The sequence below is a fragment of the Myotis nattereri genome (genome assembly GCF_964212035.1).
Source record: "Myotis nattereri genome assembly, chromosome: 6".
Taxonomy (NCBI): Eukaryota; Metazoa; Chordata; class Mammalia; order Chiroptera; family Vespertilionidae; genus Myotis; species Myotis nattereri.
Window position 1 is genome coordinate 18,945,577 of NC_138081.1, and position 144,179 is coordinate 19,089,755.

Consider the following 144,179-nt stretch of genomic DNA (forward strand, 5'->3'; position numbering starts at 1 on the left):
CATTTGTCCGATAGCTGGTCCAGGAAAGGACACACTGTGGGGCAATGTGCATAGCATATCTAAGGATAGAGCCTCTGGGGAGCTGAATTTTGGATCTTCTGAGCCCTCCCAGGCCCAATCTTCTACTAGCCAAACTTTCTTAATTTTTCTTCCCAGCATCCCTGGGAGACTTGGGAGGTCAAGGTACAGTGACCCGAAGTCCCTACGAGCTGGATTTTCTAAGTGTCAGCTGAGACATAACTGAGGACCTGCCAAGACACAGGGACACATTTCCTCCCACCCCCTCTTTAACCATTCATCTATCTGATTAACCCCTTTCTTTTCTGGGGCTTAGCCTCCAGCCTCATCACTTCCTACTCTCTCCTCCATGGTAACCACCACCTCCCTTAGTCAGATGAAATAGTGGGTAAACAGGGGAAACTATTAGGATATCAAAGCATGGCAAGGACATCTGTTCCACTCAAACTGATGGGAAGGTGATGGCCTTAGAAATCCAAACTGGAAGAGGGACTAGAGCCCTGGGCTACTCCTACTGCTCAAAGTCAAAAGAAGTCAGACTAAAAGATTCTAAGTTAGGAAGCCTTCATTCACACTCTCCTTCCAATTCATTGCATGCATGAGTCACTTCTTGTGAACTTTCATCTCCTTGTCTGGATTGATGCAAGGGGCCCTTTGCTCCATAAGGTCCTCTAACTTGGTGTGAGAGTGCCGGATCTAGCATCAGACTGCCTGAGTTCATAACCATGGTTCCATCAGTGGGTACATAGGTGAAGCTGGGCAAAATACTTAACTTCTCTGTCTCTCATTTTTCTTAGAAATAAAATAGGGATTCTAATAATGTCACCAACCTTACACTTAACGTAAGGATTAAATGACCTAATATGAATAAGGCACTTAGTACAGTGCCTGAAACATACTAAACTCTTAATAAATGTTAATTATTGTTGCTATTGATCAGTGATTTTCAAAGTGTGCTCCCTGGATCAGCAACATCAGCCACGCCTAAGAAATTGATAGAAGTACACATGCTTAGGCCCATTCCAGGTCTTATGAACTGGAAACTCTGTGAGGTTGGGAAGTAGGATTCTGATGCTGCAGGTTAAAGTTTGAGAAGCACTGTATAGACGATTCTAAGATCCTTTCCAGTTCTTGAATTCTACTTCCTGCAAATGTATCCAAGGCTCCAGGAAATCATTATTATTTGCCCATGTTCTTCCACAAGCATTTATTATATCTCTGTTCATGCTGAAATCTGGGGGGTATTGGGGGTGGGGGAGACAAGACAAGACAGAGCTAAGGCTCAACTAGTTTACAGTTCATCTCACTAACTCTAACTTAGAATTTTAAAAATATGCTGTTTGTAAGTTTTTCTGCATTTGTTCATGAATACATGAGTTTCACTACATGAAAACAATATTTTTGAAAGTGCTTTCCTGTGGTTACAGTTTGAGTAAAATATTAGCTAAGTGACCTTGAATCTCAGTTTCTTCATCCTAGAACAGGATTTGTGATACCTATCTCACTAATTTGTTATGAAGATTAATATGATTAAATATGATGACATGTATGAAATGTCCTAGTTTGTTATAGATATCCAGTAATGGTCAGTTAGATCTCAGTCTGGATCTACTTCATAATTAAATACTGTTGATTAGTATTGATTTGGCCTTATGGTGTATATTATTAATATACAAAATAAAATGAACATAGATCAGCTCATTATATGTTGAAATACAGCTCCTGAATATTATAGAGAGCATGCACCACTTTCTCTTTTCTAGACTTCAGGCAATGAAGACCCTTTGTACTTCAGAGATAAGTCACAGACGTAACTTGTGTTTATCCTAAAGGCAAGTGCAGGCCAGGAGTCAAAGGAAAGTTCACACTCAGCTACAGGCTTCTCACTGTTTATAGTCAAAACTTTGAAATCCCCTCTGAAAACTCCCTTTTGATTATTATCTCATTAACCAGGCAGTCCATAGATTCCAGAAGACTTTCAACCCTTGTTATTTAAAGTCCAAGACCTGCCCTGAGCTTGAACTGGAAATGGGACTCCTTCTAATTCACCAACTTCCATTCAACAAACATCAAAGACCACGATGCACTGCTTTTGAAGTTCATGACTTCTTCAACCACAAGGGCTCACTCAGAACTTGAAGACTTTCTAGATGAGAACAGAAACTTTCCCCACACAGGGAGAAGGACAACCACCACCCAACCCACTGATATGAAGCATTGTATCTGTTTTTCCTTTATCTGCCAGGCTCCTGAGAGAGTACTTTTCTTGAAACACTTTGGGCTGAGATTTGAAATGTGAACCAAGATCTTGCTGCTCTGATAAGTCCCAGCCAGAGAAGAAAGACTGCTGAAAAAGGCACCTCATCACTCCTTAGGGCACTAGGAGTATTCCTCACCCTTCCCTGCTGCTTCTCACTCTTCCCCAATCTCCAGTTGCTGAAATCCAAGTGGTTTCTTTCTTGTTAATGAATCCAGGTGAGCTTTGAATTTTTAACCAGGCAATGATAGTCCCAGGTCCTATGAAGTGAGTTAGCACATCCAAATAAGAATGTTGTGAGGGTTCCTATGTTAAAAGTATAGCTCTTGATAATTGCTGTAAGGGACACAGACTAAGATGCCTTTGTCTATTTGGGGAGATGTTTTATCTACAAGATGTTCTTCAGGGAGCTGGGATTTAGCATGTTGAAACCCCAAATATCATCATCACTCTATTTCACTGAGTGTTTGTTATATATGTGTCAGGCACTGTGTGAGACCCATTTCTTACTTGACCTCATTTCAACCCTCATGACTCTGCAAGGCTGATTTTATCAACCCTATTTTCTAATGGGAGACATCAAACCTCAGCCTGGTCAAATAATGTAGCTAAGTGTCCATGGTTAATTCAATAACAGTGAGATTGAACCCCAAAACCCATAATCCAAATCTGTTCTGATCTTTCTCCTTTCCCTATGCTCCAACCATTGGTAACCACTTACAGTTTTCTGAATGCACTGTGCCCTCCAACCTTAGTGCCTTCCAATCCATAGTTGGCTCCCTCTGCCTACATCCTATGCAATTGATTCTCTCTCATTCTCTGAGACTGAATTCAAGCATAACAACTCTAGTAGAACTTCCCTATGATCACAGCTATCCTCTGAGGTTTATACTAAAGGCACTGTCTATACCATAGTGATCAATTTGCCAGACTGTCAGTTCCTTGTGAAGTGGGCTACAGGCTTCTTGAAAGGGACTGGCACATAGTAAGTGCTCAGTAATTTTTCTGGAGTGAAAAATAGTGAAGGTAGTATATGACAAGGGACAAATAAGTTCTACAGAAAATAAAATAGAAAAAAAAAAGCTACAAAAAAAGTTTGAGAGAAGGAGATCATAGTCACTAGAAAGTCCAGCAACATCTTCAGTGTACATAAGAGAAAAACTGAGGCACAGAGAGTGTTAATGAGTTTCCCACAATCACACAGCTAGTAAGTCAAATCTCAAGTTGTCAGGTATCAGATTCCATACTCTTCCTATATGAATTTTTTGTATTTTAACAGTATGCATTTAATTCACAGTGTATAAAATATACATATGAACTAGTGATTTCATGAATATTATCATTTAGAATGAAGATAAGATAATGATTAGCTCATTGAAAAAATAATAGGAGTTTTCAAAAGAACAAAAATCAGGAATGTTAATAACTGATTAAGGGTCATCTTTATGAAACACATAATTAACTATGATAAAAGTTAACAGGCACATAATTTACATTACTGTGGCAGATAGTGGATGAGATGCACTGTAATGCTAGGCTTACGTGACTCAATGAGACTTGATTGACTGGTTAAACCTTATTACTGTACCCTCAGGAACTCTCATTCCATTGTCAATAAATTCTTTTACACTTTGGACCTTTGGCCTGAATACTTGCACTTTTTCCTCCCCCTTCCATTTCCTTCCATTACTGAAAAGCTAACTTTCCCTCTAACCAGCTGTTCACCCTCTTGGTAGAGTTTCCATCCTTCCTCATTTCTCCTATATCTCAAAGTCAAGAAAGGGACATATCTCACTACCCTCTACTCCAATTGCACCCAGATCGATTTGCATTATTTTTTTTCCTCCTAAACTCAACAACCTCTCCTGTTTGTGCTTTTTAAATATATATATATATATATTTTTATTGATTTCAGAGAGAGGAAGGGAGAAAGATAGAAACATTGATGAAAGAGAAACACCAATTGGCTGCCTCCTTCACACACCCCACTGGGGATCAAGCCTGCAATCCGGGCACATGCCTGACTGAGAATTGAACTAGTGATCTCCTGGTGCATGGATCGATGCTCAACCACTGAGCCACACCAGCTGGGCCCTCTCCTGTTTTGAAATCCATGTCAGATTATCATCTTTATCTTTGCCCTGCTATCTAGTAGTCTTCCACATGCTGAAGACTCTGGCCACAACATTTGCCTGTGACTGCCTTTTCCTTCTTGAAAAATCTCTTCATTTGTCCTTTGCTGGCTTTGTGTTTCTCTACTAAAAAGGTGGGATTTCAAGGTCCCCCTACATGCAGCACTTAGCTCTTTTTCCTTTCTCTTCTCTCCCTGGTGACTGCCACATCTTCAACCATTATCTCTTTTCAAAGGTCTCTCAAGCCCACATATCTTGCTCAAAACTACTCTGAGCTACAGGCTGTAATTTCCAAAGGTCTCTTTGCAATATCTCCAAAATATCTTGTCTCTATAAGAAAAAAAATCAACACTGTCTTCTTTCTAAACCTGGCTCTCCTTCTGTCTCTTTTCTCCCAGAGAATGGTAACGATATAGAAGAGAATGCTGAGAGTGACTTCCAATGACTTCCTCCCTTTGGTCATTCCCAACATGCCTTTGGTCACCATGCCTCTCCAATCAATCATCATCTTTCTGTTCTTATAGTTGCTCAACCAGGCTATCCCACATGCCTCACCTTCTATGGACACACTGCATCAGTTAACAGAATGGGCTACTAGACTAACGGTAGAACACATCATTCTCTGACTCAGATCTCTCCCAAGTGTCAACTTTGTGTATAAAATGGAGTTAAAACTTTTTAGCTTGAAAGCCAAGATTCTCTCCCCAATATTTTTCATCCTCACTTATATACTAGTATATCCTATGCTATCCAACCCAGATTTCTTGATGTCACCTGAACAATCAATTCATTCATTCACTCAAGAAATTAAAAAAATAAAATAAGTAGCCCTAGCCGGTTTGGCTCCATGGATAGAGCATCAGCCTGCGGACTGAAGGGTCTCTGGTTCAATTCCAGTCAAGGGCACATGCCTGGGTTGCCCTTGTAGGGGGCGTGCAGAAGGCAGCCGATCAATGATTCTCTCTCATCATTGATGTTTTTCTCTCTCTCTACCTCTCCCTTCCTCTCTGAAATCAATAAAAATATTTTTTTAAGTAAAATGATAATAAGATACCTTAGGGCTTGCTAGATTCATCTTTAACCTCTCAAAATATTTCCACTATTATTCACATACTTTACATATTCTAAATTTTAAAAAATCATTACCAGTTTGATTCTGGATATAAATGAATACTCTACAAACCAAATTTCTGATTCAAGTGAAACAATCCACTCAACTTTTTTTGTTGGTTTGTTTTGTTTTTACTTTCTGACTTTATTATAGAATTTTTCAAGCATACATAAAAATAAAGAGTATAATGAATCACTAAGTATGCATCACTCAGCTTCAATAATTAATAGCATGTTGCCATTTGTTTTATCTACTACTACTCTCATCATACCTTTGAAATATTTTTATGTATGTAGAGCAAATCTCAAACATCATGTCATTGCACCTGCAAATACTTAATATGTATCTCTAATAAATAGACTTTAAAACATATCACAAAAAAGAGGAACAAATGTAATAATCTGAACAATAAAGATTTAATTAAAAAATAAAAAACATATCACCAAAATGCCATTATGATATCTAAAAAAAAGTTACAGTAATTCCATAACATCTACTATCCAGTCAATTTTGAAATCTTTCTGATTGCCTTAAGTTTTTCTTTTGGTAGTTAATTTGTTTAAATCAGAATTCAAACAAGTTTCTACTTGTGCATTTAGGAATTATGGCACTACATTTTTCTTTTTTTCCCCCACTCAACTTTTTAAGCTCAAAACATTCAAGTAGCAACTCATTAATGAGGTTGAGTTAACTATTCACACATATCTCCCTTTTCCAAAGAACAACCTAGGAAATTGTTAAAGCAAGCCAAAACAGAAAAGTGACATTGGACTTTTGGTTTTCTAAGGATTGAAACCAAAAGGATAAGTCATATTCTTACATTCTAAATTGTCTAATGGTCATTTGGAGATGGCTGGTTTGAAGAGGGCAAGGACAATAGCTAGACTGATGGATGAATTTATTACGTTGTAGATAGAAGGACTTTGAAAAATGTTCAAACATTTTAGTAGCTGAGGACATTAAGATCAACTTAAACTCTAATTTGTACAATTGATAAACTTCAGTTTTAAAATATTTTAGAATGTCTATTAAGCATTTTTCAAAATTATTCTGCAACAGAATCTGGAGCTTTTGTCACCTCCCCCCTCCCAAAGCCCAACCTTTAAAATTTTTTATTTATCACATGATTTTTTTTTTTAGGGGGAGAGAGAGAGCGAGAGAGAAAGGGAGAAAGACAAACACAGAGAGAAAGAGAGACATGACTTTGTTGTTCCACTTATTTATGCATTCATTGGTTGCTTCTTGTATGTGCCCTGACAGGGAATTGAACCCGCAACCTTGGCATATCTGGACAATGCCCTAACCAACTGAACTACCTGGCCAAGGCCCCCAAAACCCCACCTTTTAAACACAAAACATGAAGGTCGCCAGCTAATCCCTAGGACACAGGATAGAACTGGTATTCAAGTGCAATGCTACATTTCTTTAAAAAAACAAAACCCCGAAGCAACTACTGCTAAATGTTAATATCTGACAAACTGGATTCTTTTCTATTGGTGTGAAATATTTCATGTCTTTACATGAGAGGAAAAATGCCCATGTATTCCAAAATCACTGGAGAACTCAATAACTGAAAGAATTTTCTGTACTGTTTCTTAATTATCCAAGTTCCCTACTTGCCCCATGAGCACCTAGGCCAGAGCTATTTCTTCGGTTTCCAAAGGAAGAAATAAAAGGAGTTAGGAGAAACCAAGTGATTCTGGAGTAAGGGCAGGTCCAAGTTCAAGTTAGAGTTAGAATCCCAAACACTGAATGCCATAATAGACATTCAATTAATACTTATTTGATTAATTGGTTGCTTGTTTAACAGGAGTTAAAGCTCAGCTCCTTAAGAAAGCTGGGATATGTCACCTTCTATTCACCACTGACATGGCAGTGCTGGCTCAAACTCGGGAGACCTTTGTGTGAGTTTAGTAGTGACAACAGTTTATTAGTAATATGGGACCAATCCTACTCTCAAGAGTCCCTGCTTGGGGCTGGTGGACCCAGGGGTATGGGTACTTTATATAGCCTCAGTGTGAAGCAATGTTAATAAATCCAAGACTAGAAAGAACAACTGAATCGAAGGACAAGAAAGAGCAGAGCTATCCCCAAAGACATTGATTTCCAAGCTGCTCCCTCATTTTGCCAGCATTTCAGTGGCTGCAGAGGTGACTAGAGGGTGTTGATTTGGTTGGTGGAGAGTCCACCAACAAGCAAGGGAATGCGTGGTAGTCCCAGTACAGCTCTCGATTTCTGCTCTCTCCTTCAGTTCCATGCAGCAGCATTTATTAAGCACTAACCTTTACTGAGCACCAACAGTGAGACACCACTCTGTCTTCTCCCCTCCCCCCTCAGTGTGTTCTCTCTCTCTCTCTCTCTCTCTCTCTCTCTCTCTCTCTCTCTCTCACACACACACACACACACACACACACACACACACACACACGCCCTGCTCCTCTCCCCCTTTCCAGGAGCCAGCTGCTCAGCTCATTCCCAGTGTCCTTGACTCATGCCTCCTTCTCTCTCTCCAACACCACTGCCCATGAAACTTTGCCTCAAACAGGCCAGTCCAGGCTTGTGGCCCTCCTCTTTCTCATATGCATGTTGGCCCACGTTCTCCTGAGAAGTCTCCGAGTGTCCACCCACTCACCCAAATCCTCCCAATCCTTTCCCCCTGGAAACCTTCCCTGGACCCATCAGCTCCTCAGCTTCCTGAAGAGTCTGCGGCACTGGAAACCTCTCCTGTCAGGGGGAGTTTCCACCTAAACCTCTCTGTAGGGTGGGTTACCTCATTCCCTTCACCAGACCAAGATCCTTCCTGCTGAAACCCTAGCCTGCGCTGCTCTGGGACAGCACCAAGGGCCTGGGGCACCCGCGTATCCATCTCCGGGTGACTCTGCTGTTGTGAGGCATGAATAGCTGAGAAGGGGGTCTGGAAATTCAAGGAAATGGGCCAGAGCAGAGGAACCAGGACATGTGTGACTTGGGAATACAAGCACATTAAACATGTAGAATTTCCCTTGGCTTTGTCTCAATCCAGGGCCTTAATACATGCAGGAGGATTTTAGGGACAAGGACACAGGTAATATATTCACTGAAGCTTCTGGGGGGTGGGGGAGGATGTAATTCAAATTCATCCTCTCTGGAGAGAGAGATCAGAGTCACAGGAAGCAAAATTGTGTGTGAGATGTGTGTGTGTGTGAGGTGTGTGTGTGTGTGTGTCTGTGTGTGTGTGTGTCTGTGTGTGAGCATGTGTGTGACTATTGTTTGCAGGAGTGGTTCCTACTTGGCCATGGCTCTCCTGTGCCCTCACTGGGCAGCCACAGTCTGGTTAGAACCAGAACTCACACTGAGAATGGGAAGGTCCTCGAGGACCCTGAAGGCAGAGCTGGAAAGGAGTAAGAGAGCAAGAAGCCCACGCCCCATGGTACCAGTAGAGAAGTGAGGTCTGGAGATGGCGCAGAGCTTGGACCAGGCTATGGCTGAGCAAGAGCCGCAACTCAGCCCTGCTCCTGACCTGTGGTGAGGCGGGGCACCAGTGCCCGGGGAGCCTACTTTGTTACCTATAAATCACCGCCTGTGAGGGAGCAGCCGCAACCAGGCTCGCCCTCTCGTTAAGTTACCATCCGAGACTTGGCTGCACATAGTGTCTTTCCAAGCCTTGACGCTGGGACTGGCAGCAGACTGTCTCCTCACAGCCAGAGAGGGTGGGGAGGGTTTAAGTAAGTGCGATGTATGAACAGGTGGGAGAGAGGGCACCCAGAGGAGGGGCCGATGAGGTGTGCCAAAGAGAAGCCAAGGTGAGCCAAGGAGTCAGCTATGGACGTGTGACTGCCAAGGCCCCTGGCCAAGTTTAACAAAGCGTTTCTCCTCGCAGCAGGGGAGAAAAGCCAGACCAGGCAGGTTCTGGGAGGCACCTCAGAAAATCCAGCCTCCTGAGCCCTTAGGTTTATATTCCCGTAGCATAGAACAAAGCTGGTGTTAGGATGAGCCCCAGATGCAGACAGGTTCCCTAGGTAATTCCAGTCTTACTGAAGGAGGCTGCCATAACTGCACCTTGGAACCAAAGCTGGGCCCAACCTCAGGACATGGTAGTTCCTTTGAGTTGCTGATCAACCATTGGTCTGAACCTGTCTAAGACCAAGATATCTTGTGCCTCAGCCAGCCTAATCCTGAAAAATGCTTTCATCTTACCCCTCCCTGGATTAGATCGCTCTCCTGGGTCCACATCGCCTCCTGCTTCATGTCTAAACTGTTCTTCCCCATACGAGGAACCCCAATCCATCCCTGCCTCACTCCTATCCTTAGACCCCTCTCCTCATGCACACTCCTGAATTCATCAGAGCTGCCTCCTCACTCTTCCCTGCACTCTCTGCACTCAGTCCTAACTCTGGTGCCTTTTTTCCTTTCTTCTTCCCCAAGAAATCCTGTCTTCTCCCTCTGCCTGAAAATAATCTCCTACCCACCAAGGTGTGGCTCGGGCTCACTTTCTTCCATGAATTCTTTGTTACCAATCCACACTGATCTCTCAAAATGTCATTGTAACAGCCCAGTGCACATCAGGGATTGAACAGTGTGTGCTCTGTAGAAAGCCCAGGCTTATGCTCAGGCAGCAAAATCAAGATTCAATGCGCCGACTCTGGAATCGGCTGGCCCTGGGTTCACACTGGGCCACGGCTAGCCCATAGGCACACTTTCGTCCTTTAGAAAGAGGTGTTCCCAGCCTGCACAGCTGTCCACAGCAGCCCTGGTGCAAATCTCTCCTCTGAGGCCCACCAGCTGCATGATCTGAGGCAAGTCCTTCTCTTCTATTATTGCAGTTCCTCTTCTGCAGAATGGAGATAATAGTGCCTCCCCCACTGGGTTCTTCTAAAAGTTAAGAAGCGTAATGTAAAGTGCTCAGCATTAGAACCTATTGGGTGCTCACTAACTATTAGCTATTATTGTCATTTGTCTTCTCTACTTTGATGAGCTATCTCCAGAAGACGAAGGGGCATCAGTAATTTCTTGAGAGAGCAGCAGACTCGCCTACTTCCTTCTCTTCCTTTTCCTTTGCCATTATATCACCACATCTTTTAATTGACAATTTCAAAGACTTCAGAACCAAAAATAATACAGTTTTGTGAAAAGTATTTCTGGGGACTAAGAGTAATCATAGCTAGCCTAAGGCAATTCAGCATCAGGTATCAACTAAAGAGAGAGAGAAAATTAACCTCTAAATGGGAGGAGAGTGAAAAAGTTTTCCCTAAAAAAAGTTTTCCCAGCATTTGAGAGTGGGATAGTATCAGAACAAATGAAATGGATGAAGAAACCAAAGCATTATAGGGTTGACTTGGGTGTTTCTTAGTGATTAACTGAATTGGCTTTGGAGTCAGATGCCCTAAGGTTTGATCTTCAATCTATCCCTAACTTGCTGTGTGAACTAGACAAGTTATTTAGCTTCTCTGTGTCTTTTTTTTAAAATTTATTTCTTAAAGTATTACAAAGAGTATTACAAATGTCTCCTTTTCTCTCCCCCTTGACATTCCCCCGGCTTCCCCCACCCCCTAGTGTCTTGTGTCCATTAGTTATTCTCATATGCATGCATATAAGTCTTTCGGTTGATCTCTTACTCCCCCCAACCCTCCCCAGAGTTCCCACTGTAGTTTGACATTCTGCTCAATGCTGCTCTGCCTCTGTATCCATTTTTGTTCATCAGTCTATAATGTCTCTTATTATCCATAAATGAGTGAGTTCATGTGGTATTTTTCTCAGTTTTCCAGGGGCCATCTCAGTCTCACAGGGGCCATTTCAGCCTCACAGGGGCTGTCTCTGCCTCACAGGGGCTGTCCCAGCCTCATGGGGGCCGTTTCAGCCTCACAGGGGATGTCCCAGCCTCACGGGGGCCGTTTTAACCTCACTGGGGCCGTTTCGACCCCACCAGGACCATCTTGACCTCACCGGGGCCGTCTCAACCTCTACGGAGCCGTCTCAGCCTCACATGGGCCGTTTCAGCCTCACTGGGGCCGTTTCAACCTCACCGGGGCCGATTCAACCTCACTGGTGCCATCTCGACCTCACTGGGGCCATCTCGACCTCACTGGGGCTGTCTCGACCTCACTGGGGCCATCTCGACCTCACTGGGGTCGTTTCAACTTCACAGGGGTTGTTTCAACCTCACTGGGGCCGTTTCAACCTCACCAGGGCAATTGCATCCTCACCGGGGTCACTGCAACCTCACCGGGGCTGATTCAACCTCACAGGGGCCATTTCAACCTCACCAGGGCCGTTTCAACCTCACCGGGGCACTTGCAACCTCACTGGGGCTGCTGTGACCTCACCGGGGCCGATTCAACCTCACTGGGGCCGATTCAACCTCACCAGGGCTATTTCAACCTCTCTGGGGCATCTCAACCCCACCGGGGCCATCCCACCCCTGCCAGGGCTGTCCCAGCCTTGCTGGGGCAACCTCAGCCTCACCAGGGCCATCCCAGCCTCTCGGGGGCCACCTCGGCCTCACAGGGGCTGTCTCAGCGACGCCAAGTTTGGCATTCTGTCCTTTGTTGGGTGGCTCCTTGCTAGACAAAATCTCCAGGCGTTCCTGGTGGCTGAATATCTGGTATGCTTGCTTTGATTTCATTTTCTACCAAGTGCACAGACTGCCTGTCTGCCGTCACCCAGCATCCCATGTGATACTGGATCTGGTGGGCCTGCCTGTGCGTTTGCTGGTACAGCGGTTCCACATTGCCAGCCCAGCCGTGTCTGTCTCCGGCTTCCTCCAAACCTGATTCTGCTTCTTTATTGTGTCCCTTATGTATGCGAGGAGTTGAAATCTGCATTCTGCTGGGCTGGGCTGCAAAAGCCGCAGTGGTTCTCTTTGTGTCACTAACACAGCTTGGTTGAGGATGTAATTTGAGTAGGGCGGGGTCCCCGGGAATCACCAGGGCGGGGCCAAGGGCAATGGCGTCTCTGCTTCTACTGGCCTCTCTGTAACTCAGCGACTCGCGTCCCGGGAGTGCCGGCGAGCAGTTCCGCGAGACAGCCATTGTCACTCTCCGGGTCATTGCAAGGCCGTCCCACTTCTCCCCATAGGGGTCTGGGACCTTAGGATCCCACCCGAAACAGGGTCAGTGGATTTGATAGTCCACCTCCCCTTCTGGTTGAAAAAAAACCATGCAACCAGTTGCAGCCAGCCTGGCGTGCGATTCCATACCTCCGTTCTTAGAGCCTCTGCACAACCTACTCAGTCTCAATGCTCTTCTTTCTTTCCTTCCAGTTGTAGAGCTTCCACGGGGCCAGCTTTTCCATGGTTCTGAATGACAGCTGTTTCTTTTATAGTTAGTAGTCTCGATGTTGTTGTGGGAGACAGGACGCACAGGTCTGTACCTTACGCTGCCATCTTGGTTCTCCCTCTCTGCATCTTAATTTCCTATCTAAAGATAGTAGATGAGTGAAATCATATAAGGGATATGGCATGGTAAGTGTCCTCATATTTGGTGGCATGCAATGAGAAAAACTATGCCCAGTAAATGTTGATGGGATTAATATAAGGAAGTTAGGAAGTTAAGAGATTGGTTAGGGCCCTAGCCCGTTTGGCATAGTGGATAGAGCATCAGCCTGTGGACTGAAGGGTCCCAGGTTCGATTCCGGTCAAGGGCACATGCCCGAGTTGTGGGCTTGATCCCTGGTTGGGGGCGTGTAGAAGGTAGCCAATCAATGAATGATTCTCTCATCATTGATGTTTCTATCACTCTCTCAATCTCCTTTCTTGTCTGAAATAAATAAAAATATATTTTAAAAAAAGAGAGATTGGTTAGGCAAGAAGGCAGGACACTAAGAAGAAAGGGAAGCAGAAAGGTAAGAGAGATGTCCCATGGAACACTACAATATACAACATAAATTCAGAAAGATGGCTCTTGCTAGCCAGGTGTGGGGCCATAGATGACCATCTCCCCGCAAAGGAATCAGGGTCAGGGTCCAGGACAACTGGGTTCAGGTTGAGGAATAAGCAGGAAATATAGGGATAGTTTCATTTATCACAGTAAATATCTTATGCCTTGTCAATATGACACATTTCACATGTGCATTAATTTTTGATGAAGGCATATACAAGCATTCAGTTAGTATTTAATTTAGCCTGGTAAATTACTTAACCAGAACAGAACTCATGATTTCTGCAGTATTTATTTTGAATTTTATATTAAAAATAATTTACACAAAAGTAGAAAAGCTTAATAAGCCCTAGGATAGCCATCGCCCAGATTCAACAATAATCAAGTCATAGCCAAGCTTATTTCATGTATATCCCACCCACTCCCTGCTGACACCCAAACTATTTTGAAGCAAATCCAAAAAAACTATATCATTTCATGCTGAGGATACTTCAAACAGAAAAAAAAAAGGGGGGGAGAAGAGACACATGCATTTTACATAAATTTTATCTACCCTAAAACAAGGGATGGGGCATGGCAGAAAGGAAAGCAAGACACCCAGTTCCTAGGATGGACAGAAAGCGACTAATTCTACTCCATTTTCATTGCTTTTCCACTTTACCTTTACACAGTCTATTCTTTATCATTGCTGTTGAATCTGTTGCCCTGTAATTTCAGCTTTAATGTTCTCACTTGGGTTTGCCTTATCAACTCCTATGAAATCGGAAACACCTGACAAGCAAGAGACATCTTATTACATTTAATGCTGTGTATTGTAGTGCTCCGTGGGACATCTGGCTTACCTTCCTATCTCCCTTCCTTCTTCATGCCCTGCCTTCCTCCCTAGCCAATTTCTTGACTTCCTAATAACTTCCTTTTATCAATCCCATCAACATTTACTGGCCCAGCTCCTAGCATTTAAGTAGACAAACTAAAAATGAAACAGATACTTTGCAGGCCTGAAGGGAGTGGCACGAAATATTTAAAATGATGAAGAGCAAGGACCTACAACCAAGATTACTCTACCAAGCAAAGCTATCATTAGAATCAAAAGACATGTAAAGAGCTTCACAGATAGGAAAAAGCTAAAGGAGTTCATCACCACCAAATCAGTATTACATGAAATGTTAAAGGGTTCTATTTAAGAAAAACAAGGAAAGAAAAAGATCAAAAACATGAACAATAAAATGGCAATAAAACATATCTACCAACAATTGAATCTAAAAAATAAAAACATAAAATAAACAAGCAAGCAGACCAGAAACAGACTCAAAGTTACAGAGAACATTTTGACGGTTGCCAGATGGGAGGGAGTTTGGTTGTATGGGTGAAAAGGTAAAGGGATTAAGAAGTACAAGTTATCCTGGCTGGTTTGGCTCAGTGGACAGAGCATCGGCCTGCGGACTGAAGGGTCCCAGGTTCGATTCCAGTTAAGGGCATATGCCTGGATTGCAGGCTCGATCCCCAGTAGGGGGCGTGCAGGAGGCAGCCAATCAATGATTCTCTCTCATCATTGATGAAATCAATAAAAATATAATTTTTTAAAAAGTACAAATTGGTTATTACAGAATAGTCATGGGGATGTAAAGTACAGCATAGGGAATATAGTCAATAATATTCATTTTTAAATATATATTTTATTGATTTCAGAGAGGAAAGGAGAGTGAGAGAAACATCAGTAATGAGAGGGAGTCATTGATTGGCTGCCTCCTGCACGCCCCCTACTGGGGACCAAGCCCACAACCTGGGCATGTGTCCTGACCAGGAATCGAACCATGACTTCCTGGTTCATAGGTGACACTCAACCACTGAGTCACACCAGCTGGACAGTAATATGCTAATAACTATGTATGGTGTCAGATGGGTAGGAAATTTATCAGGATGACCACTTAGTAAGTTATGTAATGTCTAGTCACTGGGGTATGCACTAATATAATATTGTATATCAACTGTAGTTGAAAAATAAAAAATGATTTTTAAAAATGAGGTGAAAACATTTAGCAGACACTGGAGGCTAAGAGCTGGCAGGAACATGGTGAGTGCAGCTGATCCTTGAAGAGTAAAAATGAACTCGCCACTGAAGGAGGAGGTGGGAAGGAGTTGAGGGTGCAACAAATGCATTCTAGGCCGAGGAAGCAGCCTGGCAAGCGTCTGGGATGGAAATTTGGGGCCTAGTTGAGGAACTGAAAAATGTACCATGTGGCTGAATCAAGAAATGTGATGGGTAAAGGAGAAGTGGGGGGGGGGGGGGGGGTGAGGGAGGGGGGGGCGATAAAGATTGAAAATACAGAATTAAGCACAGTCCAGATCTTGGAAGACAGTACTGATTGAACTGAGGGGGTGAGGGGGCCCAGTTGGAGTAGAGCTGGTGGGAGGAGGAGTCCTGTAGACAGATGATGCCTCTCCAAGCACCGGCATTCATGGCAGCACTTCCAATTTCTATAGCGTCTCCTATGAGAACATATCCTCCAAAATCTACCGTTTTCTTCTATGGTTTACTAAGGACTGGTGCCTCCACCAAAGATTGTTCCTTGATATAGGAATATGTCAGATTAGCAATATTATCCAAGGCACGCACATTTATTTAGTTTGCAAACATTTGTTTTCCCAGAAAATGTTCTCAAACAGAAACTAGGCCAGACCTTATTATTTTTATATATTTGTTTCACTTGGTGCGACAAAACAAATGCTAATGGGAATGGAAGGATGGGAATGCAGATAAATCATTTTTATTCAGGTTATTGTGTTCACCAGGTTGACTGTAGCAGCAATGCACCTGTGCCTGGGGAAATACATTTGGAAATGTTCACTTCATGGCACAAGAGCTGCTTAATCATGTAGCTGAGACTTTGAGCTAGATTTGCATATCTCAAAATGAAACCCAGAGTTGCCAGTTGGCGGCTGAGTTGGAGTGGTGCAGATAAACATGGCCATGGCATTATCTCCTCTGGCTATCACTGCTGCCCCAATTTGTTTGGCAGTTGAAAATTTTACACTTTGCACTTGACTGGTTTCAGAGCCCCAGGGCTGGAGGGAGGATGTTTTTTTAAGTTCCAGGGGTCATGAATTTGAATTGCAATAAAGTATGCAACAGGGCTTTGGAGTGAGAAGTGTGATTAAATGACCTCTAATGTTCCTCACATTTGCATAATACTCTGGTCCTTGGGCCACAGCTATCTGGAGCTCCGAAATGTCTAACTTTTTTTCTAAAATAAAAGTTATCCAGACTTCAGGGAGATGACTTGGTGACCAGTTTAGATGATGTTGGGAAGAGTTTGACAAGATCAAGATCTAGTTTCATACTGACGAGATTTAGATTTGGATTTCATCAAGAATCTTATTCCAGGACATATCAGCTCCCACATTAAGACATGACCTTGTTTTCACCCATAAGCTGTCTCCATTTGAGTCAGGGGCTCACTCACCTGTTTTTCGCATTTGTAGTCCATGGTTTTCCATAAATAATGTATTTATTTATTTTTTTAAGAAACCCACTTTATTTTTTAATTGTTTTTGTTAATTTTCACCTGAGGATGTTTTTCCATTGTTGTTTTTTTTTTGGGGGGGGGGGTGGTTTAGAGAGAGTGGAAGGGAGGGGGAGAGATAGAGAGAGAAACATCAATGTGAGAGAGACATATCAATTGGTTGCCTCCTGCACGTGCCCAACCAAGTCTGCAACCAATATATGTGCCCTTGACCAGAATCGAACCCAGGACCCTTCAGTCCGTGGGGCTGATGCTCCATCCACTGAGCCAAACTGGCTATATATATATATAATTTATTGATTTCAGAAAGAAGAAGAGAGAGAGATAGAAGCATCAATGATGAATTATCATTGGCTGCCTCCTGCACACCTTCTACTGGGGATCAAGCCTGAAACCCATGCATGTGCCTTGACCAGGAATCCTAACCTCCTGGTTCATGGGTCGATGCTCAACCACTGAGCCACACCAGTCAAGCTGTAGTCCATGGTTTTCTATGACCTGATTGTACTGCCTTGCTCGGCTGCCATCCATTCACCTCTCACCTTCATCTATTAGCTCAATTATGCCTCCAACTCCAGGGATAGATCTGATCTTAGAGAAGACAGGCTGTTTCTTGGATACTTAACAGCTGATAATCCTTGTCTTTAATCCCCCCACTCACAGACCATCACTAGTGGGTCTATTTCCAATCATTCAGAGGCTGCTAGCTTTCTTCATAACATCATCCTACTCTGTGAACGTTGGCATATCTCCCACACTACCCCTGCTTGGAGCTACCGCTGAATTTTAAACCATAAGGCCTTGAAAATTGTCCTTGTGACCTACAACTTCTAGATTCCTGGGACCCATACCCTCTGGAACCCCACCATCATACATCTCCCAGCTGGGCTCTCATATGGACCTTCAGTCTCTATCTTGACTTGACAGCTCACCTGGACTCGTACTCCCACAGTTCCAGAGTCTGTCTCAGCCCCTGCCAGACCTGAAGCCTCACCTATGACTCTGGACTTCGTTCCCGGCCAAGGAGAAAGTGAAAGTGAAATGTCTGGCTATGCCAAAGCCTTGCCTCAGTTATCAGCACCGCATTATCACTAACTGATTTTCTTCCTTATATGTCCGGACACTGGTCTCTGACCCAAAGTTTGACCTGACCTTGGTAACAGTGTCTGTCTTACACTTCTTGCTTCCCTGGAATTCTCAGGGCCTCTTAAGCCACTGGGATATTACCTTACTCTGATGGTTGGCTCGGATGTACTCAGACCTTTCTAGCCATAACCAACAGTAGGTGGGGGCCCAGGACTTCTGACCCCAACCCAGTGTCCTTTCTAGGATGCCACAATGTTATGATCTACCTCAGAGTCCTCTAGACTCACCTCTGTAGAAAAGTACTATTCTATGAGACAATAGAAATTTGTAAAGAGGGGGGGAAAAAAGAAGACAAATGTACTACTCTTTGTAATATTTTAAGCAATAAAAAAAAATTTTTTTAAATGAAAATTTTTTTTAAAAGTACATATATATACATATATATGTTTATTTCATGATCATGTGAATTTGGGAAGCTTCATTATAGGACTTTCGGAGTCCTTTAATATGCTACTGATGAGCATTATAATATTAAAGGGATGGTGGGAAAGGGCAGAGTATATAGTTTTTTAAAAATGTGTTGGCCTACAGAAGTTTTTCTGTGAAATAGTCTACATGTCACTAGAAGTTCCCTGGAACACCACGTGGGAAATACTGAGTGATTTAAGCTCTTTTCTTTGATGCTGACCTGGAGCCAGCTGAACACATTTCCCTCTAATTAGAACCTACATAGAGCAGGAGCATCAAGACTTGTCTTGATTCTATATCACAATGAAATAGAATCCTTATCTTACACTATACACAGCAATCAACTCTAAATGGATCAAAGGTTTAACCATAAAACCAGAAACTATAAAACTCCTGGACGAAAACATAGAGGGAAAGCTTCTTGACTTTGGTCTTGGCAATCATCTTATGGATATGACACCAAAAGCACAGACAACAAAGCAAAAATAGATAAGTGGTATCCACCAAACTGAAAAGCTTCTACACCACAAAGAAAGTAATCAACAGAGTGAATGGAATGGGAGAAAATACTTGAAAATTATATATCTCATAAGGCATTAATTTCCAAGATATATAAGGAACCCCTATAACTCAGTAGCAAAAACAAAACAAAAAAATGAATAGCCCAACTTAAAAATGGGCTAAAAGGTTGCATAGACATTTCAGAAGACATACAAATGGCCAACAGATATATAAAAAGATGTTAAACATCACTAATCTTCAAAGAAATGCAAATCAAAACCACAGTGAGATATTACCTCACACCTGTTAGGATCAAAAAGTTACAAAGTTAAAAGTTAACAAGTGTTGTTGACAATGTAGAGAAAAGGGGACCCTTGTACACTGTTGGTGGAAATGTAAATTGATGCAGCCACTGTGGAAAACAAAATGGAGGTTCCTCAAAAAATTAAAAATAGAATTATCATATAACCCAGCAATTCCACTTCTGGGTATGCATTCAAAAGAATTGAAATCAGGATCTCAAAGAGATATTAGCATTCCCATGTACATTGCAGCATTATTCATAACAGCCAACATATGGAAACAGCCTAAATATCAACTGACAGATAAATGGATAAGGAAGATCTGGTATATACACATAATGGAATATTGTTCACACTTATAAAAAAAAATTCTGACAACATGGATGAATCTTCAGGACATTATGGTAAGTGAAACAAGTCAGTCCTTCAAAGATAAATATTGCACAGTTCCATTCACATAAGCTATTTAAAATAATCAAATTTATAGAATAAAAAAGTAGAATAATGGTTGTCAGAGGCTAGAGAGAGAGAGAAAATGGAGAATTATTCATCAATGGGCATAAATTTCAGTTATGCAAGGTGAATTACTTCTAAACATATGCTGCATATCTTTGTATCTATAGTCAATTATACTGTACTGTATGCTTTAAAATTGTTAAGAGGTAGATCACATTTAAGTATTTTTGCTACAATAAAATAAAATTTTTAAAAAAGAAAAAGAATATAATTGTAGTAATTAAAAGCATTAGAAAAATAGGACTTTCAATTTTAAATTCTTGCATTTGTTCAAAACTTTATAAATTCAAGTTTACATATTAGAATGACTATAATAAAAACATTTTAATAACATTATAAGTAATATATTTTTAATAAAAATAAAATACAACAATATTAAGGACTAGCAAGGATGCTCTTGAACGTACAATGGTACTACCACTGTGAAAACAGTTTGATAGTTTCCTATGAAGTCAAGCATACATTAACATATATTCACTATACTACCGAGCAATCATACACCTGGATATTTGCCCTAAAGTAATGGAAAACATATGTGCACACAAAAACCTGTATGCAAGTGATCATCATAGCAGCTTTACTTGTGGCAGTCCAAATGTCCGTCAATGTGTGAATGGTTAAACTGTGATGCATCCTTATCATGGATACTCCTCAGCAGTTAAAAAACAACAACAAACTGTTGATATATTCTACAATTTGGTTAGGTCTCAAGGTAATTATGCTGAGTAAGAAAAAACCAATCTCAGCAGGTTACATACTGTATGATTCCATTTATATAATACTCTCCAAGTGACAGATAAATAACTCTCTCCATCACTGCAGGGATGGAGAACAGTTGCCAGGGTGTAGGGTGGCGGGAAAGCATATAAAGGTTAACAGGAAGAAGTGTCTTTGTGGTGATGAAACAGTTCTGTATCCTGATTATGATGGTGGTTACATGAATCTACAAATGATAAAATGTCATAGTGCTATACACCAAAAAGAAATAATTATAAAAGTGCATGTAAAAATTGGTGTGAACTGAGTAAGGTCTGTAGCTTAGTTAATAACATGGTCAGTTTCCAGATTTGGGTAATGTTTATGGCTACACAAGAAGTTATCCTTAGGGAAGCCAGGTGAAGGGTAGATAGAAATTCTCTGCACTGCTTTTGAAATTTCTTGTATGTCTTAAATTATTTCAAGAAAAGTTATTTTACTTTTCTTGCTTAATAAGGAGAAAGCCAAAACTAAAGCTAAAACAATTCAACTTTGGTGGAGTCCAGATGAAAGGCTCTAGGTCGGAAGACAGGAATTGAGTCCACCTTATTTGCCATTCAGAGCCATGCCTGGCTGACTCCATTCTATAGCTGGCCTTCCTGATTCCACTACATACTAGTTATGTGACTTTGGGAAAGTCACAATCTATCTGTCTCAGTTTCTTCTTCAGTAGAATGGAAATAATAATGGTTCCTACATCATAAGATTGGCTGGTGTGGCTCAGTTAGTTGAGTGTTGTCCCATACACCAAAAAGTCACTGGTTTGATTCCCTGTCAGGGCACATGCCTACGTAGTGAGTTTGATCCCCAATAGGGGATGTGCAGGGGGCAGCTTGCCGGAAGCCGGTCCACCCTTGCTGCTTGACACAGTCGCTGCAGGGAAGAAACATCTGCACAGCTTATGTTTCAAGGGACCTGGTGTATATGGCATATGTTTGCTCCCCCTCTTAGTGCTTTGTGTTTTAAACAGGACCACCTCTCTGAGAAAGGTTGTTTCCCCAGGTGAGGATTTTTCCCTGGAGTTAGGGATTAACAGGACTAAGGAAGAGAATAAATCAGTAAAACCCCCTAGTGTTACAGAAATGCCATGTACTACTTATGAAGAACTTGGACTAAGACTGTTAGCAATAAATTTGGGACTTGTTGGGCCCACATCCCCAGGGGTCTGCCCACCAGGGAAAGCACCAAAGCCTGTACCCCTGGAGACCCACTGACACAGGGCAGTCCCAGGGAAGGCAAGCAGCGGGGCTGGGAGGACATAACCTTTACTGGGTAGGATAATCTCCTTCAGTCACTTCCTTGTAGCTTATCAGTAGAACAGTGACCTTGGAATAGCCCTTATTACGGAACACAGATATTAACCTAGACAAGATTAAAATCAACAGAACTAGATAGAGACAGGATTTTTGGCAAAGGTCAGATAAGAAGCTATGGAAATAAAACAAGGAACTGTAGAAGGTTACCCAAAACATACCATGATGTGATTATAGAGGCATACTTATAGGATCAAATGGTATAAATACAGATGTAACAGGACAATAAAGAGAGAACCTGGCTAGGCTGATGATCTGAACGCTGTCTCCATGTCATTCCTTCATTCTTCGCCGACTCTGTCCACACCTTTGGGAACCCCTGGACCGCTGGGGCTGGACCTCAACAACAGCTGATCAGTGTTTCTCTCTTCCTCTCTCCCTTTCCCTTCCTCTCTCCTAAAATAAAAAATAAAAATAAAAAACATTTTTAAAAAGATTCAGGTTAAGGTTAAAGATGAATAGTGTCAAGGGCTTTGAATACTTTATAGGAGGAGGAGTTCCATGAAGGGATATATACACTCTATTCTATAAATATGTGATATATACAAACAGTCACATGATTGGCCTTATGTCTGGTCAAGATGGTTTACTGTACACCTGAGAAATGGTGAAGGAGCCAATGTATAAATGATATGAACTTCTTGCTTTTATAGTAATTCTTCACTATACCTATATTTTCCTTATGGTTTTCCCCCTTTTTAACCTACCTCACTTCCCAAAGCTTTGAAATGCATGGAACAACAATTGTTAATGCGTTGCTTTTGACACAATTTTTCTTGAAATGAATACGAAGGAGGGCTGACACTATGGAACTTTGCAATATTTTCCTTGACTCATTTTTTGTTTGACTCTCTTAAGGTCCGTTTTAGTGTTTCCATCATTTTATGTAGACACATTTGATTATAATGTCCATACACCTGGTCCCCTTACGGAGCTGTGAACCCGAGTTTGGAACCTGCATGCCTTCATTTATTCAACATATAGTGACTGAGCACCTACCGTGTTCCAGGCACTATTCCAGGTGCTGAAGATACAGCAGTGTACAGACAAATGGCCTGTTCCTGTTGGTGGTTACAACGTTGTATGGAATACTTTGTATTTCCATAGTTCCTGGCCCATGGTAGGTGGTTAACTGTTTCATGGATGGATGGGTGGAGTAATAAAATGAATATTTCTGATGTCAGATACACTTATTTAAGCAAAATAAACCCAAACCTGATGGGAAATTGGCTTCCTGAGAGAATGAGAAACAACTGTCATGACTATTGCAAATGAGCTATTGCTTTGCCTCTTCCTCCATCCCGACGAGATTTTCTACTTAGCATTTTGCTCAGTACAAAGCAGTAAGTGAACAAAACAAGACGATGTCAGCAATGTCCTTTGGAGAGATGAAGAACTACTAAAAGACTCTTAAGAAATCTTTGACCTTTTTTCTCATGAAGATTTTAATTATAAGCAATTTCTGTGCTGAGAAATATAAAAAGATTGGCCAGAAAATAGCTGCTATGCTCCTCTCTGAAATTCTAAGCTTGAATTGTCTCCATTTGAATTTTGCCTCACTCTAATGCTTGTTTCGGCCAAGTCCAAGAGAGGATCTAAAATCATAAAGAGATTGGGGGGTGGAGTGCCACAGCAGGACAAGAGGCTGATTCTCTGAAGATTGTACTAAAATGCTCCTCACAAAGCTATTACTAATATTTTAAGTCTGGTCCATGTAACGCTTACCTTGGTTTTGAGGTGTGTAGATTCACTGGACGCCATAGAAATATTCTAAAACTAATATTAATATATAAATTTTTTAAAATTAAACACTACACACAACAAGGTACAAAACTTACAAGGCTCCAAAGAACAAATTGCCCAGCTGGTGTAGCTCAGTGTTGAATGTCGACCTATGAACCAGGAGGTCACTGCTTGATTCCGTCAGGGCACATGCCAAGCTGTGAGTTCCAGTCCCGGTATGGGGTGTGCAGGAGGCAGCCGATCAATGATTCTCTCTCATGGTTGATGTTTTTCTCTCTCTCCCTCTCCTTTCCTCTCTAAAATAAATAAAAACTTAAAAAAATAAAAGGATCCAAAGACAAATAATGATAAAAACGTGTCCTTCCTCTCCTCTTCCTGTCTCCTGGCCACCCTGTTCCTCTCCCTAGAGAGGAACATTAATGTGTTTCTTATATCCTATATATTGTATGAATATCTATGTTTTGGAAATAACAAGACTCCAGCATCCAAACATGTTTCACATATGCAGCTACTTGGAAGTCAAATAGACTACGTAAAAACTTTTTCAGATTTCTAATTCTAACAATTCCTGCGCACATGATTAATTTTATTTTCTACTTATTTTCAAGAAAAGAAGCAACAAGGAATTATCTTGGAATTACGAAGGAGTGCTGGTGGGGACTAAAGCAACGTGGCTCTGTCATTAACAGGCAGATACAGCCTGACTTCCCACTTAAAAACTACAGGCTTTCTAGATGACATCCAAGCTCCTTCCAAAGGTAAGACCCTCAATTCTGCTAAACAAGAGATCACACTTGCTCTTTTCCAAAGCTCAAGATGTACCCACAGGACTGTACAATGTTGTACCTGTTGTACCCACAGGACTGCACAACGAGATGGATGCTCCAATGACTCAGGTGCTACAGATCTGAGATTCTCTGATACAGTCAGTGCAGTTTTATGACTCATTACAGGTTACTTCATTGCTTTGACTATTGAGAAAATTTCAATCAAATATATATAGAAATATCAATAAGAATAACATCACTTCCCAAATGTTCTTGACTAATCATATCTTATACATTATACTCAAAACCACAAATTGATTAGTTACAGATTTTATCAATGCAGTGTAAGCTTTAGGATGTTGCCCCATCCATGCTTGGTATTGTATCAACTCTTAACAGTTCCATAAGCTTTTACAGTAAGGCTATGGGCCCTACAGCAAGTCTACAGAGCTGAGCAGGACCACTCTATAGGAAAATCACAATGGCAGATTTATCCCTCTAAGATTTATCCATGAGATCTGGGGGTGAGGCTTGAGAATCGCTCCCTTCGCAAGCTCTTCTATCAGTGGTTCTCAAACCAACTCTACTTTGGGACCTCCTGAGGAGCTTTTTTTGTTTTGTTAATCTGAAAGGGCGAGGGATACGCCCTCCATCTTACTCCGGATCCTCCATATTTAGGCAGTAGCCATCAGCCATGTGCTCGGCAAGGAGCTTCTTTCCGGAAGCCCAAGCCTCTGCTCTTTAAACTAACCAATGACAATCAAGGGACGTGCGCGCCATAGATATGACCACATCCTGTGTAACAAGACCCGACTTGCACCTGGCCAATTGGCAGGGCCCACAGTCATCTCTCCTCCCCTCACTCCAACCCCCCTATTAAACCCCTTTTCCCACGGGGCTAGCACTCTCGTCTCGCCGCTGCATTGGTAAAGAGGCTGGGAGCCAAACCCCGGGTTTGAATAAAGACTCTCTGCTTTTGCATCGGACTCGGCTGGCTCCCTGGTGGTCTATTGGGGATCTTGAAATCTGGGCATAACAAATCCTCATCCAAAGGTATTTTTCCATTGATTTTTAGAGTGGAATGGACGGGGAAAGACAGAGAGAAACACTGAAGTGAAAGAGACACATCGGTTGGTTGCCTCCTGCACATGCCCTGACTAGGGCCAGGGATCAAGCCTGTAACCCAGGTACCTGCCCTTGACCAGAATCCAACCTGGGACCCTTCAGTCTGTGAACGGACACTCTACCCACTGAGCCAAACCTGCTAGGGCCTGAGGAGTTTAAAAATGCAGATGCCTGGGTCCCATCCCCTGAGATTCTGATGTAATTCGTCTAGGAACCCAACCTACACATTGGGTTCCCAAAGCTCCCCTGCTCATCCCAATGTGCAGTCAGGACTGAGAGCTTCTGCTGTAGATTTCGACCTGGGTTACCTGCCTGGAAATCTCTTTGGATCAACAGAAATTGTTTACTTCCCTCCCGTGGAATTAGTGTAATCTCCATGATTAGCGCTACTCTGCGTGAAAGCGAGGCATAATCTCAGGCCACTCAGTGTGATCTGGAGACCAGCACATCCACATCACCAGGCACCCGACCCCCAACAACTGACACAGAATCTGCATTTTAACAAGATCCCCAGGTGTTTCACTTGCTCATTTAAGTTTAAGGAGCTCAGCAGAGTGGCCTTAACCACTATGCTGTACACCTGAAACTAAAACAAATATTGAATGTAAATTATACTTAAAAATTTTAAAAAATAAATAAGAGCGTTTGAAACAGTGGGGGCGGGGAGGGGGGCGGGGAGGGGGGATACTCGGCCTGCCTTCACAGACTGCTGGTTCCCAGGTGATTCTTATCTACAGGAAGGTGGAGAACCACTGAAGCACGCCCAACTTGTTCCCAGTCTTTCTCTCCTTTGCAAAGCAGCCCAATCTAATTGCTTAAAAGCTCCTCTGCATTTAACCCAGTGGTTCTCAACCTGTGGGTCGAGACCCCTTTGGAGGTCGAACGGCCCTTTCACAGGAGTCACCTAAGACCATCCTGTATATCAGATATTTACATTATGATTCATAACAGTAGCAACATTACAGTTATGAAGTAGCAACGAAAATAATTTTATGGTAGGGTCACAACATGAGGAACTGTATTTAAAGGGCCAGAAGGTTGAGAACCACTGATTTAACCTAAATCATCCCCGAGGAAACAGTAGTCTCTCTAAAGCAGTGGTTCTCAACCTTAGCTGCACATTAGAATCATCTGGGAATCTTTTTAAAATCCTGATTTCTGGGCCTCATCCTCCAGAAATCTGTTTATTTGTTACTAATGTTGGGGCCCCACCCCATAACAAAGAAACAGAATTTCCAGAGGGTGAGGCCCAGAAATCAGGATTTTAAAAAGATTCCCAGGTGATGCTAATGTGCATCCAAGGTTGAGAACCACTGCTCTAAAGAAAAACTGTCTCTTCCTTAGCCCTTCATAATACGGACGAGTCTTTCCCTTGCCCGTGTGGTCTTCATCAGGCTTCAAGTCCCCAACGTTTGCTCCTGATTCTGTTTCTTGCTCTTCTGGTTACTCCCACCCCCCACCCCACACTGGAAACCTTCCAGTTCAGCACACCCCTCAAATTACACGGCTCAAACCAGAGGAAACCTCCATCATGAGCAACATAGTATAGAAAGGAGACTATCAACTCGGATCAGAATATTGTATTTTTAATCATGCAGCAGGAGGTCGCTTTATGTTTTGTTTTTAGAAAAGCTCTGTATCATGTTAACTTAATATTAACCTTGTTTAACCACAACTGCTATATCCCTTTCCCCTGGGTCTTCAAGAGACACCACCAGTACTTTCACAATTATGCATTGAACGTAAGTACAGGGCTTTACTTATAACCCATGTACATGTCATCACTTGATCTTTGCCCACTGTTTCAGCCCAACAGTTCTGGTTACTAGTCCTGGATAAACAGTCTTGGATTCAGATTCAAGTCTGACCTCTACAACCCTGCTGTAGGGCCTTACGCAAGCTCCTTAGCCTTTGTAAGCCTACTTTTCACTGTATAGGTACAATAACAGTTCCTATCATAGGCCTGTTGTAAGGATTCAATAAGGTAATGTAAAAAGCCTTTGTAAAGTACAAAGCTGTGCAAATGGTTAAGACTCAGTGGTTCTCAACCTGTGGGTCGCGAACAATGAAAATACATCCTGCATATCAGATATTTACATTACGATTCATAACAGTAGCAACATTACAGTTATGAAGTAGCAATGAAAATAATTTTATGGCTGGGGCTCATCACAACATGAGGAACTGTATTAAAGGGTCGCAGCATTAGGAAGGTTGAGAACCACTGGTTTAGAGCATCCCCAAGCTTTGAATAATTCACACTTAATAACCGTAATATTTTTGCATCCATTCATTGTTTCCCACCCTCACAATAAGTGGCCGTCCTGAAATCTTTTGTAATAAAAAATCTTTCTCCTCCACTACCATCTATGACCCATTCTAGTTTGCCTTTTTTAAAAGCCTTTTTCTTTTTTTTCTTTTTTTAAGAGAGAGGAAGAGGGAGCGAGAGCAAAAAAACATCGACACGAGAAACAGACCTGTTGCCTCCCTCAAGCACCCCAACTGAGGATCAAACCCACAACCTGGGTATGTGCCCTGACCTGGAATTGAACCCACAACTTTTTGGTATTCAGAATGATGGTCCAACCAGCTGAGCCACACTGGCCAGGGCTAGTTTGCTTTGTGTGTGTGTGAATTCTTGTCTTCTGTCCCAAAGGAGGAAGGGAATCATAGCCTGAGAACCAGTTAAACCAAATACCAGGATAGTTCCCTAAAACACCCATGTGGAAGTGGATGACACAAAAATACCCTGTCGTGTCCCTGACATGGGTCAAAGTGTTCAGACAGAGTATCTACTTCCAGTTTCTCATGGAAAGAAGAACTCAAAATTGCTGATTCTAGCATCGGAATTGTTGAGCCAGGGTTCCCAAGATAAGCTGTGATAAAATATAAAATATAATAAATGTAATGTTATATAATATATCGTACCATAAGATTTCTCCCAGCCTTACTGCCAAGAAAGAAGTTACTCGGGGCAATGTGGTTTCATACAGAAGCCAATGAACTTGTATAGACCCCATGAGTGATAAGTTTCCTAGATGGAAATGAGTAAGACGAATATACTCCAAGGCCTCACCATTTGTACCTCTTCACCCCTAAATCCTCATTTCTTAATATAGGGACAATCTCAAAAACAGGAGCCTCAGGTTTACACAGCGAGAGACAAGGAAATGCTCGGCCACTTAGTGCTCGGTAATCCTTCTCTGCGAATCTCCAGGGACTTTTGCAGACACAAACTTTTGCTAATTTGCATGATTTACAGAATAGAAAGGCTGGGGTTTTTATAACCTAAATACTTTCCCAAGAGATGAATCAAAGAGTTATAAGGTGAGCACATGTACAAGGCAAGGATTCAATATACTCAGACGACTCAGGTAACAAACACCTAGTATTTATTAATAAATTAGTACACTTGAAGGCATTTTTCTGATATCAGTCCCTCACCACTATCCACAAACCCCTCCCACACAAAGGGAGTCCACATCACCTTTGATTTAGAATCTGACAACTGAGCATTAGAGAGTATGTTTATAAATGGAAGCAGAGGTGCAAATATATCAGACAAGAGCTCTTACAGCTGCAGCCACTTTTGACGTGATTGAATGATGCAGGAATCCCACCGAGACCAAGGCCTTGATCCAGGGCAAACTGGACCCGTCAACTACGTGTCTATTAAAAAAAAACACCTTGAAAGCAAAGCGGGGCAAATTCCCTGTGGAAAAGGTGCCCTGACACTCAGTTGTGACCTTCCAAAGTGCAGCAATATGTTCCCGAACAGCTTGACCCCTAAAAAGATGAAGTTCAAGTTCTTTGGTGGTCCAATTGTTAAGCCACTTAAATAGCAGGTCCTGGTGGCTTGAGGATTTCACGTCTCCAGCCCAGAGCGCATTAGAGGAGGACAAGTAATCAAGCATTCTACATGGTGTCCAGGTGAAAACCAGACAATTGGCAACGGTGTGGTCAAGTTTCGGCCATGAGTATGAACAACACAACAAGGCATTTGAGAAAGACAACGCAACATCTCATTGAATTACAGTAACTCGACAGGGTCTTACATGTCCTTCACCCTTAAGAAAATTCGCAAGTGACAATCATAAAAAAATGGTAAGAATAAAAAACATAGATGTGGATGTTGAGACACGCAGACCGCTGACAGAATTCACAGGGCGCCATCACACTGCTGAAGAGGCTCACAGTCCGGTGCGCTGGAGCAGTCACAATGCATTTGTGCTACATGAAGTGAACATAAAGTGCGCAGAACAACTTGGAAAATACATAAGAAGGCAAAACAGAGAAAATATGGAACCTAAAAAACTTTAGTGGTGGGTATTTTGCAACAGTTATATCTTGAAAAGGTTTATAAACTAACTTCCCAGAAGGGCGGGGGGGGGGGGGGGCAAAAAAAAGGAAAGGACTCAAAAGACTGGCCATATACTTACTCTGTTACGCACACACACACACACACACACACACACACACACACAAACATACACATACCAAAAGCAACAACAAGAAAACCAACCACCCTGACACTAAGATGAGTAACTTCCAGAGTGCAGTCTTCCCTGCGTCCTACAACAGGTCGGGAAGATGGCTATAAACAGAGTCTAGGAGGGTCTGGCTGGCTTCCTGGCTCTTGACGCCAATAATCTCAAATAGCCGGTCCAGCTTGTCCTCAGCCTGAGGAATCTCTTCAATCACACGCAGCTCCTCAGGATTCAGAATGTGGAGCATGTCATCAAAAATAGGCTGCAAGTCACAGGGGTCCAGGCGTACCTGCCGCAAAACCGTGTCCTTCTTTTCTGCACAGGGAAGAGAAGAGGACAGCGGTAAAGGGACTGTGCTGGGGGCCAGGGAGGACCGCTAAGAGTGACAGCTCTTAGCTCCCCCCAGGCTATCCCCAACCTACCACCCCAAGGTGAGTGAGGGAACCTCTGGCACATTTTGAACAACACAGGAGTTCTTACTTGCATTGCATATAAGAAAACAAAATAATATTTGCCTAATAAAGATCAGACAAAGATCTGCTTCAAGTGGGTTGCTGATGTGTGTGTCTTTTAACAGGACCTTTGCCTAACCCTAAATGACTTCTAAATTCTTCTAAAACTCAGAAGGAAAATACTGTAATACCTCTTTAAAAATCTGAAAAACTACCCCTCCCCCCAGATATTTTACTATTTTCCCCATCAGTAGTTTGCTCACTAAACAAAAGACCTCAACCCACCTTTCTCCCCCGCTCTGTTTATTTCAAGTCAATGTGATCTAATTATATGACTGTCTACTTATGATGCCATATTTTAAAACTGAACTGCTAAGAGCAAAAATACATACATGAGAAAATAATGTTTCTTGGGTCATGCCTTACAATGGTGTGAGAAACTATAACATATATATATGTTAAACATATATATATGTATAAAAGCCTAAGCGACCATTCGACCGGTAGCTATGATGTGCAATGACCATCAGGGGGCAGACATTCGACTAGTAGGTTAGGTTGCTGCTGGGGCCCTGTCAACCCCGAATCTGGTTCACCCGCACCCCGGACCCAGAGAGGAGGGAGGAGGGAGCCCAATTCCTCACGGAATCGCCCGTGGGTTAGCTTGCTGCTGGGGCCCTATCAGGCCTGAATCTGGTTCACCCGCACCAGATTCCTTTTCAATGTGCACAAATCTGTACACCAGGCCACTAGTTATTACCAAAATCTTTCTCACCTGGCCGGCATGGCTCAGTAGTTGAATGTCGACCTATGAACCAGGAGGTCATGGCACATGCCTACATTGTTGGCTCGATCCCCAGTCAGTGGCATGTAGAAGGCAGCCAATCAATGATTCTTTCTAATCATTTATATTTCTCTCTCTCTCTCTTTCTCTCTCTCTCTCTCTCTCTCTCTCTCTCTCTCTCTCTCCTCTCCCGCTCCCTTCCTCTCAAATATCAATAAAAATATTTTTAAAAAAGCTTTCTCTAAAATATAACACAAAATATAAATATTTTACATAAGTATAAAATAGATAAATATAAATATGTAAAGTATTTAAAATATAAGTATGTAAAATAGAACATATTTTATGAATTATAAAATAGAACATAAAATATAATCCTTCACTAAAATATAACTGGAATTAAACAAACTAGGAAATTCCTAACAAAATATCTGTCATCGATATAGTGTGCATGTTAATTCCTAACCCTGCTGTTAAAAACTGAAAGTGGCAAATTATGTACCAAAAGTACCAACCCACAATGCTTAAAATATTGTTATTTACAACTAAGCTTAACAGTGAACTTTAATTCGAGTCACTAAAACCTATACTTCAGCCACTCAAGAGAGGCTAATGCTTTAAATCCGTGGGTTCTGCAAGCCTGGTAAATAATTTTCAGAAAACCTGCCAGACTACATTTTATCAGACCTTTTCTGAAACACACATTTGATAGCATGAGGATCAAGGGTGACGGACACTCCAGGAGCACTGGCTCTCAGACAGACAGCCGGGGCTGTCACGAGTTTCCACATGGATCCCCACTGGCTAATGACATGATTTCTCCCGGGCCGGCCTTATCACGTTGCTGGGACAGGTTCTCTAGGACTGTGGAAGTGGCAGGGAGGCGTCCTGAGGGCTCTTATGGGGAAGGCTTCATGGCTGTACCTTTGGTAATAAAGGAGCCCGTCCTGCTCAGCGCAGAGGAGCCACTGGATGTGGAGTCGCAGCGAAGAAGGGGCTCGGACTCGTCCACAAAGAAGCCCTTGCTCTTCTCCAGCGGGGAGGGCTCCACGGTCAGGAGGGTGGAATTCTCAAGTTTCGGGTTGGGGCTGGGGATGGGGCTCGGGCTAAGTGGGCTGGGACTCATCGGGAGAGCCAGTTTGTCGGCATCCAGCTGTGGGAGGGAACAACAAAAAGAATGTGTTTAATGATATACTTAAAAGTCATAGAGAAAGAAAATGAAATTAAAATGTTCTCAGATGCTTTTCTGTCTCATTTAATATTTTATAGATAAAGTCTCCCATTGACAGCCCTTACTAACTTATATTATTGTTAAACACACACAAACTCACCATACACAACACTTGAAAGAAAAATTTTATTGATTTTTTAGAGAGAGAGGAAGGGAGAGAGCGAGCAACATCGATGTGAGAGAGGAACATCAATCGGTTGCCATCTGCACACTCCCACTAGATAGAGCTCAAAACCCAAGCATGTGCCCTGACCAGGAATCGAACCAGCAACCTTTCAGTGCCTGGGATGATGCTCAACCAACTAAGCTACACAGGCCAGGACCACATAGATTTTTAAACCCTTCAAAAATATACATAAGAATATGTATGAGCATTAAAAATCGGGAGCATATATATATCGAGCTTTCACCTCATAGGAGTAGAACTGAACAGGGAACAAAGGGGAAGATCTCCAACTTACAGTGTAATTTTGTAGAGCCAGAAAAGGTCTTAGATAATAACTGGTATACTCCTCTCTGATATGGTTTGAATTATACCCCTCCATCTCCAATTCATATGTTGAAGCTGTAACTCCCCGTATCTCAGAATATGGCTGCATTCAGAGATAGAGCCTTTGAAGAAGTAAGTGAGCCCTGGCCAGGTGGCTCTGGTTAGAGCATTGCCCTATGCCAAGGTTGTGAGTTCAATCCCCAGTCAGGGCACATACGAGAATCAACCAGCGAATAAATAAATAAGTAGAACAATAAATCAATCTCTCTCTTTTTCTCTCAAAACAATAAAATTTTAAGAAAATCTTAAGGAGATAATTGAGGTACAATTGGGTGCTGATCCAGCATGACTGTTGTCCTTATAAGAAGGCACAGACACACACAGAGGGAAGATCATGTGAAGACCCAGGGGGGAGACGACATCTTCTCCGAGAGAAGCCTCAGAAGGCACCAACCCTGGTGACACCTTGGTCTCAAAGGTCTAGCCTTCAAAATTGTGAGGAAATAAATTTCTGTTGTTTAAGCTTCCCAGTCTGTGCTTTCTTATGGAAGCCCTAGCAAACTAACTACACCTCTTTACAAGTAAGGAAACCGAAGCCTCCAGAAGTGACTTAATTAAGGACTCCCAGCCAGTAAGCGCCAGCACTAAGTCTAGATCCTAGGTTTCCTGATTTCCATTTCAAGCTAGCTCAGAAATTAAAATTGTTTGAAAGAACGAGAACAGAGCACCCGAAGCATGAGCATGAAGCTTGCCTTCTGTAGTGGGCACCAGAGAGACATAACAAAAAGCAAACACGAGATGGTTTCTGATGGAGAGAGTGGGCTTCATGGCCACCCGGGCTGGTGTGCTGACAAGAATCGAAGTAGGATGACAGCATGCTGCAACTTTGGCCAGGTGAGGTAGAATCAAGGCTGTACCCGGTGTATAGTGGAGATGGGGGAAGTGATAGTGTTATCACCCCATTTTACAGGTGAAATAAGGTCACACAGCTACTGGGAGAAAATCAGTGTTCACCTCAGGTCTGCCTGCCATCTCTACACAGCCCTGTCGTTTGACACTATACTTCAGGACTCTGGCAGGTACTTGTGGTATTTCCTAGTCCATCGACTTTATCTTTTCATTGGCTCTTCTGGCATGGATGAAAATCTGGGAGCAGGTCACACAGGGCAGGGTTCAGGGATGAGCACTCTTCCCAGAGCTGTTAATCACTACTCATTAGAACCCTCAGACTTCACTCACAGAAGTCAACTTCAAGTTCCTCAGCCAAGAAGACATTGACCCTCCTTTCAAAGCATCACGTTGAATAGCTGTAAAACGCACAAAGCAAACACAATTGCCTATTTTACAACCTTTAAGGCCTAAGAAATTCTTACAGTGGACTGCAGATTCTGAAGACCACTGATTACCTCACGTCTAATGTTGTTCCAAGAGCATTTTTCCTCTGTACAACCACCCACACCTCACTTTTGCTTCCAGTGCAAGTTTAAGACTTGGAAAACACGCATTCCCAGCAGCCCCCGTCTGATCCACAGATAAGTTTTATGTATATGCTTTTAACATTTTCTTTCAATAGGCCCTGGCATGTTCCCCTGCTCCCTGCAAATGCACATGGCCATTCATGCCAATACACGGTTTTCATTCACTCAGACAAAGAGCACTTGTCTACACTCTGGTTCTCAGGGACATTACATTGGACAATATGGTCAGTCAATATAGTGCACTATTCTTGCTTAAAAAGCAATTCCCACACACAAATCACATGATAACAGGCTAAGAAATAAGATGTCCACCCACCTATTTCCTGAACTCAGTTCAAAACTTTAAATATTTAACCCCCTCCCCCTACTTTTGCCAAAGGACTAATCATGTGATTTCCAACATAACTTGGGAAGACAGAATGCTGATGTGATGCTCTCCTATAATTAGGAATGAGTCAAGTGAATATAAAAATGCTCCTAGGAATTGTTTTAGCATCACCACACTGGAGCTAAGCTAACATCTACCACTAAAGCCAGAGACCATGACAATCATCTTTCTAGAAAATCTATTCTACTAAGGATACACAGTAGCTGGTGGCATTCGAGATTTCTCTAAAGTTATATGCATTTTTTCACTCTAAGAAAAAAAATTGATCCTAGAAACTTACTTTTTTCCTCTTTACTTTAATATTTACAATATCCCCCAAAATTGGTTTGCAACACAGCATGTAACTCAAGCACTGTGTTACCTGTGGTAGCTCTCATCAGAAAATCAGTCATCAGGATATTTGGAATAAATGAATTCTTTCTTTTATTAATTCAGAAAGTCCTTGGTTCAGTATGGAGTTTATAGCAACTGAGGAACACTTATAATAAGATTTAGAAACTGAAAGAGAAGACAGATATTCTAAACAAGAAAGCCAGATTTCCACAGAAGAGGGTCTTTTCTTACAAAAGCTTTGAGCGTAAACTTTTCAAAACATGCACAAAATGAGTAACTTAATTTATTCCTTATGCTTCTTTGAGCTTTCCAAATTCTCTGCAGGGACATATTAACTTTATAATTAAGAAAACAATAAATGTTATTTTTGAAAGCAGTCACCACTGATAAGTATATTTTCCTTCTGCTAACTTGAAAATGTTGTGGCCGCAGCCTCTTTTATTTATATCGGTAGCCAAGAAACAGGATAGTTGGAAGAGCATCTACTTGGCTGAGCTCCTCTCTATACTTTTGTTAAATGTTCATGGGCACAAAAGGGCAACACCCCCCCCCCCACACACACACACACACACACACACACAAATAAAAAATAAAAAACACCTCTTGCAGTCAGGCAGATATTAAGATGTAAAAGAAAGGCCCCTGGGAAAAATTGGCCAATGAAGGAAATGTATCCACCAGATATCTGAAGCCCCTTTGGAGAAATGTGAAAAGTTCGGTTCTTAGCCATGTTTTATAGCCATGAGGTAATCATGCTAACTTGGAAGGCTCAACTGAGAAATGAGGTAGAGACAGTAAGACAGACCAAAAGGGGAGGGGGCAGGGATAATAAAGAAAGAACCAGCCCAAAACAGATGGTTCTATTGTGGAAACTTCAAGAGCATGTACTATATTTTGGCCAAATGAGCCCCAAATGTCCTTCTGATTAGTTTCTTTCCATGGAAGTACACTTAGTCCTTCCAGAGACTGCAGTTATTAGTCCAACCTGAAATGGGAAGAGATAAATGGTTCCCCTGACTCAACAGCTGAGTCACACCGTAGAGGAGCTCCACCGCTGACCTGACCATCTTCCTTTGATTTCCAGAGCCACCCAAATCGGTTAGTACACGGGGTATTGACTGAAATGTGTGAGCTTGAACACCTCTGGGCTACGGAGGTTTGTAGCCGTGTTTATGAGAACGAGGATTTTACTTGTACTCGCGTTGTACTGGAATGAGCCATTTCCAGCTGTGTCCTTACAACCCTCTCTCCTACCTCAACCAGAGCCCCCAAACTGAGTGCTCCACCAAATCACAACCAGAAACTGAAGCTGGAGCTAAAGTCTCCTCTTTTCATATCAAACCAAAAGACCACTTGGTTGCCTGGCCTTCCCTAAGATGCTAGGAAATGGAAGGTCAAGGGTTTCACTAGCCCCTTGGGAGAGTGGAGCCGGGAATGGTAAAGGAAAGTCCTTCCGAGCTTTATCCAAGAAAAGGGCGGTATATACATGAAACAAGATTCTGAGAGCACTTTTCTTCTCTCCTAAGAGCTAGCAGCATTCCTGAATATATTCTACCAACAGGAATGTGCCCAGAACTCTGGCCTCAGAGCTACCTTTTCAGCATGCATTTCATTTTCCCCACAGTCAACTTTTAAAAATCAAAGTCATGAAAATCCTGGAATATCATTGCAAGGGAAGGTGTGATCTTAGAAAAACCATTACCTTCTACAGACCTGTTTCCCTGTTTCTAAACAAAAAAGGCTAGACAAGGTCATCTCTGTTCAAATTATGGCATTTATTGTTTGTCTTCCTATTGCTATTTCATTCTCTACTCCCATCCTAACCCCCACCCCAAATCCCTTTCTCCTTCCAAGTTACCGCCAACTGGTTCACTCAACTAAGGTTTACCTCCAAGTTAATTTCAATTACTACCCAATTACAATCTTCCTGTGGATGCACAATCTGTTTTCATAAAACTAATTAACAGCTTCGATGCCTCAGTAACCCCCTGAAATGAAGCAGTCATTACCCAGCCTGGGTGCTCCTTACCAATCTGCTAAAATGATTCAACTTAACCCCCTGGCTCCCGGCACTGCCCATTTGGATTCCAGGAGACACTCCTTGTCCTCTCTGCAGCCACATATGCCTGACAGACTCAAGAGGAAAGCTTCTTAGAGTCAAAAGTCACCCTTTCAACTAAACTTTTCCTCCAGACCTCATCTAACACTTAGAAAAATTTCCATCACTTTAAAAACGGTTTTTTAAAAGCCTATTTGCTAAATTCAATGAAATCAAATTGCTATTCCATCTAAGTTGACCATCTTGTCACACAGATCCAGGATGCAAAAAGGACCATTAAGAAATGGACCACTATTAATCCTGTGCAAAATGACCCAGCATGAAATATATGTAATCCATTTGCTGTTAAGGTCGCTTTTTATTAGCTCCATTTTACAGATGAGAAAACTGAGGCTCTAAGAGGTTTAAGTAACCCAGTCAAGGTCACAAAGCTCCAGGATTCAAGATCGGGTCTGTCTAGTTTCAACTAATCCTCTTTCCGGAGCCTTGTCACTTCCCTGTCTGGACCCACTGCATTTAGGGAAATTGACAAACACTATAAACTCAATATAAAGAGTCTAAGGAGCTGCCCTGGCCCCTTAGCTAGAGTGAAGGGGTCAGAGACAGGGTCTGCAAGGATCTGTCACTCAACGGCAGAGCTGACACCCCAACTGGTTGACTGCCTGGAGACAAAGATGAGAGATTCTGTCAATACCAATCACTTCAACTGTAGCCAATAACTTTGTTGTCTATTGGAGAATATTTCAGATCCAGTGACTGTTTAAAAAAAACAAATTCCATTTCTATTAAAGGTTTATTTCAAAGGAATTAATACACAAGTAAATACATAACTACAACTACTTAAGGATTATAATAGCTAAAGCTTGTTTCTCCTGCTTTCCCAGCTGCTCATGTAAATGAGATTTCATGACCTCCTACATAGGTAAGTGCAATGAGCTCCACTAAAAACAAGCATTATTCTCCTTGCCCTATAAGCATCTCTTGATATCTGAATCTATTCAGCCCATTTTTATAAGAATTTAGATAATAAGAAATGCTTTGTTATCCAAATCCAAGATTCCAGCTATAAATGAGGGCTCAGATAATCAGGGTTACCAGCCCTGATACCAAGGAAATACCTATAAACAATGATTTCTCCCTTAAAACAAACAAACAAACAAACAAACAAACAAACAAAAAACCAAATACACCGCCCCAAGAAAAAAAGAAAAATCGAGGCAGGTTTCTTTAAAATCCTAAATGACAGTTTTACAGGCGGTGTTGGTGAAATTGGACCTCGGTTCTTGAGTTTGTTTGGCAAAGAAAGATTTCAGAGCCAAGAACTCCAATTATAAGAGCAAGTTTATTCAGAAAGTTAGAGGTAATAGAAGGGCCCTTGAAGCTTAGGAGAGAGAAAGGCAGAGGTTAACATTCCTGGGGGTTTTAAAGGCTGATTGCTTAGGGGAGGACCTCAACACAATACTCATCAGCTTTATGCTGATGCGCCAAAATCAGATTTATTCCCCCGACTTCATCCGTCCTCAGGTGTGTTTGACACAAATGGCACTGATTGGATTTGTTATCTCCTGAGGAGGGTGATGTAAGTTACTCACCCTCTGGCTGGGGAGTGTAAACTACTTACTCTTAAGTGTCCTTGGTTAGGGAAGATAGGATTTTTCGGTTTATTAAATGGCTGTAAACTGCTTGGCGGTTTAACTATCTCAGTTTCCCTATCCCACTTGTCCTGGCTTACCAACCTGTCTCAATAGGTGACTATGATTTTTAGATTCTTCTGAGTGTGAATTCTTGTTATACCTATCCCAGAGTAGGGATCTGGGCAAGGATAATCCACATTTACTTGGCATAATTTTTGCAAAACAAAAAGAAAAAAGTTGAGGAAAATAGACAGATGCTGATTTTTAAACTTTTTTTTTTAAAGAGTTAGGTTATCAGTTATCAGAAATTTGGAGGAAGTCTTAGAAATGAAAATATGTACTACAAATATACACTCACATATATATAAAGCAAAATGATAAAATGCAAAGAATTATTGAATCGAGCTGATGCATTTATAGGTGGTTGTTGTACTGTGCTTTCCACTTTGTTTGGTAAGTCTTATTTTTAAAACTCAGGAAAACAAATTTAAAACATGGGCTAAGAGCCAAATAAGCTTATGACAAAAATTCCCCAAACTTTTCCTCGTCTTTTCATTGTTTAGGCTTTTGTTGTCTTTCCTGCTTTTTTCTTCTGCCCGGCCCAGATCACAGGAAAGGGAGCAAGGAGTGCTTCCATTGTATAGGTAGGGAACAGGCTGACACTTAAATCTAAAATGATCCACTGGCAAGCAGACATTGTTGACCTTACGCTGTCTAGAGCTCCCTGAGGTCATTGTGACACAGTCCAGTAAGCCACGATAAGTGGAATAGGGAAACTGAGACAGATAAGCTGAACAAACCGACAGAACAATTTACAGCAGATACAGAAGGTCGCCTTCCTAGAGATAGCATCCAGGCCTCAGTTGTATTTCAGCTCCAGATCCAGAAAAGCAGCAAAACCAGGTGGGTGACACCAGGACCAGCTGCGATGACTAATGACAGTCACAGACACTGACCAGCCCTGGAGGAGCACACCTGGAAAACTGACTAACATTCTGCTGAAGCCCTCCCCTGGGAGAAAGAGATAAAGCCTCATGACAGAGTACCCATTTCACGTTCTCTCTTTGGGGAGCAGCCCCGCTATTCCCCTTCTTCCCCCAAGGCATGCATTTTCTAAACCCTAAAGAACCCCACAAGGCTTGAACCAGGGGAGCAATGGGCAGCAGCAGCTGGCAGCTCATACCAGGCTCCGCTGGACCTGATCCCAGGTTGCTTTTCTCCATTTTCACAGCGAGGGCAGCCTAGCATGGGCTCTCCTGTTGCTTCTACTCCAGTGGTTCCCAACCTTTTTCTGGCCATGCCCCACCTAAGCATCTCTGAAGTCCTGATGCCTCCCCTGTGACATATGATTCTTATTATTCAAAAAGTGAACTCCTGTTCACGTGGAGGAAGCCTAAAAGGCCATTAACGTGGTCTAAGCAAGCTTCCAAAGAACATGGCATCCAGGAAAGAGAAAAATAAAAGAACGAAAGGACAGTTGAAGTACTGAGGAAGAAATCACTAAGAAATTGTTAAAAAAAAATAATAATATGAAGTGATATGAAAAGATAGCAAATAAAGTTTCAAAACATATAATAGTGAACTGAAATGTATACTAGTAAATGTCACAAAATATATTTATAAACTGTATATGAGGCCCTTAGAACCACAAGAAATGCAAAAAAAAAAATCACTATTAATAACTCATTCTCGAATTGCCCCCGTTAAAAATTAAGTTGCCCCCCTGTAAGGCATGTGCCCCACGTTGGGAACCACTGGTCTATGCTAAGCCCTTCCTTGTTTTACCTCCCCGGCTTTAATAAATGTTCCCTCACAGTCACCTGGACTCACGTTATGAAATTTTTCCTGCACGAAGTCAAGAACCCACACACTACTTACTGGCTGGCCCTAGGCAGACCCACCAAGGGTCAGGTCGTCCTTCTGGTAACAATTGGAGATCATAGTTTAGACGCTGGAATAAGAGTGGATGCCAAGATGCACCAGACCACAGGGGTTGCAGAACCCAATGAACACTATGCACTGCCCAGGTGAGTGGGGAGCAGAGCCTGCAGAGTGAATTCACCCACCCTTAAGAGGCTCACAGGATAAACTTGACTGAAAACTGCCAAAACCGCTGGGGAGTTAGTTATTTAAAAAAAAAAAAACAAAAAACAAAAAACACCCCTCACCCACCCTAGATCTGTCCAAGCATTGGATAATGAAAGGATTTTGTTTCAACTGCAACCTTACGTAAGATTATATTTAAACTTTAGTCCAGCCTAGCTGGCCATGGTGCGTTTTTCCCTTAAGTGCCCCAAACGCAGGTGAAGGTAGCTGCTCTAGTCTTGTGTATACAGTATAGGTCATCTGCGAATTCTGATCACTTCTAAGAGTTAATTTCAAAAGGCTACAAATCCTGAAGGCTACAACATCCACCGACATTTAAGTCAAGGTGTGAGTGGCCAATCCTTTGCCCTAAGCAAGGGAATTGTTCCTCTTCTGGAAGCCTGGGGGGAAACCACAGGAAGTCACACAAGTAGGAGTGCTGTGCAGAGCTGCCAAAGCTGGTAAGAACCAGCCGGCTCTGGAGGGAGGAGGGCAGGGCGTGCCCCGCCCAGCTGCTGGTGCCTGTGTCTGCAAGCTGTCCGGCCCGCTGACATCAACAGTAAGGCTGCGGCCCTGAGCTGACTCACCGGCTCTCAACAAAGCAGGCTGGCTCCCTTGGTTCAGAGTCAGAGTCCACTCACATTCGAACGTACTGCCGCGCCTCTAAGAGCTCAGCCCCATGGAGACGTGAAGAGATCATGCTGTTGGAAATGATCTCCTCTTCAGTATGTTCTAAACTTGACTGAATGAGACCTATTAGAAAGCCTTTCCACAAAAAAGCCTTTGGACAATTCTAACCACGAAAAAGAAAGTTGCACAAAGCATGCCATAAGACATTTCGGAGGATAGAAAGTTCACAGGAAATGAGTGACTTTGATGTAAGAAGGCTTGAGCTCATCTGTGACTCAAATGTTTTGAACTTGCCACATTTGATTAGATTAGCATTATTTCATAAAATGGTCCATTGGATTCATGTCATCATAATTACACTATATGCGGTACACTATTCCAAAGGTTCACAAGAAATAGACTTCTCCCTCGCTAACCACTGACTTCAACCTCTGGCTTCGAGGTCTCAGCTAGTCAGTTCCACTCCCGGGTGGTAACCACCATTACCAATTCCCTGTGTACTTCCAGAAATACTCTACACTCACACCAATAAAGAGGTACATATATTCCCCACCCCACCCCAGCTCTTCCTTTTCATTTGTTACAATTTTTTTACATTCTTTTTTACAATATGTGACACAATGTACGCATTGTTCCACACTTTGCCTTTTCCCATTTAAATGCAGTTCTTGGGGTTAGCACATACAGATCTGAGTCACTCTTTTTGACAAGTTCATATTGTCTCACTGCATGGATGTTCCATGACTTACATAACCAGCTCTCTATTGGAGGGCATTTGTGTTATTCGCCTCCTGTTATTACAAATGATGCTCTAAGGAACACTTGCAGGACCTGTTGCTAGAAATGGAATGTCAGTGGTCAACTGACAGTTACTCTGGTAGCTAACGCCAGATGGCCCGCCACGGGGACTGGGCCACTGCACACACCCATTATCAGTGGACGCTGTTCTTTCTCTGTTCCCTCACAACACAAGAATTTTCAAGGCCATACTTTTCCCTCTTCGCCAGTCTGAGTGGTTAAAATTATATCTCTGTAGGTGTTGATTCGAACTTTTCTTATTAGGAACGAGGCTTAAAATCTGTATACCTTTAAAAGCCTTTAGTATTTTCTTTTGTGTGAACTACCTTGTTCACAGACTGCCCATTTTCCTTTTGAGTTGTTGGTGTTTTAGTTAATTTATAAAAGCTCTTCATTTTTTCAAGGAAATTAATCTCACATTGCAAATAACTACTCCCAGTTATTTAGTCTTTAGATTTGCATGTTTTCCAGCTCACACAGTTATTAAGTAGTTAAATCTTTCTTGTATAGTTTCTGCGTTTCATATTACTCTCAGTAGAGCTTTACCTCCTATTGAAATTATAAAAAATTCTCATTTTTTTCCCTAGTAGTTTTTGGGTGATAAGCCACTCTAAATGAATGAGTGGTTATTCCAGCTTATCCTCTGAAAGCCCAACTGTGGAGAAATCAAAATTCCCCCTGTGACAATTTTTTCATGGGAAAATCATGAGTGATAGCTGTTTCAAGGAAATTGTGAGGGAAAAGCAATTTAAATGTTGAAATTAATTGGCATATAATAAAACTTGCTACAATTCCTCATCAGCAAGTGTACCCACTATTAGCACTTGAGCTATAACTCACAACCATGGGTGGAGAAGCTAGGCCAACAGTGGAAGCTACTAAGCTTTATCCAGATTATGTTTTGGCTTTTAAAAAATGAAAATATGATCTTCAGCTCTGGTAATTGATGAAGAAAATACGCTTCTTTTCACAATATTGATTCTGATTTCTTCCCAATGAACCTTCTGAGAAAGCCAGGAAGTGTGTAGAACAGGCTGAAAATGTCATCAACTGAGAGACCCAGCCTTTCCTGGATGTTGAGCACATGTCTCCAGAAGAAAATAAAAGCCCACCTCAAATCATCTACATAACAATGTCACAGAATATATCCTCAAGGTTGGCTCACCAACCTATCCCTCCTCTAAAAATGTCAGCATCTGGAGGGATGATTGTGTTTTTATGTTTTGGTGTGTGTGTGTTTCATTTAATATCTTCAATGCTTGGTGCAGGGCTCAAAATACAATGGGTGTTCTAAGAATATTTACTAAATAAATTGCTTGTGTTAAACCATTTCAACCTTAAAGGCTACTGGGGGAAAAAAGAGGCATGTGTATATGTGTGTGTTGGGAAGGGAGAGTACATCGATGGCAAGACCTCAAAAATCTGTTTCCCCAACTTTTCTTTTTGTAACCTGAATACCTCAAGCTCAACTACTACATTTCATTAATTCTATGATGCATACTTTTCACATTTTAACATCTCTGAAATGGGGATGTATCTTACAACTATAATTGGCAGTATTTTTATTTCTTTCTTAGCCTATTTGGTACATTTTACAACTGACATGGCCTTCAACAAAATACAGAATACATTTTAATTCCATTACCTACCTATACCTCGCATGACCATGAAACTTGCTAGATAAGGACAGATGTAAAGCACTCAGATGGTGTTTGGGACACAATAGATACTCAGCAAATAATGCTTCCCTTTCTCCTTAATGTGCATTATTGAAAGTAGAGTGGTATTATGTGCTCTTGAGTCCAAAAAAAAGAATGTGGAATTCAGGTTCTAACATAGGATGCACTGTGCCCTACTATATGTCAAGTGCAGGACGACGCATTTATGTTCACTGTATCTAGTGTATACACTCGCTATCTTCGTATACACTACTACACTCACTATCTCTAGTCCTCACCAGATACTTACTAGTAACAAGGCAACTACGAAAAAAACTGAGGCTTGGAGACACAATGGGATTTGCTCACGGTCACACAGTAGGTGCCTAAAGCACGAGCAAACCGAATCCAGAAGAACAAAAGCAAACTGTTCAATTTGTCAGTCCCTTCCATTAGTCCTTGGAGATGCAAAATTCAAACCCAGCACTCGACATGAAGTGGCACCTTGTTCCTATACTTTTAATATCACACATCAGTGAATGGTTTCTGAAAAGCTTGCGACTGAGCAAACAAAACAAGATTCTGAGTAAATCAGACGTTCTTTGCAGAATCAAAGGCTTGAGAAGCCCCTCGTGTGAAAAAGCAGGGAGGGGGGCTCCCTAGGCAGAAACCGCATGGGAACGTCTTGCGGAAAAGACCAAAATATAGTCTTGAAAACACAGTCTGTTTGTTTTAATGACTTTCAAATCAACTAATGCATACCTGCTCTTGTTTCTTATGTGTGTGTGTGTGGGGGGGGGGGGTATTCCTGCTTTCTGATACTATCTTATATGTCCTTGTGCAACCACTATTTAACATTTGCTTATCCCACTGAATTGTAATCATTTGCACACGTGTCTCCATCTCGGCTCTCAAGCTGTGAAAGGCAGGGCCCACTTTTCTTCTTTACATGGTACCAGGGCCCCAGCTGGTGCTTGACCAAAGGTCGTGGACTAACTGAATGAAACCTTAAAAGATGATAAGAAGTAGTACAGCCTGAAATGTCATTCACACTCTAAAGGCTTATTCACCAGTTCTCTATGCACAATGACCACCTTACACACAAGCGTCGTTCAGTGTCCCTGGGCCTGTTATGTGTCAGCAATCCTTTTATAAGGTCTCCTCATCACCCCAGAGGTTCCCCACAAATTAAGTAACCTGACCTCACATGGCCCCACAACAGAAGGCAGGGGCTACTAGATCCATGCAAGCTGAGCCAACATCTTAAGGCCTTAGGACAACAATCCCTATTTTATGAGACGACCAACTGGCAAAGTGACGACAAAGACAAACTGGAAGAGCCAAGAAGCCAACAGTTAAGTGTACAGCTGGTATTTGCCTCAACTCGCCCTCACTGCAGTACATTTCTGAGGGTGGCTGGTCTCGGGCAGGTCTTGGGTAAGGACAGCTGCATCCTGCAGGTGTAAGCAAAGCCCAGTAACTGTAGCTCCCTCTGCGGCAGAAGCCAAGACCGTGCCCAGTGCTCTTCTCACTGTAAATCTCGCAGCTGATTTTACAGAGCGAAGCCACCCAGCCTCCAACAAAGAGTCTACTGTAGCCGAGAGAAAGACAAAGGTGGGGGGGCTGGGGCGGGGGGGGGGTGTTCTGTCTCTGGGATGTATTCCATGTGGTTTCTAGAAAGGATAAGATACCCTTAGAAATAATCAAATCATTCTACCACGTATAAGTCAATAACAACAACACTGGCTTCAGTTCCATTAGTTGTTAAGTTACAGGGTGGCTTTTACCTACGTAACCTTATGGAAGGACGGAAGGAGGGATAAGATCAATTCTTTACACTTGTGAACCTCTGGTCAAAGCAGACAACTAAAGTAACACTCTGTATTATTTTAAATTATTGTGGTTGTTTTTAACATTATCATTTTTAAATGTACACAAAATTCCTTCTTCTTCCCCTTTTCAAAAGGCAACAACAAAGGAAGGCTGGAATTCAAATCCCACTAAGCATCACTTTAATACCTCACTTTTCCACATCCCACAATTTAGCAGGCTATTACCTCATTTAATTCTGATAACACTTGAAGTCCCATTTTAAACAGAAAAATCTAAATCAATAAAAATGCAAACAAATTCACCCCCTTCGAGGTGCGTGTGTCTTTTGGGGGGCTTAGGGGGAGGGCCGGGTTGCACTCATTAAGCCTATCTACATATGCAACGTTTCAAAAAGAAAAAAGCATAAAAGGGAACCCAGACATTCAGTTGCTCAATTTTGTTTCCCTTTTCTGACAGCTATTGAAAGCACAGACTGTTATCTTCACACATACCATCACCTTTGTTTCTCCACTAGCGAAAACATCCCTGCCGGCCGAGGAACATTCGCCCAGGGAGAAAGAAATAGTTACCATGCGCTGGAATGTCCAGTCCTTGGGTACTGAACCCAGATGGCCGCCCTTGTGCTCCACCATGCACTCTAAGCAGCCTTGGAGTTGGGAGTACCTCCCTATCCGACACTAAGGGACCCTCGTGGCAGGATTTAAAGGATCTATTACATGTATGCGTTGGAGCTGTCAGGAAACATTCCTCCATCTCTCTTACCTCCAGGGCCTGGGAATGACTGCAACTATTAATAGTATAGTCAGTAAGTGCTGACTGTGGGTCATACCTAAATCTCACAACAAGCTCACAGGACAGGCCCTAATCGTGTCCCCATTTTCTCAGGAAAAAACTGAGGCAGAGAGGCCAAAGAATTTACCATAAAGTGAGAAGCTGCCAGACAGAAATTTAACCTGGCACACACCTCCACGCTGATGTTGCGATCTGGAGCCTTACTGGCTGATTAGTTGTACATCCAGTACTCCCTCCGCCCACTCTTGGTGGATTTACTCCCTTAAATTATATTGGTCTGTCTAAATTTCTCCCATCAACTACAAACTACCCTTGACGGCACTGACTGTCTTACTTATTCGTCTTTGCATTGCCCAAAGTGCCGGGTATAATATTGCACACATCATTTCTTATGTAATATAGATTTTAAAATAAAATCACATCATCTCCTTTGCTGTTCAGCAGGGGAAACATAAACCCAGGCATGCAAGTACTGAAGGAAAATTAACTGTCAAGCTTCAATTCTATTTTGCAACTAACTATCCTTCAAAGACAACGGGCAAATCATGCAACTTATTGCTGGGAACCTGCAGGAAGTATCCTGTAGGCCAAATGATGGCAGGTAGAAGCTGAAGCTGCAGGGAGAGATGAAGAACCGCAGAAAATATTTATCTGGAGGTAAATCAACACGAAACCATAATAAATATGTGTTTTGGGGTTAAGAAATGTACAGTGTTAAAATTCATGACAAAAAAATCACACACATAATGCAAGAAAGACTAAACGGGACTAAAGTCTTCTGAGGCTGTTATACTGTTTGGAAACAGTAAGAAGTGCACATTTATAAAATGTCTCTCATAACTGAAGTCTTCATGTTGTAATCTCCATGGTATCCGCACAGAGTAAAGTAAAAAATGTGTAACTGACAAGCTACCAGAAGAGAAAAAGTGGAGTAACAAAAAAATACTTGATTTACCCAAAAGAAGACAAGAAAGAAGGGACGGGGGCAGATAGGACAAATACAAAACAAATAATATGAGAGCAGATGTAAACCCAAATATGAGTAATTACATTAAAAATATAACCACACTGAAATCCCCTAAATGACAGACACTGTCAGACTAGACTTTTAAAAACCTTACAAATATGCTACTTACAAAAGACTTTCTTTAAATAAAGATACAGAAAAAAATCAAAGTCAACGGATAGGGAAAAAAGATAATATACAATTTGGAACGTTCTGCTAGGTTTTTGTTTCATTTTGTTTATTAAAGAGCTCTGGTCAACAATCTATGATTCTCTCTCATCGTTGATGTTTCTATCTCTCTTTCCCTCTCCCTTCCTCTCTGAATCAATAATATATATATATATTTAAAAACATAAAAAATGTTTTAAAAAAAATAAATAGCTTTGCCCAAGTCCCAGTAACTTCCCATGATTGTCCCACTGCTTTGCTATTGCTTCTAAATGCTTATGTCCTAGAAAGGGAAGAGTCGATATAATTCTGAAAGGCTGGGTTCACTTTAGATGTTTAAAGAAGAGGGTACATAAAAATGCATCTCATACCCAAGAAAAAAAGTGAAGTGGGTGAATGGTTAAGTGTGGTACATCCAGACAGTGAAATATTATTCAGTGCTAAAAACAAATGAGCTACCAAGTCATGAAAAGACATGGAGGAAACTTAGATGCATATTACTAAGTGCAAGAAGCCAATCTGAAAAGGCTACAGACTGTATGATTCCAACTATAGGACATTCTGAAAAAGGCAAAACTATGGAGACAGTAAAAAGATTAGGGGTTAATGGGAGTGGGGTGGGAGAAGATATAAATAGGCAGAGCATAGAGGATTTGGGGGGCAGTAAAAATATTCTGTATATTATAACGATGAATATGTGTCATTATACACTTGTCCGAACCCACAGAATGCACAATACCAAGAACAAACCCTAAGGTAAACTATGGGTTTGGATAATTATAATGTGTCAATGTAGGTTCATCTTTGGTGAAAAAAAAATAAAAGTCATTCTGGTGAGTAATATTGATAATGGAGGAGTCTATGAATGTGTGGGAAATCTCTGTACCTCCTTCTCAATTTTTATTAAAACCTAAAACTGCTTCAAAAGAAAAAAAACAGGTATAAAAATAAAGAGAGAGAACTCAAAGAACAGTACACCAAAAAGTGAATTTTACTATATAATTTTTGAGTATAAAAACATTTTTTTAATGAAAAAGTTAGGCTCTGAATGTGTTTAATTTAAAAATGGCTAATAGGCTACCATGGTTAACAATGAGCCAGCTGTTCTGGACAGAAATCACTGAAAAGCACACTGGGGCTGATCCTTTGAGTGGAACATAACACAGGTACCTCATGAATAGGAACAAACATTAACCATTTTAAGCACACATACACAGGCAGTAGTTTTTACACATTAAGAGGCCATTAGCTCCTGGGGCAAAGTCTCAAATCCCCAGCAGCACCACAATACGCAAAGAATACAAATCCATCATAAGATGGGAAGAATCAGTCTCAATTATGCCCCCAGGGTTCTGATTCCTTGTTTGACTCTGACAGATCTCAGAGGTAAACTATGAGCCTACAGTTACATAGTGTGCAGTTAGTAAGATCTGGCAGCCAGAAACCCATGCTCGTTAGCTACTAAATTAGAGTCCAGAATGCTGCAGGACAATGATGGACATTATTAAAATATGGAACAAGAAGCATAATATTGCCTTCTTAGCCTCCATCATAACATGTAGGCTATCCTAGCACCAAAAAGAAAGCTGTAAGATGCTTTGATGCCAATGTTTCATAGAAAAATAAATAACAAAAAATAGATATGAGATTTTTTTTTTTTTTGTACTATAGAGGAAATAGAGGGGAAAAAAGAACTAAAAGGTGCAAGAGTTTGGTACTTGGGACTGTTCTGCTTATTCATTGATGCAGTGGCTTTTCTTATGAACCACCCTCCTTGATATGCATTCTCTTGCATGGAGACTTTGGGCCCACTGTTCCTAGCAGCTATGTCTTTGGACCCCAAAGACTAGGTCCAAATTCTAAGTGATTGTTGAGTGTACAACACAGAGAAATGAAATGGATTTGCAGAAACCAAAAATGAAGCAAGTTTTAATAAGCTTTTGGCAAATCTGACCCAACATCACAAACCTCAGGCAGTCCTAATAAGGAAGAATTGACTGTCACCTAAATCACTGCTCTCCCCTAAATTAAAATGAGGATGATCCCTCTCTCAATTTAGCACAGTAAAGCAAGCCCTACCTATCCTTTCTCTTGTGCCCTTTCAGCTGTCATTCTAAAAAATATTTAAAATCACAAAAGCAATCTTCCTCATTATAGCAAATGATTTAAAAAGAAGAAAATCACTTCTAAGTCTACCATCTAGGTTCAATAACAACATTAACATTTTTATGCATTTTCATTTTCCTTTTTTAATATATCCCCATGCTCACATTTGCTTTTTCTAATGAGAAATACGAAATGCAGTTCAGTAACCTCCTTTTCCCCTAACAATATATCACGATCATCTTTCTAAACCTTATTCAACATTGCACTTAGCCTGTCCTAACATGGCATCCATTGCATTTTATCTTTCTTGTAGGCATCATCAACGAGGCAATGTGACTTATTCTGAAGTATCTAAAGCAGTGGTTCTCAACCTTCCTAATGCCGCGACCCTTTAATACCGTTCCTCATGTTGTGGTGACCCCCAATGTCATTGTTACAAATTGAACATAATTAAAGCACAGTGATTAATCACAAAAACAACATGTAATTATATATGTGTTTTCCAATGGTCTTAGGCGACCCCTGTGAAAGGGTCGTTCGAACCCCAAAGGGGTCGCGACCCACAGGTTGAGAACCGCTGATCTAAAGCCTTCTTCAAGGAACTTAGAACCTACCCTGTGCCCTGCCAGTGCTTCCTTAAAGCCAACACTCCAAGGAAACATAATAATATCCGCCTCTGGATTCCCTCCATTCCATTCACCAAAGCTGTTTTCTTTAATTGGATATTTAACGCCTCCCTTTGCTTTCCCCAAATCCAGCTGCTTAAAGCCCAGTTTTAGTTGTGAGCTACGCATACTGAGATCACTCCTCAGAAAGTCACGAGACACTGCTGTGTGCCTTTGAATGTTTAACACTACATCTATTAGGAATTAGTTTTTTCCAAAATTCCACATTTCAAAGAAGTTAAAAATATGCCAGGAGTTTTAAAGACCACCTTCAGAGTCAATTAGCAGCTACAAATTTCTATCTAGTCACTTAGATAAAAGATCCACCTGATGACTATTGGTATGAAAAGATAAAAAGCATTTGGAGTTCTTAAATATATAAAAGGGAGCCCCTTGATATATAAAATTTAGTGCAGAAAAATAGTGAATTAGAGTTAATTCACTAGCTCTTTCAGGTAATAAGTTTGGACCACTAGAAAATACCGCAGGCAGAATGGCCTTTTACATTTTAAGTGGGATTTAGCAAGTCTCCATGGAAGCATTTTTTCTTACTTTGGGAATATGCTCCAAAACTTTAATCGAAGTCTGTGAGGACTATAAATCAATACCCACATTTGTACTTGATTCATGGCCTTTCAGGGAAGCACATTATGAATAGGAAAGGCTAAGCAAAATGATTTACATCATGGTTGTAACTACCACTTGTAGAACACCTTCAATGCGTCAGGCATTTTATGTACTTAATTTCTAGTCTTAATCAACCCTACAAAGTTGGCTTACAAATGAGATACCAGAAGCAGAGAAAGCTTAAGTCCTTAACCCTTGGTCACCCAGCTACTACCTACCACAGCCAGGATTCAAATGCAAGGCATTGGGCCCCCAAGGGCTCAGAGACTATAAGTAAGTCACACTCCTGGGTCCCCTCCATTTCCATCTGATGTGGGGACTTGAACAAGCTCAAGGAGGAGGATGAATCGTGTTACTGACTGCTGCCAGTACCCCCGGCATGCTCAGGGGGTAAGCTGAGCCACATCACAGAAGTTTTCAAGAAGTAGACCCGGCTGCACAGTCTGACGTTAGAACCTACCCCAAAGACAATGATTCTTAACTGCACATTAAAATCACTTGGAGAGTGCCCTAACTGGTTTGGCTCAGTGGATAAAGCATCAGCCTGTGGACTCAAGGGACCCGGGTTTGATTCTGGTCAAGGGCATGTACCTTGGTTGTGGGCACATCCCCAGTAGGGGGTGTGCAGGAGGCAGCTGATCGATGTTTCTAACTCTCTATCCCTCTCCCTTCCTCTCTGTAAAAAAATCAATAAAATATATTTTTAAAAAATAAAAATAAAAAATTGTTTAAAAAAAGATGCTTTAAAAAAAAATCACTTGGAGACTTTGAAAAATACCGATTCCTAGCTCCCCGTAGAGATTCTGGCTTGACTGGTCTACAATGGGACCAAAGTACCAGAATTTTTAAAAAGATGTCCAGATGAGTCTCATGAACACCCTCTGAGAACAAATCCCTAGCCAGGCCAGCGTGGCTCAGTGGGTGAGCATCGTCCTATGAACTAGAAGGTCATGGTTCGAGTCCCCGTTAAGCACATGCCCAGGTCTGGGGCTCCATCCCCTGTGTGGGGCCTGGAGGAGGCAGCCGATCAATGATTCTCTCTCATCATTGCTATTTCTATCTCTCCCTTCCTCTCTGAAATCAATAAAAATATTTTTTTTAAAAAAGAGAGAACCAGTGCCCTAGAGGGTGTGTAGGGGTGTGTGTGTGTGTGTGTATACATATACCTAAACACCTAATATCAGGTATTTTTCCTTATTACATATTCCTAGCAAAATGTGAAGCACTGGAACCAAAAGGTTAGTGGGGACGACAGAAGACCTGGATACATTACCTGGGTGGTATCTTCCATGAGTCCACGGATCTTCTCTACCACGTCGTTGCGCCGGTACTGGCGCAGGGCGCTGATGAGCTGCGCGAGGCTGGCCTCGGAGCCGCGGATGGTCCAGTGCTGCAGGGCCGCGTAGGCGCGCTCGTGGTCGGCCGCGTACCCGTTGGAGAAAGCGGCCACCTCCCTCTCGCTGGCATTGCACAGGAACTGATAGATGTCCTTCCACTGGCTTCCCACCTGGGCTGCCACCAGCTTCAGGATGTCAATACCTATTCCAGAGATAAAATAAAAAATAATAATTGTGCCGAAACCGGTTTGGCTCAGTGGATAGAGCGTCAGCCTGCGGACTGAAAGGTCCCAGGTTCGATTCCGGTCAAGGGCATGTACCTGGGTTGCGGGCACATCCCCAGTGGGAGATGTGCAGGAGGCAGCTGATCGATGTTTCTCTCTCATCGATGTTTCTAACTTTCTATCTCTCTCCCTTCCTCTCTGTGAAAAATCAATAAAATATATTTAGAAAAAAAAAATAATAATAATTGTAATAAAAGCATGTGAGGGAAGGGTTTTATATAAGGCTTCTCTGTTTTAATGAACTAAAAGAAGCATGCTTGCCCAGCCAGTGTGACTCAGGGGCTGAGGGTGGACCTATGAACCAGCAGGTCACAGTTTGATTCCCAGTCTGAGCCCAAGCCCGGGTTGCTGGCTCCATCCCAATCCGGGCCATGCAGGAGGCACTTAATCGATGTTAATGTTTCTCTCTCATCATTTATGTTTCTGTTTCTCTCTCCCTTCACCTCTGAAATCAATAAAAATATATATACTTTAAAAAATAATAATAAAAGAAGCATGCTTATTGCTATATGCCAAAGGAGTGCATTGCCTACTATAAGCACTTGACACCCGCAGCCCATCCTGGGGACTAGGTAGGTACTCTCCTGCAAATTTCAATTCCTAAATGTGGAACCAGAAGAAGGAGCAATCTTGAAAGTACAATAAATCGCCCCTAGAAGATGTTTTGAAAGCCAAACCCAAACAAAGTCATCAGAGTGGTTCCTTTGTTACTGCTAAAAACAACCAGAACCAAATAGATTAGCGGCTCCCAGACTAAAAAAGTGGTGACTTTTTCAAGAAATCTAGAAAAGGATAAGCCATAGATGAAAACTGCAGTGGAGCTCCTCCAGCACTGTGTGGGTAAAGGGTGCTCAGCTTCTGGCAAGGGCGTCCATTATGTCAGCTGACTATGCACCCGGCTGTTCCAGCCCAATGGGGACACTCCTTAAGAACGTCTCACTTCTTGTGCTCTAATTGATGCTAGAGAAGCAATGTTCTGATCTATTATTCAGTCTCTGATAACACTTGCAGCGATAATGAAGACAACAGCCAAAATGACACTATAATAACAATAGCAATTATCTTCCAGGCAGTATAGTAAGACATTAGCCATTAGCTCACTGAACATCTTTATAAAGCATTAACATTCCAATTCTACAGGTAAGAAGAAGAAAAAATACTTAGAAAAATTATGCAATTTGCCCAATATTACAATATTAGGTTGGGTACTGAGCCCGATTTACTGGATAATGTTATAAATTGTCATTCTGATTTATCAGCCACTTAGAAACTCAGGCAGTGTGGGTCTGCAGTGCCCACATTTGACGAAATACAGGATGAAAAGCCAAAATCAAATCTCAGAATCTACAAACTCAGGACAGGCTGTTGGCACCGACCCTCTGTGAGATGCAGCTTTCCCTGAGTAGCATGCTCTGGTGTCTTCCTCTTTATGGAACCTTCCCCCTGCAATTGCATAACAGCTTTGCCCAAATTTATACACAGGGTGTGTATGCAACCTCACAGTAAGGGCTCTGGTAGTTTACCCAACAGGTGGGTGAGTTCTCTGAGTTAATACTATGTATTCCAATGAGGCTATATTCACACACCCTGATACGAGAGCTATTTTGGTTAGCAATGCCTTAGAAACATGTACTACTCAGCTTTGGGACAGCATGGACAGACCTGGAAAATATTACGCTAAATGAAATAAGCCAACCTGAGAAAGACAAATATCACATGATCTCACTTATTTGTGGAATCTAATGAACAAAATGAGATGACCAACAAAATAAGACCTGAAGCATGGAGGCATGGAACAGACTGACACACCTCGGGGGGTGGGGGGACAAGAAGAAGTAAACCAAAGAGCTTATTTACTTATAGGCATAGCCCGTGGACATGGGCAATAGGGTAGTGAAGACCTGGGGCGGGGGGAGAGGGGAGGGAACCGGGATGGGGGCGGACAGGGCCTAAGAGGAGGAGGGAAAGGAGGGAGGGAAATGGGAGATATCTGTAATACTATCAACAATAAAAAATATATTAAAAAAACATTTGCTACTCAATAAACATAATGGGGTCCCGTTCCCAAGTGAAGTCTAGTGAAGAAAGGCAAAGAGAAGAATCAAGGAGCTTCCTGTTAGGGTTAATTGGCTTTTTCAATTAATTAGAGGTTAACCAAGAAAAAACCGAAATGTTTTTGCTCCAATCAGTTGTTGGGAGGAAATGTTTATAAACTGAGCTATCAATTTTTGTTTAAGAAAAAAGCAATACTAATTCCAGAAGCTTCTTTGAAAATAAAGGACTTTGTGGTTCCCCCCTATCAATTCTCCCTCTGCCATGCAATCCTACTGAGGCACACGGTTTAGAAGACTGAATACACACCCTCAATCAACCTCCTGAAAATGATTTTCAAAAAAAAAGTTCATGGCAGAGGCCACTTTCTTGTCAACTGTAAAAGTAGAATGCCACAAATTGAGACATTACTGTACTTCTCACCCTGTTTTCTTTGGCAGTGTAAACTATACTTGAACCGGTTGCTTTTCAGTTTTCACAGCAACGTTGAGCCAGATACAGAGCTCTCGATTTCAAGCAAACAGAATCCTCAAAAAAATCCCACAGGTACCTGTGAGGAGTAAGGCAGCTCTCTGCGGTTGATGTGGCAGATTGTGCCAAACACCAAAAAGCTTATTAGTCCCTGAATCTTAATTTAGGTCCGTTTGACTAAGGTCCACCATGTCTTACATGAAAACATGACTGTTTTCTTGTATGTGGGTCTATTGCTTAAATCTTCATAATGCCCATGACAGTGTGGCTTTGGGCAAACCACTAACTGTCATGTCCACTTCCTCATTTGTACAACGGAGATAGTCACTGTGGTCCCTGGGGATGAGCTGATTAGCATTTTCTATAGAGTTTATTTATTTTTGGAATACCCCATCATTATAAATGCTCCATATACTACTAGGCACTATAACTTAAGACTAAATGCATTTCTGATGCAAATACACTGCCTTTATAGAGTAATTACAGAGTTGAAAAGGCTTAAGTTTAATAATAGTTCCTTCTTCCAAAACCCAGTATTTGTACTTTTTTTTTCAGCCACAAAATAAAGGAAAAAAAGAAAAACACAAAGGATAGATAACAGTGGGATTTTCCTTCAACTGAATTGCCTGGAAGCTAAATGTAAGGCCTACAAATCAGGTTTCATCTTATTCTTTTACTATGAAAACATGGAGCCAACGCACAAGTGAACTGGCCTGGGTCAGCAAGTCTACACCACTGCCCCCTCCCACTGTGGGAGTTGATAAATCTAACGATGGCAGAGACAGTGGCTCCCTCTGGAGATACCAGCCTTTCATCATAACACGCAATCACTCAACCTCAGCAGGTGAAGGGAGACCAGCCTGAACTAGCCCATAAGTCCGATGCACCTCACTACCAAGGAGAAAAGAAAAGTCTGCCAAGTATCTCAGGAGTATTTATTGAGCAGCCACTGTGTTTGCTGGACCGAGAGCCCTTTAGGAACTTTTAAGACAGAGTTTATCACCATGAAAATGTAGTAACACCAATGAAACACAAAATGTGATGGGCTTTGAAAGTGTTCTTTCTTTAGAAAAAGTTTTAGGCAAAACTAAATACAGCTATGGAGAAAAGCAGTGGGATGATAAAACAAAATTGAGACAGTTACCTCTGGAGGGAGGGAGGGGAATGTTACCAGGTAGGTACACAGAAGGAACTTAAAAGCTATTCATAAGGTTCTATTTTCTAAGCTGGGTGGGGAGAAAATGGGTCTTTTTATTGTTACTTTATTTGATGTTTATTTATTATTCCCTTTAAAACTGTATATATAACACACTTATATGACGTGTATTTATATATACTTGATACATACACATACTATTGATGAGGAACCTCATGTAGAAAGGTTAGTATTTAGTTCAAGGTCACTCAACTAGTTAGTGGTACCTCTACTGTGGTGAATAGGGAATGTAGTGTTGTAGAGGAGCATTACTATTCACTCAGATTATGTTCTAGGGCAGTGATGGCAAACCTTTTGAGCTCGGCGTGTCAGCATTTTGAAAAACCCTAACTTAGCTCTGGTGCCGTGTCACATATAGAAATTTTTTGATATTTGCAACCATAGTAAAACAAAGACTTATGTTTTTGATATTTATTTTATATATTTAAATGCCATTTAACAAAGAAAAATCAACCAAAAAAATGAGTTCGCGTGTCACCTCTGACACACATGTCATAGGTTCGCCATCACTGTTCTAGGGCATGGCCATCTAGTCAACCTATGAATGCACTCAGGGCTGGCCATGGTGCATGTGCTTCTTCCTGGCCTGTTATTACTGATGAAGCAGATGCTGGGAACATTTTCTCTGGGGCTAGCAAGTGTATTTCTTGCCTATAAAACTATAGTAATCTAAAAGAAGTCAGTAAACTTTTTCTGTAAAGGGCAACAGTAAATATTTTAGACTTTGAGAACTATATGATCTCTGTCCCAATTCAACTCAGTTGCTAACGTGAGAACAGCCCTAGACAATACAAATGAGTGTGGCTGTGTTCCAATTAAAACTTTATTTACAAAAACTAGTAGTGGGATGGATATGGCAGGTGCTATAGTTTACCAACCCCTGAAACTATAGCAAAGTTAAAGAGACCTAGACCACCAAATGGCATAACAACTTCGATAATATTTTGTTAGAAGAAATCATGCGTGCACACACACACACACACACACACAATGGAAGTTTCCACCCCAAGTACTAACCTCAATGTGAAATGATAGTAAATGAAATAGAGACCAACTTTCTGTTTGATCATCTGTCCCATCAGAGTTCTAAGAGTTTTCATCTAGACATGAGACAGTCAATGTGTTGAATTGACCTGATTTGTTTAGCTAAATGTGATTCCAAAGTCTCTTTTTTCTTAGGTTGAAAAGCAGTAAAACCGTCAACCCACTGAAGTAAGTGCTATGAGACAGAGAATGAAGCTTAACTTTGCTTTTTCTGTGATGTCGGGTCCTGGAACACTGGGAATCGCTGAAGTTTCTAAACAAGTTACTGAAGGAGTCCAGGTCTATATATCAGTCTGTACTTCGCCAGGAGTGATAGGCTTGCTCGGGTGGCCCTGGCCATGGGTAAATGCCTTGTGAATTTTAAGACGCAAGTAGAGAAAAGATCATGAACTTTGCCATCACAAGATATGGTTTCAAACTCCATGACCTTGGGCAAATGACAACCTCTAAGATTTCAGTGTCCACAACAGTAAAATGAAAATAACACCTCTTATCTCATAGGGTGGGTAGGATATTTATGGAATCCAGTATAAAAACCATCAAGCACAGCACCTCACTGCACACTGGTCCTCCTTCCCCCGGCCCCTCCATTTCTGCATGGGCAAGTCTCACTGGGCAACGTACCTAAGAGGTGGGAGGAGTTCTACATAGACAAAGGCTTTAATACCAGATCAGAAGAGCTGAGCAATGAAGCCACGCACCAGAATTCTGGCTTCCTGGGCTTTTCGAAACCTCACTAGCCTGCGTGAAAAGGGGCACTACTGCAAAGGAGGGGCATCATCCACAGAAAGGCAAACGTGAAAGCAAAAATGCTGCTGCTGCCCCTGCCACACGCAGGCCATCGCAACAGTACACGCTGCTGACACTGCCCAGGCCCCCCCACGAGAAAGGCATGAGGTGATCAACTGGGTAATTACGGAAGAGATGGCATTTTCCAGTGCCTTATAAAACCCTGAATCAGATACTATCTGGGTGACAACCCTAATTTGAAGCTCTTTCCTTTTTAAGCTCAACGTGAGCTACATTATGCAAAAAAGGGTTCCTCCTCTTTTTATACAAACCTGAATTGACCTTTATAATCAGAGAAGGTATTAAAGCTCTTTCCTAGAGACAAATATCTGCAATGAGTGCCATTATTCAGAGCCCATATTAAAGCCTTCCCTGGACGAGGTATGAAGGACAGTGCTGACAGAGCCAGAGCGAACAAAGGCCATCTAACCCACAATGCAGCACTCTGGTCTTCAGGCTGTGCGACCCGGCTCTGCACAGAAAGGGTGCATGAAGGAAATGAATATGTTTATAAGCCTTTTCATGGTACCAAATGCTCATCATTTAACCTTAAGAGATGAAAGCATTCCCACTACATCTCCCAACTTATTAAATATAATGTCAGTTCTCATTATTCTTCTGGAAAGAGGTAGAGGGAAAAATAATGAGAAAATTCCCATGGAGGTAATTAATGAACGAACTCCTCCAAGTGTAAACGACACCACAGTTCTCCCTGTGCTGGTTTATCTGCATGCGCGCGTGCACGTGCACACATATACACACACACACACACACACACACACACACCTGTGTATCAGGAGATATGAGCTCAAGACTACTACCCTTTTACTTACCACCCTGACCCCCACCCCCCACAGACATGCTGTTCATTGGCATGCGCTGTGACCTCAGACTTACCAATTACAGAGCCAAGGGCAAAGATGGACACAACATATGTACAAAACAACATAGGTCATGTTTGGAAATTTGAATAAAAGCCTGTGGACACTGAAATTTTAGAGGTTGTCATTTGCCCAAGGTCATGGAGTTTGAACCATATCTTGTGATGGCAAAGTTCATGATCTTTTCTCTACTTGTGTCTTAAAATTCACAAGGCAAAAATACCCATGGCCAGGGCCACTTGAGCAAGCCTATCACTCCCGGCAAAGTACAGACTGATGCATAGGCCTGGGCTCCTTCCATAACTTGTTTAGAAGCCTGGCTTTAGCATTCTTAGAATCCATGTTCTTTCTGTACAATGGTAATTTTCTGACTACTTTTTGACCCACATCTCCTTTGATTAGCTATCCCAGGACCTCCTTTGATTAGTTGTCCCCAGAGCCTACCACATGATAGAAGTACAATGAACATCTTTGAATGAAAGAATGAATGAATGAGATCCTTTTTTGTCATCCCTCCCCTCTTCCCTGAAAGCCCCCACTGTTTACCATCTCATTAGATGGTAGAAAGCCATTAAGTACCTGAGCAGCCACATACCATCACACCTTTGCTGTGTGGCTCTGCCAGGTCTCTAGTCTCTAGAATAATGTCAAGAAAGGCCCACAGAGTGGTCACCAATTGGTGGAACCTGAGCTTCCTGGCACAGGAATCCAGTTCTTGTGCAACAACCTCTCCCTCTGCTGGTGCCCTCTTCCCACTGAGGGTGGGCCACTGCGTCCATGCCAGGGACAGAGCTCAGCAGGAGCAGAGCTCTCCTGGGTTCTCCCACTGCACCGGAGATGAGCCGCCCAGGCCATTGTCTGTCTGGCCTCATAGCAACGTAAGTGCTCCCACAAGCAACAATCTCACATGTAGATGCGTTGTTGTAGTAACCAGCATATCATAGGGTGATTCAAACATGGTAGAGTAACAGGTATCACTCCCAACGCAGCACACTAGGAACTGGTTTGCCCTGAGTTAAAAAAACACTGCTTTCCTAGCGGAGGTACAAAAGTTGAAGAGAATGTTTAGATTTCATTTTAAACCCAACAGGTGCTTTCTGAAGCAAAATTAATCTCTATCTTGTTGAAGATTTAATGGACAATAAGTGTAAGCTCTGATGAATCTCAGGAGATACTAAAAACCACTGTGCAGAGGTCTCAGGAGGTTAATGGACAGAATGTTTACCAATGGCAAACTATCAAAACAGCAGACAATTTTCCAGATGGAAGAAATAGATATCGCCGAGGCTGTGAAAAAAAAAAAGAATTATACTTTATTTCATTCCACCGGGCAAAATAAAATACACAAAACTCATCTTCGTCAGTGTTTGAAGCTGTTCAGTCAACAAAAGTGTAGTGAGCTCTTGCTTTGCACCAGACACTAATCGAGGCACTTTGTTGTGACAAAGCACAACAAAGCCCTTTCCTTATGAAGCCTGCATTCTACTGGGGGAAGCAGGAAGAATCAAGAAAATAGGTACTAAGATATTTAGTGTGTTAGATAGTGAGGAGTGCTAGGAAGAAAAATTGAGAGGGGGGGGAAAGGGTGGAGGGGGCGGGGCTCAATTTTAGATACAGGGTCTTCTACCCCATATCTAAGAGAAGGCCTCACTGATGTTGAACATTCCAATCAAGAGTTAAAGGAGGAAAGGGAGGAAGCCATGCTGATATCTGGAAGAAGGGATATCCAGAAAGAGGGAGCAGCAGGTGCGAAGGATGGAAGGATGTTGGCATGAACAGGAGAAGTAGGCTGGAGCCAGTGAGCCAGGAGGAAAAGAGTGGGAGTCAGGCTGAGAGATAAATGGTGGAGGAGTATAGATTGCATTGGGCCATCAAGGCTGCAACTATGGATGCAATAAAACTCACTGGAGATTTTGAATAGAGAATGGCATTTGAACAGGATCATTCTGGCTATTGTGTCAAAAATAAACTAAAGGGGCACAGGCAGAAGTGGGGCAACCGTTCAGAGGCCATCACAATGATTCAGAAGGGAGATGATAGTGGCTTGGGCCAGAGTGGTGGGAATGGAAACGACAGGAGATGGTCAACATCTGTATGTATTTTGAAAGTAGAGCTGACTGGACTTGCTAATGGATCCAATAAGGGGTGAGAAAGAGGAAAGGAGTAAGGATAATTCTACGGTTTTGGCCTGAGCAACCAGAAGGTTGGAGAAGCCACTTTGTGCATTGGGAAACTGATGTGGAAATATGGTGTGGGATTCAGTTTTAGACATCTTAAGAGTGAGGTACCTGTCATCATAATTAAAATGCAAAAGGTTAAAGACAAGCAGAGAACCTTAAAAAGAGCAAAAAAAAAAAAAAAGCTGTTAGCTAGACCTACAAGGGAGCTCCGATAAGACTGTCAGCTGATTTCTCAAAAGAAACTTTTCAGGCCAGAAGGGAGTAGTAAGAAATATTCAAAGTGGTGAAAAGCAAGGACCTACAACCAAGATTACTTTATCCTGCAAAGCTACCATTTAGAATTGATGGACAGATAAAGAGCTTCCAAGACAAGCTTTCACCACCACCAAACCATTATTATATGAAACTAGAGGCCCAGCGTGAGACCCCAGGCCCACGGCGCCACGAGACCCACGGCGCCACGACCCTCCTGGTGACCGGTAGTTTGGTCGTTATGACATTACAGCATCACGGCCACTGGCCTTTTATAATATAGATTTAAATATAGATGTTAAAGGGTCTTCTTTAAGAAGATAAAAAATATGAACAATAAAATGGCAATAAATACATATCTATCAACAATTGAGTCTACAAACAAAATGAAGTAGCAGAACAGAAACAGACTTATAAACACAGAGAACTTTTTGTTGGCTGCCAGAGGTTGGGGGGGGATGGATGAAAAAGGTGAAGGGATTAAGAAGTACAAATTAGTTGTTATAGAATAGTCATGGGAGATATAAAATGCAGCATAGAAAATATGATAATATTCTAATAACTAAGAGTGGCATTGGATGGGTGCAAGACTTATTGGAGTGACCATTTATTAAGTTATGTAATGTCGGGTTACTGGGGTGTACACCTGAAACTAATATAATGATGTACGTCAACTTTAATTGAAAATAAAAAATGATTTAAAAAAATAAAAAGAGTGAGGTGCCTGTTAGACATCTGGGTCTGTCAGGCAGGCAAGAAGGAGGATGTTTACATGTCCTGAGCACTGGGGCTCTCCACTACTTATCAGCGGTTCTCAACCTATGGGTCGCAACCCCTTTGGGGGTAGAACGACCCTTTCACAGGGGTCGCCCAAGACCATCCTGCATATCAGATATTTACATTATGATTCATAACAGTAGCAACATTACATTTATGAAATAGCAATGAAAATAATTTTATGGTAGGGTCACAACATGAGGAACTGTATTTAAAGGGCCAGAAGGTTGAGAACCACTGGCTTAGATGCTGGATTAAAGAAGAGCCAGCCAAGAAGATGAAGAAGGAATACAACAGCCAGAGAGTTGAGAGAACCAGGAGGATGCAGTGTCCTGCTTGCCAAAGGAAGAAAGGGTTTAGGAAGCAGGGGATGAAGGTGCCAAATGCTGTCAATGGGCCTGGTAGAGGAAACCTGAGAACTGAACAACACAGTTAAAATCTTATTGTCAGACTCTATGGAAAAAAAGGCAAGATTGTTGCTAAAATTTCACTGATTCTAAGACATCTCAAGGCATATATATATTTTTTTCCAAGGCATATTTTAAGGAACGCCTTTCCACAGCTTGGTGGCAGTGGGGTTTTTTCCTTGGTGCTATGTAAATAATGGCATGTCTTGCAATCAATGGCATCTTAGATTTGCTGAAACAAAGTGAGTCATTTTTTTAATTTATAAATTTGAAGCCACCTATTTTTTTTTAAACTCAACATTATCATCAACATGCCTAATATGTGCAATTCTGCACACATATTGCAATGCTTACAACCAATCGGTCGTAAAGAATAATCAACAGATGTCTACCAATTCCTCATCCTCTGCAAAATCTGCTTACACAATGCTTGACCTGGTCGATTCAAGGACACTCATTTTTTTTAAACTGTTTTATTGCTTAAAGTATTACAAAGAGTATTACATATATCTCCTTTTTGTTTTCTCCCCTTGACCCTCCCCTAGCCTCCCATGCCCCCCAGTGTCTTGTGTCCATTGGTTATGCTCATATGCATGCATACAAGTCCTTTGGTTGATCTCTTACCCCACTCCCACCCCCCAACCCTCCCCAACCTTCCCTCTGTAGTTTGACAGTCTGTTCAATGATGCTCTGCCTCTGTATCTATTTTTGTTCATAAGTTTATAATGGTCTTTATTATCCATAAATGAGTGAAATCATGTGGTATTTTTCTTTCATTGACTGGCTTATTTCACTTAGCATAATGCTCTCCAGTTCCATCCATGCTGTCGCAAATGCTGTGAATTCCTTCTTTTTTACAGCAGCATAGTATTCCATCATGTAGATGTACCACAGTTTTCTAATCCATTCATCTGCTGATGGGCACTTAGGCTGTTTCCAGATCTTAGCTATGGTGAATAGGTGCTGCTATAAACATAGGCATATATCCTTTCTGATTGGTGTTTCCGATTTCTTGGGATATATTCCTAGAAGTGGGATCACGGGGTCAAATGGGAGTTCCATTTTTAACTTTTTGAGGAAACTCCATACTGTCTTCCATAGTGGCTGCACAGTCTGCATTCCCACCAGCAGTGCACGAGTGTTCCTTTTTCTCCACATCCTCTCCAGCACTTGTTGTTTGTTGATTTGTTGATGATAGCCATTCGGACAGGTGTGAGATGGTACCTCATTGTTGTTTTGATTTGCATCTCTCAGATGATTAGTGACTTTGAGCATGTTTTCATATGTCTCTTGGCTTTCTGAATGTCTTCTTTTGAAAAGTGTCTATTTAGGTCCTTTGCCCATTTTTTGATTGGATTGTTTATCTTCCTTTTGTTAAGTTGTATGAGTTCCCTATAAATGTTAGAGATTAAACCCTTATCGGTGATAACATTGGCAAATATGTTCTCCCATGCAGTGGGCTTTCTTATTGTTTTGCTGATGGTTTCTTTTGCTGTGCAGAGCTTTTTATTTTGATGTAGTCCCATTTGTTTATTTTGTCTTTAGTTTCCAAAGCCCTAGGAGCTGTATTGGTGAAGAAATTGCTTCAGCATATGTCTGAGATTTTGTTGCCTTTGGATTCCTCTAGTATTTTTATGGTTTCCCATCATACATTTAAGTCTTTTATCCATTTTGAGTTTATTTTTGTGTATGGTGTAAGTTGGTGGTCTAGTTTCATTTTCTTGCATGTATCTGTCCAATTTTCCCGACACCATTTACTGAAGAGACTGTCTTAACTCCATTGTTTGTTCTTGCCTCCTTTGTCAAATATTAATTGAGCACATTGGTTCGGGTCGATTTCTGGGCTCTCTATTCTATTCCATTGATCTATATGTCTGTTCTTGTGCCAGTACCAGGCAGTTTTGAGAACAGTGGCTTTGTAATACAGCTTGATACCTGGTATTGAGATCCCACCTACTTTGTTCTTTCTCAGGATCGCTGCAGCTATTCGGGGTCTTTTCTTATTCCAGATGAATTTTTGGAGAGTTCGTTCTAGATCTGTGAAATATGCCATTGGTATTTTAATGGGGAGTGCACTGAATTTATAGATTGCTTTGTGTAGTATGGACATTTTAATGATGTTGATTCTACCAATCCAAGAACATGGTATGTTCTTCCATCTGTTTATGTCTTCCTCTATCTCTTTTTTCAACGTCCTGTAGTTTTCTGAGTAGAGGTCTTTTACCTCTTTAGTTAAGTTTATTCCTAGGTAGCTTAATTTTTTGGTACAATGGTAAATGGGATTGCTTTTTTAGTCTCTCTTTCTGTAAGCTCACTATTGGTAGATAGAAATGCCATAGCTTTCTTGGCATTAATTTTGTATCCTGCTATATTGCCAAATTCATTTATTAAGTCTAATAGTTTTTTGATGGAGTCTTTAGGTTTTTTACGTATAATATCATGTCATCTGTGAATAAGGACAGTTTTACTTCTTCTTTTCCAATTCGGATGAAGGACACTCATGATTAAGGATTTATTTTTTCTATTTGTATTTTAGACTTGCATGGGGGAAATGCTGATTTATTTTTCAGTAAACAGAATAACTTAAATTCAAAGGCTACTCCATAAATTATAAAACATACATTTGAAAAATAAATAACTTCCTTCTAAAGCCTAAAGGAAGAAGTCATCAGTGAGTGGCCTGGAGAGGACAGCAGCCTCAACTCCCCAGGGCAAAGGCCACATCAGCTACTCTGTCTTTAGATGATGCCTTTAAAGCTACAGCAAGAAGCTTTTCCCCTGCAATGGTTCTGTGTGCTTTAGAATCCTCAAACATCCGGAGAGATTTAAACAGAAAGGTGCTGTCTGCTGGAAGCGGCATGACTGGATGCAAAGGTGGCAAAGGCGGGGGGTGAGGGGTGTGGGTAAAAACTGCCCGCCTATTCCTTCCGCTGTAAAGCAACTGTGGCTGGGACAGCCCTGGGGGTGCAGCGCTGGGACACAGCAGCCTCTTAAAGGGAATAATCTACTCCCTTCAGCCTGGCTTCCTGGTGTTTACACTTCAAGTCTACTTCCCATAGGAAACTTGGGCTCAGACAGGCTGACTGTCTGGAATTTTTAGTCAAGGAGGCTCCTGGTGAAGGGAGGACGGCTTCTTTGGCTGCAGCTGCTGCTCTGCCTGGCGCTGAGAAAACCCAAGTTCAACAGATGTGAGTTCAGATGAGCAGGGCTCCATTACTCTGACTTACTTGAAATAGCCCTTATTTTTTTAAAAATAACCATCAGGGCCTTTAGCCATTGGATATCTAGATTTAGAATTCTTCCTTCTCAAGTAATCCCAGGAAAAAGGTAGGAAATCAGAGCGACCTCTACAGAGGAAAACTTCTTATTGATGACTATTTTGTAGTTGCTTCATTTCAGAACAAACTGGGGTTTGTTACGAAGAAAAATAAATTTTTCTTGATTGAGCATGGTTAACAACAACAAAAAATCAACCACAGAAACCTGGAAATTTCTAACCTGGAAAAATGAAAATTCAGATTTTTATAAGTCAAAATTCTAAGAATCAAAGCTAAACTAGAGCCCAAGTACTGTACTGCCACTTTCTAGCTGTGTGACCTTGGGCAAGTTACTCTTTGTGCCTCAGTTTCCCCATCTATAAAATGGCAATGATAGTGGTCTACCTCATAGGTTAAGAAAATTACATTAATCGTTATAAAATGCTGAGAACAAGATATTGCACTTGCTAAGCACGGTATAGGGCTTTGTTCAAGAAAAGTAAACAATGAAAATTTCATGGTAACAGAAATCTTTCTTATGTTAGAAAAATATATTAGTAATCACAGTGTATGTCATCTTTGCATCCCCAAACCACTTTGTGATCTGTGTCAGTAGTAGCAAACACCCCACAACTTTACTTCAGAATTACTTATTGTCGAATTCCTACCACACTTCATTCATTCTTCATTTCTGAATACTGACTATGGGAGTTTTAATCATTCAGAAGAAATGTTTTCTTAAGTCATTCCTGAAACCTGATTGAAGAGCATGTTGATATTGTTCAAATATATCTAGGGCACAGCTTCCAGAAACCCAACGTATGTCACCTAACCTACCACAGCAACCTCGGGGTTTTGGGGGTTTTCACACAAAATTTTTTGTATATTTACACAAAAAACAATCACACTCCACTCCTACAATTGGACTGCATCTTACTACTTAGTCTGGAAAGAGGACAAAGTCTGCAGAGTTGTGAACCTGGAAGATGCATTTCCGTCACAACCCTCAATAAAGACCAGTTCTCCCCACGCTTGACCAATCTTTGAAGAGGAACCACAATTCAGGAGGAAAGGAAGCATTTTTCCTGAGCCTGTTGTTGGGATTCACAAGGACGGAACAGAGCATGAGACTGTTACTGAGCAAAACCTAAAGACAACAGATGAGAAGGGATGTGTCACTGTTTGTTTGCTAGGTAAGGTGAGGGGATGTCCTATTTTGCTTTGAGCAGTGAGTTGTGGATAGGGGACCGGATGGAAGAAATAAAATATATAATACCAGGAACTCAAGGTCTATAACAGAACTTGGTTCAAGGACAGTGTCTGAAGCTTTGAGATAACTGCTCTAAGCAAATAATAGCCTGGTTCTTCATCATTGTTTCCCCTAAGAGCAGTCTTTACATATAGATTAGGGTATCAAAATTATGCAAATCAGAGGTTCAACCACCAAGCCAGCTGGTCTGTACAAAAACTTTGCCTTTGGGTTTTAAGCTTGAAATAAAACGGAAAGCGTTGGGTTGTGGGTTGTTTTCAACTTCACATTTCCATTTTTGCATCACTTTAAGAAAGGCTTTTAGAATAGAGGGAGATGTTAGACATACTTGAATCCAAGACTTTCATCGAACAGCTGAGCAAACCAGGCCCACAAGGTTCTTCCCTTTGCACAGCTTCCCTCTCCCAGCCAACACTGCCCCACTCCACTCACCCCATTCCACCAACAGCTACTCCTCACCCTACAGGAGCAGGCCAGGTGAGCCTAGTTCCTTCCTTTCACCCTCTAGAATGCTGAGAATCAGCCTACATGTGCCACACTGTCATTTTCCAGTTCCTTTTGTACTGGCCAATTGGCCTCTAAGGCATGTTATGGCCAAATTCTAGTTGCAGATGTTTTCTCTGTAGCCATTTCTCATTAAATATGATCCTTAATGGATTTCTACTTGGTTGAAAATTAGATATAGTTGTCCCTCTGCCCTGACCTCAGCTCATCATGAAATCTTCAGCACAGCTAAACTCCCTGACCTTCTTGTCGGGGGGAGAGAGAAAGAAAAGGAAGCTGAGATGGCAGCTTTATCAATGTTACCTATGATCTCAGTCAATGTTCACAAACAACCCCATGAGAGAGACAAGAGTTATGTCCACACTGCAGATGACAAAACTGAGGAGGGGTTCAGTAGCCTGGCACAGTTACAGAGCGAGGGCTGATATTCAAAACCCAGGCCAACCTGACTCATCAGCCCTCATCTTTCACTGCAGTGTGCTGCCTCCCAGGACTTAGTAAAGTATTATTAAGCCTGTCTTTCTGAGTCTTGGTTGCTTTTTTTGAATGTGTCTCCCACCAACCCCTATTCCCCAATTAAGTCAGTGGCTTGAAAACAATCCAACCTTGAATAGGATAAGTGGATAAGTCACAGGTGCTCTAGACCAGCGCTGTCCAACAAGACTTTCGATGATGGAAATAGCCTGTACCTGTCCTGTCCAATATGGTAACTATTAGCAACACGTGGCTATTGAGCACTGAAGCTGTGGCTGATTCAACCAAGAAACTTGGACTTTCAAGTTTAGTTCAATTTAGTTTTGCATTTAACAGCTCATGTGATAGCCATATAAGCTAGCACAGTTTGAGACCGCCCCTCCTTGAGCCCTGTGCTATTGGCCCAGCCTAGGGGACACACAGTAAGACCCATTGCCTTCTAAGAGCTCCTACGCAATGCGCGGAAACAAACCACATGCACACAGTTAAACGGTATAAGACAGAACAAACTGAAGGAATTAAGAAATAGAATCTCAGAATATAGTTCTACAGAGTGAGACCTTTGCCCTTTTGCTGCTGCAGGTACAGAGCATCTGCTGGAGAAAGTGCACCAGCCGCTTTCACAACCCCTCTTGCAGTTCATTTAGAGGAGATGCTATCTTTCTATCTCGTGTACTTCGAGTAACTACACCGGGAGGGATTACTGTCCCAGTCAAATGCTGACTGTCTCCCTAAGGTTCAGGACTGAGAATGTGCTAATTAGGAACTAAGCCAGTTAAAACTAAATAAATCCAATTCCTTTGTCTCACCCCATTTTTCTTCATAACCTCAAGTCTGAAAGAAAAAGGAAATACTATCGAGCAGAGATACAGTCCATTTTTCGCTCCCTCTATCACCTTGCAGAACTTCCTCCACAAGTAATTTCAGGGCAATTTCCATTCCTCATCTGCTTTTCAAACTTCTCCTCAGACTCCCTAGGGCAACAGATTGCTTGGAACCCAAGGTAACAGTTTTTCCAAATAGTCAGTCATAAGGGTGAACAAAGGAGAGAGGGGGGAAGAGAGAGGAGTGGGGAAGGGAGAGAGGAGAAGAGGAAGAAAGGAGGGGAAGGTCACTAGGAAGAACCCGTATTAGAAACAGCAGTAAGAGAACAGCAGTTGGTTCTGTTCTCGGCCATCCCCGTTCCCAGCTGGGGCTGGGCCACAGCTCTGTGTCTTGCATAATTATAAGGAAGTAACTGTTTTGAGACCATTTGAGACTTTGTCAGTGCAATGTACAGCCAGCTGTGTGTGGACTAAGTTTCACTATCTTTACTTTTGTGCTTTATGTGAGAAACAGATCAGACAAAATATACTGTTTTCCATGTAACCTTCCAATTAATGTGAACCCGCATTAATCTTAATTTTAAATAAAATTGAACATGTTGGATCCCACTTACCCCATAATGTTGGGATTATACTACAAAAGGAAATAAAAGTATTACTTAAACAACAAAAGCATAACAAATTGAGCATTAGCATAGATTTACATCCTAATGACACCTGAATCTAGTAATAAACTCATAAATAAAAGATTTGTGTATAAGAATTCTGGGCGCTCTCTCCTGGGATCACGCCCATGTGCTTCTTCCCTCTCAGGCATGCGTCTTCTAAACTCTAAGGGGCCCAATGAGACCTGCAACCTGGGGAGCAATGGGCAGCGGCAGCTCATCCCGGGCTAACCCCCAAACCTACCTCCAAGGCCTCTTTTCTCTGACTTTCCTATAACATCTGTAGAGAGCCAAAGCAGCCCAGCCTAGGCTCTCTCCTGTTGCTTCTTCTATCCTAGGCCCTGCCTTGTTTCACTGTCTCCAGTTTTAATAAATTGAAAAAAAAAATTCTGAAAGGACTTCTGATGCCTGTTGCTGAAACAGACACATTACAAGAAACCAGAGTCCAATCCCAATTTACTAAACATTAAATTGCTCTGACTTCATGAAGGAAAGAAGCACACAAAATACCACAGCACCCTCAGTCTTCCATCCTCCTGGCCACATAAGGTGTCTCCAATACCAGGATTCCATGAAAGTAGGATTGCAGTTTTGTGGAGTTCAACTTTAAAAACTATAAATCCTTGGTAGGCAGAGAGGCGTGAGTAGAGCCAAAAAAAAAAAAGAGGTTCTTTTTTTTTTTTTCTTTTTTTAATCCTCATCCAAGCATATTTTTCCATTGATATTTAGAAAGAGTGGAAAGGAAGGGGAGAGACAGAAAGAGAAAAACATCAATGTGAAAGAGACACATTGATTGGTTGCCTCCTGCATGCGCCCTGACCAGGGCTGGGATTGAGCCTGCAACCGAGGTACATGCCCTTGACCAGAATCGAAGCCGGAACCCTTCAGTCTACAGGCCGATGCACTGAGCCAAACTGGCTAGGTTCTTGTAGAGAAAGACAGGAACCAATGGCTTAGCTTCAGAGTGCTGAGGGTCTGTCTATATGGCACTCAGGAGCGTAGCATGGTCTGCTTAAGGTGGGCAGGCGTAAGTGAGGTCTTACATGACCTCTTATGGAGAGCACCCTGGGCTAGGCAATTTGACCCCTACTCTCATCCTCATGAACAATTCAGTGTAAATGGACAAGGACCAGAAAAAGATCTTATACAGGATTATCTGCTTCCCAGAACTCACTGCAATCAGAACAACAAGATATTGTTTCTAGAGGCCTCTCTGAGCACCTGGAATGGTTTTTATTAAACAGAACCTCTCTTTGTAATGGGATTTTACTTAGTTGAACCTTTCAGAACAGAAATTTGGAAAAAATAGACCTCGTTTAGAAAAACATCCTAAATATGAACATCCCAATGGAAAAACCGGGTGGGGGAGGGGGAGAGAGTTAAACTCTTGGAAAAGATAGTTACACTTGAATGAGGCCACAGTAATCCCCGCTTCTCCATGGAGGATACATTCCCAAGACCCCCAGTGGATCCTTAAACTACAGATAGCACCAAACCCTAATCCATAAATTCAACTACCAAAGAAACGGAGTTATTCCTTTAAAGAAGTAAATAAGGAGAGGAGAGTTTCAAATACTTACATAATCCAACAGGACATTCTCTACTAATTAGACATATCAGAACAAGTGTCTGACTGATCACTTAAAGAGCAATTTAATGAAATACTTGATCCTGGACCAGATTCTATACCAGAAAAAAAAAAATGCATGCTATCTATGAAGGCCCTTAATGGACTGACTGAGAATACTGGAATATGGATGGTAAGTTACAATATTATATTCATGTTAAATTTATTTGAGGTTGAAAACTGTACTATTTTTTTTTAAAGAGACTATCCTTATTGTTTAGAAATACACACTGAAGTTTGTAGGCACAAAGGGCCAGGATATAGTCCAGAAAAATTATTTTCTGGATGTACATGTGTGCATATACACAAAATATTGTATATTATATGTTACATTATATAATAAATATAATAAACTATTCTGTATTATACATATTTTATAATTTATAAAGTCTATTTTTAATACAAAGAGAGCACATAATGAAAAAGAGCAAAATATTAACAACAGGTTGACCTGGGCACGGATAAACAGGCATTCTTTGTACGACTCTTGGAATTTTTCCGTAATTTTGAAATGATGTCCAAATAAAAAGATTTTTATTAAAAAGGAGGGGAGGATTGAAGCCTTCCTTCCCCAGCTGGGTTGCCAGCAAGGGGTAGTCTCCTTCAAGTCAGGGCAGGCTCTGTCCCCAGGAGGGGGTTCATCTCAGTCTGATTTTCACTTGATTTGCTCATTCACACAAATTAGCAAAGGAAAGCAAAATAAGTTACTGTTGTTGTTTTTTTCACTTTCTCTAAATTTCTGATTATAAAAGTAGCATGTGCTACTTTTAGAAAATTTGGGGAAAGGAAAACTAACAAAGAAGAAAAAAAAACCCACACATTAATCTCACCAAACTTAAAGAACATCACTGTCATTTTGGCCAATTTTCTTTCAGTCTCTATTTCATAGTTTTAAGGGAACTGGGATCATATTATATGAATTGTGTAGTCTGGGTTGTTTTTTCTTTTCTTTAACCTAATGTAAAACATTTTCCTATGTCATCAGCCAAAAAATTCATAAAATCTTCAATGTCAATACCTTTCATATTACAGATAGGCCCATGGTCGGCAAACTGCGGCTCGCAAGCCACATGCGGCTCTTTGGCCCCTTGAGTGTGGCTCTTCCTAAGCCTTAGGAGTACCCTAATTAAGTTAATAACAATGTACCTACCTATATAGTTTAAGTTTAAAAAATTTGGCACTCAAAAGAAATTTCAATGGTTGTACTGTTGATATTTGGCTCTTTTTTAAAAAAATATATTTTATTGACTTTTTACAGAGAGGAAGGGAGAGGGATAGAGAGTTTGAAACATCAATGAGAGAGAAACATCGATCAGCTGTCTCCTGCACAGCTCCCACTGGGGATGTGCCCACAACCAAGGTACATGCCCTTGATCGGAATCGAACCCGGGACCCCTCAGTCCGCAGGCCGACGCTCTATCCAGTGAGCCAAACTGGTCAGGGCATATTTGGCCCTTTTGACTAATGAGTTTGCCGACCACTGAGATAGGCCATCATTTACTTAATTCATTTCCTTAAAACTGTCCCTTTGTTTCCAATTTCAACTTAGTTAAAAGTTTAAGATCTTTTTGCTTAAATCTTTTTTTTTTTTTGGTATTTCTGGTTAAAATAGATGAATAAAAATGGAATTGCTGGAACAAAAGGTATAAACAGAGTTTTAAGACTCAATACAAAAGGCCAACCGCTTTTTTTAGAAAATTAGGCTAACTTTAAAGGGGCAAGAAGGCACCTGACTGGAATTGTCAAAATTGCAGGCCGAAATCTCATTTTAGGATTTATAGAAAGGGAAATTACTGCCACCGTCTGAAAACTCCCATCTCACCTCAAACAGCTCCTGGGACAACTTCCGTAAGCTATTTCTGGCCTTCAAAAAAGGAAAAACAAATATTCCAGCCTGTGTCAACACATACTTCTACGACTATGTAGAAGATGGGAGGCCCAGCCTCAAGTGATCACCAACACATTAAGCTTTGAGTGTCTGTCATCTAAAAGCCCTTCCTACCCTGAGAGAAATGGGATCCTAAAAATATAAGGAGGAGAAAAGTACATGGACAAAAAGTATAGGGACCTAGAAGCAAGGTTGAGGTTCTAAAAGGCAAACTTAAGACAAATTCTTTTTTCTTTTCTTAGCAGCCCAGTAGTGAAAAAGAAGTGAGGGTTCCACTAGTCCGGAGACGTGGAGTCAGTCCCATCTGTCCTGAGCAAACAACCAGCCGGAGTCAAGGATGCAGCCAAACCTCTCTGAACTCAATCTCCTCCCATGTTCAATGACAAGGCTGAACAAAGTCCCTAAATGTCCCTCTCACACCTCTCATTTTGCAACATGCCCCTTTAAATGCGCCAGGGGAGAAAAGGGCAGAGTGGTTATTCTCTCTGAACACAGTGCATCAAATGCTGACCACCTCATTTCTCCTAAACACATCTAGATCAAATAGCACTAGGTGTACAAAAGGCATTCCAGAAATGTTGCATTTCCCACTCCTCCAGACAACAGGGACGAGGGAAAGCGAGGCAAGGAGAAGAAAAGAAAGCTCACCGTGGCCATTGCAGTAGTAGATCCACTTCTCCCGGTTCTGGGTTGGGGCGATGGATTTCTTCAGCCCCGCCTTTTCCACAATGGCACTGGGATCCTGCCGGGGCCCCTTCTTTAGAGTCCTTGAGCTTTTCCGGATACTGCACACCACTATCACCACAAGCACCAGCAGCAGGAAAAGCACAATCATCCAGGGAAGATGCTCATTGATGTCAAAATGCTTGTGCGGGTTCTGTCTGGGATGACCCCTCTTGATGCTTTTGATGGGCGTGCTGGACTTCTCGCCCCCAGTGGCCTCCATGGGTGGCAGCAGCTTCAGGATGTGTCTGTGGTGGGAGCCTTGCTGGTGGTCCACTACCTGGAGGTTTGGGAGGGTCTTGTTCACACCTTCCTCCCACCTTGTGTTGTTGGGGACTGTCTCTTCGTGGATGCCACTCAGTTCCTTTGGTCTAACAGAGGCAGAGGAGTTGAATTCTGTTGAGTTCATGCCTAGGAAAAAAAAAAAAGAGTAAAGAGGGGGATGAGTTTTTCTATATTTGGAGATCTATATATCCCATCCTCTTCCTGCTCATCTCCACACCAGGCAGATCATTAAAGAAGAGATGACCTTTGGAGTTTAAAAATAAGTTATATTGCACATTTTCATAAAGATCTTAAAAGCACCTTTACGTGGAAGATAAAAACGAAGGGTAACAGCTAAACTCATTTACTTCCTCGTGCCATAACCAAGGGCATTCTCAGGGATCCAGCATCTGACCTTCACAGCAGCTACTCCTGTGCTTCACACCCTGAGCAGACACATATATATATTCAGAGCTTTAGTCAACTCTCAACTGTTCTGACTACTCAGAGAACTAGTTCAAATTTAATTTCTTTGTCCTTTAATTCCTTTGTACCTCCTCTCCCAACTTTTGACTATGTCATAATGCAATGGTAAATTTGAGGATATGACTAAGGTAAGAAAAGAGCTCAAACTCAAAACCAAGTTTGATCAGTGAAAGGAAGTTTTGGTGAGACAGGTCAGTGAATAAAATAAGGCAGGACTTCCTTAGTATCTTCTATGAATAGATTAAGAAAGATTTAGATTTCTCAACCACTGGCCATGGGCATGGCCAGTTTAGTGGACTTCTATCAGAGAAGCTTCCACAAGTTGTCTCCATTAACGAGTCGTGAGAGCCAGAGATTTTGAGTCCCGAGAAACAGGACCTGTCCTGTATCGGACCCTGAGAAAACCTGGTCAGGTCATGTGAGTCCGTTTCTTCCTTTCAAAATGGTGGCTGTCAGGCTCTCCTCACAGGGTCATCATCAAGGTCAAGTACAATCGCACCTGAGAGGACGCTAGAAAGCACAACTCAAGTGGGCTATCATCTCGATGAAAATTAAATTCAATCAAAAAGGATTTGAAAAAAAAAATAAAAATGACTTGGAAATCATAAAAAAAAAAGAAAAAAGGATTTGAGAATAAAGACTAAATTTTATAGTCTGCCTGAGATTCTAAAGGAATCTGAGGAAAACAGTGATATCCAGTGAAGAACCTCAAGTTAGAATCATTTGGAAAAAAAATGCATTATTTTCCAGATGTGAGTGCTAGCTAGTTACCTTCAGGGTGATACAAATTTGCTTGTTTCCTGAATCTTCTAACTTATTTTCCCCACCTTTGATCCAATATTCATCCCTCCCTTCCACATCTCATAGTATTTTCTTCCCTTCTCCCTCCTTCTTACCTCTGGCTGTATCTACCCAGGATTGACTCCACGTTGAAAAACTTTTCATCGGAGTGAGACCTTAAATATCTAAATCACTCATTTACTTGACGAGTTTGAAACCAAAACCAGAAGAAGTTCAGTGACTTACATAAGGCCGCACACTGTCCTTGTTTTACTAGGTTCTTATTTGCTAGCTTGGTGTGACCTAGTTTTTAGATATCTGATCCCCCTAAGTGCAACCTTCTGAGTTGAAATGTTTCTAAAAGGTCCCAAAGAAGCTAGATTTAATTAGCCACAAAATGCAAGCCCCTTCATCAAGGGATATACAAAATGCAAAACCATCCTTGGCACAGGCCCATTGCCAGTACCTTCACTGGGCTCAAAGCCCTCCTCAAATAAACAACTCGTGAGGTTAAGTTACCTTGGGAAACATACGTGGAGGAAGGGACTTCATGAGATTCCATGTGCTCAAGGCGCGAAAAGATGGCTGTGCCAGGGGAAGGTGAGGTTGTACTGGAGAAGGTCGGGGGTGTGCCACAGACGTTGTCTGCCACCTTGGTGCCTGGCTTGATCACCACCAGGTTCTGAGCCAGACAGTCTGTGTATGCTTTGCATTTCATCACACTAGAAGGCACATCAGAGAAGGTACCCCGAGCACACTGCTTACACCGCACATCCTCGGTCTCCGTCCCTTTCTTCCGCACACCCCAGCCCACAGGACACACCGTATGGGGAGCGCAGGTAGCATTAAACTGGAACATGCCAGGTGGGCAAGTGCATTCTCGGTCAGTCAAGGCAGTACAAGGTAATTTCTCAATCATTGGCCATGGGCATGGCTGACTACAGTCATGGCATTTCTCTATGCCATTCTCATGCCTGGTAAAGGTCCCCACAGGGCAACTGCTGCAGACACGCAGGCTTGTGTTGGTACAGTGCTCAGATACATAGGTTCCTGCCGGACACTTGTCACAGGTTAGCACCTGGCCGGTGGCACGGTCAACGTGGTGATATTTGCCAATGAGACTTGAGGCCTTCTCTTCTGGCTGAGCAGAGGTGGTGCTAAGGAATCCAAGCTGAAAGAAATAAAAGGGGAAGGGGGAGGAATAAAAACCAAGAAGGTGCTATAAAGGAACAGAGAATAAAAGATGGAACAATCCCACCACCACCATTATCATTCCCAGGAAAGATCTGATGGGTATAGTATCGTCCTAACAGTAGGCTGCTGCAGAAGAGGAAGAGAGAAACAGACTCTGATTCGCCCCCAGAACCTGACCTTCTAGCTGTGAAGCTTTGGTTTCCTTGCCTGATCTTTGCCTCGGCTTTCTTTTCTTCCATGTGTAAAATGAGGCTGACAATACCTCTCGATTATAAAAATCAACTGTGAATATGGACATGAAAGCACTCTGTAGCTTGTATTAAAAATGCCATATAGCTCTAGCCGGTTTGGCTCAGTGGATATAGTGTTGGCCTGCAGACCAAAGGGTCCCATGTTCGATTCCGGTCAAGGGCATGTACCTTGCTGCAGGCTCCTCCTCGGCCCAGGCCCTGGTCAGGGCATGTGCAGGAGGCAACCAATCGATGTGTTTCTCTTACATCAATATTTCTCTCTGTCTTTCCCTCTCTCTTCCTCTCTCTCTCTCTCTCTCTCTCTCTCTCTCTCTCTCTCTCTCTTTCTCTCTCTCTCTCTCTCTCTCTCTCTCTAAAAATCAATGGGAAAATATCCTCAGGTGAGGATTTAAAATAAATAAATAAATAAATACCTAGCGGGTGTGGCTCAGTTGGTTGGAGCATCGTCCTGTACACTGAAAGGCTGAAGGTTCAAACCCTGGTTGGGGTGCATACAGAAGGCAACTGATCAATGTTTCTCACATTGATCTCTCTCTCTCTCCCTCTCCCTCTCTCTCAAATCAATAAAAACATACCCTCAGGTGAGGATTTAAAAAATGCTATATGGAAGTCAAACATTCAAAATAAAAAAGGCAAACATCCTAATGCAAGAAGAAAATAACTTGCTGAATAGTTTATCATCCTTTCCATGACCCAATGTTACCATATCTTGATACCAGGACAAAACAATTGAGAAATAGGATGGCATGTATTCAAACTGCTACTTTCATAGCACCAGATACTCAGAGGTAACCTAGACACATGGCATGGTGTTTTCAAATGTTTCATCTATGCAAAGCTGTATGTTTCATTTGCCTGGTTTGGGGTTTTTTGTTTGTTTTACAAAACAGAGTTAGGCCCTTGACATTCTTAATATGCTTTAATCAGCAGAGTTGATGCTTTTAGATGCATACCCTATTTGTCCAGCCTCTGAAGCCCATGGCCCATAAGGCATGGACCTGCAGCCACCTAAGAACCCAAGCACAAAGCTGGCCTCAGCAAGGAATCAATAGATGTTTAAATTTAATTCATAGAAGAGAAACTTTACCTAGCTAGACAGAATTTTAAACTATCTTCCGGAAAGAAAACTTGGGAGAAAGGAAAGTATATTTGTGAAACTAAATCCTGAGGTCCTTTGGCAGGGGGTTGGGTAAGTTTAAGGATGCACGTTTAAAAAGAGCTTTGCTGCATTAATGAAGATTGAGAGGGTGCAACAAGAAAGTTTTCACTGTCTTCTACAAATTCTTCAAAATGGAGAGAGGTTGCCCATTCGGCATGGCTCAGTGATTGAGTGTCAGCCTATGAACCAGGAGGTCATGGTTCAATTTCCGGTCAGTACATATGCCAGGGTTGTGGGCTCGATCCTCAGTAGAGGGCATGCAGGAGGCAGCGATTAATGATTCTCTCTGATCATTGATGTTTCTATCTTTCTCCCTTCCTCTCTGAAATCAATAAAAATATTTTTTCAAAGAGAAATTTAATCTCAAAAAAAAATGGAGTGAGCTTATGTGTCAAGAAAATAATGGCTACCTCAACTACCAGCTATCCAGCAGGGCAAATTCCGTCTAAACTTACCTCTGTACCAGTAACCGAGAGAGTAAAACAAGAATTTCTTCAAAGTGATCAGAGTTCCTGTTTCCTTAAAACCTTGAAACATAACCCAAGATTCCATTCTCCTCTACCTCAAATTTAACTATTTGAACCAAAAGTATCAATCTTAAAGTCCTTTACCCTGTTCCTGAGCTGCCTCCAGTTAAATGACAATATTGAAAACAAATTTTCAGTTTAAAAGAATATATTCATCTTTTCTTTAATCTGAGACACACACACCCCCCGCCACCCCCCGCCCCCAAAAAAGGAGAGTAGTTGATTTTCTTGGTAAGAGACTTAACTTCATCTTGGTCTCTGGAGAAAAGTAACCTGCTTGATAATAAATTCTGTAGTAACATCCCTTTTTACTTCTGGCTTTTTTTCCCCTCCTTGTTTTTGCAAAATCAGCCCAGCCACCCTCTTCTGAACATAGTAGATGCATCAGACTGAGGAAAGAAAGCTCATTACTATTTTGTGGATCCCAAGTGCCATCTGCCAAGTACATGAAGACAAATCTTGTCCCAAGCTCCGCAACGATAAGGACCCAACCCAAGAGGTTGCAAAAGAGGCCCTGCTCTGTACTTCTCCAAGTTCCTTCCTATCTAGTTTCTAAGTGCAAAAGCCACTGTAGAGAACTGCAGTGCTCAGGAAGCCGGAAAGATGTAAACATGCTTCTAGGTCTAAGGTGAGGAATGCCACTACTGGGTTCTGCATGAGTCCCCTGATTACTGAATTACTGGAGGTCCCCCAAGCAGGATACAGAACGCACCTCCAAACCTCATTGCACCCACACGCTTCTCCACTCATTAAGTAGGTTTTCCAGTTCTTTGTTCATTTAAAAGAACTGATCAAGTTTCTAATTAAACAAACTCAGGGCTCTTTAAACTGCACCCTACTAGGTAAGCCACTTAAGATGATGGGGCTCTACAAAGGGACCATGCTACAAGAGGCAATTCCAGCTCCTACAAATACAGTGAACAGAAAACAGGCCTCGCAGCCTCACCCGGGCTGAACACTAGACCTGAACCTTGTGCACAGACTAGGTGCTGTGAAAGCATTAGACAAATGTTTCTTGAAGATCTGCTATGTGTGTATAAGAACCTTTCAAACTCTACCCCAGGCTTTACGGTGTTTACCTTCTAAGGGAAGACAGACAGAAACAACTAATTACATCAGTAATTACATAATTAGATTGAGATTACTGCTGAGAAGGAGAAATAGAGTCCGGTGAGAAGGGTTTAACAGGCACTTTGTAGCTCAGAGATACTAGAGAAATGTTTTGGAGTATCTCTGAAGGATGGAAACAGAACTTAAGTCTGAACAGGGGAGTAGAGGGGGATTTGGCAGAGGGGGTCTTCGAGCAAAAGCCTGAAGCAGAGAAGGTCAGCTCAGGAACTAAAAAACTCGTGTGGCTCTACCTCCAGATGCAACACAGTGGCCACAGTTAAACTCGGAGAGGCTCCAAAGTTTGATTCTAATCCAAAATGCAATGAGAAGTCACTGTCTGTTTATATTGGAGGTTGGTGACAGAGGCATATAATCACATTTGTGAATAAAAAAAAAAAAGTTATCTGGCTGCAGAGAGGACAGAGAAAGTGGTGTGGGAGGAGAGCAGATGAGAAAACCCACTGAGAAGGTGAAAGCCACGGGGAAGTGGGGGATGACGTGGACTGGGAAGAGGTCGTGGAAGGAGAAGGCAACAGGCATGAGAGGTCAGAGCAGCTGGATGTGGGGAATAGTTACCTATGGAAGGAGAAAGAGGAAAACGTCAATGGTTTCCAAATTGGACTCCAGATCGCACAGTACCGAACACATTTCTCAGGGCTGCCCCCGGGCCTGGAGGGTGAGTCAGGGCAAGGACAGGAGGTAGGACTCTAAGTTCCCTGCCTCAAACAATGCAGCTCTGATCTACTAATTTGCTAAGGGTTTCCAAGTAAGAATTCATTTGAAGGAATTCATTTACTCCCTCTGCGCTAGAGGGACCCCTAAGAGCTCCTCCAATCCCAAAGTTAACAGTTAAACCATCTGAGCTACAAAGCTGGAGGAACTAGTTGTTCCCGGGGCTGAAACCTTGCTGAGAGGAACAGGTGGCAATGTCCCTTCCTCTTAGGAGACATTGGATAAAAGTTCTTTTCCTAAGGCCTCAGCTGAAGACCGGTGATCTAAAACTAGCTTTTTCCACTAGCCTGGTGGCAACCCTCTGGTTTCTAAGAAAACTAAAATAACGTAAAAATCATTCCCAAAGGCAATTCAAAGGGTGAAGCAATGGGTAGTGGGGACGAAGGGGGTCAAGTTCAAAAACAATATTAAAGAATGTTCCCTATAAAACGTAAACACAGTTTAGGTGATACCTAAAAGCTACTGTTGGGGGAAACACTGGAGTCAGGAGACATGGTCACTGAGAAGTGAACACCCAGGGCTGGGTTCTACCTGGACGAGAGAGTTAATTCTCTCACTTTACAGAAGCGGGGAGACTAAATCAGAGGTTCCCCAAAGCCTCAGGCCTCAAGCGCAGCATCAAAATGGCCTGGGAAGCAGCTTTCGCAAAAATTCACAGCCTCAGTCCCATCACCTGAGATCACGTGGGTCTGCAACAGGGCCAGGAATTTGTTCTGTTTTTAAGCTTTCCAAGTGATTCTGATGTGCAACCAACTTTTGTACCCCCTGAACCAAGGGCTGAGCGCTCTGGTTTGAATCTTCTCCGATTCTGAGAAACATTTTGGAAACAGCCCGGTTTCGCTGTCAGAGCCCCTCCCTTCTCCTCTTTCCCAACCTAGCCCTTTCATTGCTTAAATATTATTCTTACTTCATCATTATTTTCATAATAAGCATTCTCATAATAATTCTAACAACTACAAGAGAGAATAAAATGTTTAAGTATCTGCTCAAATCCACCCATCCCTAGAGAAACTCACGGTTAAGTTGCGTGCACATCTTTCCAGACCCTTCGTGAGCATTTACACACAACACATGCACCCATACTTTAACCTGGCAGCTTCAGTTTCATCCAAAGGAGACAGGCCATACATAGTGTTCTCTGATTTGATTTTTGTTCATCTTCTCATACTGCATCACTGAAATCCCTCCATGTCAGAACATAGAGACAGCTTCATTCTTTAGAATGACAAGTTCTACTTCAGCAGCATGCATCTGCCTTCCTTCAGAGGTACTTCCTACTGAAGACGTTACATATAGATTGCCTCCTTGTCCTTGTCGGTGTATGCACGCATTTTCTATATTCTGTATTCCCCTCCTTCACTTCCCACACCCCAGCCATTTCTCTCTCTCTCTCGACAAATGACAGCTACAGCCACAGCCACATTGTTCTCAGGTTCTTAAGAACCACTGTTCAGGGACAAAAGAAGGCTCTGTACACCCATAACTTGGAACCTTCACTCTTCCTCCTCCCTACTAATATGACTTAGTATTAATATGATATAGAATTAACATTAACACCATATATGTTTTTCAGCCTGTGGGAGGCCCAGATCCGAAGAAGAAAGAATCGCTGGGCAAAGCTTGAGAAGACAGAAGACTAAGATCAGTTAGACCTGGTTCTTGTGCAGACCCTGCCCTAAGATCAGTTAGACCTGGTTTTACTCGCTTGTAAAATTAGCAGGTTGGACTAAGTTATAGTCAAGCCAGCCTCCGAGGTGTCGGCGATTGTCAAGTTCCACCTTCTCCCTGAAGCCGTGACATTTCCTGGTCACCCAGATCCCAAGCAGATGGGCAAACTTTTCACCCCATTTCCTGTTTCTGTTTGTCATTTAGGTGCCTAATTACATACTGTCTTGTCGTGTTTGCTGATGGCCTCATAAGTGTATGTATTTATCGTCCCATAATGATTACAAGCGGCTTGAGGCCAGGGACAACCACGGAGATGGCATTTCCTCCCTTGCTCAACCACCTCGAAATGAGGATCACCAAAACGATAAAGAAAGCATCCTCCGAGCCAGGGGTCAGCAAACTAAATCCCACACGCCACTGGTTGTAAATAGGTTTTACTGGAACCCAGACATTCATTTAGCCATTGCACATGGCTGCTTTCACGCTACAATGGCAGGGCTGGAGAACTGCAATAGAGACCATATGGCCCGCAAACTCAGAATATTTACTATCTGACCTTTTTAGGAAAAAAGTCTGCTGAGACTTCACTGATGGGTCAAAAGAAATGTCTAAAAATGCAGGGACGGGAGTCTTAGGCTTCTTGTAGAATCCAGCAATGATACTGAGTTCCTGGCTGCGTTTCTGACACCCACTCTAACTCACACACCACATCTGATATTTTCATCCCCTGCTTAAAACTCTCAATGGCTTCCCACATCACGTGACTTAGAAAGAAATGCAACATCTTTTACAGAGATAGGACATCCTCTGAAATGCCGTCCTTGCCCTCCCCTCCATCCACTTAAGTTAGGTTTCGCTGCCTCCCCTCATCCTGCTTTCCCCTATATGACTACCATAATCCTGTAGTCAGGAATTTTTCCATGGATGGTATCTTCCCCTCTGAGCCACAAGCTCCAGGAGGACAAGGATAAAGTCTATTTGACATGACTGGTTACCAAGTACCCAGTTCATGGTATACCTGACAAGGGTTTGTGGACTAAATGAATGAATGGATTCACAGACCAGGAATAACTACAAGCAGCGAAGCAACTGCGAGAAACCCCAAAAGCCTCCACTGTGTACCCAACAAAAACTCAAAAGACAAAATCATCTGGCACCAGTAAGGGCAGACAGTTTCACCTCCAAAGATCCTGAGGATATCACTCTGTTTTCACAGAATCATAACTGGCTTAAAAGCCATTATGCACATCATGGTACTTAAGAGGACAAGCAAATGTAATGACGAATTTAAAACATACTTCCTCATTTAAAAAAAAAAAGCATTACACTAATTTGATGCTTAAAATTATAAGCAGTATCATGATATTGTTTTCCTGAAGTTACTGATGTTCTATCCTACTTTAAACTTTAGTTATTTGGAAATTTTCATTTATTCGGTACATGTACTTCTGCAACCATAATGGATAACTGAGCAAATGTCAGTGCACCATCCCAAACTGTATGGGATATGGGGACACTATAAATACGTATTGAGTAGATTAAAAGGTAACAAAGCAAATTTCAAACAAACGGGGGAAACTTTCCTTGCAGTTTACAAGAATAACATACTTATGTCATTCTTGTTACCTATCAAATTGCAGCCATTTTTAATGAAAAAAAAAACTGAAAGCAGTGATAAACTTTTGTCTACTCATAATGGACAAGCAGGAAGACTTTGAGTTTAACATAGAAAAAAATTTAATGCTGCATAAAACTAGTATTTTAAGAAAAACCTATGCCCTGACCGGTTTGGCTCAGTGGATAGAGCATCGGCCTGCAGATTGAAGAAAAACCTCAGTTACTGTGGATATTATAACAAAGATAAAGCAACCAAGACCTATTCCAGAGATGGTGACTATAGAACATGCTAACGGATGATCAAAAGGCAAAAGGCCGGCAGAGCTAGGCACTCCCAGAATTTCTGACCATTTTATTTTGAGCATCACATTAAATTCGTCATAGCAAGGCTCTGACTGTTGGGACTTCTCTAGATTTGAAGGGAGAAAAAGAACGGATAAGGGCAGAGCTTCCACAAAGCACAGACAGATCCGCTCCCAGGAATGCTATATAAATTGGATTGGCGCTGGCATTTACTCCCTACTATCCTTTCTGACTTAAAAGTCTTCTGTTGCTAGGGCAAAGGCAGGGACTGTTATTAAAGCTACAAATACAGAGAAAGCCAACGCTAGAAGGTGCTGACTTTAGGACTGGAAGGAGGCAAGCTTAGGGGACACTGGGGAAAGGGGAAAAAAACTGGCAGGGCTTCACCCAGATGCTGTCTTGCCTGGAACCTGCAATGCAGAGGAGTGAGCACTCAGCATTCCGTCCATGGACCACAGACCTTCATCTCCTTCTGCCGGCTGCAACTGACATTCCTACAGGATAAGACCCTTATCTGCGTGCAAAAGCCATTTTGTTAACAAGACAATGAATGGTAAAGGTTTAGGGGAAACTCTCTCCTGTGCTTGCTGAGAATTTATAGAATCCTTACACAAACCAAAGCAACAGTAAGGACACCAGCCAGTACAGCAATTCCAGCATGAACATATAAACAAAACCCATTTTAGCCTGGGGTGTGCTAAGCAGGCCCATTCTCCCAGGTCCTAGTGGGGGATCTGGGCAAGGGACTCAGCCTGTCTGCTTCCTCATTAGTATGAGGAAGATCCTAGCAACACCTACTCTCTTAAGATGGTTTTCAGAATTAATTGTTACTACAGGTAAAGCCAGGAAGGACAAAGTGTAACACAAGTAAGTACAATGTAATGTTAATTATTTTAATTATCACTCCTTCTATTTATCATTTTACCATATTTTCGCTTCATTCTCTTGGGATTAGACAATCTTTTTAAATGCCCCAATTAAAATGCAAATATTCACTTCCTGAGAAATGTATCAAAGACTCCAGATTTTAAAAGCTCATATGCCTTACTAGGCTTGGAACATAATACAAAACAAAAAAAAATAGAGATTGTACAACAATGAAGCAAAAGACAAACCTGGGGGCATTTCAAAACATATTTAAAATATAAACTTGGGCCCTGGCCAGCATGCTCACTGGTTAGAGCATAGGCCTGCACACTTGAGGGTCTGGAGTTTGAGGTTGCTCCTCTTTTTAAAAAAAAAAAAATGTATTTTTTTTTTTATTGATTTCAGAGAGGCAACCAATCAATGTCTTTCTCTCCTTCCTCCCTTCCATCTTAAAAAAAAAAAAAAATCAATGGAAAAAGTATCCTCAGGTAAATATTAACATAATAAAACAATATATAAACTTAGTATATCTAGTAAATGAGAGAACACAAGTGAGGAGAGAGGATTTACTTATTAATAAATACACTTTACACAAATGGGGAAGAATTTCAGGAAGCATTTTCCAGAGTGAGTTTCTTTGATCTAGTCCCACAAGATGTTAATGATTCTAGGTTCTAAAACATGGGTGAACAAGCACCAGCCAGCTGCCTACTTTTTTATAGCCCAGAAACTAAAAATGCTGTTTACATTTTAAATTGTTTGGGGGCGAGGGAGGGATCAAAAGAAGAACAATATTTTTGTGACACAGGAAAATTATTTGAAATTCAAATTTCAGTGTCCATAAAATTTAGTTTTATTGGAACACAGCCATGCCCATTCTTTTAGGGATGGCTTAGGCTGCTTCAAAGTACTACAAAAGCAGAGTTGAGTAGTTTCCACACAAATAGAATGGATTTAAGGATATTAACCTAACTTTGGTGTTATTAAATATAGTATTCAAATTAGAATGTAAAAATATATGGCATACACAGATAATGAAAACTTATAACTAAAAATGTAAAGAATTAATGCAAATGAGGTTAACATAAATTTCACTCAATAGTTGGGACAGCCTGGCAGGCATGGCTTAGGGGTTGAGCATGGACCTGTGAACCAGGAGGTCACAGTTTGATTCCTGACCAGGGCACATGCCAGAGTTGCCAGCTCGATCCCCAGTGTGGGGTGTGCAGGAGGCAGCCGATCAATAATTCTCTCTCATCATTGATGCTTCTACCTCTCTCTCTCCCTCTCCCTTCCTCTATGAAATCAATAAATGTATATTTTAAAAATATAGTCGGGACAGAGGGCAACGTGAGTAAAGGTAATTACCACATGGGTAAGTTATGACATCCCTTGAAACTACTGGAATGCAAATTTGTGCAGCATAACTAGATTAAAGTGATTAGCTCCAATGCTGGCAGGCTTGTGGGGTAAAAGGCACATTAATAGGTTGCTGGTGGCACTTTAATCCAATCTTTCCAGACAATCTGGACATATGCAGCAAGAACCATAAAACTGTTCACTTGTTTCCCGTGACCCAGTAATTCCACTTTGGGGAATACACCTCAAATACCTCTCACTTTTGGGAACAGCCCAAAAAGAAGAAGAGCAATTGGTTTGCACACAGACAACTCATTAGTGCTGCTTGCTTGCAGCAGGAGAACAATGACAGCAATCCAAGTGTCCAACAAAAGTAGGATGGCTCAACGCACCGCCAACCAGAGAGGCAGCTATTAGAAACGGTAGGCATGAAGGCTTGAACTGACACGATCATGGGTACTTCGAACTTACTAACACCAATCCAAACTCTGGGTTCCCCAATCCCACCCACTCCTACCCCTTATTTCCCTTCAAAGTAATCAGACCACCACAGACTCAACTAAATGACTGCTTTCCTTCCACTCCTCCTACCCCCATATATCACCATCAGTAAACTCTCCCCAAAATCTTTGAAATCATCTGTTAATCCCCATCGTCACTGACACCACCCCAGAACGGTCCTCTCTCCCCTGCACAGCGAAAGATTCCAACTGGTCTCTTGCTTCTATGCTTCCCTCTCTAAGCCATTCTCCATGGAGCTGCCAGAGTGATCTTTAAAAAAATCTACCGGTAATTCAAGACACATTGTAACTCTGCTTCCCACTGTACTCCGGGTGATAGCCTGACACTTTCACACCTTTAAAAAGGTCTTGTATGATCTGGCCCGACTACCTCAACCTCAGTCCACGTGCCCTTTGCCCCTTTTTGCTGAACACCAACCATATCAGCCTTCTTTCTATTCTTTGAACATGCAGACTCTTTCTTACCTCTGGGCCATTCCACATCCTGTTCCCTCTTTCCAACATACTCTTCCTTCCGTTCTTGAAGGCTTGTCCTTCTTTTATCTTCCTTGATAAACTATGAACTCCAAGAGGAAAGGACCATAAATAGCCTTTTACTATCACATACCCAGAGTCTAGCAATGCGACATTTAACAGAAGCACCATATAAACATTTGTTAAATATATGAAAACTAGAAATATGTCGCTAAGATAACAGAAAATAGCTACACAAGCAAACACACATTAATTTTAGGTATATGTAAATGAAGAAAAGCAGAACACAAGCAAATACATACACATTAGTTTTAACTAGATGTAAATGTTTGTACAGTCAGAGAACAGAAATGAATTGGGAAGACGCATAAAGAGAATTCCATACCCGTTCTTCTAGTCTGCTTTGTAGCTCTCAGTAGTGAGATATAGTTCAAGTTCCAACTGCCCTCTAACTTGTCTAGAATGAAGTTAATTTTTGTTGTTTTACTTTGTATTAATCCTCACCCGAGGATATTTTTCCATTGACTTTTAGAGAGAGTGGAAGAGACGGGTAGAGACAGAGAGAAACAATGATATGAGGGAGGCGCATCGACTGGGTTGCCTCCCACACGAGCCCGGACCAGAGCCGGGAATCAACCTGCAACTGAGGTACGAGTTACGTGCCCTTGACCAGAATCAAGCTTGGGACTCTTCAGTCCGAGGGCGGACACTCTCTCCACTGAGCCAAACCAGCTAGGGCTAGAATGAAGTTAGTTTAGAGCAAGATCCTTCTGGAATTCATTCATCATTTATTGCTTAACTACTAGGTGTCATGGCACTGAACCAGAAGCACAAAGATGAATAGCACATTGTCGTCTTTGAGAAGTTGAAATGGAATCGCAGCCTTGGCCCTGAAGACTCCAAATGAGGCAAGAAGCACACCCAAACCCTGTCTGATCTGGTATTTTTCCTGGACCCGGTTTTAACACAAGATTTAAACCCAAAAGGAGAGAGAGAAGCCCTGGACTTCTAGAATTAAGGGAAGAGCAAGGCATGACTAATAACCAGTTAAATTATTCTGGAAGCCTGTCACCATTTGCCTTTGAAGCTTTTCCCCCTTTCTCAACCCTCCCGCCTCTCCTCATCCTGATTAAACAAACTTACCTGGCCACACTGAGAATGACATCAGATAATGGTCTTGTCTCAAAGGTTCTCGGGAAGACCAGAACTCCAACCTCTTTCCCAGAATCGGTGATTACATTTCCTCTCACCCTTTGCCTTTAGTCTACTCAGTATCTGCAATCTATGAAGTGATATGCTTGAACGCTTGCTATGGGAGCGCGCTACCAGGGAAGTCTGATAAACCTCACACAATCATGGAGTTAAAGCAGTTTTTCAGAGACCTGAATAGTTAACAAAGGAAATGCTAACAACCGATGATGCAAACTCATGCACTAATCCTATACAAATAATCAGGTTGGCGGCAAAGAAAACCTAAAAGGTCTTTAATTTCTCAGGATAAGTGAGTTGAAACCACACTGCTAAGCAGAACCCATGTCACTCTGTTACTCACTAAGCAAATATTTTTCAAAATGACCCAAGTAGCAGGAAAGCAAAGTATCCATTCCCTATTTATAACATTTCAGTCTGCAAGCGTATCTTTCCACCTTACCATGGCACCACTGCCCGTCACAGTCACACCATAGGAGAATGCTTGCCAATGACTCCACGCCCTCGCCTTTCAACCCACACACACAGGTTGTTCATGCTTTATAATCGGCTGTTTGGGCTAAAATTCCAAGTGCCATCCTAGAGCAGAAGTGCTCTTTGGATGGCAAGAGAATGTTCAACTCTCGAGTAAAACCATTCCCTTAACAGAAAACAAAATTCCAGTAAATTAAGGTTACTCATCCCCTACCCGCAATTTGGCAGAAACGGCCGTGTGTATGCCGCCACAGTGGCCTAGATTTGAGTCCTCTGTTTAGCAGTTGCCAACTGCTTCACTCTAACCTCTCTTACATCTCATTCCTTATGTGTAAAAGGGGGCTAATAACATACCCCATGGATGTGTAAGATTAACTGAGATCATTTTTAAAAGGTATTCAACGGTAAGCTATTCAATAGTAACTACTCATGAATAGGAGCTAGTAATATCAACATCAATGATTAACAGGAAAAGCCACCATATTCCTCCCCTCTGAGTTATCAGTGCTAAAGCCCTCTTGAATCCACAGCCGCTTGTTCTCTTTTGATTCCAGGACTCATGGCCTCACTCCTTTCTCCTAAATCCATTCCAGTCGTCTTCCTCCTCCCAAAACAGTTCTGCAAATGGCTCCAAGTGACTGAGCCACCAGGCAATTCTGGTGGCAGAAGAGCAAATGGAAAATTATAGAAAGATCAGATAATGAGCTTTGTTAGGACTTAGCTTCCTAAGCCCCCTCTCCTGCTTTTTTTTTTTTCTTTAAAACAAACCCTTGCCCTGACCAGTTTGGCTCAGTGGATAGAGCGTCAGCCTGCAGACTCAAGGGTCCCAGGTTCGATTCCGGTCAAGGGTATGTACCTTGGTTGTGGGCACATCCCCAGGAGGGTGTGTGTAGGAGGCAGCTGATCGATGTTTCTCTCTCATCGATGTTTCTAACTCTCTATCCCTCTCCCTTCCTCTCTGTAAAAAAATCAATAAAATATATTTTAAAAAAATAAAAAATAAAAAAATCAATAAAATATATTTTTTAAAAAAATAAAAATAAAAAATAAAACAAACCCTTAGACATAATTTTCAAATATTCTAAAGAGAAGATGGGGCTATCGCTCAGCACCCTCACTACCCACCCACACCCTGCCCAGGCCTGCCCTCTCTGAGATCCCTCTGAGCATAACTTTCCCACCACTGCAAACATCTGTCAACCTCCAAAACCAGGATGTTGACATGTGAAAACGAAAAATTTAGATAGCCAGAATCTAGGGAGAAAGAACCACTCCCGCAGCTTTTACCACCCCTCGAAAAAGTGAGATCACCACTCTGAATCAACAGCCTAACACCCGTGAGCCCCACCTCCCTCAGCCCCAAGTCCAGCACACACGGACATCTGCCAGGTTCCTCCCAGATTATGACCTCTGCCCAGCTCCTCTTGGATTCAGGCTGCAAATGGGAGGTGGTAGGAAAGCCAGGTGGCAGCATTCAAGCCAATTTAGGATTCCTGTTTATTTTCGGTATTTGACAAATACAAACACTGGGGCAAGGCCAGTGTTTATTCACGATCTCACCCCTATTCCTAAAGAATCAGAGCTCAGCAGCTGCTCCTCCAGCAGCCGCAAAGCCCAGCGTCCAGCTAACGCTAAATGGAGATTCAATTTGGGGACCCTGTTGACTCCTCTGATGGCTCGTTTTCATTCTGTCAAACAGACTTATCTGTGCCTGATGGTCCAGACCGCGTCTGCTCCAAATGGTCATGGACACATGCCCAGAGGCAGTGAGGCCACAGGGTTCTTCCTGCCATAGAAGAGAAGCACCTGAATGTGCCAGGAAATTGCCAGTGACCTGGCACCACCAGAATTTGCCTGACGTGCTTGGGGTTAGAGGGCCAGCAGAGTATTATTGCTTACTGGACTATGAGCTTCGAAGTATCCATAATGAAAAGTCACTTAGGGGGGTGGAGGGGTTGGAGGTGGAAGAAGGCATAGAGGGGATAAATGGCGATGGAAAAAATAAAATAATAAAATAAAAACAAAAAGAAAGAGAAGTCACTTAGTTCGAGTCTGATGATGTATCTGACCATTTCCCATATGAAAAAAACTAATTTAATAAAGTTTACTTAAGCCAGTTAATTATAGTTCACATGCTTTATAAAGGGCCAGCTGAGTGCAACACCAACTTGCAATTTGCCTACAGAGTCTCCAAAGAGGCTTTATGTCTCACCTTCACGGACTGAATCAAGTGTAAAGTTCAAGTGTGATGTCTCCGCCTTCTGATCTATGATGCAGAAAGTACACACATGACCAGCAGCTCACACCTACTTGCCCTTATCCAAAAAGGATGTACCCGGAGAAAGGGGCCTTCTGCAAACTGTCCTGGGAAACATGGCATAACCATGCTTAACAAATCGGGCTATTTGATAGACTTCATCCTTAACTCCAGATTGAACCACACTAACATATGCAATGTACCCAACTGGTAGATCTCTGCCTACTTAGTCTCGGGGTTTTTCTCAGTTTAGGTTAGTACACATTACATTAACAAGGGACTTTTTTTCTTGCTGATTTTAGTTTGCTTATGTATTTTATTTACACTGGAGGTCTGCTTTTCTTTTGGACGGGACCCGAGGCAGATTCATTCATATGCCTTTAGAAACAGTTGGGATAAAAAAGCAAGTTGATCACGTTCTATACATTTGACAACAGGGATGGAGATCCCTGGGGTCAGTCCAAGTCCTGCATTCCAGGCCAGGCCTGCCTCACCCCTTCTGCTGACTAGAAGCCACTTTCCCTGCGGAGGCTAATGTATGTCCTTCTGAAACTTGGCAGAATTTTCTTCCTCTGACTTGCAGACTAACAGCCAAATTTACTTCTGGTTTTTAAAGATTTTAGCATCAATCACATCATGTGCTTTGTTTTTTGTACATTCATCTGCTGGTTCCATTCAAGAGAGTGAAATCCACCCTCACAACTAATGGCCATGCACACTCTATGTACCATACAAACTGTACGTACGGACACGATCCAAATCCTTGCTCATCCCCAGTTCCCACTGCCTCTCGCAGAGAACATGTTCAACGTAGGCTTATTGACATGAAAAATAAGTTGTGTTCCCAATCTAGGCTGGTTTTTCCTCTCCAGGTTGGTTTCCCTTCCAGTTTTCACAGTCTAGGATTCTGGAGTTAAGGTTCACAAAAAGGAAAAAATCTTTTGGATATGATATCAGCTCTGATTCAAATTTCTACCTGAATGTGCCACCAAGTCCAAGTCAAGACTTCAGCCCCCACCCCCCAGACCACTCCATGCCTGCCTAGTCAAACAGCCAAAGTCAAGTGCCAAGATGGTGATAATTAAACTTGATAAACGAAGGTCGGGAGCTAGACATTTAGTCACAACGACCGTGACAAACGCTAATACTTGGCGCTTTCTAGGCTAGCACACAGCTGAACAGGCTCTTACAGCAAATGTCCCTCTATCTGGAATTCATGATGCATGCAGAACAGTGCTTTCCAAAATTTCAGACCTCATTTCCTTGTCAATTATGGCTCCCTTCTCTTCAGACTGCCCACTGCCAACATTCTATCGTCCCGTCAAAGCCAGTTCCCTGAGGGCAAAAGATATCTCTGAATGTGTTGTTTCATAGGAGGCAAGCTCTTCTAGGGCATTCCTTAACACTAGTACACACCCAAAGGTCTCACTTATCTTCTCCACCAGCTTTTGGCGTGGAACACATCATATTTTGTCTTTCAGTTTATGGTTGACTTTCCAATATCATGCAGACACAATTCATCAGAAGCAAAAGTGCAAGCGGCAAGAACATCTCCTTCCAAAGACGCTCATGTAATTTTCATTAATGTTTTGCAACAAATCAAACCACCAGTCTCAACTTTCCCCCAGTGAGCCTTCTTTGTTGTTACATTTCACCATCTAGAAATTTGGAGTTATGAAATAGAGTGGCACAGGACTGGGGGTTCCAGCAGTCCTGGGGTCCAGCCCCAGTGCCATCACTTGTGAGCTGTGTGGATCAGCACAAACCAATGAAGTTTTTGCCGCCTCATTTTCTCACCTATAAAAGAGAGAATAGCACAGGCTCCACAGAAATGTCGAAAGTAAATAAAATACTGTATATAAAGCACCTAACACAGCATACTTTTTATATATAATCATGACATAACATAGTAAAAAGCTAGGAAAATTCCAGGACAAGTGGAATAGGGAAACTAAGACAGTTAAACAGCAGTTTGCAGCCACCTAGGAAATCTTATGCTCCCTAAACCAAAAATACCTAAAAGTAAATGGTTTGCACATCTCCTCCCAAACCAGAGGGGTAAATAGCTAAATCACCCTACTCAGGGAGAGATGTAACAAAAACCCAATTAAGGTTCATTTGCCAACCCCATCAAGGACAGACAAATGAAGAGAATAAATCTCATTTTGGTACATCAGTATAAAGCTGATGAATATTCTATTGACCCTCTCCTAAGATCTCCCCTAAATATCCAGCCTTTAAAACCCCTGAAAACAAAGATCCCAGGGTGCTCTCCCTCCAGGGAGCCTACCAGTGCCATTCCCTTCTCCCTCTCATTCCCCACAGGAATGCATCTCCTAAACTCCAAGGAACCTCACTAGACTTGCAACCAGGGGAGCAATGGGCAGCGACAGCTCATCCCAGGCTAACCCCCTGACCCTGTCTCCAAGGCCCCCTTTTCTCTGACGTCCAGTGAGCCAAAGCTGCCCAGGCTAGGCTCTCCTGTTGCTTCTTCTACGCCCTTCCTTGTTTCATTGCCCTAAGTGTATTTTTTCCTATGAACAATAAATTCTTGCTTGCTTTTCTACACCAAGGTCTCACTATCTCATCAGTAACAATCCTCAGTTTATTTTGTTCATTAGATTCCAGGTATGAATCAGATCATGCGATACTTGTCTTTCCCTGACTGGCTTATTTGACTGGGTATAATACTCTTCAGATCCCTCCATGCTGTCTCAAAGGGTAAGAAATCTTTCTTTTTTTACTGCTGCATAGTATTCCATGGTTTAAATGTACCACTGCTTTTTTATCAACTTGTCTACTGATGGGCACCTGGGCTGTTTCCAGATCTTAGCTATTGTAAATTGTGCTGATATGAACATAGGGGTGCATACATTCTTTCTGATTGGTGTTTTGGGTCTCTTAGGATGTATTACTAAAAGTGGGATCACTGGGTCAAATGGCAATTCCATATATACCTTTTTGTGAAAATTCCGTACTGTTTTCCAGAATGGCTGCACCAATCTGCATTTCCACCAGCTGTGTACTACATCCTCTTTTCTCCACATCCTCGCCAGCACTTGTCATTCGTTGATGGTAACCATGCTGACAGGTGTGAGGCAATACCTCATTGTCCTTTTAATTTGCATCTATCAAATAATCAGTGACTTGAGCATTTTTTCATGTCTCTTGGCCATCTATAAGTCTGCTTTGAAAAAATGTCTATTTAGGTCCTTTGCCCATTTTTTAATTGGATTGTTTGTCTTCCTTTTGTTAAGCTGTATGAGTTCCTTATATATTTTGGATATTAACCATTTATCAGATGTATCATTGCAAATATGTCCTCCCATACAGTGGGCACTCTTTTCAATTTGTTGATGGTTTCTTTGCTGTACAGAAGCTTTTTATTTTGATACTAGAGGCCCAGTGCATGAAAATTCATGCACTCGGGTGGGGGGGGGGGGGGGGAGGAAGTCCCTCAGCCCAGCCTGTGCCCTCTCGCAATCCAGGACCACTTGGGGGATGTCCACCTGCCAACTTAGGCCCACTCCCGAGGGAATCAGGCCTAAGTTGTCCGTCAGACATCCTTAGCACTGCTGTAGAGGCGGGAGATGCTCCCACCACTGCTGCTGCGCTCACAGCTATCAGCCCAGCTTGTGGCTGAGTGGAGCTCCCCCTGTGGGAGCACACTGACCACCAGCGGGAAGCTACTGCATTGAGCATCTACCCCCTGGTGGTCAGTGCGCATCATAGCGACCAGTCATTCTGTTAGGGTCAATTTGCATATTACCCTTTTATTATATAGGATAGTCCCACTTATTTTCTCCTTAGTTTACTTCGCCCTAGGAGATGTATCCATAAACATTTTGCTACAAGAGATGTCTGAGATTTTGCTGCCTATGGTTTCTTCTAAGATTTTTATGGTTTCACAACTTACATTTGTCTTTTATCCATTTTGAGTTTATTCTTGTGTATGGTGTAAGTTGGTGGTCTAGTTTCAAATTTGGCATGTATCTGTCCAATTTCCCAACAGTATCTATTAAAGAGAGTATCTTGACTCCACTGTATGTTCTTGCCTCCTTTGTCAAATATTAACTGAGCATAATGACTTGGGTCAATTTCTGGGGTCTGTGTTCTGTTCCATTAATCTACATGCCTGTTCTTGTGCCAGTACCAGGCTATTTTTATTATGGTGGCTTTGTAGTATAACTTGATATCTGGTATTGTGATCCTCTGACCTTATTCTTCTTTCTCCAGATTGTTGTGACTATCTGGGGTCTTTTGTGGTTCCATTAAATTTTTGGAATGTTTGTTCTAGATCTGTGAAATATACTGCTGGTATTTTAATAAGGGTTGCATTGAATCTATAGATTGCTTTGGGTAGTATGGAAATTTTAATGCTATTAATTCTACCAATCCATGAACACAGTATATTTTTTCACTTGTTTATATCTTCCTCCAAGTCTTTTTTCAATGTCCTGCAGTTTTCCTAGTACAAGTCTTTTACCTCCTCGGTTAAGTTTATTCCTAAGTATCTTAAATTTTTTTGTTGCAATGGTAAATGGTATTGTTGGTTTAGTTTTTCTTTCTGAGAATTCATTATTGGTGTATGAAAAAAGCCATCGTTTTTTGGGTGTTAATTTTGTATGCCACTACATGGCCAAATTCATTTATTAAATTTAGTAGTTTTGGGTGGAGCCTCAGTGTTTTCTATGTATATCATGTCATCTGCAAATAATGAGTTTTACTTCCTCCTTTCCAATTTGGATTTCTTTTATTTCTTCTTCTTGTCTGATCACTGTGGCTAGGACTTCCAGTACATGTTGAATAAAAGTGTTGAAAGTGGACAACCCTGTCTTGTTTCTGTTCTTAGGGGAAATGGTTTTAGTTTTTGCCAATTGAGTAAGATGTTGGCTGTAGGTTTGTCACATGTGGCCTTTATTATATTGAGATATGATCCCTCTATTCCCACTTTGCTGAGTTTTTATCAAAAATGGATGTTGGAATGTGTTGAATATTTTTTCTGCATGTATTGATATGATCATATTTTTTCTCTTTCAATTTGTTTGAGTATATCACATTTATTGATTGGTGACTATTGTACCAGCTTTGCATCCCTGAAATAAATCCCACTTGGTCATGGTGTATGATCTCTTTAACATATTGGTGGATCCCATTTGCTAATATTTTGTTGAGGATTGTTCATCAGGGATATTGGCCTGTAATTCTCTTTCTTTGTAGTGTTTTTATCTGGTTTTGGAATTAAGATAATACTGGCCTTGTAAAGAGAGCTTATAAGTCTTCCCTCCTATTTAATTTTTGGGAGTAGTTTGAGAAGGATGGGTGTTAGGTCTTCTTTGTTTGGTAAAATTCACCTGGGAAGCCATTCAGTTCAGGATTTTTGTTTACTGGGAGATTGTTTATTACTGCTTCTATTTCATTAGTTGTTACCAGTCTACTCCAGTTTTCTGACTCCTCCTGATTCAGTTTTGAAAGACTGTGTGCTTCTAGGAATTTGTCCATTTTACCCAGACTGTTCAATTTGTTGGCACATAGTTGTTCATAATATTTTCTTACAATCCTTTGTCTTTCTATGATGTCAGTTGTTACTTCCCCTCTTTCATTTCTGATTTTATTTCAATCCTCTCTGTTTTTCTTTATGAGTCTGGCTAACAGTTCACCAATCTTGATTATCTTTTTGAAGAACCAGCTCTTGATTTCATTGATTTTTTGCAATGTTTTTTAAAGTTTCTATGTCATTTATTTTTTCTCTAAACTTTATTTATTTCATTCCTTCTACTTCAGCGGTTCTCAACCTGTGGGTCGTGACCCCTTTGGGGGTCGAACAACCCTTTCACAGGGGTCGTCTAAGACCATCAGAAAACACATATATAATTACACAGTTTTTGTGACTAACCACTATGCTTTAATTATGTTCAATTTGTAACAATGAAAATACATCCTGCATATCAGATATTTAGATTACAATTCATAACAGTAGCAAAATTACAGTTAGGAAGTAGCAATGAAAATAATTTTAGGTTTGGGGATCACCACAACATGAGGAACTGTATTAAAGGGTCGTGGCATTAGGAAGGTTGAGAACCACTGTTCTACTTACTCTGGGTTTTTCTTGTTGTTCTCTTTCTAATTATTTAAGTTGTAGGGTTAAATAGTTTATTATTAATTTTTCTTGTTTTTTGAGGTAGGCCTGTAGTGCTAGGAACTTCCCTCTCAGGACTGCTTTTGCTGTGTCCCAGAGATTTTGGGTTGTTGTGTGTTCATTTCCATTTGTTTCCAGGAAGTTTTTTATTTAATTCTTGATCTCCTTGATAATCCATTCATTGTTTATTAACATGCTGCTTAGCCTCCATGTGTTTGAATGTTTTTGACTGTGTTTACTGTAGTTGATTTCTAATTTAATTCCACTGTTATTTGAGAAGATGCTTGATATGTTTTCAATCTTCTTGAACTTGTAGAGATTTGCTTTGTGTCCTAGCATGTCCTCTATCTTTGAGAATGATCCATGTGCACTTGAGAAGAATGTATATTCTTCAGCTTTGGGGTGAAATGTTCCATAAATGTCAATCAAATTTATCTGATCCAGTGTATTGTTTAGAGTCACTGTTTCCTTGTTAAGTTTCTGTCTGGTAGGTCTATCCAGTGAGGGCAGTGGGGGTGTTAAAGTATTACACTATGACTGTATTGCTGTAGATCTCTCCTTTAAAACCCTTTATATTTAGGTGCTGCTATATTGGATACATATGTTTACCAGGATTGTATCCTCTTGTTGTATCTATCCCTTTAGTATTCTGTAGTGACCTTTGTTGTCTCTTGCAATGGCCTTCATTTTGAAATCTATTTTGTCAGATAAGAGTATTGCTACTGGGCTTTTTTTTTTTTTTTCCATTTGCATGGATATTTTTTTAATCCCTTCATTTCACTCTCATCTGGTGTGAGTCTTTTGCTCTGAGGTGGCTTTTTTGTAGACAGCATATAATTGGGTCATATTTTTTTATTCATTCAGCTACCCTATATGTTTTGCTTGGAGCATTTAACCCATTTAAATTTAAGGTTATTATTCATAGGTACTTATTTATTGCCATTATAATTCTGTATTCCTAGGTATTTTTTCTCTCTCTGTTTCTTTTTCTCATTACAGCAGTACCATTAGCATTTCTTGCAGTGCTGATTTGATGGTGATAAACTCCTTAGCCTTTTGTGTCTGGGAAGCTCTTTATTTCGCCATTTATTTTTAATGATAGCCTTGTTAGATATAGTAATCTTGGTTTCAGATCCTTGCTATTCATTAAATTGAATACTTCATGCTATTCCCTTCTGGCCTGTAGAGTTTCTGATGAAAAATCAGCTGTCAGCCTTATGGGAGCTCCTCTGTAGCTAGTAAATTACTTTTCTCTCTTTGTCTTTAATTTTTGGCATTTTAATTATGATGTGTCTGGGAGTGGGTGTGTTTGGGTTCTTCTTGCTTGGGACTCTCTGTGCCTCCTGAACTTGTGTAACTTTCTCCTTCACCAGGTTAGGGAAGTTTTCTGCCATTATTTCGTCACATTCTCTATCCCTTGCTTTCTTCTCCTTCTCTCCCTCCTATTATGTGAATATTGTTACATTTCCTGTTGTCCCACAGCTCCCTTAAGCTGCCCTCCTATTTAGTTGTTTTTTATTTTTGGTTCTCTGATTGAGTGGGTTTTTTTCCTCCTGTCTTCTAATTCACTAATCTGATCTTCGACTTCCCCTAATCTGCTGTGTATTCCTTCCAATGTGTTCTTTATTAGTGCTATGTCATTATTTATTTCTGACTTTTTTTCATGGTTACTATATATCTTCTCATACTGTTGAGTATCTTTGCCATCATTATTCTGAGCTCTATAGCTGAAATTTTTTATCTCCATTTCCTTTAGCTTTTCTTCTGGAGAATTCTCTTATTCTTTCATTTGGGAGTTGTTATTCAGGCTGGATTAGCCTCAGGCTATTGACTACAGGGCGGGGCAAGAGGTCTTCCATTTTGGCTGACCGTTTGGGTTTGTGTCGATGTGTTAGGTAGAACTGCTATAACTCCCAATCTCTAGAGCAGGACAATGTCAGACGCTGTTTGTTACTGACCCTGAGGACCCTGTTTGGACCTAGCAGCAACCCATAGCTTGTGGTTCCTTCTGCTGGGGCTGGGTGTCTTTGGAAAGGACCAAGATGTGCACCAGTGTCTGCTTTTCCTAGCCCAGAGCCCCAAAGGAGATCAGGCAAAGTCTCAAAGCCTCCAGAGATCTCCCTCTGCCTGCAGTCTGATTGTATTCAGGCTGGATTAGCCTCAGGCTATTGACCACAGGGTGGGGCAAGAGGTCTTCCAGCATGCAAAAACCACCTGGACAGCAAAGGTCCATGGAGAAAAATGTCCTCTGCAGCGTAAGGGAATGACTCAGCATAGAAAACCAGGGTGGCTACCCTCCAAAGCCCCCAACCCTGGACTCTCCTCACACAGCTCCAGTCCACTCTGCCCTCCCTCTGGCGGAGCCAAAGGTGAGTGGCTGCATACACAATTTTGTGCTTTGGCCCTTTAAGAGGGTGCCTGCATTTCCAGCCATCTCTTGCTGGCAGACAGCAACCCTGCTGCTTTTCACAGCCACATGTTTTGTGGGCACCTTTCCCAGTTCTGGCTCTCTGGGCTGGGGAGCCCAGCTTGGGTTTTTAGATCCCAGAGTTCTCAGAGGGGCCCCCCACGGCTGAGATATCTCTCCGGACCTTCAGCTGCTGTCTGTGGGAGCCTGGCCAGCCCTTTGGCATCTCCACACTTTCTGCCAGTCTCCACTTTTTGTCCTTGGTTATCAGGGTTCTCTCCAGGTAGTCTTCAGTCGATTTTTCAGGGTGCTTTTTCTGTATTTTAGTTGTATTTCAAGTTTGGTCCTGGGAGAATGTCAGTGTAGCTTCCACTTACTCCACCACCATTTTTAAGACTCCGGGTTCATTACTTTTTTTTTTTTTTTTTAATATGTTTTATTGATTTTTTTACAGAGAGGAAGGGAAAGGGATAGAGAGTTAGAAACATCGATGAGAGAGAAACATCGATCAGCTGCCTCCTGCACACTCCCTGCCAGGGATGTGCCCGCAACCCAGGTACATGCCCTTGGCTGGAATCAAACCTGGGACCCTTCAGTCTGCAGGCTGATGCTCTATCCACTGAGCCAAACCGGTTAGGGCTTTTTTTTTTTTTAATATATATTTTTATTGACTTCAGAGAGGAAGGGAGAGGGAGAGAGAGATGGAAACATCAATGATGAGAGAGAATCATGGATCGGCTGCCTCCTGCACACCCCCTACTGGGGATCAAGCCTGCAACCCAGGCATGTGCCCTTGACTGGAATCGAACCAGGGACCCTTCAGTCCGCAGACCGACACTCTATCCACTGAGCCAAACCAGCCAGGGCTCATTACTTTTTAATCTAACTACAATGTATGGGTAAGGTCAGTAACTTCCCACTTCCTTCAGGAGCGTCCTGAGCACCCGACAGGTTTACCTGGGCTCTGGGTCCTGGTGCCTGTCAATTTCTGTAGCCAAGAATCCAATGGGATAAATAAGCCTTAGAACAGCGGTTCTCAACCTGTGCGTCATGACCCCTTTGGGGGTCGAACGACCCTTTCACAGGGGTCGCCTAAGACCATCGGAAAACACATATATAATTACATATTGTTTTTGCGATTGATCACTATGCTTTAATTATGTTCAATTTGTAACAATGAAAATACATCCTGCATATCAGATATTTATATTATGATTCATAACAATAACAAAATTACAGTTATGAAGTAGCAACGAAAATAATTTTATGGTTGGGGGTCACCACAACATGAGGAGCTGTATTAAAGGGTGGCGGCATTAGGAAGGTTGAGAACCACTGCCTTAGAACGATGCCATAAGATCATTTTATACCTTAACAACACCTGTCCTGAGGACTGGATCTTGCAGAGTGGGGATGTCAAAAATAAGATATTGCTCCCCACCCTGCTTGTGGGTTACAGCACAGCCCGTTCCTCGTAACTCTGATCCGCCCTCTCAGTTACACTGTGGGACAAAGGGATCAACCCCAGGCCATTCCGTGAATGGAGTAAGAGCCTTTCTATTATAGTTAGCAAGACACCAAGGACTCCTCTTTTAGTTAACACCTTGAGATTGCTTCTAAGCTCTGCTATAAATTTCATTTTTTAAAGAGATAGCCAATTTTAATTCTCAGGCCTTCAACTGAGAATTCTTTACATACTAAGTTTAATTACTTAGGAAAAAGAGCTGGGGTCTTTCTCATTCGGTTAAAGCAACCTATATACTTAGATTACATCAAGACCTTACTTTAAGCACCTATCTCATACTAACAGGTAAAATAAATGAAATATTACATTGACTTAAGCGTTAATCTAGGAGTAGACTCTATGGGGAGAATAATTGTGTCGGTGGGACAGAGAGGCATGGTGGGGTAGAATAGTAGATCTAAGGTGGAGAAGGAGGATAGAGCTAACTCCACGGATGGTAAGGTTACTAATATGGATTTAGATGGGTTTCTCTCTACACCAAGATTGTCAATCCAGGTTTACTGTTTGAAAGGACCCCCTCCTGCTCCTTACCCACACTTGTTTCACATAGAAATCTTCACTTTGTCATTACTATAAATGGGCAGAAAGAGTCTCTGAAGGGAGACTGGTACTTGCTTCATTATAAATGCTAACAGCACCAAACTTTCTTTAGTCTCTCTCTTCCCCTTAAAACACACACTCACACAGAGAACCAGAGTGTCTGTAGGATGAATTCCAGGCCATAGCAACTGCACTGCCCTGGGATCTAAGCAGATCTTGGCTGACCGGGCATTAAACCCTTTCCAGGAAGGAGACAGCAAGCCTGCCTTTAGGCTTTTTGTTTTTTTGTTTTTGTTTGTTTGTTAGCTAAGAATCTCCATCTTCTCTGCAGAGACAAAAAGATAGTCATGGGAACCTTATGGTGGCTCCAGGGTTTGCTCTCAAAGGCATTTTCTTCCACCTAACTCGCCCCCTCCCCTCTAACATTTAGAAAGGAAGGGATCTGGGGGAGTTTGGGATAAGTTTTGGGTCAAGGGTAGTTTCAGGCTTCGACCAAGTAAGTGATGGAGGACTAGGATTAGGGCATGCCTTAGAGCTAAATGCAGTTTATGTCCCAAAGCCTGGGCGCAGGTAAAGGAAGGATAGGTAAGACTGGATAAAATTCATCTTCCTTTATGTAGTTCTCTCTCCCCCTTACCCCACTCAAGTGCCAGCTCTCTGGCTGGCGGAGAGCCGGCGCTCTGGGGGCGACTGAGAGTGGGTCGAGGGGTTCTGTGTTCTTGGCGTGCAGAAACTGGGACCCACCCGAGCCCAGGAGCAGAGGCGGGGGAGGGGTGGCTTGCGCCCTGCCGGGAATGCTAGGCGCGGTGCACCGGGCGGGCGGTCTCCAGTGCCCGGCGCGCACCGGTACCAAGCTCCCACTGCGGTAGCATCCCGACATGACACTGCAGCTGCAACAAAGCGCCGGCCCCGCCAGCCCTCAGCGCCCCACACCGCAGCCGCGGACCCACGCCACTCCGGGAGACCGGCGGCCGGTGGCTGGGGAAGGGGGGAAGGTGGAGCATGCGGGGGGCGAGTAGGGGAAAAGCCCTGAAATGCGCAGGAAGCACGGCGGCCACCTCTAGCGCCTCCTCCAACGAAGCCCGATTGCAAGGAAAACAATTCGCCTTCATTCCCTAGTCCCAGCTGAGCCCTGCGACTCCCCCAAAATAACCGGTCGGAGCCCTCCGGTGTGTTGCCTTCCCTTGCAAGCCCCCTAACCCAGCCGGCCGGACACCGCGCCCCCCGCAGTCCACGCCCGGGGACCCGCCCCGCTCCCGGAGCGCGGCGCCTGCTGCTCCCGCGCGGCCACAGCCCGCGGTCCTCCCTCCCGAGCGCTCACCAGGAGGAAGCTCGCGATCATCGTGGCTCCGGCGATGCGGCTGCAGGAGTCGGGGACCGTGCTGTGGCTCGCAGAGATGCCCATGGCTGAGCCGGGGGCTGGCAGGGGCGCCGGGAGCGCGTGGCTCTCCGGCAGCTGCAATCGGCGGCTGCTTCTGCCCAGCGCCGCATCCACCGCCGTCTCCCCGGCCGGGAGCCCATCTACCTCCAACACCCCATATGCACTGCGGCAGCCGGGCAGCCGGGCCGTTGGGCAGAGGAGGGAGGCGGCGACGGAGGCTCTTGGGGCGTTCAGCACCTGCCCAGCGGCGCGGCCGCCCGGGCGGGGAGAGACAGCTTCGGCTGCAACCGGCGCCTCCCCGTGCTCTCCTCCGAGAGCGGCTGCGGAGAACAAGGGGAGAGGGCTGGGCGCGAGAGAGCAAAGAAACAACTTCCCATAGCGAAGCTTCCAGGCACTGCCAACCACCCTCCTCCGCTGCCTGCACCCGCCAGCGAGGGACTAAGTCGGTGGCCGCCGGGCGTGGGGACACACGTGGTGGCGCCGAAGGGGCGGAGGATCGGCTCTTTGTGACGTCACCCGGGAAGAGGAGGGTCTCTTTGTAGGATCCGAAATGGGAAGGCTTTCCCGGTGGAGCCAGGAGGAAGAGGGTGCCCCTTGGCGTTCGCTGAAAAAACTGCAGCTGCTTTCGGACCCAAGGAAAAACGCTGCGGGGGCATGCACTCCCGGACCACAGCCCTTTTTCCCAGGGTGATTCCGAGTAAATGCTGTCTGCGACAGGCGTTTTTCTATTGTTTCTGACCCAAGGATTAAAAACAGTCATCGAACATAAGCACTTACATCAACTGCGTGTCAAAAAGAGGCCAGTGAGTTGGTTTTCAAACTTGGCTGCGTTTTAGACTCACCTGGACAATTTAAAACATAGACTGTAGAGTCTACACCCGGTCCCACCCAGGGATTCTGATTGAATCGGAGCTGGGTGTGGCCTGGGCATTTGGGATTTTAAAAGTTCGCCAGGTGATTTTAATGGGGGCTGAACTTGGAAAACTTCCGGGCTAACGAATGCAGCTAAGGAAATCCAGGTTAAGGATTCCAAACCCCAAGGCCCTGCAAGCTGGCTCCATGGATGTTCCCCGGAGGCCTTGGAAATCCTTGAAATGGGTGGGCAGGTGCATTTTCATAATGAAAGCACCCAGAGTTTTTGAATCAGATTGTCATACGGATAAGAAGCACCGCCCTACCCCACTCCACCTCCCCCCCCCCCCCCCCGCAAAAAAAAGTGAATGTTTCAGTTGAGTTCCAAATGTCTTTGTGCCTGTGGATGGGTAGAAAGAAAGGGAGTAGCCTGCTTCAGAGCAGCCAGAGCATCTTCCTGGATGGCGGGCATCTCCCACATTGCTGGATGTGAGAGAGTGGTACAGAATACTGAGAAGCTAGGAACATTTCAGGACAAATGTCTAGGACAGTGATGGCGAACCTTTTGAGCTCGGCGTGTCAGCATTTTGAAAAACCCTAACTTAACTCTGGTGCCGTGTCACATACAGAAATTTTTTGATATTTGCAACCATAGTAAAACAAAGACTTATATTTTTGATATTTATTTTACATATTTAAATGCCATTTAACAAAGAAAAATCAACCAAAAAAATGAGTTCGCGTGTCACCTCTGACACACGTGTCATAGGTTCGCCATCACTGGTCTAGGACTTAGTTATTCATCATTCCTCTCCTTCGATCTCTCACCAACACCTGCTAGTTCTGTCTTAATCAATTCTAATCTATCCCTATCATTTTTCCCCTGGCTCCTCTTCTATAGCCCCTCTGCTCTGGTCTAGGCCGCTTACGTAGATGGTTACACAAACCTCAAGGTTGGCATCCCTGCCTCTCCTTTTGCCTGGACTTCTCAATCCTTAATCTCTTCTTCATGCCCTAACGAAAATGAACTTTTTAGAACCCAGATCTGATCATGTCCTTCCCTCGCCAAAAGCCAAACAAGCAGACGTGGCACTTGGAGCCTTGACTTCCTATATCCCCAGCTTAGTTTCCCATCCCCACTACCTGCCAATCCTTGTGAACAGTAGGTTCACGTACACTAATCCCATTAGATCATTGTTTCTTAACTACCTGGTCCCTGTCATACTTCCAGGCTTTTGTTAGGTGTTATTATCTTTTCATTTTCCCTCCTCTGCTTATTGACTTCTCACGAATCCACCCTTTAAGACCAAACTCAAATGCTACCTCATCTGAGAGGGCATTTTTTCTAATGCCCTCTCTTCACTTTCTCTACCCTCATTTGAAATGGCTTCGCTGTTCCTTCCTCTAGTTTTCCCCCCACTGGTCTCTGTTATAGCATGTATGGCATTATACTAGAGTTCGTTTACCTCTCTGTGTCCTTGAGCAGACTTTGAGTCCTTTGGGGCCAAAGTCTGTGTTTTAATCATCTTTATATCTCCATACTTGAGATTCAAGATGTTTACCTGGCTCAATAAATATTTGCTGAATGAAACAAACTTAGGCAGTTTGATAAGCAGTGGAATAGTTAACACACCTGGTATACCTTTTCATTTTCCAAGTCTTACTTCAAACATCCCGAGTTGTGTTATGAAAACAATAACACGTTTAATCTTGCATGTTACCAAAGGCCATTTCCCAGACTGGGGTTAAACAACTGGCCTGCAGCTCTGTTTCCTTAGGAGAATTCATTTAAGAACTTGCTGTTCTTTGGCCTAAGGAGCAACAGCCAGTCAGTAATAGATTGCAAGATTAAGTGCATGAGCATGAGTTTGACCAAGTCTCCATGGTGACAAGGCACTCACAGGTAAGATGAAATGGGAACAGAATTGCAAAGCTGGCAGGATTTCAGGAGTTTTCTTTTCTCTTGGATGATAAAAGAGAGATAATTTGAAAATAAAAAATAAAATAGCCAGTCCTGTGAAGGCATGACATTTTGTCTCATTCCCAAGAACAGTGGGGCAATTAAATTGTTTTTTTCCTTTGCAGGAGAGAACCTGCAGTATTGTGAAAAGAGGAGCTCTCCTTGAACTGCCTGTTATCCACGTGCATTAGAAGTCCACACCTGTAATGTTTTCATTTAGCCATAAGCTTTTTCCACTCAGAGTCCTGAATCATTTCTCACTTGATGGGAGAGTTGATGAGAAAATAGACCTCGTTTAATAGTTTAATGGAAAGATAATGGGTTTCTTGAGCCACCAGATATGGAGCAAATCTCCCTTGTATTACTTAAGTGGGTGGGTTTAGGCAAGAACCTTACTATCTTTTTTTGTTTTTCTGTCTCTTCATTTATAAGACAGTAAAAACTATCTCATGGTGATAGTATAAGGAATAATTGAGGTACAATATGTAAATCTCCCCACATTGCACTTGCCCCTTAGAATGTACTCAATAAATTAACTCTTCTTCTCCAATCCCCTTTGGAGATGATAATCTTTCATAAGTTACTTTAGAGAAGAAACATTAGGTTTAAAAGTTTGAAACTTCTTCAGACACACATTAGAATTTGGGGTTAAGATAGCTAGAAAAATTGCTTGCCTGATATGCAAAATAGTGTCAAGAAAAGTGTAGTGGTTGGGAGCTCTGATTTCTGCTTGCCTCAGGCATTAGCCAGCCATGTGAATTTGAAGAAGTCACTGCCCTTCTCTGCATTTGTTCCAGTTTTCTTTTAAGCTTCCCAATGTACAAAATGATAAATGTGGATCAAGGAATCTTTTATTATCCTTTCTACGACTGAAGTTCCAGGACCCTGACTGCAGCTCCGCCCAAGTCAGTCAGAGTGGGGAAGTAAGACTACAGTTTTAACCAGATACTGAACTAAGTTGCAAGCCCCCGCCCCATCTCCAGCCCCCCATTTTCCTTTTCACTAAGAGGCAGGATTGCAGACAGCACATCAAGCAAGTTCTCTGCTTTCCAGAAGTTTCCATAAAATCAGATAGATGAGATGAACATACATGAAAGCCTTCAGGATCAGACTGTAATTTAGTGCTGAGATGTGTGGCCTGAATTGTACAGGTATAGAAGAAGACTGTTGAAGTTTTGATTACTTGGAGAAGGTTGGATGGGATATTCCCCAAATGAGGAAATTTGTATTGGAATTAACTGGTTGGGTTTCTGAGCCGGGAAAGCTGAAAGGGTGAGGGCTACGCCCTCCATCTTGCCCCAGGGTAAGGACTACACCCTCCATCTTACCCTGGATCCTCCATTTTTGGGCAGCCATGTGATCAGCAAGGAGCTTCTTCCTGGAAGCCCAAGCCTCTGCTAGCCACACCCAGGATTTCTTTAAACTAACCAATGACAATCAAGGGAAGTGTGCGCCATAGATATGACCACATCCTGGTAACAAGACCCTGACTTGCGCCTGGCCAATTGGCAGGGCCCACAGTCCTTTCTCCTCCTCTTACTCCAACCCCCCTATAAAACCCCTCTTCACACAGGGCTAGCTCTCTCTCTGCTGCTTGCCGCTGCATCGGTGAGTGTGGTCGGGGAGCTGAGCTAGCTTGAATAAAGACTCTTTGCTTTTGCTTTGGACTTGGCTGGCTCCCTGGTGGTCTTTTGGGGATCTTGAAATCTGGGCATAACAAGCAACACAAGCAAAGGCACAGAGACAAGGAAGACATGATATTGCCATTTCTAGCTCTAAGACCAAACACCCTTATTATAGAACTAGAAGCCCAGAGCATGAAATCACATGGCCCCGCCCACCTGCCTCGCCAGCCCGGCCACCCACCAGCGCCAGCCTTGCTGTGATTAGAGCCTGTGGGTGAATCTCGAGCCCTACCCCACCACCGGGAGTGGCTCACGGGCTGGGGGGAGGGACTGAGAGGTGCTCCATGGTCATTATGGTGTTAAGACCTTACAGTCACTTGCTTTTTATAATATAGATAGTAAGAAGCTAGGAAAATTCAAGGACAAGCAGATTATATAAACAGCAATTTGCAGCCACCTAGTAAATCCTATCTTCCCTAATCCAAGGGCATTAAAGAGTAGATGGTTTTCACTCCTCCCTAACCAGAAGGTAAATAGCTTAAGTCACCCTACTCAGGGAGACAGATAACAGAAATCCAATTAAGGGCCATTTGCCAACCACACCCAAGGGCAGACAAATTAAGAGAATAAATCTCATTTTGTTACATCAGTATAAAGCTGATGAATATTCTAGTGATCCACACCTAAGACCTCCCTTAAATTCCCAGCCTTTAAGACCCCTGGAAATGAAGGTTCTAGTGTGCTCTCCCTCAGGGGAGTGAGACCTTGCCATTTCCTTTCCTCTCTTCTTCTTCTCCCCCCTCAGGCACATATCTTCTAAACTCCAAGGGACTCTAGGAGACTTGCAACCAGGGGAGCAATGGGCAGTGGCAGCTCATCCCCTTGAACCTGGCTAACCCCTTGAACCTGTCTCCAAGGCCCCCTTTTCTCTGACTCCCAGTGAGCCAAAACAGCCCAGAGTAGGCTCTCTTGCTACTTCTCCTATGCCCTTCCTAGTTTCACTGTCTTAAGTGTGTTTTTGCCGTGGTCAATAAATTCTTGCTTGCTTTTCTACACTCCGCCTCTTGATTAAAATCTTTCCTTCAAGAAGACAAGAACTGAGGTCTCTGGTAATCCCCTGTCCTTCCCCAGCCCCCTTTAGCCCTGCTGAGCCTGCCCTGTATCCTCCTCATGGTTTCTGATCTCTCTACCTCTCCCTGCTCTCCCAGTCTGTCCTCTCTCCTCCTTTTGTCACTTCATTTGCCCCAGAAGTGTTCACCATGTGGCCTACCATCCTCACCTTATGTTTACTAGTATTTTGGCAGAAACCCTGTCTTCATTTTCTCACATCAGTGTTGGTACACAAGCCCTGTCCATGCTAACAACTCCATGCTGTCCTACCTCAGCTCCATCCTCACTGCTCAGCAGCAATCATGCTTTTCTCTTTTACTTCTATTTTCCTCAAATCCTCTGTCTCCACCAGATAAGCTTGACATCATGGCTGCGCAATGAAAGCTTCCTCCACTTACTTCTTCACAAGTCTGAGTCATTATCTTTCCTTACCTATTTTTTTTTTTCCCTTCTATTTCAGTGGTTGAAGCACTAGTCTTTCTTGCCAGGACTGACGCTTCCTTTGACGATCTTGAGTTCCCTGCTCCTGCCTTCTCTAAGATTGCAACTCCTTTTCTCCCTGCATCTTAAAAATCAATCACAACCTTGATTACATTTGAGAGCTGCTGAGGAACCCTTGACTGATGACTCCCCATTGACTGAAAAATTAAGTATAAAATTTTCATTTTGACATTCAAGGCTTTTTCCACAACAATGGTCTCAACCTCCCTTTCCTGCCTCATCATCCACCACTCCCTTTGCCATAAAGGACATGAGTTTCTCACTGTTGCTAGAGCATATCATGCATTCTCTTTCTAAGTGATTTTGTTTAGTCCATTTTCTCTACCTGGAATCTCTACCAGTTGAACTCATCTGTCCAGACTCATTTGAGGATTTTACCTCTATTCAGTTTCATTCAATTCAGCAAATATTTACTGAGGACTGACGCTGTTGAATGCATTATGCTAGGCAGTGTGAGTGTACAGTGGTGAATAAAGGTGACTTCTGCTTTCAAGGGGCTGCAATATTATTGAAAAGACATATTGGCAACATATAAATTGTTCAGCTTTTGACACTATACTAAATGCCTACCCAGAGCTTGGCTCACAGACCATGCAATGCATGTTTGTCGAATGACTGAATAATTGTTATATGAGATGCAAACATAGTGCGTACTATGCATAGTGCATAGTAGAGAATAGGAAATAAAGACTTATCAACTGGGGGTCCATCTGGGAGGCCTACAGAAGTTACATTTCGAGCAGAGGGATGCCGTGCTCTGTAGTGGTCAAGAACCTGGGCACAACAGGAAGTTAGATTAGATGCTGCTATTGTTCTGAAAGTTCACCTGCCAGTTAAAGGGAGCCTGAGACACACAGCCTCTGTCTCCTGAAAAGTCCCACCTCGTTTCTTGGGCCAGCCCTCTCTGCATAGTCCTTTCTTGCATCTTTTTCTCAGCATCCCTAGACTTCCCCCAATCTACCAGGTGTCCGTCCCCAGGAAATCCCAAACTATTTTGCATAGAAAAACTTTCATGTCTTAAAGAAGAAAGATTTTACTTTGCTATTCAGAGCCTTCTGGACACCAGAGGACTGCTGCCTTTCAATCAGGCATTTTGCAAAACAAAAGAGTAGTTTTTTCCTTTTGCCAACTTCAAACAAAGAAACCTGATTCTTTTTGCAATGGGAGCTCGGAGAGGGTTTGGGGCACTGTAGTCAGAGTAGCGCTAATAGTCAGCAACATGTATTAAACATTTACTATGTACTAGTCACCATATAAGTCCTTTACATACATTATCTCATTTGATCCACACAGCAAACTTTTGAGGCATAGATTATTGGAATCCTCACCCCCATTTTACAGACTGAGGCTTATAGAGGTTTTGTAACTTGCCTATGGTCACATACCTAGCCACTGGAGGAGACAGAACCTGAACTCAAGTCTTATGCCTTCATAGCTCACCTGTTTAGCCAATACACAAGAGCTTGCTTCACAATAATACATTATTGGTTACAGGAAAATTTTTGGATGAATGGACACACCAGCACCTCTCTTGAGCTATTCTTTCAGCTTTTGGAAATTATAAGGGCAGCATTAAAAGCCTCTGACAAATGGACAGAGAAAACTTCCTTGGCAAAAGAAAACTGGATCCAGAGTCACTACTTACACAATGGAAATTTAGGCAATATTATCACACATTCCCCAGTTTATTATCACACACATACAACCTGCCTCACCCTTTCAAGGGCCTTTAAATTTGTTTTCTTTTTCTTTTTTTTTTTCTCTTATTGTCTGAAGTTTTACATATGTCTCCTTTTTCCCCAGTTGCCCTCCCGCCCCCCCACACCAGCCATTCCCACCCCAAGGCTGTTTTCTTTTTATGACTAGCCTGCAGCAACTAATCTGAGAGGTGGGGGGGGGGGGGGGGGGATCTTTTACCCAGGAGGAAATTTTCCCTTCTGATTAAATCTTTCACTTTTATTCCCCCACAGCACTTACTATATATAGTGTTTTACAAGGGGTATCTCAAAGGTCTTAGTGCAGTTTGAAACTTTAGTACTTTCAGAAGAATATGTGTTACAAACTTACCACAAAATTTTAGAAATTTCATTTTTTAACATTTTTGTACAATTACTACATTTTTTTATTTTTTGGAATGACACATTTAATTTAATTTTTTTCCCTCTAAATAAAGATAGCAAACATTGACCATAACAAAAAAAAATTTTTTTAATAAAACAATTATTGAAAATGAATAAAAGTAAAGAAATTGAAATAATACACTTTCAGGAGATTTGTTGTTGTTTTTGTTGGTGGTGGTGTTTGTAACAAATGAGAGAGAGAGAGAGAGAGAGAGAGAGAGAGAGAGAGAGAGAGAAAGGAAGGGAGAAAGAAACATTGATTTGTTGTTCCAGTTATTTATGCATTCATTGGTTGCTTCTTGTATGTGCCCTGACCAGGGATCAAACCTAAAACCTTGGCTTATGGGGACAACGCTCTAACCAACTGAGCTACTTGGCCAGCATCCATATATTCTTTTGGAAAAATTAAAGCTTAAAATTGTATTCAGATTTTGGGACATCCTACACATACTATGCCTTAGGTTACATTGAAGTAACTTGCTTGCACCTGAAGTCACTTCCCAAGCCACACGAACACCCAAGCTTTGCTCAAAAGAATAATCATTTCACTAAAGTATCTAAAATATTTACAAGCCTTACATTAATCAGCGATGCGGTGTTACTTTGCAAGGTTGTTGGTCATGTCTCTTCACAGCACTAAAATTAATGCTAAATAAAAGATTCAAAATGATGAGCACAATGGATACTTTAACTGCTTTATTGACAGTGTTTGAAAACCCACACTACTTACATGTCTGCTCCACAGATTAGTTAAACTCTGTCTTTAAGATCGAGCTGTTCACTATTTTTAAAAGTAAGAGTTAAACATGCCATTATTGGTTGCTGAATTGGTATTTTCTGCAATTTTTCTCTTAGAAATAATTGTAAAAGCGAGTGGCATTTTAAGGCATTAAATTACTGTTTTCCTAATAAAATAATTATATCTGTTTACAAACATTTGAAGAAAAAAACACTTCCTCATTTATATTGCTTTTTTTTTTTTTTTTTTTTTTTTTTTTCAGATTCTCTGGCTGTGTGGGCTGGGACAGAGGGATCTGCAAAGCAGAGAACAGAATCTAGGGATGGGGAAGCCAGGGCTAAGAAGTGGAATGTTATCTCTGCAGAGATCAGAGACATAGATAACTTTATTATTTTTTTTTGACAGGGCTGTTAAGTTTAATTAGATTTTATCATCGTTATGATTTTAAAATATATATATATATTTTAAATTTTTAAATCTTTTTTGTTCAGATTATTACATTTGTTCCTCTTTCCCCCCCCCCCCTCCATAACTCCCCTCCTCCCAGTTCCGACCCCACCCTCCGCCCTCACTCCCCACCCACTGTCCTCATCCTTAGGTGCACGATTTTTGTCCAGTCTCTTCCCGCATCTCCCACACCCCTTTCCCCCCCCAAGAATAGTCAGTCCATTCCCTTTCTATGAGAGACATAGATAACTTTAAATTTCAGAGTTGGAAACTTTTAGTATGAGCGATTACTGTATGCCAGAACTTTTCAAAAATATATCATATTAATCCTGTGAGGCAAGAATCCTTAACTATATTTTACAAATGACGAAACAAATTTTCAAAGGCAAGCAACCAGTCCAAGATCACACAACCAAGTGATAAAGCTGAAGTCCAACTTGACTGCTTTCGGATGACACCTGGTGGCAGAAACAGACACAGTTTGAGAAGTGCAGCTTTATCCTGCTAGGATCAGAGGTTTTGACCCTTGCTGAAGACAGCTGTCTAAATTCACTATATATATTGCCACCATCACCACCCTGCCCCATTATTACATATCCAAACTATTGAAAGGTTATTTTTTTCTTTTTTATTCCTTTACTACCTGTTCATTGCAAAGATTCCACTATGTGCTAGTGATGGTTCTGAGTACGTGGCAAAAAGCAAAACAGACAATAACTCCTACCCTAATGAAACTTACTAAGATAAAAAAATAAATACTTCAGTTATTTTTAATGGGCTGAATTGTGTCCCCCGCCAAAATTCATATGTTAAAATCCTAAACCCCAGTACCTCATAATGTGGCTGCATTTGGAGATAGGGCCTTTAAAGAGGTATTTAAAGTAAAATGAGGTCATTGGGGTAGGCCTAATCCAATAGAACTGGTATTCTTATAAAAAGAGATAAGGACACAGGCTTGTACAGAATGAAGATCATGTGAAGACACAGGGTGACAGTAGCCACCATGGAGACAGGTTTAGGATGAGCTACGGCTGCCCATTGCTCCCCTGGTTGCAAGTCTTCTGGTGCCCCATGGTTGCCTTCTGCAAGGGATGTGAGAAGACTGGATTCTGCTAAATAAAGAGCCCCTACTGTGTGAAAGGGCGAGTCATCGCGGGGCCTACGTGGGCCGGCCGCCCGGCCCCATGAGGCACAGCCTGACCACACTGCTGGCGGCCTCGGGCACCGACTCCCCAGCCCACAGCGGGAGCCCAGTGCAGGCCACCCTCCCGCCGCCCCGGGACTGGACCCACGCGACGGCGGCGGCGGCAGGGTGAGGCGTGTGCCCTTGCCCGAGGAGATGGAGGAGGAGGCAATTGCCGGCGCCCCCGGGGATGAGACGGAGGATGTGGACTTCCTGTCTGGGCTGGAACTGGTCGATCTGCTGGACCGCCGGCAACCGGACTGGCCCCTGAAGCCCGGGCTCAGTTCGCCCTTTGGGGGACGAGGACTGCGCCCTCCATCTTGCCCTGGGTCCTCCATTTTTGGGCAGAGCCATGTGCTTGGTGAGGGCTTCTTCCTGGAGGCCCAGGCCTCTGCTGGCCACACCCAGGATTTCTCTGGACTAACCAATGATAATCAAAGGAAGTGCACGCCATCAATATGACCACATCCTGTGTAACAAGACCCGACTGGCGCCTGGCCAATTGGTGGGGCCCACAGTCCCCTCCCCTGCCCTTACTATAAAACCCACAATCCCATCAGGCCTCGCTCTCTCTCGGCCACTGGGCTACCGTTGCATTGGTGAGTGTGGTCAGGGAGCCGAACTAGTTCAAAATGAAGGACTCTTTGCTTTTGCATCGGACTCGCTGGCTCCCTGATGGGCTTTTTGGGAACCTAGAAATCTGGGCACAACACTGTGCTGGGACCTGGATATTTTACCAGAAAGCAAGGGGGATTTTGAGGAGCAGGAGGAAGAAAGGAAGTGTAATTGGGCAATCAATGTATCTGTGCTGCTTGTCACTACTTGAGCCAATTAAGCAGAGACAGGGTTGAATCATATATGGGCATTTATTCAAATACTGCCAGCAGTATGGGAGAGCAGCAGGTCATCCACAAAAACCTGCTCTGCAGCCCCCCATAAGCCAGCTGCTCATATAGGGTAATACAAAGATTACATGGGGAAATATGGATTATGACATGGGGAAGTAGGAGGCTGGGGTGGGACTTGTTTGGGCAAGAAGGTTGTTAATCTTTCCCCAGGATAATGGACCGCATTCCAAGATTGACTCCCAGGTCCCAGGGGCATACACCTCCCAGTCAGGTCAGAATGTCCTTTAACCAACACAAGGCAATCATGGTTAATAGCATGATTAATATTTCCCATAACCATAGCTAGTCCCCAATATTCTATTCTTGCCCCTAACAGAAGCTGGTGTGACTGGAAATCAGGGCTGGGGCAGTGGAAATTTGCTGTTAGTGATAAGGCTAGAGGACTTTGTAGATATTTTAGGGATTCAAAACCAGTCATCCCAAGATGTGTCTCTGTATTGATGTGCCTTTGTTTTGAGCTAAAGGCTACCAAGGCTCAAGATAAACTTCTGGGCCCTGACTGAGTAGCTCACTTCGTTAGAGCATTGTCCCCATACACCAAGGTTGGAGGCTCAATTCCAGGTCAGGGGACATATAAGAAGCAACCAATGAATGTATAAATAAGTGGAACAACAAATTCTCCCTCCCTTTTTTTTTTTTGTTTTTCCAACCAGGATTTTATTTTATTTTATTTTCCCATACCTCGTGATTTTTTTATTAAATCTTTATTGTTCAGATTATTACAGTTGTTCCTCTTTTTTCCCCCCATAGCTCCCCTCCACCCGGTTCCTATCCCACCCTCCGCCCTCACCCCCCTCCACTGTCCTCATCCATAGGTGCACGATTTTTGTCCAGTCTCTTCCCGCATCCCCCACACCCCTTTTCCCCCCAAGAATAGCCAGTCCACTCCCTTTCTATGCCCCTGATTCTATTATAATCACCAATTTATTCTGTTCATCAGATTATTTATTCATTGATCTCTCTCTCTCTCTTCTTCCCACTCCCTCTCTGTCTAAAATCAGTAAACAAAAACTTAAAAGAATATAAACTTCTTCCCCTCCCCTTAACTACCTAGAAGGATTTGAATTAGAGGCCTTGCCTATAATAAGAGATAATCGCAGATAACCTTTCTTGACCTATCTATGGGGCAGGACAAACTGCAATGACCCTCCTCCCCTCTAAAGCCCTAAAGTGATCCTTAGCTCAGAAGGTCATATATCGTTCATTTTCCCTTTCTGTCTTTGAACCTCTCATGTATGTGGGGTCTCTTACTCTCCCATGTATGCAGAATTCCCAAACATCCTATATAATAAAAGGTTAACATGCAAATCGACCGAACGGCAGGACAACCAGTTGCTATGATGTGCGCTGACCACCAGGAGGCAGGTGCTCAATGCAGGAGCATGGGGAAGTAGACAGCTGTCTAAATTCACGCACAGTGAGAGCACCGCTCAGCCAGAAGATGGGCTCAGTGGTGGCGAGAGCCTGTCCCGCCTCCACGGCAGCACTAAGGATGTCCGACTAATGGTTTAGCCCCACTCCCCTCGGGCATCCCCCAAGAGCTCCTGGACTGTGAGAGGGCACAGGCCAGGCTAGAGAACCCCCCTCCCCCAGGTGCAGGATTTTGTGCACCAGGCCTCTAGTACATATATCATTGAATTCGGTCATTTTCTCTTACTAATAACAGCCTCATGTCTATTTAATCATCAGATGGGCTGAAAGAACATTGAGGGTAAAGTTTCCTCCTCCCTTACAATTTGAAGATATTTGCTTTTCTGCAATGTAAACCCTCCCTGTCTCCCTAGGTCTTCTGTGAATCCTATATCACATCGTTGGGATGAAAGTTTCAGCAGGAAGGAGGGATGGCACCCAAAATTTTTCCAGGTGAGTCATCAGAAAGCTAAAGAACTCAGGAAAAACAGGAGCTTGGAGCAGAGCACACTGGAAGCCGCCTAGAATTATAGTTACCCTAAGGTGGGCTTTGAAATCCCAGGAGGCATGGAATAAGGCGCACCATAGTCACATTTAGATATTCCAGGCCAGGGATGGTCCAGCTAATGGTTAACTTATAAAAGCCTCTCAACAAATTTATTGAAAACAAACAACCAACCAAATCAGTTTCTTCATCTGTAAATGAGATAATCATGGTATCGGTCTCACAAAGTTGTTTGTGAAGATTAAATAAGATGATATACGGAATATGCTTAGGACAGTACCCATTCCCTTAAGTGCAAAATAAATGTTACCTCTTGTTATTGCAACACCCCAGCATGCCCTTTGCTCATGCTATTTCCTCCTTATGATTTCTATGAAAATCTCACACACTTCCCCAATTTTCCACACTAGAATTTTTAGCTGGCTTTATTTCTTATTTAACATCTATTCAGTATTTCTGAGATACACCATCTCAATTATCCCCAAACTTGACCGATTATAGGAATCATCTGTGCTACTCATAGAAAATACAGAGTCACTATCCTATCCCAGAACTTCTGGGTCCTGAGATGTGCATTTTTGATAATGTGATCCCATGGTGAACAACTTTAAGAAGCATGGTCATATAGCATAGTTCTCAAAGACCCGGCTTTCAAGTCAGAACGATCTGCCTTTTGAATTTCCCACTTTACCAAGCTCCAAGACCCAGGTTAGGTTTCTTAACTTCTCTAAGTCTCAGCTTAGAGACATATCCTCATCTGTAACATGAGAATACTAATTGTACCTACTTCATAGGATTGTAGTGAGAATGAAATGAGATCTTATGTAATGCATTTACCCCAATGCCTGGCAAAGTAGATGCTCAGTCAATGTCAGGCTATATCAAGTGCCTACTATGCGTTAATACTTGGCACACCACCTCTACTCCTATCTTTCTTTGGCAGATAATACTAAATTGTATAAAATATACATACTGAATGATTACTATGAGAAAACAGGTTCATAGAATTTAGCTACCTTATCCAAGATCATAAAGCCAGCCAGCGGCTGAGCCAAGATAATCAGTCGAAACATTTGTTGCTTCTAAGCCCACCTTCTTGCCACTATGTCACACTGAAACACAAGATCTCGTTTCCTTCTTTAAACGGCTATAGCATTGCTTCTGCATCTCTCATGGTATCATGATGTCTCTGTCAAGTTTTCAACTTACCTGTAATCATGTCTTATCACCTCTGTAGGCCAGTGGTTTTCAACAGGGGGCAACTTCCCCCCAGAGATCATTTAACAATATCTGGAGATATTTTTGGCCTTTACAGTTTGGGGAGGGCAGTGCTACTGGCATCTAGTGGGCAGAGCCCAGGAATGCTGTTAAGCTTCCTACAATACACAGGACAGCTGGCCCTTTCCAAGAAGGAACCATCCAGCTCAACATGTCAACAGTGCCGAGGATGAGACCGCTTAGACTCTCAGTTCCCTAAACGCAGGAAGCAGGTACCATCGTGTTCTTGTCCTGTACAACAGTCTTTCTCAACACCCTACATTTCACAACCACGCGGAAGCTGCCTAAATCACCCAAAAAGTCTGACTACATTGGTCTGGGTGAGGCCTGGGCATCAATCAGTCTATTTTAAAGCTCCGAGGTGATGGAAATGTTCTAACGTTGCATTGTGACAATGTTCACACAATTCTGCAAATTTATTATAAATCATTGAATTGTATACTTAACCCAGGTGAATGTTATGGATATGGAAATCAAACCTCAACAAAGCTGTTAAAAAGAAAGAAAAGAAAAGCTCTCCGGGTCTCCTTATTTTCCCTTCCGTGAGTGAGAACTGCTATTCTTAAGCAAGTAGGTAGTGCTTTGTTCATAGTAGCCACTCAGCAAATATTAACTGTGTAAATAGAAATGTGACTGGATTGACTTAAATGTGTGGAACAAATGGCCTTTATATCAAAGCCAGAATGTAGCTACTTTAAGTTCCTTTAAAGGTTATAAGCCTTTCACAGAAAATTGCATTACATTAAAAAGGGGTAAAGCTCTGGCGGGGTAGCTCGGTCGGTTCTATTACACCACGGTTGCGGGTTCGATCCCTGTCAGAGCACATGCAAGAATCAGCCAGTGAATGCATAAGTGAACAACAAATTGATGTCTCTCTCTCTCTCTCTCTCTCTCTCTCTCTCTCTCTCTAAGCAATAATTTTTTTAAAGAGGGTAAAGTTCTTTGGCCCGAGAGCTTTGGAAGTTGGTCACCCTGGAGCTGGCTGAGTGGCTCTCCGGGGACCATGGTGACATGGCACTTGAAAGGACACCCTATGTACATTCCATCAAGCAGGGCACTCAGCTTCTGCACCCGGAAAATAGGAAACCTCTCTTTTCCCAGGGAGCATTGGGGAAATGGGTTGGCTATGTAGCCATGAAATCATCCGTATGCTTAAGGATTTGCTATGAACTAGCTGTCAATACCTTCCTTTTCCAATTAAACTATACATTTTTCCAATCGGGAGCTGTAGGATGAAACGGGCCTATTTGTGTGGGTTGGTATGTTATTGCAGGCCTATATGAAATCCTGAGTTTAAATGAACTAGCAAAAGAGAATTTTTTTTAACATTTAAACTCTTTATTGTTTAAAGTATTACATGTGTCTCCTTTATCCCCCATGGACCTCTCCCCTGCCGCTCGCGCCCCCCCCCCCCCCCCCACTGCTCGCCCCACCACCACCACCCAGCACATGCCCTTGCCCTCCTACTGTCTGTGTCCATTGGTTACGCTTAAAGAGAATCTTTTTGACTGTGAGTGTTGCCTTTCATCTGGAGAAAAGAAGGATTATCTACTTTAGATTTATTGTAGGAAAAATAAATTGTCCCCTCCCTTTGTGGCAGCAGCAGCAGAAGTTGAGTCACTGCTGTATTTGTGGAGCATGAGACACAGGATCTGGCTTCCCCTTGCTGGGGCCCCTTTAAAAACATAAAGAGGCATTCTCTCCCTCCCAGGAACACTCCCATGCCTTCCCCTTCCATCCTCCCTTCCCCCACACGCACTGTATCTCCTCAACTCTAAGGGACTCCACAAGACTTTCAACCAGGGAGCAATGGGCAGTGGCAGCTCATCCCAGGCTCAGCCCCTGAACCTGTCCCCAAGACCCCCTTTCTCTTACTTCCCAGTGAGCCAAGCAGCCCCGCACTAGCTCACTTCCCACCTAGTCCTTCCTCTGCTTCTATCCTAGGCCCTTCCTTGTTTCACTGTCCCCAGCTTTAATGAACATCCTCTCAAAATCTAAAATAAATAAAATAGCATTGAGACAAATGAGTGCAGGTAGCCCCTCTGTGGCTGAACACATTTCCTTCCATTTTCTTTTACCTAAAGGACCCTTGTCTGATGAGGACTGTCAGACTTTTTCTTCTATCACTGGCCGCCAGGAGGGTATTTTAAGGGAAATGCAGGGCTCCCTCTGTTCTTATATCTTCATGGCACTTTGGTAACGTGCAGTCAGGCTCCTGGGCTAATGAGTATTATTTTGGATCTGCTCCCAGGAATGCACGCAAGCTGGATTCATCTTACACCCGTCCTCCTTTGTTCCTCTCCCTTCTGACAAGGTGGGGTTTTCTTAATGCCTCTCGCAGTCCTGTGGCCTTGCCTTCTCAGGTTGGTCACATCCAGGTCACCTGGCTGTGAAGAAGCTCATCTTCCCCACGAAGATTCCCGGGCTCCCTGCTGACCAGGGAAGGCCAGGAGAGGCCTGGAGAAGTGGCCTTGCTGGCTGAGTCCTAACCCCATCAAATCCCGCCCCCGCCCCCCCCCCCCCCCCCCCGCCCCCCGCCAGGCATGTGGATGGACCAGGAGACTTCCCTCTGGCCTACTTAGTCACCAGGAAGTCTGAGGGACTTCTGGGGAAGCATTTCTGTACGTTAAGACTTGTGAGGCAGGATGTCAATTTCTCTTTCTTCCACCTTATTTAACTCTCCGCTGTGGTGGTGAAATAGAGTAGACCAGGCAATAGATAGAGACCTTGTGCAAGTTATTCAAACCCTGTGTGCCTCAATTTCCTCATTTGTAAAACAGAGATAATAAGAGTTTATATTTCATAGACTTAAGTAGTCAATGAATGGGAAGTATTTTGCTATAAGGCAATGTAGAAATAGAGGCTTTGTTAGCAGAGCGAGGCAATGCAGTTATTCTCTGAGCAAAATTTTACATTGACAAAAGGCATACTGTTTGCTTATGGCTCTGAAGTGCCCCCCATCTGAAGAATCTGAAGGACTTAATGCCTTTTTCAAGGCAGGGTGGAAATACTAGTGATTCCCAGGGCACAGAGGCCCAGAAAATGCTCCCCTGGGTGCCCTGTGGAGTGCAAAGAGGAAAGAAAGGTTGGGAGGGGCCAGTCAGGGCAGGAGAACAGAGGGACCACATTGGAAAAGGCCCCTGGTGCCTATGGGAGGTTGGCTCTGTAAACACTAAGAGGCGACTGTGGGCACACACAGAAATACTTGGCACTGTCCTGGGCACTGCAGTTGTCCAGCAGTGACACATGGCTTCACTTTCTGGTAATAGACTTTCCTGCACACCTGTCCAGGCAGTTTGCACCTGACTGAGAGGTCTTTCTGGAGGCTTCTAGGAAGGCTGGGAGCACTCTAGTCAGGATGTCTTCAAGGGTTGGTTAAGGGCCAATTCTTTAGGCACCAGAGAGAGAAAATGCAGAGATGAGTTAAAGGCAAGGTCCAGAAAAGGGAAAAAAGAAAGAAAGAAAGGAAGAAAGAAAGAGAGAGAGAGAGAGAGAGAGAGAGAGAGAGAGAGAGAGAGAGAGAGAAAGAAAGAAAGAAAGAAAGAAAGAAAGAAAGAAAGAAAGAAAGAAAGGGAGAAAGTTTAAAAAAAATAAAACAAAGAAGGAAAAGAAAGTTTATGCCAAGCTTTTCCTGGTGCAATAAGACTTACACCATGAGGTGGGATTACAATCAAGACAGAAAGTTACTGCCCTGGTGGGGTGGCTCAGTTGGTTGGTGCATCATCCTAATACCAAGATTGTGGGTTGGATCCCCAGTCAGGGCACATATAAGAATCAACCAATGAATGCATAAATAAGTGGAACAACAAAACAATGTTTCTCTCTCTCTCTCTCTCTCTCTCTCTCTCTCTCTCTCTCTCAACAACAACAACAATAGAAAGTGATTGAGCTGCACTTACGCATGGTGGGGAAGTTCCAGGAAGAGAGAGATCAATAGAGACAGGGACATAGGGATAAATATTGATTTGAAAAGCTACTCAAATTTTTCCACTCACAAAACTTGAAAGTTTGGCATTACTTTCCCTATTTCACTCAGAAAATTGCAGCACAGTGAGATTTAAAACAATGCCCAAACTCATGCAGCTAATAAGTAGTTGCGTCTAGATTTGGACCCAGCTTTGTCTGTACCCAGCATCCTTTCTCATTCCACTCTCTCTTGGACTTAAGATGAGATTTGAAGAATGACGATGAATTGGACGGGTGGTGGTTCAGTAGAAGGAGGGGCGTTCAGTAGAAGGAGGTATAGTTTGGACTGGTGTTTGATAAGGGCGAATCCTCATTTTCTTTACTCTGGTAATTGCTGTGCCTGAATCAGATAAGAAGAACGAAAATATCTCAGTGGCTTTCTTCCCTTGGAAACTCTCCTGATGATCTGGTGTCACCGAATTTTGCCTGGGCAGCTCTGTGGAGACAGTCCAACATAGTGCTGGAAAAGTTCCAACAGCCTCTTCATGATGTTATGAACAGATGGCACCATTTGGACCACATTTCAGGACTTACAGATTTTGTCCAGGAATTTTTTAGTTGCTTTTTTCTGTGTGTAATCATATGTGCCTTAACACCTTGCCTTACTGAAACATTCTCCTTTTAAACTCTACACTCCCAGTTGGTCTCTATCTGGCTACACCAATGGCCAGTTTAAACAAAGAAATAGTCATTTCTTTTACCGAAATTCATGACCGATTTTAGCAAGAATAACTCAAACTAAAACTTTTGTGAGATTGTTTAAAGTCCACTTGGATGATTATCTCTCTAATTGTGGTGCTAAGGTGGACAGAAGGAAAAGGAGAATTAGCAATGGGTGGTTGCCCTGCTAGTCCCTTATGCATACATTATCTTATTTTGTCATCAGTAATATTCTGAGTCTCAAGCAGACAGAATTGGACTGATAGGACCAATCAGAGTCCTTAGTTTGTGGTGCGTTATTGACAGCACTACCTGCATTGCCTCTCTTGTTTTTTATTGATTGATTTCAGAGTGGGCGGGGAAGGGGGGGAGAGAGAGACCCTGATGTGTTGTTCCACTGACTTATGCATTCATTGGTTGATTCTTGTATGTGCCCTGACCAGAGATCGAACCCACAAACCTAGGCATATTGGGACAAAGCTCCACCCAACTGAGCTACCCAGCCAGGGCCTTTAAAGTCTCTTTTTAATGTAATTTTATGCATATATATTTTTGTCATCCTCATCTCCCACACTCAATGTCATTCTCCATCTCCTCTCCCACTATACACATTCATGTTCATGTATTTAATGAAATTTGTATGACAATGAACAACATAAAGTATTATTTTATGTTATGTAAAAAATATATTTTATTTTGATAATATTACAGATATATCCCATTGCCCCCTCCCCTCCCCCCCCCCTCCTAACCCCTACCCACCCCTCAGGTCTTCACTACCCTATTGCCTGTGTCCATGGGCTATGCATATCTATAATAATAAAAGCATAATATGCTAATTAGACCAGACGTCCTTCCAGATGACCTTCTGAACAACCTTCCGGATGAAGCCAGGGCTTCAAGGGAAGCCCGGGTCCCAGGTGCCAGAGGGAAGCCAGTGTCAGCAGCCAGGGGAGGGAAGGCCCACTCTTCCATGAATTGTTTGCATCGGGCCTCTAGTAAGTATATAAGTTCTTTGGTCTATCTCTTCTCGTTCCTCTAACACCACATTGAGGTATGTCAGTCTGCTCCATGCCTCCATGCTTTTTTTTATGTTCTACATCAATTATATTGTACTAAGCATTTCATTTTATTTGGGTAAAAATTTTAAAAATAGTAATATATCCAAAATATAAATATTTTGACATGTAACTAATATTATGAAATTATTTAGGAGATCGCTTACTTTTTAAAATACTAAGTCTTCATAATCTGGTGTTTTACATTTACACAACATCTCTGTTTGGACTACCCCCACATTTCAAGTATTCAGTAGCCACATGTGGCTAGCAGTTACTTCATTAGACTGCAGAGTCCTAGAGCTACCTGTGTCACCCCTGTTGTCACACGCATCACTCTGGATTGTTATTCTGGTTTACTAGTCCGTCTTTCCTTGGACTGTAAGGCCCCTGAAGGCAGGGACCGTCTTCATCACTGTTATATCCTTGGCATCTAGCATGGGGCCTAGTACATACGTGTTTGCTGAATGTATTTGGTTAGAAGGTGAGTATTCTGACCTTTTCCTACTTGAGAGGTTGACCTCTGTGGTCTTCTACACCCTTAGGATGCTCAGAAAAACTGGAACTTGAGAGATCTTGCCTGAAAGAAATGCCAATGTCACCTTCTCTAGTTAACATTAATATCAATCATTAACATTCTCAGTCATTTTTAGTTTTCATTCTGTTATTTGATACAAAATCCCCATGAGATGGGTAGAATACGTTTATCCTCCCCCATTTAAAGTTGAGGAAACTGAGGCTTAAAGATATTAAATTACCTAATCAATATGCTGGTAAATGTTTCACGACAAGCTTTCTAGGGAGGGAAGTGGATGAGGAAGTCCTGACTGGTAGCATTTGCCAATTTCCATAGTGTAAATATGCCCACCATAGCAAATTTCAAGCTACCACCATGATGTCCCTGGAACAAGAAGCAGTGCATACAATTGGCCCTAGCCAACTCCAGTGTGAGCCAACTCCAACACACCACTATGTGAGAAAGAGGATTTGTGGAAGGGAGATGGCAACTGATATTTTTGAGTACCTGTTAAGCACTGGGTAATCTGCAAGGTGCTTTTCCAATATTATCTTAATCATGATAAACATTTGAGGTAGGTATTCATTATCCCCATTTTAAAGCTGTGGAAAATAAGACAGGTTAGGTACCAGGCCCAAGGTTGCTTGCAAATATGTAAGATGACTAAATCAACAGCAAACCCTCCCTCCTTGACTTTTCCACTCTCCCTCTGTGCATTTGAGTTCGCTATTGCTGGCTTTTGTAAAAGTCCTATTTTTACCTGGACTGTGTTTCTGTGCTAGCTCCTCCAATACCAGGGTCACCTCAGCTTGGCTTACCAGATTCCTACAGCTACATTTCATGCTCCCAGGAACTTTCCATGCTCTCCTAGAATATCTTAGGGCTTCCTCAAGACAGAAGGCTCTCAGAGACTTCTCACAGTGAGGAGCTCTCAAAGGGGGAAAATACAGTATGTGAGGGTTCTGGCTCGGGGACATCACAGGCTAAAGTTCATAGTCAGTGTGAGTAGAAGACATGTGGAGTAGGACAACATCGACAGTGTACCTGGAATGGGAGGAGACACCCATCAGGATGACACGTTTATATATCTTTTTGGTTTTTTACATTTAAATAATTTTTTTTATTGATTTCAGGGAGGAAGGGAGAGGGAGAGGGAGAGATAGAAATATCAATGATGAGAAAGAATCATTGATTGGCTGCCTTGAGCCTGCAACCGGGCATGTGCCCTGACTAGTAATTGAACCATGACCTCCTTGTTCATAGGTCGATGCTCAACCACTGAGCACACCAACCGGGCTATATTTCTTTTTAAACTAATTTCCAATAACCTCAGCTATAACCAAGGGTGAGTTTATAAGAAAGATATTTCAGGACAAAAAAAAATACATAAAAACAAAACTATTAAGTATTTTTTTGAAGCAAAATTTTGAAAGGATTTTTTGAAGCAACATTTTTGAGGCAAACTTTCATTTTCCAGACCTATTTATTAGCCTAATTAATGGACAATAGTTTATTCTAGCATAGAGAAACAACTGGCTACTTTCTTTCACCAGAACATACAGCAGGAGTTGTCAAACTTTATCCTCTCTTTCCCTAGAGTGCCAGAAACAATAACACCTACTAGTTTTTTACTGTTACAATGCAGCATATGGTTTACATACACTTCTCTAATTCTTTCAACAACCTTAGAAGATTGGTATTATTATTCCTGTTATAATCATGGCAATAGGGCTCAGACATTTAAGTAATTTTCAAAGACCCTCATCTGAGATTTGAATCTGTCTACCTAACTGCCAAGCACACGGTGTCTCTGTCCCACCATCCTGAAACACAGGTCCCAGACCAGAGCTCTGTTTACCCAGCAGCCTCTCTGGAGCTCCTTTTCTGCCCTTTGTTCCTATTGTTGCATGTTTCCTTGCTTGGCAGTCTATTTGATGCCAATCTCAGTCTGAAAGCTGGGTGAGTGGCACCTGGCATGTGGGCAGACAGATAATTAAAAGACACTTTCCACCTCTCCTGTGTTCTCTTGGATTAGGCAAGCAGAAACTAATGAAGCTTACTGACGTCAAAGGTATAGTCCTGTGGGAAGGTGTGGTGCTCTCACGCCCATTTCACAGACCAGGCAAACAGAGGACTTAGGGAAAGAGCCAGACCTACTCAAAACAAATAGGTGGGAAGATGAGCCTAATACTTTGTCTCATTGCCTCATCATTATACCTGTTCACGTAGATTACCTTTGAGATAATGTTATTATTCTAAAATTTGATATCTAGAGGTACATTTCAGAACTTTTTCAGAGGGGCCTGGGTATGTGCCCTGACTGGGAATTGAACCTGACCTCCTGGTTCATAGGTCCATGCTCACCCATTGAGCCATACCGGTTGGGCGCATGTTTCATTATTCATTGATTCAATAAATGTTTGTTGAGTCCCTGCTATGTACAATGTACTTCATCGCAAGCTGATTCAGCAGAGAATAGATTAGACAGTCCCTGCCTTTATGGAGCTTATAGTCCAGATGAGATTACAGATACTATTCAAGTCATTACTGGAACACTAACTTTGACTTGATTTGGGGTGGTGAACACACAGTACAGTGTGCAGATGATGTATTGTAGAATTGTGCACCAGAAACCTGTATCATTTTGTTGACCAGTGTCACCCAATAAATCCAATTAAAAAATAAAATAAAATTTAATGTTTAAAAAGAAATACTAAGAAAGCCGCACCTGGTTGAATTGGAGTACAGGAGTGTTATAATCTTTTAGGAAAGAAAAAAAAAAGAATGTTGAGAGCCACAATTCTAGAAAATCTAATTGACCTGGACTTGATCTAGATTTTTTTTAAGTTTTTTTTTGTTTGTTTGTTTGTTGTTTTTTAAAATATATTTTATTGATTTTTTTAAAAATATATTTTATTGATTTTTACAGAGAGGAAGGGAGAGGGATAGAGAGTTAGAAACATAGATGAGAGAGAAACATCGATCAGCTGCCTCATGCACACCCCCTACTGGGATGTGCCCGCAATCAAGGTACATGCCCTTGACTGGAATTGAACCTGGTACCCTTCAGTCTGCAGGCCGATGCTCTATCCACTGAGCCAAACCAGTTAGGGCTTGATCTAGATTTTTTTACATCTGCATCCAATGTTGTGTCCCAATGTGGGAAAATTAGGTTCAATTTATATAATCTTAATTGACAGGCTGTGTGAAGAATGTAGCTACAAAATAGATGAAAGAGCTGGGCTATTAATTTGTTGTGTTGGGTCAGGACTCCAGGGCCTGCTCAGCGTGGCGGAGCACAGCTGAGCTCAGTAGGTGGAGGGAGCAGCACATGCCACTTAGCCTGACAGCCGAACACTGCGCTTACCCTTCTCGCTTCCTATCTGCTTAGGTAATTAAGCGGTGCCCATCTGCCACTCTCCAGCCACTCAGAAAAAGACGGTAAACAGAGTGAAAATGTGGGATGGAAACTCCACCTAGACTTGCTTCTTCTATTTTCTACTCTGTCTTCATCACTGAAGCCCAGAGGGCCTCCTAACCTTAGACATAGCTTGAATGTGTGTGGTGTTTCATGGCACCCTACCAAATAAAGTTGGCTATGAAAGTGACTCAGATCATAAACCACCTAAGTCCTAGAATGCCCTAATCCAATCCTGGTCTATCTTTCAGATCACAGACCAAGTATTTCCTTGTAGATTTTTCTGACTGTTCTACCAAGTCCACATTGATCTCTTTGAATTCATAATCCTTCCAATGAGTTCAGGTGAGTTCTCTATTCTGACTTTCCATTATGAATTGGTTAAGGAAGCAAAAGTGGTCATAATTTGTCAGTATTTGCTAAGGGTGGATCATTAGGATCGTTTTATAAAATTAATCCTCGCCCTGACTGGCAGTGAGACAACCACCCACATCACAAACAACAGCCATTGATAAATAAGGATCTGGCAGGGCACTACCAGTTTACAAGGGAGGAATATAAGATTAACAATAATGACAAAATCAGAATAAAAGGCTGATTAGAATACCAAAAGATTAAGAAGGGCCCTTAAAGCCCAGACAGTGTGGCTCAGTGGTTGAGCATTGACCTATGAACCAGGAGGTCACAGTTAGATTCTCAGTCAGGCACATGCCCAGGTTGTGGGCTCGATCCCCACTATGGGGTGTGCAGGAGGCAGCCGATCAATGATTCTCTGTCATCATTGATGTTTCTATCTCTTTCTCCCTCTCCCTCTCTGAAATCAATAAAAATATAGGTATTTTTAAAAAGTCCTTAACAAAATTGTTGGCAACTCAATTGTTTTTTTAAAAAGAGACTCTGTGAGTGAGCACATTAGTTTCCTATGGCTGCTGTAACAACTCACCACAAGCTGGGCATCTTTAAATAAAAGAAATTTATTTTCTCATTGCTCTGTAGGCAAGAAATCTGAAATCAAGGTGTCAGCAGGGTCACACTCTTCCAGTAACGATAGGGGAGAATTTGTTCCTTGTCTTTTTCAACTTGGAGTAGCTGTCGGCATTTCTTGACTTGTGACCACACTACTCATTGACTTTTTGGTTATCTGTGTGTCTTCTCTTCCATGTTCCTCTCTTATAAGAGTATATGTGACTGCGTTTAGAATTCACTTGGATAATGCATGATAAGCTCCCCTTTCAAGATCCTTAACTTAATCATATCTTTTGGCATAGAAGATAATCACAGCCTCTAAGGATTAGGACATAGAATAGACGTATTTCTTGGGGCCCACCATTCAATTTACTATAGCAGAGATTTTTCAACTGGTGTGCTGCAATAATTTTTTAAATTATATTTTTATTGATTTCAGAGAGGAAGGAAGAGGGAGAGAGATAAAAACATCAACGATGAAAGATTCATCGATCAGCTGCCTCCTGCATGCCCCCTACTGGGGATTGAGCCTGCAACCAGGGCATGTGCCCTTGACCAGAATCAAACCTGGGACCCTTCAGTACGAAGGTCGAAATTCTATCCACTGAGCCAAACCAGCTGGGGCTGCAAGCATTTTTAAAACATGCATTATCTGACTATTTAATCAGGGGCACTGACCTCTCTTCCCTTAGATCAAGGGTCCTCAAACTTTTTAAACAGGGGGCCAGTTCACTTTCCCTCAGACCGTTGGAGGGCCGGACTATAGTTTAAAAAAAAAACTATGAACAAATTCTTATGCACACTGCACTTATCTTATTTTGAAGTAAAAAAACAAAACAGGAACAAATACAATATTTGCATTTGCATGTGGCCCGCGGTCCGTAGTTTGAGGACCCCTGCCTTAGATTGTTAAATTTAAAAAAATGACAACAGCCAAACAACAATAGCCATCCAGTGTGAATGCCCTGTCTTGCTTGAACCATAAATATATAGGTCATATAATAGAGTTTCATCATATTGGTCACATTAACTCTTGATACCAGAAATCTTTATATACAAGAATATAAGAATAGATACCTGACTTTTTAAAAAAGTCACTTTGGAGCCCTGACCAGTTTGGCTCAGTGGATAGAGCATCGGCCTGCAGACTGAAAGGTCCTGGGTTCGATTCCAGTCAAGGGCATGTACCTTGGTCGTGGGCACATCCCCAGTAGGAAGTGTGCAGGAAGCAGCTGATCGATGTTTCTCTCTCATTGATGTTTCTGACTCTCTATCCCTTTTCCTTCCTCTCTATAAAAAGTCAATAAAGATATATTCTTTAAAAAGTCACTTTGGAGCAAAAAAGTAATTACTGCCCTGACAGGTTTGGCTCAGTGGATAGAGCATTGGCCTGAGGACTGAAGGATCCCAGGTTCAATTCCAGTCAAGGGCATGTACCTTCCTCTCTGTAAAAAAATCAATAAAATATATATTTTTTAAAAGGTAATTACTATTATTATTATACTTGTAAGTCAATCAAATGTATATGTCTTTTTTTGTCAGATCAGCAAAAATATAATTTATTCTTTGATGTGCTGAAGAATTTCAGTGATTAGTTTACATGTGCCATAAGATAGTTACACATATCATGAAGATACAGAAGACAGCAAGATGAACAAGATCATTACCCTCATGGATTTATAGTTTTATATCTGGTAACCAGTAATTACATTATAGTAACTAGTAACCATTTTTTCCCAACATAACATAAATAATAAACAATTCAGGGAGTCCATGTTTCCATCATCTGCTGTAAATCCTCTTATAAAGTTCTGTTAATCTTGCTTGTGTTTAGTGGTCTATGGTTGTAAAGTTTATAAAATGACTTAGCTGAGCCATGCTTGGAGGCTTCCAAAGTCTAGCATACTATGCAGCCAAACTTCTAACTAGTCCTTTAAATCATGACTAATTAATTGCTTGGATGGAATAACAAAAGCTGATTAGACAAAGATATGTGTTAATTATCAAAAGGAAACTGAAAAAGCAAAACAAAAAATGGAAGGCAAAGCTCTTGGCCCTAGCGAAATGCATTATTTAAATCACAAAGATCACATGCAAAAGTACCAACCTGGAACTCCAGCTCTGATGAAAAATACACAGTTAAGAGTGAAACGCAGAAGTCAACAAATATTTAGTGGGAGCTCATTCAATGCCGGTTTTTGTTCTAGGCACAGAGGATAATGCAATAAACTAGGCCATATCCCTGCCCTTGTGGGTCTTATGTTCTCGTGTGAGACAGAGACAATGAGCAAATTAGCAAACGCACATGCAATACAATGACAGATGCTGTGATGGAAAATCAAGCAGGGTAAAGGAATATAGTTGGCTGGGGCTACTATCTTATATAAGGAAGCCAGGAAAGAAGGGAGCAATGAAATGTGAAGGCATGACTCATGAGAATATCTGGGAGAAGAGAGTTCCAAGGGGAGACACAGGCAATAACGCATAGTTGGCAATCCAAGGACCAGGACTAAGACATTGAGAACAGAGGGCAGTGAAAGGGGAGGATGTGCTCTGAGGCCAGAGTTTGTAGCCTTTCAGGCTACGGTAGGGGTTCCACCTAAAGGCCACCAGACACCAGGAGTGGCATGTGTCAGGCCTAGTTCCCTTGCATCCCTTCTCCAGTTCTTCCAAAAGGTGTTGTTTTGGCAGTCGGTCTGAGGAAAGAGCAGACATCAAACACATGGGTCAAAGTCTACCATTAACGGAGTTAATTATAGGAGCACCACTGGAGAGCTGGTTTCCACGTGTGGATATTATCCTCCCCCACTTGCTTGTCTCCAAACACCTGCACTGGTAGGCGGCGGAACACAGACAGACATCAACCTTACTGAGCCTGACTTCTGTTCAGAGTTCCTGCTTCTCAGTAGGCAATTAATATCTAGGGCTATTCTCATAATTTGTTTATTTGGGGATTTAGATTAATTTGTAAACAGCAGTGACTTGATGGATGGCATTCCTATTTGTTTTTATTTTTATAAGCATTTATTTGAGCCAAACTAATGACATATGCTGGAGATTAACATCTCAAATGTCCAGAGATTGACAGTTTTGTTGTTTCTTGTCAGCAATGATTACTTTTCCAAATAAACTTACATTACAGGTTTGAGGGGTTAGGACATTGACACACCTTTGAGGGGCTACCTAGTGAGGAATAAAAGAGAAGTAAATTATTAACATCAAAAAAATGAGAGGAAACACAGTGACAGATTCTACATATTTTAAATTGATAATAAAGATAATATTAATGCAACATGATGGCAATGCATTTTACAGCTTTGATAAAATGGACACATTTATTGGAAGATATAAGCTGCTTAAGCTTATTCAAGAAGAAATATATTACCTGAATAGCCTATATTGAAGACACTGTGTTTGCAATGAAAAACTTTCCTACATTCTTCACCAAAGAAGATATACAGATGGCCAATAAGCATATGAAAAGGTGTTCCACATCATATGTCATCAGAGAAATGTAAACTAAAGCAATGATATACCACTACGCACCTACTAGAAGAGCCAAAATCCAGAATACCGATAATTCCAAATGTTAGCGAGGATGTGGAGCAACAGGAACTCTTGTTCATTGCTGGTGAAGATGCAAAATGATACAGCCACTTTGGAAGACAGTTTGGCCGTTTCTTACAAAACTGAAGGTACTCTTATCATACACTTCAGCAATTGCACTTCTTGATAATTAACCCAAAGGAGTTACAAAAGTTATGTCCACATAAAAACTGCACATGAGTGTTTATAGCAGCTTTATTCATAATTGCCAAAGCTTGGAAGCAACCAAGATGTCCTTCAATAGGTGAATGGATAATAAACTATGATACATCCAGATAATGAAATATTATTCAACACTAAAATCAAATGAACTATCAGGCTATAAGAAGGCATGGAGGAACCATAAGTACATATTTCTAAGTGAAAGAAGTCCATATGAAAATTCTGCATACTGTTTGATTCCACCTATAAGACATTCTAGAAAAGGCAAAGCTATGGAGACAGTAAAAAGATCAGTGGCTGTCAGGGGTTAGAGGGAGAGCAGGTGAATAGATCAAAGAGTTCTTTCTCACAGTAAAGGACTTATGTTTGCTGAAGTGAATATACAGAGACATAAAACATAGCCCTGCCCAAACTGGTTTGGCTTAGTGGATAGAGTGTTGGCCTGTGGACTGAAGGGTCCTGGGTTCGATTCGAGTCAAGGGCACATGCCCATGCCAGTTGTGGGCTTGATTCCCAGTAGGGGTAGTGCAAGAAGCAGCCAATCAATGGCTCTTTCATCATTGATGTTTCTATCTCTGTCTCCCTCTCCCTTCCTCTCTGAAATCAATAAAAATATATTTAAATATATATATATATATATAAATATATATATATATATATATATATATAAATATTTCTGTCTTTCTGCCATTATGAGATTTATTTTCTAATCATGGAAAAAGGAAAAATATTCAGTGCTGGCCTGGTGGCTCAGTTGATTGGAGTGTCAGCCATACACCAAAAGATCGCAGGTTCGATTCCCAGTCAGGGCACTCACTGAGATTTTGGGGTCAATCCCAGTTTAGGAACATATGGGAGGCAACCAATTGATGTTTCTCTCTCACATCAATGTTTCTCTCTCTCTCTCTTTCTCTCTCTCTCTCTCCTTTCCTCTCTCTAAAAATACATAAAAACATATGCTCAAGTGAGGGTTTAAAAATAAAAAGTAAAGAAAAAGGAAAAATACTAAATATGATAGATATATTTATACATACACACAACAGTATGTAACAGCATCTACTGTATAATGGTTAATTTTATGGTCAACTTGACTGGATTATGTGATGCCCAGATATTCAGCTAAACATTTTATCTGAGTGTGTTTGTGAGGGTATTTCCAGATCAAATTAGTAGTGGACTCAGTAAATTGGTTTGCCCTCCCCAGTGTGGGCGGGCATCACCTAATCTGTTAAGGGCCTGAACAGGACAGAGAGGCAGAGAAAGGAATAATTCAGCTTTTCCTGCCCAATTGAGCTGGAACATCAACCTTCTCTTGCCCTTGGTTGTCTTGGTTTTCAGGCCTTTGAACTCAGACTGAACTGCACCACTGGCTTTCCTGGGTCTCTGGCTTGCAGACTGCAGACTGTGAGACAGTCTCATGGATCAATTTCTTGCAATAAATCTACTCCTGTAGATTTCCTATTGATTTTGTTTCTCAAGAGGACCCTAACTAATATCCACTAATAGCCAAGTAGTTTGTATAGATGTGAAATACAAAACTGGTTCAGAGGGTGAAAATTACAATGAATTGGGTTGTACGGGAAGAGCTACAAGATTCTAAAAATTAACAGAAGAGTGAATTTTTAGGAATTTTGTTCAGTGAGAATTTTGTGTCTCCTATGTGACAGATTATAACTAAGTGGTGAAGCCCAAATTTAACTTCCTGGTTGTCTGATTCCCTTATTTATGCCCTTTTAAATAAGCAGAGTTATTTAAATTCATCTATGCCCTTTCTAGTCCATTCTATGCCCTTTCTATTCCATATTTGATATTTCACCCTTTTTTTTTTAATATTTCACTCTCTAAAACTCCCATATTCACTTAACAGTAAACCGCATCACCCCCAAATGGGGACGTAACTGTTCTTCAGAGCACACCCTATTCACATCCGTGGGCCACTGCAGAGGGTGCTGGAGGCCAGCTCCCCTTAGAACACGGTGGCAGCAAGTGTCCAGCTGTCAGCCTGGACACTCGCCAGGTCCTGCCTCCTTGACCTCTGTAGCCTGTTCCCATCCATATTACGGTGGGAGGATGGCCCCTTGGGCACGGTCTCCCTCACAGCTAGAAATTAAAATCACTGTGGTTCCCCTGGATTCCAGCTTCCCTCACTGCTATCCACCTGGATTTAAGAAAAAGAAGTTGCTAGGATAACAGGAAAAGAGCAGAGGCATCTATGAGTGGGAGTATGGGGTGCCATCATGGCCATATTTTTAGGTCGGTAACTTAATGCTCGCAAGGATATCCTCTTGAGTTATGTTGCTTGTACTGACACCAGGAAAACAGCCATGGTCTGGGTAAGTACCTGGAGAAACAGGAATCTTTGCCATGGATGTGGTTTGCTCGAGCTGGAAATTTTGGCGTAATTAAAACAAAAACAGAACTGTATATAAAAATAGCTAACGTCACCAAGGATTTCTAAGTTATACTAAGTCTGGTGACTGAAGTTTAAGAATAGAAACAACTAGACTCAGCCAGGTTGTTGTCCTGAATAACAAAAAGGTTGTAAGTTTGATTCCCAATCAATGAACATATCTAGGTTTGGGGCCTGATCCCCAATCACTGGGGGCAACCAATTTCTCTCTCCCTTCCTCTCTCCCTAAATTAATAAACATATCCTCAGGTGATAATTGAAAAAAAAGAATGGAAACAAATATTTATTTGTGCCCAGCCAGTGTGGCTCAGTGGTTGATCATGGGCCCATGAACCAGGAGTTCACAGTTCAATTCCCAGTCAGGACACATACCTGGTTCGTGGGCTTGATCCCCAGTCAAGGAGTGCAGGAGGCAGTTGATCCATGATTCTCCCTCATTATTGATGTTTCTATCTCTCTCTCCCTCTTCCTTCCTCTCTCTGTAGTCAATAAAAATATATTAAAAACATTTATTTGGTCTTTTATTCACTCATTCTTAGTAAATTCTTACGATCCTAAATCATTTTGCCCCGGTCTTCTTTTCTCTTTAGTTCCTAAAGAACTTGACTCCATTCTCAGAATTTTGTCTGTTCATCATTCGACTCTGTGGAAATTGGGGAGTAAAAACTCAGATTCTATGGAGAATGGCAATAAGCCAGACCTCCAGCTCTTCCTCCCTTAGCTGGCAGGAGACTTGCTGGGATAAAGACATTGCCTCTTTAGTGCCTCTAGCTTAGCCTGTTCTTAGTTTTCCTTTTAATGGCAGAAGGTTAAGAGCTAATAGACACATGGAACCCGGCATGGAATACATTAGATCATCTTCCCTCTGCAAGATTTCCTGACAGTGGCACTTTAAGAAGAATCGAATGACTTCTCTTGCCTTAGATTTCTAGATGCCATTAAGAGTTTATTGGTCATGTAAATACTATGTTTTCCTTTGCTGACAAGTTTGGGCCTAGCAACCTACTTTCACATTTCAACAAATATAATTACTGTTGTTGTTGTTATTATTATTATTATTATTATTATTATTATTTTAATCCTCACCTGAGGATTTTTTCCCATTGATTTTTAGAGAGAGTGGAAGGGAGGGAAGAGGGGGAGAAAGAGAAACATTGACGTGAGAGAGACACATCAATTGGTTGACTCCCGCACTTACCCCGACCAGGGCCAGGATCGAACCTGCCACTGAGGTACATGCCCTTGACCAGGAATCAAACCTGTGACTCTTTGGTCCCAGGGCCAACACCCTAACCATTGAACAAACTGGCCAGGGCTATAGTAACTATTTTAGATGGCATGCCCCCAGGCACAAATTCAAGTTAACACCAGGGATACCCTTTTAGAAGATAATTGAAGTAAAGTTTAACAAAGGGCCTTTTTAAAAAAGTAACAGAGATGTCAGCGGTTTCTCTTTGCTGCCAAGTAGTTCCTTAGTAAATTGCCCTGAATTGTAAATCTGCATGCATATATGCAAGAGTTAAGTAATATTTCTCCAGATTCCCTGAGTTTATGCTCTCCACCAACATCCACCCATGTGTTTCCACACAAATGTCATTCATACCCAAGCATTCAGTGACTCCAGAAACAACAAGCAAGGCCACATGGTGAACAGTGAAGATGACCAGTTCAACAGGACAGATCTCACCGTATACGGAAACCTGTACCGGCTTCTGGGAAAATAAATATCCTGCAACTCACTGTAAAAGCGGAGGTTCCATGATGAGAGTGTCTGGGTATGTCTGTGTGAAAGGAGCCTCAAGGCTCCTTTGTTAGACTGGATTACATAGATAATAGGGTGTGTCTTCTTCCGGCTGTAAAACATTACATGAGATATACAAACATACCTCTGGGAGTATTCAAACATGTTTTTGGAAAAGACCAGGCTATTGAGACATTGGTGCAGATTATCTTAGCTGTCCCTTTGGAAAGAGGGGAAAAGAGGCTGAGAAAGGGCAGCAAAAGAGACGGGGTCAACTACGGAAGGTCTGGAAGAGAGTGATATAGAATCATCTGAAAGCTGGACTCTTCACAGAAAGGCCAGGCAGCGATGGGGCAGGAAGGGATGCCTGTATTAGCCAGGTCCCCAGAGACAGGCACCCAACTCAATTTAATTTAAGAGGGGAAATAAAAGGGAAATGTATTAGCTCACTTATCTGGGAAGGACACCCGGCCAATTCACAGAAAAGTGAGCTGCGGGAGCCAGGCCTCAGGAGAGGGGGACTCCCTGACACCAAACTCCTCCTCGCTCCCTCAGTCACCCATCACCCATCCCTGCGCTTCTCCTTGGTTTCATCCCAGAGACAGGCTTGCTCCACCCAATACAGAAGATGGCTTAGGGAGGTCCTAACCTCAGGCCCCTACACAAAAAGGACTTCTTTTTATGCCCCTTTTACGAATTTCGAATAAGGCCCTGATTGGGCCTGCTTGGGTCACATGACCAATGTGTTTAGGGGCTAAGGGAGCCTCACCAGGAAAATAAGGAAAAAAGGAAACAATTACCCCAAGAAAAGGCATGTCATTTCCTGTCGAAGGAGGATAAGAAAGTATAATAAGCAGACAAAGCAATCCAGAGCTATTCCCAACTACCCTAGGAGCTATCGATGGCCTGTGAACAGGAGGCGCCCCGGAAGAGGTGCCTGTGCCGAACAGGACTGATGCGAGGAGGGGTGTGACAAAGCCTTTGTAGCAGTCACAGCTCTGCTTGGCCAGATGATGGCAGCAGGAAATCTGAAGAGATCCTAGACCTAGGTCTTCCGCGTTGCCATGCAGGAGTACTCATGGATTAGTGAACCGATATTGCCCTGAGAGGTCAAAGCTGGAGGGGGAATTTTATGGTGGGAAACAAATATGGAAAGGAGGCTGGAGACTCAGGCTGGAAACCAGTCTTTTCCAGTCCAAAGGTCCAGGGACTTTCACAGCTCCCTCCACTGTGGCTGTGCAGCCAGGGCAGCTTGAGTTCACCGGGAGGACCGGCAAATATACAACAGCGCCCTTTCCCAGTAGCTGCCTCCTGCAGTTTGCAGAGCAAAGCGGGAGAGAGGCAGGAGGAACAGCCTAGCATCCCCGCAGTTCCCCAATCTCTGCAGTAGCTACAGCTTCAACTTAGGACGATTCAGAGACTCCACTTTAAGTCTCCCCCCCCCCACCCCCACCCCCCAAAAAAACACCTGTTTTTATTGATTCAGAGAGGAAGGGAGAGGCAGATATAGAAATATCAGTGATGAGAAAGAATCATCAATCAGCTGCCACTGGGGGGTCGAGCCCACAACCTAGGTATATGCCATAACAGGGAATTGAACCGTGACCTCCTGGTTCATAGCTCCAGGCTCAACCACTGAGCCACGGGTCAGGCTCCACTTTAAGTCTTAATTTTGAGTAATCCAGATGGCGAAATTTAGGCTTAACTACAAATAATACTGAAAACTTCTGATAACAGCAGCAACCATTAAAAGGCAGATGATATGGGACAGAAGACAACATAAGATACCAAAGAGAGGGATACGCAAATTAAAGAGAAATGTCACTTAGACTAGAAGGATGTGATAACTTTGGTTCACTGTGGCATCTTTCAACTGCCTCAATAATATGTTTTTATCCATTAATAAAACAATTATTTTAATCATGCCATAGAGGGATAGCTCTCCTCCTTTTTATTTTTATGACTCTTTTTATATCCTACATCATTCCAAGATAAAAATTGCAAGAAAATGCACTGGCTCTGGGAATCTTGTGGAAACTCTCTAGAAATTCCTGGGTATGGACTGGATGACTATTGAATGCAAGGACAGCACACTCAACCAATGGAAGGGAGGAGGAAGAGATAAGTAATTAATTGGATGTTTTTTAAGATCCCTTACTAGCAATTTAAATGCATTTTTAAAAATTTCTGAGATTTCTGAATTTTCGCCAGAGTAAGTCTGTGCTTACACAATTCATGTTGATTGTCTGCCATTTGAATTAAAATACACACACACACACACACACACACACACACAAATGCATACACACACATTTTCATACCAGGTCTCTTTTACATCTCCTCGAGAAGACTTACCAAATGGAAAGCAACATTAATTATTGGGTTACTTTACCCAAGCAATGGAACCCATAATACTTTGTATTTTTGTGCAGACATATTTCTGGAGTCCTTCCCTCAACTTTGGATGCAATGAATGGCATCCCGGAAGTTCTGTGCTTAAAACCTCAAATGCAGTATAGGTGGTAGAATCAAATCAGCTGACTGCCTTTGACAGCATCATCAGAAACTGAACAACACAGTGGCCATCTCACTTTTAAATCATAGATATGTATGGTATCTATGATTTTAAAGTGAAATCATTGCTTTTTTTTCAATTTGGGAAAGAAGTAGGAGGGTAGGAATCTGAGTGCAGGAAAATGAGTATCCAAAAACATTAAGATCACATTAACTTATGGTTCTACAAGGGTATAGATCAAATGAAGTTTTCTTCCTTCCTTCCCTTCTCTACCTTACTCTTCCCTTCCTCCCTTCCTTCTTTCCTTCCACTTCACAAATTCCTTGTTTGTAAACCTCAAGCAACTTTTACCTTTTTCATGTGAAGTACCAAGAAGTTTCCCATCTTTGACACCTAGAGCAATGCATCAATTAAAGGAGGAACATAATTCAATTTATTTCAAAGCCATCTGGGAAATGAGCAATGCCCTGCATGGCTATCCACACTGCTTTATGAGGAAAGTGGCATTTGGTACCTTAATGGCCTTTCATTAGGATATGAGTGTATCCATTTTTAAAATGTTATCCTACTGCAAAAAAAAATCTTTTAAAATAATAAAATACAAAATAAAATAAAAATACTATCTATCTCAAGAAACCATTTGGGAAAGAAAATAAGGCTTGCTGGAATGGAATGTGAGGAACACAATAGCCACCTACAAACTTCACCTCTGGGATTGGTCCATCTGGCATGTTAGGAGGACATGTTTTTCTTGCTCCTTTAATGTAGAGTTGCCAGGTCAGAAGTGCAATTTCATTTCAGATCCTGCAGAGCTGAAGCATCTGACAAGGCGAGTCTCCCTTTTTGTTCTTATTTAACAATGGGAAGGCTGTCCCTGGGCCTGAAAGTGTCAGCTGCCCCTGAGGCAGAGTAATTAAGTGAGAGAGCAATTCTAAAATTCTGTCCTTTCTAATCCTTGTCACAAAGTATATATATGTATGTATCATAGTGGAAAGTGGCAGCTTATGAACCTCACTGGTAATTACAAAAAATTTGTCTATTCATGGCACAATGGTATTTCTCAGATTAGAAGGGTGTTTTCTAGGTGGTTTTAACTTGTTTCTGTATAATTGAGACAAAACATTCAGGGGACAATTGTCAGATATTGCATTGTATTTCTCAGGGTCGTTTAAGAATAGAGAATGTGTATACACACACAAACTCCTGGTGCATCTCTTTAAATGGATAAGTGATACTTGATACTAATATATATATATACACAAACTCTTCTAAGTGAACTGTCAAATGTGATATTGAGAAACAACATTCTATCAATAGCTAGTCTTCCTGCTTCTTTCTTGTCTCCTTTCAATATGTTCTCAACATAGTACCCAGAGTGATGCTGTTAAAATAAAAGACAAACCCACCCATTGACTTCTATAATGATGGTAAAGCCAAGTGCTTTGAAGAAAAATAAAATCTGACAGGGACTAGGGAGTGATGGGAGATGTCATTTCAGATAGAGTAGTCACAGAAGGCCTCTCTGAATAGATGACATTGGAGCAGAGTATAAACCAAGTCAGAGAGTGAGATGTAGATATATCAGGGGTAGAAAGAAAAGGAATATTCAAATACACAGCAGATAAATACTGCAATTTCAATAGCTTAGTCATACAAATGTACTTCTACATAAATGGGTACTAATTACTTTCATATCCTTGAAAAGTTAGCTGTATCATTGTATTCTTTATATCTGCTCACAAAATATTTATTAAATGAAAAATTTCTATATAACAGATGTCATTGACTCTCATCTCCCTCAGATTAAATGTCAACATTTTTCAATGACCTAAAAGTCCTCCCACTCTCTCCTGCCTCCATCCTGCCCACCCCCTCCCCCAATTCCCTCTCTGACCCTATTTCTTACCACTCTGCCCCTCCCTCACTCAACTCAGCCACTCTGACCTCCTCGGTGTTCTTGGAATATTCCATCACACTCCAGCTTCAGGATACTGCATTTGCATTTTTATTTGCCCAGAATGATCTTCCCTACCCGGATTTTATGACTCACTCCCTCACCTCTTTCTGGTTTTGACTCGAATGTTGCCTGCCCAGAGTCCTTTCCTGGCAAATCTTTCTAAAATTGCAGCCCCACCCCTCAATATGTATTCTTTATCCCTCCTCCATGCCTTATTTTTCCCCATAGAGCTTAACATCATCTAGCATACTATAGCCTAGAGTCTTATCTAATTTTCTTGTCTCTCCATGAGGTCAGGGATTTGGGAGGCATTTGTTTGGTTTTAGCGGGCAAAGGGCGAATGTTGCTGCTGTTTTCTCACTGCTGTATCACCAGTACCTAGGACAGTACCAACCAACATGATGGACACTCAATAAATACTGGTTGGATGAATGAGTGAATGACAACTGTACTCAACAAAATAATCAGATTATTTACTTTTTTTTTTTTTTACAATACTTAGCATTTTGGTGTGTCACTCCAGAGTCATAGAGACCTGAAGCTAGTTTTTCCAACTACAAATATTCAAAGTGTCAGAAGATTTAGCCCTTGGCTTAGTCTAGGACAGGTCAAATGCACTGTGAACTTCCTGTATCAGGGATTGCCAGGATCCAGGAAGGTTACAAGTTGGGACGTGAAGCCAGCAAAAAATTCCAAGGGGAGCCAAGGTAAGAGTAGACAAGGCCCTTGTACTGGGTGGCCCAGATGAAGGGCTATGTAACTCTCACCAGGGAGAAATCACCTCCAGCTCCTTGGCGAAGACTTGTTGAAGGATGGTCTGGCCACTGTTGTGTTGGCTACAACAGAGCTGGTCTTCAAGCCTCCCATCCAAGATCTCCCTTTATACGGGGTTCATCTTTGCTCTTTTCCTTCCTTTTCCAACCTTCCAGGCAGTGTCCTCTCAATTCTGCTCCCCTCTGAAAACTTGTTGCTGCTACTCTGGTGGAAGGGTAGATATGACCTGTTTGTCGTCATTGAAATCTGAGTAGGACAGACCTTGGTAATCTTATTGGCTTCACCAAAGCCAGATGGGAAATTGGCCCCATCCTTTGTTACCACATTGTGGCATATTTGACCCTCTTTGGTGTTCAATAAATGCTGCCTTCAGAGTTAATGCTCTCTTATTGATGTCTCTGGTTGATATAGAGCCTTTACTCCAGAGCTCTCTGTAAGACTATGGGCATTATGCCTTGTCCATAATTAGATTATGCCCTAGGGACTATGGATGAAAGTAAGCCTGTCTCAAATGTCATGTTTCAGAATCCTAACTATAAAAATCTATAACTGACTGCCTCCTTAAGAACAAAGAGAATGATGGCTTGTCTGCCCCAAGAAGGATATGCGAGAGGAACACAAAGAATTGTTGCTGCTGGGAAATGAGATTTTTCAATGAGCTGGGAAAAACTGATGGTATGGCTCATGGGGGTAAACTCTGTGAATATAAAAACCAAGCTGGGGACGAGGCTAATCAATGCTTATACGAATACACTCTGAAACTAATGTTGGCTCCCTCAGGATGCTGGGAAGTTTGAAGGTAATTACCTGTGACACTCAGCCTTTCCTTGGGACACAATTTTAAATAACTGACCTAATTTCTGAGCCAACATTGAATTTCTGCTCAGTTGGAACCAATTTCATTCCTAGCTATCTCTCAAGGGAGTTGACAGTACTTGCTTTGAATTCTTTATTCTACTTATGCAGAAATAATTGGGGGTCATGTTTAAGTCATTCTCCTTTGGGCTGGGAAGTGGTGAGGTGTCTGAAATGGCTATAGGGTTAAGCCTCAGAATGACCTGTGGCAGGACCACAAACAAGTCCCAGCTTGGAGGGCAGAGCTCTCTTAGCATAATTAAGCTTGACCTTATAGTCCTCCCTAGCTCCTTCATAGGTAGCTAATGGGCTGTGGGAAGTGCAGCAAGTGCTGCCAAAGCAAGGTGAAACTCACAAGAACATTGTAAACATGTTGACCACTACCCTTGTTTTGCTTTGTGTGTTCTGACATAAAATAAAGCTTCGGCTTGCAGGCCAGGGCGCTGTCTCTCCATCAGAGAAGCAGCATCCCATTCCCCAGCTGTATTCTTTTGTCTGTCTTCTTTAATCCTTCACGGCCCCTCCTCGGGCTCACGGAACCTGCCCATGCTGGATGCGGCAGTGAGGAAGGCAGTGTGTGGCACTGAGGTTCCTGTTTACCTCTTTGTCTACGTGGCTGCTTGGGTTTCTTCTTCCACTGAAGTCCTGTTCACTTATATGGTGAACAAGTCTGCTCTTGGGTTCACCTCAATTCCATGAGCAGTTGTTGAGTAATCATCATGGGTTTGGGTACTCTGTTAAATGCTGGAGTGTCAGGTCTACAGGAGGAATAGTATGGTTTAAAGAGAATGTGTGATTCCCCTGGCTGGTTTGGCTCAGTGGATAGAGCGTCAGCCCTCAGATTGAAGGGGCCTGGGTTCTATTCTGGTCAAGAGCAGGTACCTCAGTTGCAGGCTTGATCCCCGATCATGGTCGGGGCACGGGTGGGAGGCAACCAATTGATGTGTCTCTCTCACATTGATGTTTCTCTCTCTCTCTGTCTCCCCCTCCATTCCACTCTCTCTAAAAATTAATGGAAAAATATCCTCAGGTGAGAATTTTAAAAAATTTCTCTCTAAAAAGAGTGTGTGATGGAGAAAAGAATCCAGGCACTGGAGTCAGACTTTGTCTTCTAGCCCTGGCTCCCCTACCAACCAGCAGGGAGAACTTGTGCAAGTTATATACACACTATGAGCCTCTGTCCCCTCAACTGTGAAGTTGGGGTTATAATTCCAAATTTGAGAAAATTGTATGTGTAAACAAAATCAAAATCACATATATTTCTATAATAGCATAACCTATAATCATTAAAAAAAATTTAAAAGCACATCACAATGCCTGCCTAGATGTTCCCATCATCTATCATCCAAGCCTTGGTGCTCACCTAATTGGGGAATGCGGGGTGTTTGGTAATCTCTGTGGTGCCTCGTGTAAATTCCACTGCATTCTAGCCCACATGAAATCAGCATATAAACTGAGAGCTGTTTGAATCTCTGAGATGAGGCAACTTTGGCTTTTCTATTTGAAGGAACGGTGTCATTGCTACTCTATTAAATACCAAAAAAAAAAGGGAAAGCCATGCCAGAAATTTGACTGGTGAATAGACTGATTT

General features: G+C 42.2%; 1 protein-coding gene across 1 annotated transcript; it reads right to left on the minus strand.

Annotated features, from left to right (window-relative positions):
* Positions 1-28,842: 28,842 nt before the first annotated feature.
* On the minus strand, positions 28,843-103,765 carry TNFRSF21 (TNF receptor superfamily member 21). Its single transcript, XM_081094084.1, has 6 exons — positions 103,286-103,765; positions 76,148-76,799; positions 74,024-74,509; positions 52,450-52,715; positions 32,120-32,348; positions 28,843-30,274 (listed from the first exon to the last, which is right to left on the minus strand). Exons 1-6 carry the CDS (start codon positions 103,367-103,369, stop codon positions 30,045-30,047), a joined length of 1,947 nt encoding a protein of 648 aa, XP_080950210.1. The 5' UTR covers positions 103,370-103,765; the 3' UTR covers positions 28,843-30,044.
* Positions 103,766-144,179: the final 40,414 nt, after the last annotated feature.

Coding starts and splice junctions, on each gene's coding strand:
- TNFRSF21 (XM_081094084.1), bottom strand. CDS start 103,369: ATGGGCATCTCTGCGAGCCACAGCACGGTCCCCGACTCCTGCAGCCGC. Junction 76,800..103,285: donor TGATCGCGAGCTTCCTCCTG/GTGAGCGCTCGG, acceptor TATTTCTTTCAG/CTTGGATTCCTTAGCACCAC. Junction 30,275..32,119: donor GGGCTCCTTTATTACCAAAG/GTACAGCCATGA, acceptor TTCCCTGTGCAG/AAAAGAAGGACACGGTTTTG.